The 144,179-nt window shown below is 36.8% G+C and overlaps 1 protein-coding gene and 2 pseudogenes across 4 annotated transcripts; 2 read left to right on the top strand and 1 right to left on the bottom strand.

Annotated features, from left to right (window-relative positions):
• Positions 1-14,576: 14,576 nt before the first annotated feature.
• Positions 14,577-18,920, top strand: LOC112322217 (nascent polypeptide-associated complex subunit alpha pseudogene; annotated as a pseudogene).
• Positions 18,921-29,682: 10,762 nt separating this feature from the next.
• Positions 29,683-115,785, top strand: TANK (TRAF family member associated NFKB activator). Of its 4 annotated transcripts, none has more exons than XM_045187398.3 (8): positions 29,683-29,896; positions 69,376-69,523; positions 83,371-83,482; positions 84,477-84,595; positions 104,552-104,628; positions 105,835-105,950; positions 111,428-112,008; positions 115,434-115,785. In XM_045187398.3, the coding sequence occupies exons 2-8, from the start codon at positions 69,425-69,427 to the stop codon at positions 115,608-115,610; spliced, it is 1,281 nt and encodes a 426-aa protein (XP_045043333.2). In that variant the 5' UTR covers positions 29,683-29,896; positions 69,376-69,424; the 3' UTR covers positions 115,611-115,785. The 4 variants fall into 4 exon arrangements, with proteins under 4 accessions (XP_045043333.2, XP_024435571.2, XP_024435572.2 ...); XM_024579803.4 differs by lacking the exon at positions 29,683-29,896 and adding an exon at positions 48,027-48,176; XM_024579804.4 differs by lacking the exon at positions 29,683-29,896 and adding an exon at positions 48,027-48,176 and having other exon boundaries at positions 83,374-83,482.
• LOC112322218 (thioredoxin domain-containing protein 9 pseudogene) lies at positions 34,359-35,000 on the bottom strand (annotated as a pseudogene).
• Positions 115,786-144,179: the final 28,394 nt, after the last annotated feature.

Consider the following 144,179-nt stretch of genomic DNA (forward strand, 5'->3'; position numbering starts at 1 on the left):
ATTGGTGGAAGCTGGCACCCATATGCATACCCCAGGGAAACCTGATTAACGTTGTTACATATTTATCTCTGACCAGATTTACTGCTGTTTTTGTCTAATTTTATTCTAATAACAGTAGCTCAGATTGGACCAGAATATAAAATTTCCGCACCTAAACACACACACAGAGAGAACTGAACTCAGGCTGTAATAAACATGTATTTCTAATGAAAGAACACATTTGTGCCAGAGAAAGGCCTTTAAGTGTTTTTGCCCAGGCAGAGGACATTTGTGCTATTACAAAAACACATATCACTATGTATGCAACCAGCATTCCCTTAATCAGACGCCCTAACTTTGCCCGCAGTTAGCTTATAGACAGTGCCGTTCAGGTCGTCACGTCACATTCAGGCCTAGGTCTGCATGGATCGGAACAGGGCAGCTGCTGCGAAGGTGCACCATAATTAACGCCCTGGAACAGGCCTGTATCTGCCCCACTGCCCCACTGCCGGGGTGACCTTGCTTAAATCACCAAACCCTGCGTCCTGGTGTTTCTATCTGTAAAATGTACTTAATAATACCTGTCCCAGGGACTCACCCTATACGGATGTTGTAAAGATAGAGGAGATTGATGACGGCGAAGCTCTTTATTTGAAAGGTACTATTTAAATCACACGTACTATTATCAGGGCTCTCTGCAGTTTCTCAGCTAATGGACTATGCAGCAGATGGGACTTAGAAGATGTTTGAGGTTATTGATATTTCCCTTGAAGTATTTTTCGTCTTTCCACTTCTACTTATTATTTATTACAATTCTAGCTCTGATCTACATTACACGAGGGAAAAAAACACAGAAGGCTCTGCATTTGGGCTGAATTTGTGAAGATCTCCTGACCCAGACATTTTAAAATGCATTACTCCCATGTATTTGTAAGTGCAGGGCGGTCTTACCTGCAGGAGCAACTGACACAGTTGGATTAAGCAGTTACAAATGTGCTAGGATTCAATTCAGGTGAGTGGATGGATTGTGAATTCTTTTTCTTTCTTTTAAAACACTCTTTTTTGGTGTTTGACATTTGGGAAATAAAAATTGATGGAAAAAATGTTAAACCCCTACCTATACTAAAAATGCTTGTCTAGGAGATCTAACACCAACACTTTAGAAGAGTAAACTAATAGAGTAGCATTAAATACTGACAAGAGATACACCAGTCATTTACAATTCTACAAAGGAGCGCAATCAGGAAGACTAAATAACAGGGACACTGGCTACCCAGAGACAGCAGAAAAGGGAAGGGTGGAGGGTCAGATCTAGCAGGTGGAGATGTGACAATAGGAATAAAAAAGGTTTCAAAAAACAGCCTGATTCATAGACTTAACATCAGCATTGTCTCATGCCCAGCAGCCTCCACCACCACCTTGCTTTCTATTTAAAATCACCTCTGGCCAAACCAATCTGTTTTTGGTGTTTGTTTTAGTCTTCCCTTAAATACAAGTTATTTCAACAATTAACTCACTGCCATGATGCAACTTGAGACTGAAAAACACATCTAAGATTTGGGGTGGAGATGGCTGGTAAGACACTTTATCTGAGCCTGATACAGTTTAACCCAGTTGCCTAAATGCTGCTGCTGCTGAAGCAACTCTCCAATGAGCAGGCTGCTGCTGGGCAGAATAAGACAAAAAGGAACAGGTTGTGCCTGTTTATTGCTGCTCAGTGTTGTTCCCAAATAAATGGATGCTAATTGAGAAGGAGTGTGGCTTCAGATTTTATGACACCCTGGGTATATGTTAGGAAGTCTCAGGAGGGCTGCTTTAAATTAAAGCTAATGTTAACTCTGCTTAATTAGCATTGCCATAGCGAATTTCACTTTTCCTTATTAGGAGAAGAAGGTGCTACATTACAGTTCTCCTATTGCAAAACACTAAACTCTATGATGGAGGTAAGGAACTGATTTGGGAACTGAATGACTTGCTGGCAAGGGAGAACCAGACAGGATGGCATTTTACTAATTAAGATGAATGTTGTACTATTCAGATGGGAGGAACACAGAGTGGGACAATGGAAAGAGATACTCAGAATGACACCATTATTTTGGAAACTTTTACATATCAGATGGGGTTGGGAACCTATATGCAATTCCTGATAAAAAATGAGTCAGTCCCCCCTGAACAGTCTGTGGCAAAAAGCGTTAAAGATGCTGAGAACTAAAACTCCTGAATTCCATGTAAATCATGCATGCCCGATGAGAGTATATTAGAAACAACAGAGGTGGAAATAGCCTTTACTTTAGCCGAAAATCAGCTTCATCTTTGACTTTTCTTAATCTCATCTCTGACACTTGCTTTTGCTTTATGCCCACTTACACATGAGCTGTGTGGCCTTTATGCATTAGATTCAGCTCCTTCCTTGAGTGCCAAGTAGGAGTGCCACACTGGCCTGCCAATCTGTTAGCGATTCCATCTACAGTAGATGTGGAAGTGTAAGGTTGGTTGTTTCTGGACTGGCCACCAGACACTAAGCCCTGGTCATTGCATCCGGTGCCGGTGCAACCAGGCCAGAGGAGTTTTCACAGATTGACAGAGCAAGAAGTTGCCCAGAAAAAGAAATCCAAGCTTGAAATTATACATAAAAATGGTTTACTAAGTGATACACCCTGCTCACAGCCTCAGGAGGAAATTTCTGAGGATGACCACCACTCAGTCTGCCTAAGAGGACTATTGTCATCCGAGAATAAGGAGATGATTATTCAGTTTTCTGATGCAAGTCAAAACACATCTCCTGCTCACAAGAAGCCAGCATAAAACGGGGGCTGAGCTGGGAAAACAGGTGTGTTTGCACTTGGAGGAAGCAGCAAGGGAGATGAAAATGACTTAGCAGCTGGTGAAAAAGAAGATTGAAGTTGTGCCAGGCAAAGGGTGTTTTTCCCCTAATTATGCAAAAGCCTTAATTTCATTGATCATGTTGTTCTCTTCTTTCTCTGTCTAAATAATATGAAGTCTATGCAACAACTCTTTGGGGAAGTCAAAAACATGGCCAGGGATGCTTATTAAGGGAACGAGGGTCAAGAAACTCTCTTTAGTGGATAACCTTGCTGTTTTCACAGGGTTTATGAACCATCATAAGTTTAATTAGAAAAAAGTAAAAGATGTAATAAAATGAGATGTAGGCATTAGAGCTGACAAAAATGGCGTGGGAAGAGTGACCTCAGGAAACAAAACCCAGAAAACCTCTTTCTTTATTTGCATTGTTATTTAATTGTTGGCATTCATTCATTCCTTCACTCATTTACATACATTTTGTGCCAGGCACTGAGCTACACTTTTAGAATACAAAGATGAAAAATGTGTTTTCTGCTTTCTACAATGGTTCACAATACAGGGCTTGAAAAAGTATTTCACTCTAATTCAGCTGGGAAGGTTGCCAGGGCAGCTACTCTGATAGAACTTTATTCGAATTAAGAATGTTAGTCTGACCTTTCATGTCAGGTGCAAATTCCATTTTTTTTAGCTCTTGAATTCTTCAGATGATTGGTGAAAAACTTAGCAAGTGATCTGAACTGAGCACAAGGACCTCACTCAGCCAGATATGACCATGCGACTCAGAAGGACCGCCTCTCCTCCTAGACTTGCTCTGGGATCCTACAAGCCCATGTAACCTAGATGTGATCATCTTTTCCAAAGCCAAATAAAGTAAAAGACGAAAAACAACAAGATAAACAACGCCCTCATATATCACACAGAAAGGCACTGCTCACAACGTGTTAGCTGCACCACTGCCCTTTGCCTCCGTTCTCCCCGCTCCAGGAAGCAACATGTGCCAAGCGACCAAGGAGTTGAGGCAACCTTCTGACTCTACAGCTTGTGGTTGTGAACCGACATTACACATCTCTCCACACCGTCAGAAACTGTGTCTGCAGTCCTGGTAGCTGGAAACAGCAGTCACAGCATGAGGTTCCATGTCTCTGTTTGACTTGCAAAGTGTCAATCATTGTGTGGTCTCAGATACATTGACTTGCTCACTGTTTGGTAACATTGCAATGACAATGTGTTTTAAATATATGCTGGAAGGACAATTTAAATACTTGACAGAAGTGAGAGTCAAGACAGACCATATTTTCCTTTCTGAATCTAGTATGCAAGAGAATCTGCACATACTGCCAGTGTTTTATTGTCATTTACATAGTCTTCAAATGTAAAAGCGCTGGCTAAGCAGGCGTCTTGCTGGTTGGTTTTACCTTGAGAGCCTGATAGAGGGAGGAAAATTACTAGAGGAAGAGAACAAAGAGGTCGGGAGCCTAAGGCACTAACCTCCAGATTTCTTATTTACTTTGTGGCTCTCTGGATGTGGCGCCTCTTTCTTGTAAACCCACACTTACCCCGAGGCTACTGTCCTGAAACTTACATCCTTAAAATGATTCATGCAACACTCTAAAAATGGCCCTCCACTTTGAATATGGGAAAGAATTTAAAAAGAATACTAGAAAGAAAAGATATAAAACACAGTGTGGCAGGATAATTCATTAAGATACTAAATCACACTTTGTTCTTAAATTACTTTTCCTTCTTCTGCTCTTTCCAGAAAAACAGCCATGCCTTTTGGACTCCTTTGCTCTAGGAGTCCAAATATGTTCTTCCTGACTTTGTCTTCCAAATACTGTGAGCTCCTCCAAGGTGTAATGTTATGAGGATGATGAGAAAGAAGTTGGCCTGACAGAGGGAGATTTCACCTTTCCTGAAAAGAGAGTGAGGAGCATGCGACCTGCACCTTCCTCCCCATGTGGAGCTTCAGCAGAGATGTCCATGGTCAGGTCATCACAGAAGGAGCAGGGCCACCTGCTTCCAGGGGACCGCACTTGCTTGAAGAGCCTATTAGTGGCGACCATCCTGGGTCCTACTGGGCTCGTCCCCATGTTTCGGGCAAAATTTAACTCTCTAGGAGGAAGGAAAGGGAGCAGAATAGTGACAAAGTTTGGATTTCCTACCTTTATTTTGGTAACTTGCACAAAATAAAGTAGTATAACAATTCTTGGTCACACAAATTTATGAATCCAAATTCAACAGTTTCGAATACAACAAAGTAGAACAGCCACATTTGTTAGTCGTTCATGCTGTTAGGTGTCTTCTTCTCCCAAGGAATGTGTGGCTGCTCTTGTTTCTTCTCTGGCTATACTTGGCAGAAGAAATGACTTCCCCCAGAGCCGAACATTAGTCTGTTATTTGGGCCTTGATTTTATCCCACCGTTCTAAATTGAATACCAGTTTGTAGTTGTCAAGAACTTAGTTTTATCTTACTGAGTAGATAAGGTAGCCGGCCAGTTTCGTGGGTGTTGGTTGGTGGCTCTTGGGTTAAAGATGAGGGACTTTGTTATTCATGGCAGAGCAAGCAGCATGTGCGGCACATTTCCGTCTGTTCTTCCTTGTCTTCAAGCCCTACAGCGGCAACACAGATGGGCCCATATGGATGCCTACACATGCAGTGGCTCCAATTTCAGGGAAGGAAACGTGAACTCAGGGAACTCGAATCTCTTATACTGGACAGCAAGCATGCCTACCTTGTGCCCTGAGGGAAACACTATCTCTATTTTCAAAAACTGTTTGCTATACTAATCTCTTTGAAAAGACATTCCAGAGCAAAGGACCGTTTATGTCTCTGCTCCCAGGGCATACAGAAATGTGAGGGACACATGGGAAATTATCTCCCAGCAGTGCTAAGCCTTCTGTAGCACTTACAAAGGCTAAAGAGACATGACCTCATCCCTCAGAGAATCCAGTGAAAGATCAATCAGCAGGTGTGGGGGCTATAAGCAGAGAAATCCACGTTTCAGTGCTTCTCTTGCTGTGATTATAAAACAGGAATGAATCTTCCCACTCACTGCTTATTTTGAGTAATAAAGGAAAAAAGAACAGTCTGACAAATGCTTTGAGTTCCGTGATGGACACTCTAAAATAGAAGACATCGTATAAAAAACATACTGAGTTCTAATCACACCTTTATTCTCTGATATCTTTGGAGGAAGTGTGATAAACATACAGATATTTATTCTGATAAAGCGGAGACACTGATTTTTTTAATTGTAATTATAAGTTTAAGGCATTAGTTCATCAATTTATAAAGCTGACTAGATATGTTTAAATACTCTGTTCTTATTGAAATCACTGTTTAGATTTCTTAAGAAATCAAATAGGTCTGCTGTCTCTGGATCACATCACTTCCCAGCTGGAAAAGAGCACCTATGTGTGATCCCTGAGCCCTCCTTCCAGTGTGTCTTCCCCCCACCCCTCACCATCCCACACACACTCGGCAGAACTGCCTCCCTACCTGTCTCCCAGCTAAGGGGCAGCTGACTCTTCATTCTCCCAGTCTTAACTGCCTCTCTGCTGCCTAGTGGGTTTTGACATAAAGTCAAAAATAGACTTTATACTTACAGATACAAGAATCATTAGACAACGCAGGCTGTATTTAAAAGTTTACCTAAATACAAATATAGAGTCTCCAGCGTTCTATGGTTCATTTACGGCAATTGTGTTAGAAGATGTCCTCAGTTTTCCTGAAGACGGTAGGTACGTATCACATGTGCTCTATAGCCCTTACCAGAGAACGCCTAGGCATTCACACCACATCTGGTTAATCAGACCATGGGGAACACGGTCCAGAAATACACATTTTACCAAGTGCTACAGGTGATTCTCATAGCCACGAAAGGTTGAGAACCACTCCTTTAATATAATCACCAGCAGAACTTCAATAATTATGTTTATCTTCTAAGCTTCAGAATATGAGACAGAAGCAAAGGCCATTCCTTGAAAGGCAGAAAAGACAAGAAGCAAAAAATATTTTTTAATTCACTAGAATGATTTCTATCAACCAATGAAAGTATAAATAAGTGGAACAACAAGCTGGTATTTCTTTCTGTCTAAAAATCAATCACTAAATAGAATGATTTCTAAAGACCAAATGATTTTTAAAGAGCAGACTTAATTATATACATAAATAGCTTGATTTCCTTTATTAAAAGGCAAGGGATCTGAAGGGATTAAATAGCCAACAATAAGAAAATAGTTAACTAAAGTATAGTACACCTACTCAATGGAATATTCTGCAATTGTTATAAATGATCATTATGAAAACTATTAAGCACTGTAAAAATATCTATAAAAATGAACAGTAATACAGAGAAAAGGTCAGATTATGGGTGAGCCCACTCCTTCCATTTTTTTTCAAAAATACATTTCATGTTGTATTTCCATAAAATTTAAAATAAAATTTAGATTGCAATAGAGGTAGGACTCTAACTACAGCCTCTGACAAATCTACCAAGTAGATTCATACTAATTTGGGAAGTATTATGAAACAAGAAACTAGGGGAAATTTTTTCACTCTGACACAAGATCTTTTTATTTCCCATCATCTTCCCTCTAGTATCCAACCACTTATCATTAAGACTTCTTCACTCAGACTAAAATTGCCAATACTCTTCTCCTCCCTCTCAAAAACAGACTCAATCGCCTGCATTTTTCACTGTCTCAAGGGGTAACACAAAGATCCACCCTCCAGAAAGTACCTACATTTCCCCTCTCTAGAAATCTGCGGGTCATCTGGCCTAACTTAGAATTCACAATAAATTTTGCACTGCAGTACAAAAGCCACTGATTGACCTGTCAAAACTAGACATATTCGAGAGGGGGTTTTTCATTGGAGTTGTTTTTTTTAGAAAGAATTCTTTCCCTCTACTTACAAGTTTAAAATGATATTGAGAATCTCAAGAGTAAATACTCTTCTTAAACCATCTCCTTATTTTATAAGCAGTGAAATAATATAAATAAAATCTGTGTCAGGGATGCCTTGCGAGGGCTTTCAGGAGGTGCACTGCACAGGGGTTCAGGCACGCGGCGGAGTGGCAGCCAACATCCAGCCAGAATTCTGCTCACGGGGTCTGTGCTTTGTTGACGTCAGACCTGGAGGGGAGTGTACATTTCTCTGTTGGGAGAAGAAATCTGCTGTATGTGTGTTTATTTTTAAAGCTCCTTGATTCCATGATGTTCACTCCATCAAAAATGCCTGCCCAGGAGAAACTTCAATATAACAGAAAACCTGTGAATACAGAATAGTTCCCTTTGTTAGTGTTCATATTTTTCTTGCTCTTTTAACTATATTGGGACACGGAGCTGAATCAGATGCTGCCAAGACTATTCCCAGAGCTCAGTTTCTTCAGGGCACACGGATCCCTGAACGTAGTCTGACTTGCACATATTTCCCTGACATAAAGGCAAAATCCCCAAATCTAGCATCTGTCCCATCCAAGCACAATTCCAGGGAAGTTCAATAATAATGATGCTGGTGGCCCTGAAAATGGCATAACTTCTTCGTGATGTGGAGCAAACGATGTGAGCTGGCACTATGTCCCTACCATAAATCTTTATTTATGAGCTTTTAACCTCACAGCTAATGTATACAAGTGCCTAACACAATACCTAAAACAGTCGTTTACCTAATGAATCAGCATATTATTATTACTATTATTGTTTCTCATCTAAACTGTGAGGGAAGAGGAAATCAGTCAAACATCAAATTGGAGGTGGGGAGATCCCAAAGTAATACATTGAGTAAGTTTCAGAGTAATTATAAAACTGTATTTTCCACTTAGCTAACTCTTACCCAAATTAATGAAAGTTCGTATCATGTGTAGTTCTGAAACCATAACATGTGACAGTCATGTGCCCGTACACCTGTCCTAAACCAACACAGGACTGTTTCTATCTCCGAACCCATCTTACAACTGTTCCTTATTTTTAGTTACCAGTATTTTTTACAGAATTGCTCATTTTCAGCACTTTCAAATCCAACAATTTTTTCCAGTTTCTTTTTTTTTTGTGGAAATGCTTTTTATTTTTTTTTAATTAAGTGTATTGTATTAATTACACTATTACAGTTGTCCCATTTTATCCCCTTTGGCCCCCTCCACCTGGTAACCCCCTTCCCTCCAGCAATCTCCACCCCTTATTTCATGTCCTTGAATCATACAAGTAAGTTCTTTGGCTTCTCCACTTCCGATTCTGTTATTAACCTCCCCCTGTCTATTTTGTACCTACCAATTATGCTTGTTATTCCCTGTACCTTTTCCCCCGTTCCCCCCTCCCCCTTCCCACTGATAACTCTCCATTTCTGTGATTATGTTCCTGTTCTAGTTGTTTCCTTAGTTTGTTTTTTTTAGGTTCAGTCATTGATAGTTGAGTTTGTTGTCATTTTACTGTTCATAGTTTTGACCTTCTTTTTCTTAGTAAGTCCCTTTAACATTTCATAAAATAAGGGCTTGGTGATGATGAACTCCTTTAGCTTTACCTTCTCTGGGAAACACTTTATCTGCCCTTCCATTCTAGATGATAGTTTTGCTGGATAGAGTAATCTTGGATGTAGGTCCTTGCTTTTCATCACTTTGAATACTTCTTGCCAGTCCCTTCTTGCCTTGCAGGGTTTATATTGAGAAATCAGTTGATAGTCTTATGGCACAGGTGGCAAACACAAGGCCCACAGGCCAAATCCAGCCCTCCACCTTGTTTTATCTGGCCTAGCACCTTGTTTCTACCCAGTGGCAGTGCCAAGCTCCTTGACCCTAGTTAAGGAGTAGTTACATTGATACAGTCCTAAAATTACATTCGGCCCTTTGAAGGCAACATCGAGGCTGATGTGGCCCCCCGTGAAAATGAGTTTGACACCCCTGATTTACGGGAACTCCTTTGTAGATGACTATCTTCTTTTCTCTTGCTACTTTTTAACATTCTCTGTTTATGTTTAACCTTTGGCATTTTAATTATGATGTGTGTTGGTGTGGCCCTCTTTCGGTCCAACTTGTTTGGGACTCTCTGAGCTTCTTGGACTTCCTAGAAGTCTATTTCCTTTGCCAAATTGGGAAAGTTTTCTTTTTTCAAATAAGTTTTCAATTTCTTGCTCTTCCTCTTCTCCTTCTGGCACCCCTATGATTTGGATATTGGTACATTTAATGTTCTCCCAGAGGTTCCTAAGCCTCTCCTCATTTTTTTGAATTCTCGTAATCCAACAGTTTTAGATCCAACAAAATATACAACTTTCATTTATATTATTCAATATTTAGTGTCCATTTGTGAAGTTGTTATCAAAAAAATTTTCCCATGAACTCAGCCTTGGTGATTCAAGCAGTCTTGAATACATGAAATTATAGAGATGAGGCAGCCCGAGGATTAACCTTTGAAAACAGTTTTATTCAATCCCATCAATAATTCAGAAATTCACAGCATCTCAGAAACACTCAGCATCTGAGTGTTAAGCCTGAAGGAAAGTCTGAATTAAAGTTTTTGAGGCTACAAGTCTTTCCCAGTTCTACCTGGCTCTATCTCCAACCAAGGCTCAAACACCTCGCAGCTCAGCTCATGGACTTCTCTTGGGTGTCTCCAGGCTTGGGCCCATCTGACCCTCCACCTAGACTTGTAGACTGCCAGGCCACAATCAGAAGCTACAGAATTTATAGAGATTCTCGGAGTTTGACAAGGAGAGAAGGAGCATATCCTAGAATGGGAATTGTCAAAGATTCACCAGAAATAGAATGAAGGGAAGAGATGAAATAGTAAGGGGAGCCAGATCACAGCCCACTCACAGGATGTAACATGCGGCTGTACATGTGTTCCTAATATGTTTGACTCACAACATAGTTGTTGATTCTTAAAGAAATTACTGTCAGCCATCTACCACGTGTAGAAAATATCTTTATGGATATAAATAAACATGATCTAAAAAGCCCTTCTGCCCTCTGGGCAACACAGCATGTGTGCCGTACAAAGATCCTAGGCCCTGGACACAAAGATATCTGACTTCAAATCCTGATCTGCCATTCACTATCTATGTCCAAATCAGTCTTTCTGAGACTGCTTTGTCCCCCCCAAAATATCTAATGTACAAGGTAGTTGTCAAAATGAAATGAGAAAGCCTAGCTCAGCACAGAATAGTCACCTAATGAAGTTAGCTTCTTGCTCCTTATCTTCATAAGAATTGGCAAACTAGGTGTTAAGGTAATAAAAAGAATCTCCTTGTTTCCAAGATTAGCCTTTTGTGGATCTGCTCCACTTCAAGACAGTCTAATTAACACCCATTCTTCACCTTCACCCACATGTTCATCAGTTTCAAGAACAGTTAATAGGTAGCAGGAGGTCACAGAGCAGATCCAGCCTCCGAATTCTTAATCCCAATTTATGCTTCTGAGTATCTGTCTATGACAAACAATTCAAACAAAATGAAAACGCAATATTTGTAATTTAGACATATACATATACAGACCTTCAAATTCATGTTCCCCATCATCCTTCTAGGTTCCAACACAATAAAAAGATATTTCTAATGAAGTGTTTACTCTTGTTTTCATATCAATTTATATAGCAGATATTATGGTATAGTACAGCTGCTTTTTTATGAAGTGTAAGTAGTTGGGTTTTTTTTTCTGCAGGTCTTTATTTTATAGGTCTTTAAAGAAATAAAATACTACAGACTCTGCAATGCTGTTTGCATGTAACAATAAACTAGGGAAATTTTTTGAATACTGAGTCTTGGGACAAACCTCAGACCAATTAAATCAGAATCTCTGCAGCGATACCAGGCACTGGAGGGTTCTAGGGCTCCCCAGATGATTTTAATGAGCAGCCTGAGGGAAGTGGGGTGGAGGAGACATGACTACTTCTCTCCTCCTTTGTTTATTGCACCTCAGAGCCCTGTTCCCCACTGATTAATCTCTGGGAGCCCACTCTAGCCAAGACACCACTTGGGATTTTAGAAGAGCCACATCATCTCTTGCCAGGAAGGAGCCTTGTGAGTTTGCACTGACTTTCCAGCCCCAGCCTGGAAGCATTTCCTGTGATGCAGCTGTTCGTTTCAACACTCCAGATGACTTGGCCTCGTCCTGTGTCCTACTGCACTAAGCTTCTCTCTTAGTCTTGAGATAAAAATGCCTCATCTCATGATTGTAATAGCCTTTGTTCTGTCTGCTAGTCCTCCAGGCCTGGTTTTCTGGGAAGAGTTAGAATCACCTGGGGATCTTATTAAAATGCAGATTCACCAGATTCAGGTTGGGAAATGCAAAGGCAGGGCCCTGACATTCTGCATTTTTAATAGTCTAGTGGTGCTGATGCTACTGATCTGTCAACCACACTTAGGTAGCAAAGACATAGATGGTCTTTTTCATCTCCAAAGTATAGGGCAGAATTCAATTCTGTTGTTTCAAGTCTTTTTTTCTTCTCTGAAACATTCAGGTTTTGAATACTGATTTTATTTATTTATTTCTAGAGAGAGGGGAAGGAAGGGAGAAAGAGAGGGAGAGAAATATCAATGTGTGGTTGCCTCTCACATGCCCCCACAACTGGGGACCTTGCCCACAACCCAGGCATGTGCCCCAACTGGGAATTGAACCCGCTACCCTTTGGCTCACAGGTTCAATCCACTGAGTCACACCAGCTCGGGCTGTGAGACATTCTTTGTTTCTCATTTCTAGTCTATTGATGTTAAGTCTTTGGGTGGAAATGAATCCCACAGTTAAACCATTACTTCTCTGGAAAAGCACAATCCATTTTATGAAAATCCACTTTTACATTCAACTCACAGGAAGCACCATGGTGAAAAAGGTGAATTTCCTGTATAAATAAACTGATAACTACACCTGAAGCAGCATATGCAGAGATCAAATGAAGGTATTGACCTGAAATGGCAAATACACAACAACCACAAATATGCCCCACTGTCTTCCCTCTGGAGTCTTTGGCAAATATCAATGACCATTCATAACATTCTTTCTCTTTAAGTTCACAGTTAGCCTTAGAATCCGTCCCAACACAGAGACCTACCTGATATCCAACATCGGCATCCATGATATGGACATAATGAGAGCTCAGAGGAGAGAACTATCGACTCTGAGTAGGAGCACTTCCCTAAGGGAATTGATTTTGATTCAGCCTGACCAGAAAATTTAATAGCATCCTTTCTTTGTGACACCAACCTGCCAGTAATAATAAGTGTTTAACTGTTCATGCACTTTAGATAACATTAAATATTCATCTTATCTGTAGCTATATAATATCATGTGTGTTTTATTAATACTTCTCATGAAACCCTTGATTTTCATCTTCCTGGTATACTATTAATAATAACAAAACAACAACAACAATTTCAAATCCATTCATGACATTTATGATGGGCTCAGCTCCTGCTGCCAACTTGGAGAACAGGGTCTGGAATTTGCTGCTACTCTTGCTCCACAATCTGGTTGCCACTATCTAAAGAACATGGTCCCTTCCTGATTGAGTTGTCTGTTTCTTTGTCAATTGACATATCACTCACTGTATAAGGGAGTGGCTTAAATCAGAACTTTGAAAATGTTTGAATTTTATGAACAAGAAATATTTTCAATAAATATTTGGGGGACCAATGTCAGGTTGTTAATCATTAATTTGTTTAGCAAAGATATAAAATCAAATAACTACCATCCACTAACACTGTTGGTTTATTTTTAAAAACCACATATTAAAACAAAAAGAGTAGGAGGAAACTAATCTCTGAATTAAGAAAGCAGTTCTTTAAAGTGAATAAATGTAGCCTTAGAGGATAATATCAGTGCATTAGCCTTCTCATTTCACATGGTCTGATTAAAACTTTATCACAGACAACAGTCCATACACTCTCCTTTGGGTACCGCAGGCTTACATAACTGAAACTTGTGACAGCAAGTTATGTTTTCCTCACCAACAAGGACTAGGGGCTCTGCTCAGGAAATGAATTGGCTTTTTTTTTAATGAGGTTGAAAACCAGTATCTGCTAAATCATTCCCGCACATGGCCTGCTTTTTGCGCTCTGTGCAGCAGACACCCAGCTGTTCCTGGAAGGACAGCTTCTATTTCCACCTCAGCTTCCTTCTCCTACCTGCTGGTCCATATCGACCCATCAAGGCCAACCAGTGTTGATTCTCTCTTTTGTCTACTGAGGAAATGCCAGGCTATGGACAAAAAAAAATTTCTTTTTGCAGTTATTCCAGAAATAACTGGAATGTCTGATTTCCATCAAGTTGCCACATATTGCTTTCCGCTGCATGGGCTGCATTTATGAACCTATTTGTGAGCAGCCCACAGAGTGTAGTTACCTAGAAAAAGAACAAATTTCTGAGTCTTGGTCAGGATCCATTCCTGCCATTTTCAAGAAGTTGTGATAGCTTTGAAAAGATGGCAAAACTTTGCTTCTCCTGTGTTTTAAAGGTGATTTCAATAACAGTAAAGATGAATTCAGAGAAAAGACTTTTGGAGTTAGAGATACATTAACTTTTGAAATCTTTATTAGTTGTCAAGCTGTGGAAGCGATGGCAGAATCCTTCCTCCTGAGTCATGACAATGGATGAATCATAGGGAGGCACATTCAAGACCACAGACACGAGAATTCAGGCAAGAATGAAGTAAATTCAGGTTTGGAAATATGACCATCAAAATCAAGAGTAAAGCTGCCAGGCTTCCCTTTACAACAAGCGCGGGCCACACTCTCACTCACTCTTTTGCTGCCCCCATCTTGGCACAAAGATCCCAGGGAAACCAGATAAATCGTCCCTGCTACAGAGCAGGAGTTGCCAGAGCCCCAGGCTGAGACACTATCTGGAACAGAATCGGACAGTGATGAGTCAGTACCGGAGCTCGAGGAACAAGTCTCCACAGAGGCAACCACACAACAAGCCCGGCTGGCACGAAGCACTAGTCAGTAAAGCAAAACAGAGCCCAAGTGAAAAGAAGGGAGGAGAGGCTATGGCCAAACTAGGTCTTCGACAGGTTGTAGGGGTTACTAGAGTCATTACAGAAATGTAAGAATATCTTCTTTATCATCACAAAACCAGATGTCTATAAGAGCCCAGCTTCAGATGCCTACATAGTTTTGGAGGAAGCCAAGTTGAAGGATTTATCTCAGCAAGCACAGCAAACAACTGCTGAGAAATTCAAAGTTCAAGGTGAAGCTGTTGCAAACATTCAAGAAAACACACAGACTCCAACTATACAAGAGGAGAGTGAAGAGGACAAGGTTGATGAAACAGGTGTGGAAGTTCAAGACATAGAATTGGTCATGTCACAAACGGGTCAAAAGCAAAGGCAGTCCGAGCCCTGAGGAACAACAATAATTGTAAATGTAACCATATAAAAACAAGGACTGTTTTTTTTTTATGTTTCAAAAGAATAACTGCAGCTTGGTCTGAAATTTGTACTTTCTATCGTTAATAAAGTTACAGCTTCCTGTGGGATGAAAAAAAATAAAGTAAATCAAGAGTAGACACAGTGCAAAACAAAGGGGGAGGGTGGAGGCGGAGGAGGGAGGTGGGTTTGACTGGGGTGGGATGGAGGGGTGGGGAGAAAATGCAGACAACTGTAACTGAACAACAATTAAAAAATGTTTAAAAAGAACAGAGAAAAAAATAAAAAATAAATCAAGAGTAAAGCAGAAATAGCACAGAAACACAGGCTCTGTTGGAGTCTGGTGATCACGCCCAAACTAGGAATACAGTGGATCAGATCTAGGTCATTATCTGAGGAGCAGGCGCACAAAAGACCAAAGATAAATAAATGGTTGCTAAATGGTGCCGTGATTCACACTTTCTGGGAAAGAAGATTGAAGAGACCTTAAATCTACCTCTTGGAAATCTTTTGCTCTGTCATCTCCAGCCTACGGAATAACTTCCATTTGCTCTGTCTATCCATTTGCCTGTCTGTAGAACCACCCTAAAAGAATGACGAAAGTTTCTGAGACTAATTCCACACAGCGGACTGGGCCGACCACACTGACTGAAGCAATACCTTGAGAAAACAAGTCCGAAAATTAAGTCATCTAGTTCTGTTTATGGATATACCCTGAATCTAATTGTGCGTAATGTCTCAATAGTGAAATTATTGATGTGTGTAGCACTGTAAGTAGACTTGTTACTATTGCCTCTGACTTTTATCTGAAGCCCCAGAGCAAAGGACAGTGTTAAAAAGCTCCCATTATTCATATGTTTGTTCAAGGATAACCTAAAAAAAGGTGATTCAGAAACTCAAACCAAAAAATAAAAAGGGGCAAGGGGATGAATCTTAAAAAGATTATAGTACTGGAGATGTTCAGAAAGGGTAATCTGAGAGAAGGCATTTTCTCTAGCCATCTCGCTGTAGAATTTGGGAGAATAATCCCAAGTGCATGAGGCATCCAGCCAGGTGAGGGGGAGAGTTAGCCTGGCAGTGTCCACTAAAGTAGGTTGGGTATAGAGACTCTTACCTGGAAGAATTTAAAGTCAAGAGGCTGGCCTGGTTCTGACTTTGGAGACAGAGCCAGAAGAGAGGGTTGTGGCAGAAGTAGCCTACACTTCCACAGTTAAGCAGAGCAGTGTCACAGGTTTTCTGGCGAACACCATGGGAAGGAACCAGGTATAAGTCAAGGTTCCAAAACAAAGACCCTGTGTAGGATATACTGTTGAAGCAGGGTCTCAGGGGCCATAGTAAGAAATCAGAGAGAGCATTCTTCATGCCAGGGACAAATCCAGTGTCTCACGAACAATGGGGCGTGTACCCTACACATAGGCCTTCCAAGTCAGATTAACACTCCAGCCATACATCTTCTGTTCCATACCTCTGCTCATTCTCACAACCCCGTACACATGTCTGAGAGATGCAGAGTTTCTGTCTGCCAGTCCTGAAGGCCCTGGTTTCTTGGACAGAGCAAGATCACCTGGGGGTCTCATTAAAATGCAGATTTATCAAATTCAGGTTGAGAAACGCAGAAGCAAGGCCCTACCATTCTGCATTTCTAATAATCTAATGGTGCTATTGCTGCTGATCTGCCAACCACACTTAGACAGCAAAGACATAGATGGTAACACAGGGAGACGAGGGCTGAGGAGTGGGAGAGTAAGTCAGGAAAGAAGTGAAGAGGACTGGCATGCCCCTGTGTGCCCCTTTCCTCACTGCAGCCTCTGAGCCCAAGCCAGGCCCAAGCTGGGAAAAAAATTAGTACTTCTTCAGATGGAACAAGACTTTTTAAAGTGGTGATGAAATAAATTAAGCTGATTTTTGTTTGTACCATGCCAAGTCACATTCATGTCGTGTTATGGGCTCAGCTGTGTCCCACCAAAATCATATGTTAAAGTTATAACCCTCAGTTCCTAAAAATGTGACTGTATTTGCAGATAGGGCCTTTAAAGAGGTGATTAAGGTAAGATGAGGTTATTAAGGTAAGCCTTAATCCAACATAACTAGTATTCTCATCAAAAGAAAAATGTGGGCATACAAGGAGACACCAGGCAGGGAGGGAGACATATCTGCACAGAGAGACCACCATGTGACGAGGCAGCAAGAGGGCAGCCATCTGCGAGCCAAGGAGAAAGGTCTGGAACAGACTCCTCCCTCGTGGGCCTCAGAGGAAACCATCTCTGCCAGAACTTGATCTTGGTCTTCTAGGTCCTCTGCAGAACTATGAGAAAACAAATGTCTGTTCTTTAAGCCACCTAGCCTGTGGTATTTTGTTATGGCAGCCCTAGCAAACAAATGCATCAGTAAACCAGTTAATGGAGGGAAAATTTTTTCTACTTGTTAACTTAAATACAGTATGTCTTATAGCTGCAGAAAGCTTATGAACCATACGACTATCAAACTTAAAATTAACCTAAAATGTAAAATTAGAAATCAATTCAGTATCTTTGTAGAAATTTTACTATCTTACACAGGAAATGAACTTCTCTATCTTCAAATCTTCTAACACATGTCCAAAATATTATAGCCTCATACTCTATCATCATGTCAGAAAAGTAAACAATTTACCCTACATAAAATAAGTTAATTTTTCTCACTAACATAAACATGTGTTTAAACAGGAGTACTACGTTCAAGGCCTAATCACGTTTCTATAGTTAGAAAAGAAGAGAATATTTTGAGTTCAGTTTGATACCATTTATTTAAAAGTTTCAGAAGGAACTGGTGATTAAGACACAGAGCTTCAGTTAAAGTCTTCTCCTCAGACCCTGGGTCAGATTTACTGTCCTACCACTTTGTGGGTGAGCTGAAAACCTGTTAGACCTCCCCTCCTGTCCAACTACTTGCTAAACATCTCCACATAAATGCTCTACCAGCTCCTGAATGAGTATCAGCTTCAGTAAAACTGAACATCTCCATCAACATGGTCCTGTTCTCTCCACATCCTTTTGTCTAGGTTCTAATGTGGTTGAAAAGGGTCAGTGAAATAGAATCCCTGTGTGCAGCAGCTAGAATGGCACCTGGCACCACCGTTACTCACCGTCACCGTGTGACCAACTTCCCAGTCACACAGTTAGAAACCCCGTCCCAGTAGCATCTTCAACAACTTCCTTTCCTTGGTTCCCCCATTTTATCAGTCCCTATATTCTACCAATTTTATAGTCAAATTATTATTCCTAACCGATCTCCCTGGCTCTAATCTGTCCTCTTCATTAGATTAGTTTATAATATTTTGTTCCTCTCTGTATCCCACATAGTAGTACAAAGTCATTTTTTTCTACTGAATTAGAGCTTTCAGCTATTAAATAACCATTTCCTCTGAAACCTCAGAAAGGTGTGTATATACAAAAGGTGTCTCCTTTAGTGGGCAGAAATCAAAAATAAAAATGTAACAGGAAACCCCAAGTAATAAATATCTAAGGCACTTTTATCTTCAAACATGTACAAGGCTCTAAAGCTCTCCCAGCTACAGTACCTCCTGTTTCCAGAACACGCACCTGCCTTTGGCAAGGAGCACCCAACTGGAGAAAACCTTCACCAGCATACTCCCTCCCTGCTGGGCCACCAATTGGGCTGAAACTGTTTCTTGTCTAGGCAGCTTCTCTAACTAGCCTTGCTCCACTCCAGTTAATTTCATTCAGAGCTACGAACTCAAGCCCTACGAAAATGTTCTCTACATTTAGAGGACACCCAGGTCATAGGCCTAAATGAAGTGAGTTTTTTACTCATTCTCATTATTATAAATTTTCTTCTTAAGAGAGACTGTGTCATGTGGTAGGAAGAGCGTGGGCTCCAGCGTTACGCAGGCCTCAGCTCAAATCCTGGTTCTATGTTACTAGCTATACGACCTTCCTCCTCTGTTCTCTCACCTATAGAATGAGAATTAAAGCTACATCCTAGTATGTTTGAGATGATTCAGTAAGATAACGTATTTGTATATAACAGCTAGTATGATGCCTAGCACAATGAAGTTACTGCACAAATATAGGCCTCTTTATCTTCTTTATAAATATGTATTTTTTGCTCTCTCACCTTATGCCATGAAGTACCTTGAGAATCTTGGAAGAAAGCCTAGAGTCCTGCCAACAATGACTTTAGCTTATATTGAGTATTGTCGTAAAGTTTCTTTGTTTAATACCTTGGACTACAATTAGAGTCAAGGATACAATTGGGTATTTTCCTCAAGTTTCTGGGTGGGCCTCAATTGAAGACAAGTGTAAATGCCCAAATTCTTTAGCCTCCTGTTTCTTTGAATAAGAGTCTTGTTACTATAGGAAGTTTTCTTTACATACAATGCCAAATAATAAATTCTTCTTTCCATAATATAAACTCATCCTGTGTGGCTATCTACTCAGTAGTGGTAGAGAATGTCATGCCTCAAACTCAATGCTATATTTCTTTGGGTTCTAGATACATCATTAACTATTAAGCACCTGGCACAGGCATAGCACTTCTAGGTGCTGTGAAGCTACAAGTTATGTGCCAGTCATGGCTTCTGATCTCCAAATACCAGAGTGATTCTATAACAATTCTATAACAACAGTGTGTGTAAGATATAACTAAATTGCATTTCAGAGCCTCAGTGCCAGAAAAGTTCAAAAGAAATAGGAAAGTCCTTTGACTGATGGTAGGGGAAAGGTTCACCTTGGAACAAAAGAAAGGTATCTAATGCAAAAACACATTGTCAATGAATGTGCCATCAAATGCTAAATGCATTATATTTGTTCCCAGTTGGTTAAATTTATTTTTCTTCTCAAGAAAAACCCACCTCAGCCTTCCACATTGGGCAAGAGCCCACGGCTGTGCAGGCCACCTGCGTGAGCCATCCTTGTACGCAACCTTTCTTCTCCCGCCTTCACCCAACTCCGCTTTCCTTTCCTCTCAGTTTTCTCCTGTGTCCTCTCCCCTCATAATCAAGTTCTGTGTCAGAAATTCAGTCATGCGAAGGAAAAGAATCACAAACTACGGGTAAGTTAGAGCTGAATGGCTTCTTAAACATCCTAGAATTGCCCTTCCCTTCATTCAGTGTTTGCAGTCAAAGACTGCTATCATTCAGTGATTCGTTATTTCGCTTGAAAATATCTAAGCCACCCTATCATATGCAAAGTTTCCAGTAACTGTATTTCTGGTCAGTTTCTCTTCTCCTTAAGAATCTTATCCCCTGCCTTTTCTCCATGTAATCAGTTCAGATAAAATTTGGAAATGGAGGAAACTGACTTTTGTACTCCTAGCCTCTTCATTCTTAGCCCATGTTCCTCTTCAGTGACCTCCCCCATCTTAGTTACTTTACATTTTCCCATTTCCCTTATGATCAGTTATCATTAGAGTCTTCAGTCACCTTAAAGTTGAATGGCCCATACCAATGTGATTGTTCTTCTTCACGAGGTAGTTACATTTTAATTGGGGTTAAAATCTTATATTACAAATAAAGGCCTAACCTATTTCAGACGTCAGTCAAGGAGGATTTGGGGAACCCAAGACTTTGGTGGAGACCATACCTGAAAAGACATTTTATAATTAACAACTCCTTTACATAACTTCAAGTAATATTGATAATATACTTAAAAGCTACTGTTGAATATTGACATAACCAGGTACAATGAAAACTAATCTTTTACATTCAAAAGTTTGCCAGCTAAAAATGTATTGCCTCCCAATTCCAAAGCTCCCCTTGTTTGTCTTTCCAGAAAAAAAATGGAGGTTGAAATTTTCTCCTTTGCTGTGAGCACAATGTCAAGCTTTGTCAGTACAGGAAATTGGAGAGATACTGCAAGAGGAACCAGGTGTCTGGTTTCGGTGTTTTCTATTTGCTTCTTGTTCCTGTCTCATGGCTTCCAGCTTTGTGTGTGGGGGCCCATCCACTGGCACTCACCCCCTCAAGGTTCAGTGGAAATACATAGATGGCTTCTTGTCAGGTTGCAGTGCTGTCCCTATTGACAGCTTTCCAGTAAGTCACACACGTATCCTGGAAGTCAGTTTCCCAGCCTTGGCCCACCTGCATTTTGGAAGGATGTTTCCTGCGTGCCCAGTATCTGTGGTCCAGTTCTGACACAGGTACCCCAGCAAAATTCTCTGCAATCCAGTGGTCTATAGGCACACCTTCTCCACTGTGGCCTGAATCCCAGCCTTGGGGAGGAGGCCTCTTTTCCACATCTGTTCTTTCCTTGGGCACCCTCAACAAGCTCCATTGCATTCTTTTGAGTTATCTTCACCCCTTTAAAGATCATCATCTGTTATAGTCAATAAGTCTTATATTAAATTTTCCCTATTCAAATTATAATACTATATGGTGTCTGTCCTTTGACTGGTCTCTGACTGATATAAGACGGTAAAGAAATGATCTTCATTCCTGAGGAATAAACCTTCAAAGCATTTGTTAAAAAACCCAAAGTATGCAGACAACCAGAGAGATAGTTTGAATTTCTGCCAGAGTAACCCATTGCAAATTAGCCTAATATCTTGATTACAATATATAAATAAGATAGAAAAAAAAGGCAATGAGCCTTTTTTCAAATCCTAGAAAAATAGATTCTCATAATGAACCTGCAACTAAAAATAAAGCAAAATAAACAAACAAACTAAAAAATTCAAAGCTAAGTACACCAGCTCCTTAATCAACTGTCAAGTTTCAATATTGCTGTACCCAAATAAATATTTTCTGTATTTCATTTTAAAAATTACCTGGGGGGTGAGGGATGAGGGAGCCTTACTAATTAGGCTTTTGCATTTGCTTCCTGAAAAAGTATTGGCACAAAATAGGGCACAAACAAGCCAAGCTGGAGAAGTATAAGATGTGCAGTCACGACACTGAGCGTGGTATTCTGAGTCACATGGTCTGAGCAGCGGAGAGTGAGAATTTCAATGCCTGTCCATGGTGCTATTGTAAAGATCGCCATGTAGCAACTTCTCCAAATGGCTGGTTTTTGTGATTATTGCTGTAATTCATGAATCTTAATTTATTATGTTGAGTTTCATATCAAGAAGATTCAGTTGTTAGTAACAGAAAATCCAACTCAAATGAACTTAAACAATAAAAAAGGATTTGGTTGATAACATTCCAAGAAAGTCAGGAGGTAAAGGGAGCTTCTAAGTTGGTTCAGTAATATCACTAGAGACCCATCTCTCTTTTGGGGTATGGCATGGTGGGGGCTTATCCTAAGGTTGAAGCCCTTTGTAGATTTAGGCTGGCTGCCAGCCGTAAAGAGGGCTTCACTGTTCACTCTCAGGGGAAGAGTGAGCTCTGTATTCCAAACCAGAGTCCCAGGGTTCACCCAGATTAGACTGGCTTGTACCACATGCTCACCGCCCCTAAACCAACAGCAAAGTCCAGAGAAATGTACTGTGTTGACTGGTTTAAGCCAATCTCAACTTACCCATGAATTAGGGGTGGAGTTAGCTTTCCACACAGCACATGCTCTAAAAGGGGGGAGACAAAAAGGCAATATGGATGTTGCACAGATGAACAAAAAGATCTCGCTTACATACTTTAATTTTTCTGTCTAGTTTTCCTGTAATACTTGTATTTATTCACACTACGGTTTTACAGAGACGGTGAATAAAAATTTACCAAGGAATAAAGAATAATAATTAAAAACATATAGCTTCACCATGTGCTATACATGTTTTACATATAATAACTCATTCTATCCTCAAACCACCATAAGATTTAGGCACGGAGCTACTAAAGAATGGAGTCAGTATTTGGAACCTAGTCAGTATGGCTCCAGCACCTGTGCGCCTGACCCTCTGCCAGAGTGCCTGTCAACAAAGAGGTAATTTTTAATGCCTCTGATGTGCTACGAAAAGTGCCAGGGAACTTGGTTCTATGTGCCCTCTCCCCAGGGGTGATCAACATAGAGCAATTGATGAATAAATGAATGACATAGGAAAGAGATTCCTAGAAGGGTTTTTTAATTACTCCAACATTATTTTAAAAACTGAAACACAATGAAAAGAGAAGAAATGGACCATTCACCAACAGAGTAATCAGAGGAAGTTCTCCAATCACACTCCACTCATCGTCCAAATTTTAACGGCAACCTCAAATTATACTAAGAGATGATCAAGTATTTTGGAGTCAAGATCTCTAATGCCAGTGGAAATCTGTCAACACTATTATCAGCTATTTGATATCGAGAAAATCTCTCTCTTCGAGTCTCAGTTTCTCCCTCTCTGAAGTGAAAGGATTCAACCAGATTATCTAAAAAGTAGCATGCACACACACACACACACAAGTATTCCTGCACTTCTAGCACTACCTCAATTTTTCTCCCTCAAACAATAGCTTGTTATTGAATCTTTCATCATGGCTCTGGCATCCTTCCAAATATGATCAAATTAAAAGGAAACATAACTAGTAAGCCAAAAGAGAAATAACAGAAAGAATCTTGAAACCTCTCTGCAAGCTTCAGCTGGTCAATCTTCCCAACCTGCCCCTGGAGTCAAGCTAAACAGTTTTCAAAGGTCAGGTCTCTTTGAAAGTCTGATTTATTTTATTAAAGTCACAGAGAAACTCAGTTTACAGACTATCCTTCCTGTCTCCCTCTTTTTCCTTCTCCTCTTCAATTTCTCTCTTGCTGTCACTGCTATTGATGGGCTTGCATGTTTTTTATCTCCTCATTTATAGAGAATTACAGGTATGAACTATTAATCCTATTAATATTAGAAACTACTATACTGTGTGTGCTTGCATAGAAAATTATTATGACCTTAAACATCTCACTGAAATTTCAATTTCATGAATTTATGAATCCAAAAGAAATATGTTTTAGGTAATGCAAATTTGTTTTCTACCATTTATAAATTCTGGGCCTCTGTGACGGAGCCAAGTAATTTCCTTTTTCTTTATTCTAATATCCAAAACACTTTTCTGGGTATCTCAGTTTAGAAAGAAAATGTTGTGAGGCTCATTTTTTTGGTGGATGGTTCTCATTAACCTTAACAGGAGAAATCTCGGTACATAGATCAAAATAAAAAGGCTATTTGGCTAAAGGCTAAATGTATTGTTACCTTGGTCACTAAAAGAGAAAGTAGAATGTGTAATACCTGAAGCAGACCTTTCTATGTTAAGGTGTCTCATTCCCTGATAAAATCCCATCATCTTACAGAAATTTTTTATGGAGCCTTAGATAGTTCACCTTGTACCCTGAAGACAGTATCATGGATTTCCTTATGAGACACTAAGCTATACATAACAGATTGAAAAAGGAAAGAATGGGAGGATAAGTAATCTGCACAAGCAAACGGTGCACTGTCATCATCCTTAACTGACGGCGTTGAGTCTGCTCCAAGGCTGCCTTGTCTTCCTAAATTGGCATTTGAGAAATAGCAGCAAGTCTAGCTCCCTCCTCCACTTCTCAACAAAGGCCCACTTCTGTACCATCCTCCTTTGCTTTCCCATCCTCTTACTGTTCCCAGTTATATCATTCTTACATGCCCACCCCAGAACCAAACTGGTAGTTATTGAAAAGGGATTGGAGATAGCATGCTCTCAGTTCATTAATTGCTTGTCAAGTTGGAAGCTTTCAAAATTGGACATAAAAAGGAATAAAATGTGATAAGGTAAACATCTGAATTTCTTTTTACTTCCTCTAAAATTCCATGCTATCCCCAGCCAGGTCCCAGGTGACTCAGTTGGTTGGAGTTCTGTCCTGTACACCAAAAGGTTTCGGGTTCAATTCCTGGTCAGGGTGTGTGTGGGAGGTAGTTGATCCATGTTTCTCTCTTTCTCTCTCTCTCTCTCTCTCTCTCAAGTCAATACATACGTCCTCAGGTGAGGATTTAAAAAATAATTAAAAAAATAAAATAGCCCCTACCAGTGTGGCTCAGATGGTTGGACATCACCCCGCAAAGCAAAATGCTGCTAGTTTGCCTCCCACTCAGGGCAGATGCCCAGGTTGCAGGTTTGGTCCATGGTCAGGCTGCATAGGGGTGGCAACCAATCGATGTTTCTCTCGCTCTCTTTCTCCCTTCCTTCTCTTCTCTCAAAAAATAAATAAATAAAACCTTAAAAGTAAAATAAAATAATATTCTATGCTGTCAGTAAGGGAATCTGTATTTGATAAAATGGACTCTAATGAACATCCCACCTGCACTATAATAAAGTTGTTAAGAGTACGGACTTTGGAGACAGATGCCTGAGTTCCTACTTACTAACTACATTTATTAGGTTAAGTTATTTAACTTTTTTATGCCTCGGTTTTGTATCAACAAAAGACTACCTTCCTCACTGGGTACTTGCTGGTCTGAGGTCCACCTTGGAGTACTATAGAAGAATTTTACTGATATTTGAATTGATATTTTTTTCATCTCTTAAGTTAAACATCCTTCATTCCCGCAATAATGCACATATAATATAGATGAGTACTTAGTAACTAGCTGGATTAAAGGAAGTACTAAGTACATATGAAGTACTTAGAATTGTTCCAGGACCAGAGTAAATGCTATGTTAGTCATTATTATCTCATGTGAGATCTTAATACCCTTTCAACATTCCCAGGAAGTGACCATTTATCTTATGCTTGATTTTTCCTAGGAACAGAGAAATCGTTCTCTCCTAGGGAGACTTACTATTATTTTTGCTATAGGAATGTTGATCTCTCTATAGTGAAACAAAATTTATTTTCCTTTTAGTTCTTACTTGCTGGTCTGAGGTCCACCTTGGAGTAATATAGAAGAATTTAACTGATATTTGAATTGATATTTTTTTCATCTCTTAAGTTAAACATCCTTCATTCCTGCAATAATGCACATATAATATAGATGAGTACTTAGTAACTAGCTGGTCTGTATTCTTCTTAAAGAGCGGTACCCAGAAAGAGGATCTGAAAGCAGTGTTTCCTTCATTCTGGAGGGACTTCTACGCTCCTATTCATTTTGGAATTTTTTAACATCCCCGTTACCTTACCTCAACTAAAATTAAGCCTTTTTTGTATGATTACTACTGAATTTCATCTCATTATTGCCTCTCTGTATTTATGTCGTTTTTTTCCTGTTTTTTGTTTGTTTATAAGATGGTGGATGGTTGTGGGATACGATGGTGCAGGATATAGGATGAGACCAGTAACTAGATAACTTTATCACTACTCTTCTCAAATTTCATACTAGCATCAATGTATAACTTGAATTTGTCGAGATATTTTGAGATTTTAGTTCTATTAACCATCTTTTCATTATATATCATTAAGTGTCCTTTTTCTTTTGATAGCCAAGATTACGTAGCTTTCATACAATGAGGTTTATATAGTGCTGAGAAAACCAGAGTCCTACTTTTATTCCTAGCCTCAAAAATAATAGGCCTAAGGTACTTCTTAACTGCTCAGGATATCTGCATACCTCACCAAGTTGTTTAAACCTCTACAGTGCTGAAAAGCAAACTAAGAGTTTTAGAAAAATTTTACTCACAGTGTTATAGAAACAAGCAAACCCCCCCAAGTTTAGCCTAAAGGAAATCAAGTGAACACACTGAGAATATGGGAAAGGTATCAAATAAATTTGTAACCCTTGATCCTTTTTGCTTGTTCATCTGGATACCTAGGTTTCTCTTCGTGAGTCACTCCAGCTGAGAACTGCCCCTCTCCCCGCACAGCACCTTACACACATCTCTGCTCTTGTCTCTGGCAATGGGCAGAGGAGGGTATCATCCGCCTGTCTGTTTCTTCCTTAATGTCACGAGATCCTCAATGGTGAGCAAACGCATTTTAATAATCCCTACACCCACACAGAACCTAATACATAATAGGTAATAAATGTTTGTTGAATAAATGAAATAGCAAGCTTGCTAACTACATGTCCATACTGATATAAGACCAGTCATTAACTTAGGTTACACTTTAAGTAGAAGAATTGTAAGAAATAAGGACAGTTCCCTTTCCCTACCTCCTGCCTGTGGCCAGAAGTTCCACTAAATAATTCCACGAGTCTCTAAGACGTAAAATACTTTGGAGAAGTAATACTTTGGCATAAATTTATGTTAGATTGCAAGTTAGTGACACCAGCTACTTCCTCCAGTACAGTTTATAGAGATTGGAATGGCATTAGAAAAATAGTATACATCATCCCCACAGGTCCCAACCCTATTGTGGCCATGGGCCAATAAAATCTTAAAGCATCAGCCCATCAGCAAATACAGGTTAGAAAATCCTATTGCTGCCACAGATACTATGCCTAGAACAGGAATTCATTCTGCAGGTGCCCACATAGTCATCTGAACTGTTTCTCAATCAAACACCTACCCCATACAGCCCAGCTGCCTAATTAGCTTCTTGGCCAGAGTTCTAGGTACCTGGGTTCCCTCCTGAAGGAGGAAGCCCATCCCTGAATCCCAGTCAGCAATTAAGAGTCCTGGCTTTCTTGCCCTCCACTGTCCCCAGGAAAGACTCTGCTTTCCAGGAGTTCTTAGGGAGACCTCTCACCCAGGCCTTCCCTGAAAACTCTGCTGCCCATGGTGGTGGTCTCTTCGTTCTTTGATTGGCAACCCCTCAGCCATTCAGCTTGGCTTGAATGGGAATCCAGCTTTCACTTTCCATTGTCTAATTTTGGCTCATAGCACCCCCAAGGCCTCTCTAACCCTAGTCATTGTGCCCTAGTCCTTGTTAATCCTGGCTCAGTGCCAGTTTGTTCCGTTTTCCTTACAGGAATCTATATGTCTATCTGCCCTGGCTACATGGCTTATGACCTTGAGAGGGAAAAAGGAGGGGGAGGGAATAGGAAAAGGAACCATTAGAAACAACAAAGATAAAAATTTCCATCTGCCTCACATGTTTTACCAAGAGCCAGAACTACTCGGTCTCATAGGTTTTGAATTCCATACACTCAGACAGAATTTCCTCAAAAAGATCTCTAACTATAGCTTCTTTGTCTTGGCCTCTCAGGACCCTCTTGTAAGCATTGCCCCTTCAGGTTGAAACGAAGTACCCAGGACTGGCCATTTCCACTGGGTCTTGGGCATCAGCCAAACTCACGTGCCAAAGCAAATAGAAGAGGAAAGGGGCACAGGTGGAGAGACCAAAGGGGCATTTCCCAGTTAACACATCAGCACTCCTTTTTTATTTTTTAAAATCTTTGTTTTTAAGACCCTGCTCATTCAAAAATGTAAATTCTTGAGAAGCATGTTTTCCTTCCACCCGTGGTTATCTCAAATTTTTTTATATTTACAGAGTTCTTAGGTTTTATTTTTCCATTGCACATGAGAAAGTTTAATGTTTGATATCAGTAAGGTAGTTATAAAACACAAGGTGCTGAAGAAAGTTAATTCTTCATTATATGTCAGATGAGTAAATGGAACGTTTTGAATCATAAATGTATTCATCATCTTAGATACTTTCAAAATTATTTCCTTTGTACAGAATAACTTCATTATGATTAGAAATAGCTCAGGTTATTTAGCATCTAATATAAGAGAGGGCAGTGTTTTAGAATGGAAAGGACACTAGACTGAGAATCAGAAGTTCTCAATTCTAGTCCTTTCACTAATTGTGGAACTTGGGGCGAGGTCTCAGACTCCTCATCTGCACAATGTAGGAATTGAAGCAGGAGCCTTTCCATCTTTTTTGGTTACAATCTTTTTTCCTGTTTAATAACTTGATATGCTGAGAGTATAGTACAGTAAAAATAAAAAAAGAAATACATTCAGATTCAAGAGATTCAGATTTTAATCTGAGTTTTGCCTCTAACTTTCTTTGTGACTTTGAGCATTTGCCCTCTCTCCTCTTTCCTCATCTGAATAAAAAGGAAATAGAACAGATGGTTTCTAAGGACTTTTCCAGCTCTAAAATTTTATAACAAAGAAAAATATCTGTGCTGCATATGCTACCTTCTATTTGCACATAAAACTTGATGTTTTCCTCCAAGCAGCCTGAGAAGAATGCATGCATTTGTAAAGCGTCTCCCCAGTGTACTGGATGGAACACACACTCATCCACCTGAACAATAAACCCTTGTTCCCAAGGAGAAAAGCTGTGTTATGTGCCTCTTTGCTTCACCTCTTTTCTAAGTACCTGAGGTCTGGCTCTGGAATCCAGCACAAACATTATTATTACCAGGCTTCATCCAAGTGACCCCTGTAGACAATGAAGCAAAGACAACTATACCCAAATCTAGTCTTTACTTTCTGTTTATAAATATATTACTTATGGGCAAGGGGGACTTCTTAAATGCTAAAAAAAAAAAAGACTATCAAATACACTTACTTTTACATTTTTTACATGAAAATGTGCTTAATCCAAAAATATTTTTGTGTTTATAATTTCTGGATTTTTGTTAAAATGCTGTAACTACTCAAGTAAAGTGTCTGCTTCAAAAGGAAGTCAGATCTACAGTCACGGTGGTTTACAGAACAATTTCTGGTAGTCTTTGCTTCAGTTCAGTATGTTGCCATGATTGGCTGTCAATAGTTACAAATAAGGAAGTTTTGAAGTCAGGGGATTTCTCAGTGGAAGTTCCCAGTTCAACACAAGGGAGAGCTCAGGGAGGTTTGGGCAGCACTCTAGACTCTGTAACTGCCTACATTTTAAAGAGCAGTGGTCTGTGAAAGAAGACTTGTAACCTGAAGCTGAGGTAACCAAAACTGGAATAGTTCCTACTGATTCGCAGCCTAGAAAGGTGCTTGGATGGCTTAAACTGAAGTGTTGCTGATTTGTTCTTCTCTTGCTTCTGCTAAGTGAGTAATTTATGACATAATTCAGTAATGCGGTTGTATTTGTTATCATAGTTAAGAATTTGACCTTTAAAAAATGGGGTCCCTAGCTAAGAAAAATTTTAATACTGTGATTTTTGTTATATTCTCCTCAACTTTTAAGATAGAATATATGTCTCTATTGGAAATGACTTTTTTTTGGAATATAAGCCTTCTCTAATGAGTGGTTTTTATAACATAAGATGAAATGTATGTATTTGGCATGTTATACATAGCTTACTAGATTGAAAAGTACACTAATACTATACACATTCATACTTCTTTTTGGTTAGAATTTTAAAGATCGGTTCCAGCATGTTCCAGTGTGTTCATTCAAACATTAACTCAAGTTTATATTTTTTCCATTTTCTAAGAGATACATGTTAAAGAATATAGCTTTACTGTAAAGTATCAACCTCATAGAAAATTTTCCATTTCCTATCCTGAAACATTTAAACTTAAATAATTAGAGCAATCTGGTCTTATTCTGGTCTACTCTGGCTTTTATGTTCATAATCAAAAATTAATACAGAAGACTGTATAGTATTTTCTTAAATGTTTTCTTAATAATAATCTTAGGAAATGATTAAACATCAGGAATCATCATCACTATTGTTATATTAATAGCTACCATTTATTGGGTGTCTGCTGGAGAAAAACAATCACAAGCTCTTCCAGTTCACGATGGAGCCTGTGCTTAAACATGAATTCATATCACTTCTTTTTCCGTGGCTCTCTGTTACCACTGCCCTGCCTTCTTACAACATTGAAACAGAATTTTAGGATGTTTTATCCAAACTGCAAAATGATGGGAAGGGGGAAGGAAAATGACTTGGCCAAGGTCACAGAGCAGTCAAGTCATTCATAGAAGCTTAGAAGTCATTTCTAGTTCTCCCTTCTCCTCACTCACCTGCACCATCCCCTCACTATCTCCAGGGCGCACTGGTACCTGTGCAGAGGTGCACACCAAAGCCTGCCTCAGTGCAAAGGGGCTATGCGCTGTATATCAGGTTCCTGCTAGCAACTGACTAGAGCCTGAAAAGAACGTCCAGTTATTTCTTTTAAACACTGTGACAATGAAGAGATGGCCAACTGAAAGATTTAAGACAAATCTATTACATTCCTCCAAAAACGTTCCAGTTGGAATTTCATAAAACTATGCACTAATTTGAGGAAAATGATCACCCTTACAGTAGAGAACCTCCCTGCCTGCAAACATTCTTTCTTTTTATGTACTTAAGGCCTCAGGAAATACATAGGTTTTTGTTTGTTGTAAAATGTATTCCAATAAATTTTGCTTTATTATATTTCTGTGGGGTAGGGATTTAAGAAAGTTCTTGATTCCATAATTTTATCTTGCATCCAACTATGTATCGATATTTTATTTATTCTAAATGATTTTAGGTAGTTTACGTGTGCTGCCTAGATAGGAAAAATATAATTTTGTATCTTTGTTTTTTTCCCTCTCACCACATTGTCCAGAACTTCTAGAACAGAGTTTAATAACAGAGGAGATAGCAGTCAACCTTGTCTTATTCTGATCTCAGTGGGAATTTCCCTAGTGGTTAACATTAAGAATGACGTTGGCTGTTGGTTTGAGGTAAATAAACTTATTATAAAAACCAAATAACTACCAAATATAGTTCTAACTCTAGTTTACTAAAGGTGTACCAAGACTTCATATAAAACTCTATTCAATTTTGTTTGATATCGTTAGAGGTAACTGTGTAGGTTTTTTTTACTTTATACAGCATTTTGCTGTTACACAGCATTGTAATTTCATTTTTAAAAAGTTCCACATTATCAAAGATCATGCCCCAGTAATAATGATAGGTTTGTAGTTATAAAGTATATTTTGTTTTTCCTCCGATTAAAGTAACGAATTGGTTGATCAAAACCAACCAAACCAAACCTACGCATTTCCTCATTTCCTCTTCAATCCACATGCTTGGATGCCTCTCCTCTATTATTTCGTCTTCACAATTCAGTTCACAACTCAAATTAACAGAAAAGAATGAAAATAATATGACATGGCCAAGGAGCTCTTGGCAGAGCATCCAAGGCAGAGCAGCCAGTTCCTCAAACAAAGCAGCTCTTCCTACACTTTCTGCAAAATCTTTCTTCCTATTATGACAGTGCTAGTTGCAGACCATGGTTCAGTTACAACTTACAGTGGTGTGCAAAATGGACGACCCAAGTGAGTAATTTTATACCAGTTTATGTTAGGAAAATGTATGCTGAAAGAAATGTCTGTAATTGATTGACAATTCTAGCATTCATATTCGAAAGTGAAATTAATCTGTATTTTTATCTTCTGATAAAAATACCAAAATTTTCCATGTTCTAAAAACGTTTAATGGGCATTTATTGCTCCTTGAGATGTTTAAAGAGCAAACCTTAAGACTGTTTGTCCTTGGCACCCACTTTTGGTTGTTTTGTTCATAAATGATCCTTTTTATCAAATATTTTAAATGTATAAGCATACATGACATTCTCTTGTACTTTTTAAATCATCTCTATAATTATGTGGATAACTCTTTTTCATTTCTTATTTTATCCATTTATGTTTTCTCTCTCTCTTTTTCCTGATTGGATATGTCAAAGAGTTCATCTCTTGTGTGTATGACTTTAATGGTTAGATGGTTAGCCCTTTTTTAAGTAGTTAGTTTTTGCTTTTAATGAAAATTTTCTTAATGCTTTATTTTAGAATATTTTATTCTTCCCTTTTTGTTTTTGAGTTGGATGATTAGTTCATTTATTTTTATTCTTTCTTGTTTTGTAATGAAAGTATTTAAGGCTAGGAGTGTCTCTGAGCGCCATTTTAACTACACCTCACAACTTTGATATGTCACTTCCACATGGTCAGTATTTTATGTTTTTTAATTACGGTTTTATTTCCTCTTTGATCCAATAGTTATTTAAGAGAGTAACTTTTTTTAGTTAATAACTAAAAAACTACTTTTTTAGAATAGTTTTATATTTAGAGAAATATTGAGCAAACACTGAAGAGTTCCCATACACCCAACCACACACAGTTTCCCCTACTAATAACATCTTATTTTATTAACTCAGTCCATAGTTTATTCAGACCTCCTTATTTTTTCCTTTTATCCTTTTTTAAAAACTCAAGGTAAAATTCACTTAACATAAAATTCTTTTGAATGCTATTGCAAATTGAATTGTTTCCTTAATTTCATTTTTGGAATGTTCATTGATGATGCATAGAAACACAGCTGGCCTTTGAGTGTCAATCCTGTATCCTGCAACTCTGATAAATCCATTTCTTTGCATTTAATAACGCCAGCGCTGGTAGCATTCTCGTGTATTCTTTGGGATTTTCTATATACAGGGTAATATCTGTAAACAGACATGTTTTCACTTCTTCCTTTCTAATTTGGAAGCCTTTTATAACATTTTTTGTTTAATTGCTCTGACTAGAACTTCAAGACAATGTTGAACTGCGGTGCCGAAAGAATTATCCTTGTCTTGTTCTTGGTCTTTGGGCGAACCCTTTCAGTCTTCCACCACTGTGTAAGACATTAGCTGTGGATTTCTCATAAATTCTCTTCATCATATTGAGGCAGTTCCCTTCTGTTCCTAGTTGTCTGTATCTTTTTTTTAATCACTAAAGACTGTTGGATTTTGTCAAATGTCTTTTCTTCATCAATGAATATGATCAGACAGTTTTTTTTCTTTAATCTATTATGTGGTACATTGCATTGAGTTATTTTCTCATGTTTAACCACCCTTGCATTCCAGCAATAAATCATACTTGGTCATGAAATAAAATCCACTTAATATGCAGTTAATTTAGTTTACTAGTATTTTGTGGAGAATTTTTCCTTCTTTATCCATGAGGAATATTGTTTTTAGCCGCTCTTAAATAATTATGTTCCAGAATTGAAGAGTACTTTCCAGAAGTGAAAGTATTCTCTCTTCTGGAATATAGTGAATATTCCAGAAGTGAAGAGTATTTATAATTCACTTACAAGTACAGTCTGTTACTATTATTGTCACCAGTAAATGTGACTTGACCTGTTGTATAAAGTAAATAATGCACGAGAATTAGTCCTGAAATAGTTCGCTGAATTTCTATTTCCAATCTAGTGGATTAAAAATACAACTATGAATGGTATAAAGATGTAAAAATTTTATTATGATAAAATCAGTCACAAAAGCAGGGAATTCAGATCCTACCCAACTAATGTAAGAACTCAGCAGTTTTCCTCAAATTACATGAGTTCCACACAGAAAATATTAAAGATGTCTTTCAATGTGATGCAACTGTATAAAAGTAGAGTATGACTATTAGATGACCAATGTATCAAAATCAACAGAATTTAGAAAACATATCTAATTATAAAGTAAGCAGAAATAAAAAGGCAATTTACAAAGAATTATAAACTGCTCTCTAATCGTCATCAGAGCCCAAATGATACTTCTTTTCCTAGGTAGTTTTCTTTCCCAGCTTTGTGAAGTTTGTTCCAAATTTCTTTTTGGCTCTGACATGGTGGCTCCACTAAATTTCCACTATAATTAAGAATATCCGAAAAACCAAGCCTCCTTTCTAAAGTTTCTGTGGTGCAGTCATCTGTATTTCCGAGGTCAATAAATCCAATGACGTAATCTTTGGTTTTTCCATCTTTTACCAGTGTGAGTACGGGAATGACTTTGATCCTCAATCTCTCAAAAAGAAAAAGTGTTTATTTCACCTTCCAAAATCTGGTCTCCAGATATTTCTTGGACAATATCACCAAATGTCTGCCTAGTATTTTATACCTGAATACGGAGTCTATAGAAAGGGCAGACCACCTTTTTTACTCTCCTTGATGTCTTGAGAAAGGCTCGCTAGAGATTTCTCTGTATTCTCCATGCCCTTTTGAAAGCCATTCTTGTTTCTGCTGTTGAGCTTTCCTTTGTGCCTCAAGTCTCTTTTCTTCCAGGTGTTCCAATTCATCCTCGTCCATGTGATAACAGTTTCTGACTTTCAAAATCCACATGTTCTTCCACTAGTTTAGTCTAAATCAGTCTGAAGCAACGGATTCTCTAGGACTTTTGAAAACATGTCAACAGATGCATTAGCTTCCATTTTTAAAGTTCAGCCTTGGTGAGCTCTCAGTAATACATGAGAGGTGACAGACAAGCAGCTTCAAAAGAACAGTCAACTCTGGCTTCAGCCTCTCAGCAGCAGCAGCTAGGAGCTACCAGCCAGCTGTTGGTCGAGGCCCCTTAAAGCCTTACAGCCACAATGCCCGAGGAAGTGTGGAGGAAGAGGAATACTGGTTTTTAGTTATCTTTACTTGCAGTGTCTTCTCTGGCCTTAGTATCGCAATAATCCTGGATTCACAGAATTAGTTAGGAAGCATTTCAGCCTGCTCTATTTTTTTACAAGTTTGAGAAGGAATGGTATTAATTCTTCCCTAAGCATTTGGTAGAATTCACATAATGAAGCCAAGTGATGTGGGACTTCTCTTTGTTGGGAGGTTTTTGATTACCGATTCAATCTCTTTGTTTGCCATAGGCTTGTTCATATTTTTTATTTCTTCTAGATTCAGTTTGGATAATTTGTGTGTTTCTAGGAATTTGTACATTACCTTTAGGTTATCTAATTTGTTGGCAATCGCTTCTCCACCTTTTGGCTAAAATCAAGTGTAATCTCTAGGCATATAGTTATTCATAGTACACTGTTATAATCCTTGTTATTTCTGTTTGGTTGGTGGTCATGTCCACACTTTCATCACTGATTTTAGTTATTTGTTGTTACCTCACATTTTCTTATAAGTCTAGCTAAAGATTTGTTAGTTTTATCAATCTTTTAAAAAAACTGACTTCTACTTCATTTATTCTATTGTTTTTCCATTCCCTATTTTATTTATCTCTGCTCTAATCTTTATTTTTTCCTTTCTTCTTCTAGATTTGTGTGTTTAGTTTGTTCTTTTTCTAGTTCATTGACATGTCAAGTTAGGTTATTGATTTCAAAGTCTGTTTTTTTTTTAATGTAGATGTTTGCTGCTATTAATTTCCCTGTGAGTGCTGTTTTCGTTGCATCCCATAAGTTCTGATATGGTGTGATTCATCTCTAAGTAAACCTAATTTTCCTTGTGATTTCCTTTTGATCTATTGATTGTTCAAGAATGTGTTGTTTAATTTGCATGTATTTGGGAATTTTCCAGTTTCCTTCTACACTTGATCTTAGCCAAAAGGCCAAGGAGCAATCCAGTTTCCTTCTTTTATTGATTTCTAGCTTCATTTCATTTTGGTTGGAGAAGATGCTTTGTATGATTTCAATATTTTTAAATATTAATATATTGAGACTTTTTGCGACCTAATATTTAATCTATCCTGGAGAAGATTTCATATCCACTAAAGAAGAATGTGTATTCTACTGTTGTTGGGTAAAATGTTCTATAATACAAGGAGGGAACCCCCCCAAACCAGAATTTATTTATAAAAAATTGTGTATTTATTCTTACATGTTTAAATTTCCGTCACTTTCAAAGTACTTTCCATTTGACACAATACACATATCAAAATGTTTTTTCCACTGCTCAGAACAGTTTTTGAACTCATTGGTTTTGATGTCTTTCGGTGCTTCTGCCATTTTTCATTTCACCTCTTCCTTACCAGCAAAATGTTTCCCTTTGAGGACTTTTTTCATCCAGGGAAACAAAAAAAGTTGCTCGGGGCAAGATTGGGAGAGAAGGGAGGATGAGGCACAGGGTTCATGCCTTTTTTGATCAAAAACTGCTGAACACGCAGCATGGTGTGGGCAGGGCACTTGTAAATCACCGGTCATGAAATGAGCAAATGCATTGAAAGAGTCTTCCAAAAGAATTCGCTGAAGCCCAACACAGCCTCTCACAACAATGCCAGCTAGTAAAGTAATACACATGGGATCCTAAAACACTCACCTAGAGGGAGAAGCCTCTACTATAAATGGACTACCCTCCAGAAGATAATTCCAGTTGTTTTGGGCCCTTCCCCTTGTATCTGTGAAATCTATTTGTTTATAGGATTCTTTAAGTCCTCTATTTCCTTTTGATTTTCTATTTTTCTACCTATTATTAAAAGTGGTTTAGTAATGTCTCCAACTGTTATTGTAGCACTGTCTATTTCTCTCTGCCATTCTATCAATATTTGCTTCATGCATTTTGGGGCTTTTTGTTTGATGTGTATATGTGTATTATGGTTATATCTTTGTGATAAATGTCTTTTTTGTCACTATATGAGGTCTGTCCAGAAAAAGTCCAACCATTGTTAATATAACAAGGGTGCTTTGTGTGATAGCGATGTAACCTAGCAGCCAAGGAGAGTGGACTGGAGTGTGCATGCTTGAACAATGAGGACTTCACTGGACAAGTCAGTGGGGGAAGTAGACACCACTGAGTGAGCATGTGTACTGTGTGGCCATCACATTCAAAATGAATAAGCAAGTAGAGCAACGAATCTACTCAAATTTTGCATTAAGTTTGAATGTTCTTCCATGGAAACTATTCAGATGATTCAGAAGGCCACAGGTGTGGGCAACTGGTGATTGGCAGCTTCATCATGACAATGTGCCCACTAATGCATCACATCTCATGCACAGTTTTTGGTGAAAGATCAAATCACCCAGGTGACTCTGCCCCCCTATAGCCCAGATTTGGTGCCCTGCAACTTCTGGCTTTTCCTAAAACTAAAATCACCTTTGAAAGGGAAGAGATTTCAGACTATCAGTGAGATTCAGGAAAATATGATAAGGCAGCTAATGACGATTGGGACAACTGTGTGAGGTACCAAGGTGCCTAATTTGAAGGGGACTGAAGCATCATTGTCCTACATACAATGTTTCTTATATCTTGTATCCTCTTCAATAAATGTCTCTGTTTTTCATAGTACATGGCTGGATACTTTCTGGATAGGCTTTTACAATGCTTTTCTTTGTGTTTATAACAGTTTCAGACTTAAAAGCTATTTTGTCTGCAACAAAGCACTGAAGAAAAAAATTAAGGAAGACACAAACAAATGGAAGCATATACTATGTTCATGGATTAGAAGAATTAACATCATCAAAATGTCCATACTACCCAAAGCAATCTATAGATCCAATGCAATCCCTATTAAAATACCAATGACAAAAACATATTTCACAGATTTAGAACAAACATTTCAAAAATTTATATGGAACCATAAATGACCCCAAATAACTGCAGCAATTTTGAGAAAGAAGAACAAAGCAGGAAGAACCACAATATCTGATATCAAACTGTATTACAAGACCACTATATTCAAAACAGTCTGGTACTGGCATAAGAACAGACACATAGCTGAATGGAACAGAGGAGAGAGCCCAGAAATAAGCCCATGTCTCTATGATCAATTAACATTTGACAAAGGGGGAAGAAGCATAAAATGGAGTAAAAATAGCCTCTTCAACAAATGGTGCTAGGAGATCTCAAATGGAACATGTAAAAAAATGATACTAGGCTACCAACTTATACCATACACCATAATAAATTCAAAATGGATAAAAGACTTAAATATAAGCCATGACACCATAAAAGTCCTAGTGGAAAACAGGCAGTAAAATTTCAAATATCCTATGCAGCAATATTTTCACTGATAAATCCTGTTGGGCCAGGAAATAAAGGTAATAGTAAACAAATGGGAGTACATCAAATTAAAAAGTTTCTGCACAGCTAAAGAAAACATCAGCAAAATGAAAAGGGAACCAACCATATGGGAAAACATATTTGCCAGCAATACCTCGGAGAAGGGTTTGATTTCCAAAAGATATAAGGAACTCATATGACTCAACACCAGGAAGAAAAACAATCCAATTAAAAAATGGGCAAAGGACCCGAAGAGACACTTCTCCAAAGAAGACATACAGAGGGCCCATAGGCATATGAAAAGATGCACAACATCACTAGGCATCAGAGACATGAAAATTAAAACCACCTCACACCAGTCGCAATAGCCATCATTCACAAAACAACAAACAAGTGCTGATGAGGATGTGGAAGAAAGGGAACACGAGTGCACTAGGGAGTGCAGAGTTGTGCAACCACTCTGGAAAACAGTATGGAATTTCCTCAAAAAACCTAAAAGTGGGCCCTGGCTGGTATGGCTCACTGGCTTGAGCACTGGCCTGCAAAGCAAAGGGTCACCAGTTCAATTCCCAGTCAGGGCACATGGCTGGGTTGCAGACCAGGCCCCCAGAGTAGGGGGCACATGAGAAGCAGCCACACACTGATATTTCTCTCCCTCTGTTTCTCCTTCCCTTCCCCTCTGTCTAAAAATAAATAAATAAATAAATAAATCTTTAAAAAAGAAAACTAAAAATGGAAATGCCTTTTGACCCAGCAATTCCACTACTGAGATTATACCCTAAGAATTCTAAAACATCAATTTAAGAGAATCTTAAAATGCACCCCTATGTTCATAGCAGCATTATTTACAATAGCCACATGCTGGAAACAGCCTCTGTGCCCATCAGTAAGTGAGTGGATCAAAAAACCATGATACCTTTGCACAATAGAATACTACTCAGCAGAAAGATACAAGGAGCTCCTACCCTTTGGGACAGCATGGATGGAACTGGAGAGAATTATGCTAAGTGAAATAAGCCAGGCAGCAAAAGACAAATACCACAGGATCTCGCCTCTAACGGGAACCTAATGAACAAAACAAACAAATGAGCAAAGTAGAACCAGAGGCATGGGAACAAGGAACAAACTGACAGTGACCAGAGGGGAGAAGAAAGGGGAATAAGGGAGGAACGAAGGGGAAGTGTCTAGTTGAAGAACAAGTATAAATGACCCATGGACATGGACAACAGGTTGGGGATTGACTATGGGAGCTGAGGGGGGGGCAGTGGGTGGGACAGGGTAGAGCAAGCGGTGGGGGGAAATTGGGACAACTGTAATAGAAAGATAAAAAATTTAAAAATTAAATAAATAACAGTGATCTTGTCTAATATTAGTATAGCTTCCCTTTCTCTTTTTTCATAACTCTTTGCATGGAGAATTTTTCCATCCTTTTACTTTTAAATTACTTGCATTTTTTAAACCTAAAGTAATTCTCTTGTAAAGAGCAAGTAGTTTGATTATGTTGTATTATCCACTCTGCCAAGCACTGCCTTTTGATTGGAGAGGTTAATCCATTTATATTTAAAGTAATTATTGACAAGGAAGACTTAATTTCTGCCATTTTGCTATTTGATTTCTGTATGTCTTACGTCATTTTTCTGTTCTTCACTCACTTCCCCCATTATTGCCTTCATTTGTGTTTAACTACCTCTGTTTTATAGTATCTTATTCCATTCTCATTTGCTTTTATATTTTTTAAAGGTACTGTCTTAGTTGTTACCATGGGGATTAAATTAGCAACTTAAATTTATAACAAAATAATCTGAATTAATACTAATTGAACATCAATAATACACAAACATTCTCTCCTGTATAGCTTGGTTCCCTCCCTTATGTTGTTGTAATTGCAAATTTCATCTTTGTACATTGTGTGCTCATTAACATATGTTTATAATTATTTTAATCATTTGTTCATTAAGTCATGTTGAAAATAAAAATAGGAGTTCAAACCCAAATACAGTCATGCTAGATTTTATATTTACCTACTTAGTTATCTTTACCAGAGTAAATTTTTTGGTACGGCTTTGCATTATTGTCTAGTGGCCTTTTATTTGAGCCTGAAGGACTCCCTTTATCATTTCTCATACGGTGAGTCTACTAACAACAAACTCCTTCACCTTTACTTTCTCTTAGAATATCTCAATTTCTCCTTCATTTTCGAAGAATAGTTTTGCCAGACTTAGAATTCTTGGTTGAGAACTATTTTTTCCCAGCACTTTAAATATATCATCCCATTGCCTTCTTTCTTCTATGATTTTAAAATAAAAGTGGTCATATTCTCACTGAGGATCCCTTGTACATATGAGTCATTTTTCTCTTGCTACTTTCAGGATATTTTCATCTTTGATTCTCAACACTTTGATTATAATGTACCTCAGTATGGATCTCTTTGTGCTTATCCTACTGGAGTTTATTGAACTTCTTGAATGTACAGATTCAGTCTTTCATCAAATTGGGTAATTTGGGGCTTTTATATTTTCAATTTTTTTTTCTGTTCCATTTCTCTCACTTCTCCTTCAGAACTTCCATAATGCATATGTTGGTTCCCTGAATGTTGTCTCACAGGTCTTTTAGGATCTTTTTACTTTTCTTTATTCTTTTTTCTTTATGCTCCTCCCAATGTGTTTTCAGAATATCTTACACTTACCCCTATTGTTATATTATAATACCCTATTGTGAAGTAATTGCCTGCTTCTTCTATGTAGGTCAACCACAAGAGACACCAAGTTACTTAAGATAGGAATGTGTCTTGATCTTCTTTGTATCTATCCCTAACTTCTAGCACATATCAAGTACTCACAAAAAATTGCTGAGTACATGAATAAATTGATAAATCATTAATATCAAATTTTTATCAGTATAGGTTAAAAGTGTTTAGTCTCTTTTCTGTGATATGTTTCAAATATCATTGAATCCTTTTCGTCTCTGCTTTGGATCAAAATATTCCTTCAGATACCTTTTGATGTATCTTTGGTCATTATTTCTGTTCCATTTACTCTGATCTCTCCTGAAAAAGTTGGAGCACTATCTTTTTACTATTTCATGTAATGGTTTTCATCTATTGTTCCTTTCCTTTCACATTGTAAGAGAATTTTTCAAGTTTTTACTCTAATCATTAATTTAATAATCTGCAGTATTGATTCCATCCTTGATAATATCTAAATGATATTTTAATTTTACATTTTGTATTTTATGTCCTTACAGCCTAATTTAATCAACTTTGTTTTTATTTCTCCCTGTCTCTTAACTAGGTCTCTCTTTATCATGGTTTAATATCTTACATTAGTCTAATATATTATATTTCATTTCCTGTTTCATAGAAAATGGAAAGCAGATTCTTTCCATTTACTTATGTTTCTGATACACCATTTTTCCAAAGTGTTCACTTTCTCTCCATTTTAAAGGTTCTGTCATTCTTCATTTATGAGTATAATCTTTAAAAAGGAATATTTCATCTTGAATTTACTCATTCCAAGCCTCAGGTATCCTTTATTAACCCGATGTATGGATTTTCCTTGATTCTTCTCCTGTCCACCTGATTTCCATCAGTTCCTCAGCACAGATCTCGAGCTCAGGCACAAGTATACATGCACAGTTCACAGCTAAATTTGTGGCCTGAAACTGACATTTATCAATTTGTCATCACCTTTATTGCTTTGTTATTTTACTATGAAGAGATAAATTCCTGGTTAATCACAAACAATCATTGGTCTTTTCCTTGGCAGGAACCATAGATGAAAAATTAAACTCCCAGTGGGAGTCTAACACACAGCTCTCTCTGTCCAGCCCCTTTCAATATTGGCTTCACATATTCTTAAAAACAGAGCACCATCTCTCTCCATTGCCTCTGGAATCGTGTTGGCATAATACAAACTACAGCTCCAAAATGGATAATAGAGAGAAGTACTAATGGGGCATATTGGGGCAAGGAGGTACAAAATTCTACTTGTAGGTAACACATAGTAGTGGGGTTACTGTCAATTCATTCACAGGCACCATGAGACAGATAGGCTTCTTACTGTACAGGCCAGCAGATTTGGTCACCTTCAAGCAACAAAGCTCATAAGCATTTCAGCCTCACGGTTCTTGCAAATGGTGAAAAACCCTGTCAAATTTTGTCACTAAGATGCTTGTCAGCAGGGTTACAGCTACTCTTTTGATGCCTATTGTGGCTTAGGAAAAGGCACCCCTCTAGAGATGGTTTAAGTCCAAGGGGCAAGTGAGCACATCTGTCAGCTGGGTACCCTGAACAGGGCACAGACTGCTCAGCCACACACACTGGACCTGGTCATCAATCCTGCCTTTCAATGCTATTGTAAATTCTCACGTTTTTTCTGATTTTTCCTCTAGTTTAGAGAGTCTGAGACACAAATAGCTAGTCCAGATGTCATCTGAATCAGAAATCAACCAGATTCTATTAATAGTGATATTTCACATCAAAGATTTGAGTGAGATCATTGATGCTTACCTGACATTCCAAGTTGTAGTCTTCATACTGGCAGTTTTCCTTGTCCCTAGATTCGTTTTCAGAACTCTCAATAACATATTAGGCAGTTTTGATAATAGCTCCTAAAATATTTTTAATGAACCTGCAATTCTCATTTTCATCCCAGCCTACCCCACAGCACCACCTGAGAACCTAAGGTCTGTGATAATATGAGTAAAGAAAAATTGGAGTAAAATTATGTCATTTGTTCAGAAGACTATTTCTCAAATAAATATCTCAACTCAACTGCTAACCTTCATAGAATATACTTTGTTAATTCTAAACAATTCATCATCATCATAAAAAAAGAAATATTTTACACTGTTTTAGGACAGAACTTATCCATCTACCCCAGCATTCATGTTCCACACATGGGAGAAGTATGCAGTCAGTTTTCTTCATAATTACATCAGAGGGGTGTAAAGAGAAAAAATATGTATTTCAGAAATGTGTATGTTTAACTTTTATTCCTTATTCAAAGTTTTTAGCACTTCCATTATGGATAAATAAACTGTGGTCCATCCATGCAGTAAAATAGTATTTAGTGCTAAAAAAGAAATGAGCTACCTTCCCATGAAAAAAACATAGAATAAACTCAAATGCATATTACTCAATGAAAGAAACCGATCTGAAAGGCTATATATTGTATGATCCAACTATGTGACATTGTGGAAAAAGGAAAACTATGGAAACAGTAAAAAAAAAAAAAAAAAACAGTGATTGCCAAGGACTGAGGGGAGAAGGGACGGATAGGTGGAGCACAGAGGATTTTTAGGGCAGTGAAACTATTCTAGTATAGTATTTTTAATATATTTTATTGATTACGCTATTACAGTTGTCCTGTTTTCCCCCCTTTATTCCCCTCTGCCCTGCACACCCCCTCCCACCCACATTCCCCCCCTTTAGTTCATGTCCATGGGTCGTACATGTAAGTTCTTCGGCTTCTACATTTCCTATACTATTCTTCTCCTCCCCCTGTCTATTTTGTACCTACCATTTATGCTACTTATTCTCTGTGCTTTTCCCCGCCCCTACTCCTCTCACTCCCTCTTAATAACCCTCCAGGTGATCTCCATTTCTGTGATTCTGTTCCTGTTCTAGTTGTTGGCTTAGTTTGTTTTTGTTTTTGTTTTAGGTTTGGTTCTTAATAGCTGTGAGTTTGTTGTCATTTTACTGTTCATAGTTTTTATCTTTTTTTCTTAGATATACCCCTTTAACATTTCATATAATAGGGGTAGGTAATGATGAGCTCCTTTAACTTGACCTTATCTGGAAAGCACTTTATCTGCCCTTCCATTCTAAACAATAGCTTTGCTAGATAGAGTAATCTTGGATGTAGGTCCTTGCCCTTCATGACTTGGAATACTTCTTTCCAGCCGCTTCTTGCCTGTAAGGTTTCTTTTGAGAAATCAGCTGGTAGGCTTATGGGAACTCCTTTGTAGGTGATTGTCACCTTTTCTCTTGCTGCTTGTAAGATTCTCTCCTTTTCTTCAATCTTGGGTAATGCAAGTATGATGTGCCTTGGTGTGTGTCCTTGGGTCCAACTTCTTTGGGACTCTCTGAGCTTCTAGACTTCTTGAAAGTCTGTTTCCTTTGCCAGATTGAGTAAGTTCTCCTTCATTATTTTTTCAAATAAGTTTTCAATTCCTTGCTCTTCCTCATCTCCTTCTGGCACCCCTATGATTCGGATGTTGGAAAGTTAAGTTGTCCTGGAGGTTCCTAAGCCTGTCCTCATTTTTTCGAATTCTTGTTTCTTCATTCTGTTCTGGTTGAATGTTTCTTTCTTCCTTCTGCTCCAAACCATTGATCTGAGTACTGGTTTCCTTCCCTTCACTGTTGGTTCCCTGTTCATTTTCCTTTATTTCACTTTTCATAGCCTTCATTTTTTCCTCTAATGTATGACCATAGTCAACCAATTCTGTGAGCATCCTGATTACCAGTGTTTCGAACTGTGCATCTGGTAGGTTAGCTATCTCTTCATCCCTTAGTTGTATTTTTTCTGGAGCTTTGATCTGTTCTTTCATTTGGGCCATTTTTTTTTTCTTGGCGGTCCCCTAATGTAGTAAGGGGCAGAGGCTTGGGTGTTCACCAGGGCAGGGCAACCCAGGTCACTGCACTGTGACACTGTACATGGGGGAGGGGTCCAAGAGGGAACAATACCACTTGTTCTGCTCTCTGCCAGCTTTTAGTCACTTCCTCTGCTACCCAAAATCAAATTGGGCCCTTCTGGTGCTGATTCCCAGGTGGGTGGGTTTCTGTACGTTCTAGGACCCTGTGGTTCTGTCCAAGAAGATCTCCTGTGAGGCTGGGAGTTTCTCCCACTGCTGCCTCAACCCCCCCCCCCCCCCGCCAGGTGTTTTCAGTCAGAGGTTTGAGGCTTTATTTCCCCACACTGGAACCCTGGGTTGTGTGGTATGTCTCACTCCCCAGTTGATCCTCCCAGTATATCTGCACGCAAATGTGGGATGGTCCAGTCCACCAGCCGCCACCTTGCTATGAGTCCACTCCACCCAGCTGCCCATCTCTGCCCCTCCTACCAGTCTGAATGAATATTTCTTCTTTAACTCCTTGATTATTGTTCTTCCATACATTTCAATTCTCTGGCAGTTCTACCTTTTTTTGTTTTTAAATTTGTTGCTGTCCTTCTTTTGGTTTTGTGAGGAGGCACAGTATGTCTACCTGTGCCTCCATCTTGGCTGGAAGTCCTCTAGTATAGTATTATCTGATACTATGATGAGTATATGTTGCTATACATTTGTCCAAATCCATAGAATGTATGTATGTACAACACTGAGAGTGAACATCAATGTGAACTATGGGCTTTGAATGATAATGATATGTCAAAGTAGGTTCATCAATTGTGACAAATGTACTAGTAGCCCGGTGGGAGACATTGATAATGGAAGAGGTTATATGCTTGTGCACATATAAGTATAAGGAGTATATGGAAAATCTGTGTACCTTCCCCTCAATTTTGCTATAAACCTCAAAGTGCTCTAAAAAAATCTTTTTAAAAAAGTTTTGCATTGTCATGTTTAACTCAATTACTTATTACAAGAAGGCTGTTCAACCGGTCACAATGTTACATACAAGAAGTTTCTGTGTGTTTAAAAAATAAGTTTTTAAAACTATGTTTTGGCTTTGACTTTTAAAAGCAAGCACAACATTTTAAAATGCACTGCAACTGATAAGTTTTTAAGTCCTTGGGCTTACCCGCTTAAGAAAAGAAGTGCAAACATCCATGGTTCAGGAGTGTAGGGAGAAGCTGAGGCAGCTAGCACCTCATCCTCCTGCCCTGACAGAGAAAAGAATCTATCACAGGAAGAACAAGATGCCGGACTCCCTGAGGATAGCAGCTTTCAAGTTATATGGACCATATGACCAGAAAAAAAGGAGTGCTGAAGAACTCCAGAGCTAAGCTTAAAACTTTCAGGATGAAAAAAAAAGCATGGACTTAAGACCTGTTCAAGCAAGCCTTGGCCAAGATCACTAGGACTGGAGGGTCTGCGACTTCGAAAATTTTGTCAAGTCTGTGGCTATAAAGTTATGCTCTGGAGCAGACTCTTTCTGACGAAAATACAGAGCATTCATTGTCATTTTTTCTTGGCTATCAAATTGCTGCTTTTATAGTCCTTAATATGCTTGTATTTGGCAGTGAGGTATTTTTCAAACACCATCAACCCATGTCATATGTGCAAAGGCAGCGAGAGTTTTAAAAAATAATTTTTATTGTTATTTAGTTACACTTGTCCTCATTTTCCCCCCGTTGCTCTCTTCTGCCCCATCCAACCCCTGCTCCCAAAGACATTCCCCACCCCTTGTACTTGTCCATGGATCCTTTGTACATGTTCCTTGACTTGACCCTTCCCTTTCTCTCCCCCATTATTCCAAGAAAACAGCATTAAAATGAAAAGAGAACCATCTATGTGGGAAAGCATATTTGCCAATGATACTTTGGACGAGACTTTGATCTCCAAAATATATAAAAATTATTTTTAATTAAATAAATAGGTCATCACCGTGGCAGCTTTCTGAGAGTGCTACCTGCATTCTGTCAGAAGCAATCATATTCCAGTCAACATGGAGAGCCCCAGCCTGCAGTGCTCTCAGGAAGCTGCCTCACGTGCTGTGGATTTGACTGCTGTCTTTTCCTGAAAGTAATCCTAAGGAAAACTTTGGCAACAGAAAGGAGCCATCATGATGTGACTCCGAGCAACACCTTTCATTTGTAGAGCATTCTAAACTCTGCCCTGAGCTTTTGCTTACATTATTGAATTGATCCTCCCAGCCATCCATCCATTAAAATAGTTTAGTATTGTCTTTATTTGTCAAATTAAAAACAAAAACAAAAACAACAAACCTAAGGTTCATTAGGTTAAACAACTTGCCTTAGCCAGCAGGCATCAGAGCTAAAAATAGAAGTACAAATGCTTTACTTGGGTTATCTGTCTAAAATTTTTATCTTGCAAAATATTCAAGCATAGCTAGGAAATGGCAAAATCAGGAAGTCTGAATTAGTGGGAAATGTTCTAATAAGTCTACTTGCATTTATCAACCACTCAAACGATAGCAAGTACATTTAATGTAAGGTGTTACTCGTTGGGGGAAAACCAAATGTGTGGGCGTGTAGTTTTTCAGAGTGTGGGCATTAATCACATTCACTTGAGGATCTGTCAGAAATACAGGTTCCTGGGCTTCACCAAGTTGCTCTGAATTGTAGGATCTCTATGGGTGAGTTGTTACAATCTAATCCGTTAATAAGCCTCTCAGGTGATTCTGTGTACGGTGACACACGGGGTGATTTTAGACCTGGTTATTGTTCAGCAAAAATTTAGCTAAGACCCTCAGGTGATCTGTAAACTTGACATTAGACTCCTTTCCGCTTGTTATTTACCCTGAAAGGTGGAGCGGGTGCGCTGGGCGGGGCCTCTCCGGGAGGGGGCCGTGTGGGTGGGGCTTGCGTGGGTGGGGCAACCCGGAGGGGCGGGGCTTGGCCAGGCTGGTGGGGAGGAAGGTGATGAGTTGCTGGCTCTGCGCCGAGGCTCTGCCCTCTGAACTGGAACGGAAAACAACTTCCGGTTGCAGTCACTCTGCCGGGCGCCGAGGACCAGAGGCAGAACGTGAGAGACCGGCTGGGAATCCCTGACCTGTGAGTAAGAAACTTTGTGAGCGAGTACACGTATCCGAATCCGTCGAGCACGGCGACGGAGAACTCGGGTGTGTGTGAGAGAGAGAGATACGCTGGCAATAGGTGCACCGCAGGGAGAGAAGCGCAGCAGTTGCGGAGACTACTAGTTCTCAGCACGGGGAGGGACTGTGCGAGAGAAACCACTGGGTCTACGTTGGAGCTGACCGGGAGGGGCTTTCCGGGCCCGTGACGTCAGCGCGGCGACCGCCTCCCCCGCCGCGACGTTGCAGGGGAGGGATTCTGTCGGACTTCGACTTCTTCGCGTGGAAGCTGGGGAGGCCGGCCTTGGGGTGTCAGGGCGAGCAGTGGACTCGTGTAGACTTCCTTTGGCACAGGAGCTGCTTTCCACAAGCTAGTACTATCAGGGTTACGCTTTCGAACACTTCTTAACTTCTTAGATTCTTTTCTGTTGTTTTTCCCAAGGTTGTTGCACAATTCTGCTCTCTGCTTTCCTGTGGGGTGTCATCACAGTCTTGTCCGTGAGAAGTTGGGTAACTTTCCGAGGGTCACGGGGAGAATGGGTGGCAGAGGCGGAAAGAGCAAAAGCAAACCCTGCCGGCGCTGGGAACCCAGGCGTTGGGTAGGGTCCCCACCGCGGTGTAAACTGACTAGCAACGACTGGCAGCTGTAAAAAGCTGTTCTTATGTCAAAAAGTGAAGAAAGAAGGGGGAAGATACTCAAGCCAAAGAGAAGTGTGTCTCTCTTGTTGTTGTGCCGTCACAAACAAAAGCAGAGCAGCCTTGCCTTGTAAAGTGTCATTTATCTCAGATGCTTTTGACAAAGTTATCATAAGGGAGAAATGGTAGTAAAGGAAGTGAAGTGACATGAAAGTGAAAAAAATAAAATGATCTTTCTCCCTACCACGGTTGAAATGTACATCTCAAACAAGAGGTAGCAGACAAGCAAGCACTATATTCTGTTGAAAAATTATTTTGCCCTCATCTTTTGGGACGGGAGGAAACCCTAAAATGATACAAGCTTGTATAAAGCAGAAAATGAAACTCCATCACAGCCCTACTTCCAACAATAGGTACTCCAAAGCCTTTCACATTTCTTTTATAGGTACATAAACATGTTATTTCATCTTCTTATGAGAATGAGATTATATATGCATACCATTCTATTATCTGCTTTCTTAGATAAAAGATACATGGTGGAAGTCATGCCATGTAGCGCCACTTAGTCTTAATGTCAGCATGGAATTCCTTTGTCGGCGTGTACTGTAACCTACTTAACCATCTCTCAAAACGGCCTGTCCATATATTTTGCCCTTTATTCTTCAAAATTATATTTTATTAGAATACAGATATATTAGTCCTTTGTGAAATATATGGCAAATATTTTCAAGAACTATCAGTCTTTTGGCTTAAAATACCCAGGTTTTGTATTTTTTTAGGCGGTCCCTACTTAAAATTATTAAAATATTTTCCTGTATTGTCTGTTAATTCTTTTTATAGTTTCTACACTTTACTCATTAAAACATCTGAAAGTTATTTTTGTACATTGTTTAAGATAGATATTTAACCATTTTTCTTTTTTTGTTATGAATTCAATGTTGACATGTCTAAATGCTATTGTTTAGGAATTTTTATTAAGGTCTCATTAGAGTAGGCATGATTGATTGAAGTACTGTCCACTGGTGACTGAACTCATTTTTCAGCCTCAGAGAAACAGCAATGTGTGTTTGCCACTCACACACCTTCTTCTGGGGCACCTGGCCGGCAACCCAGGCATGGGAATTGAACCCGCAACGCTTTGGTTTGCAGGCTGGCTCTCAATCCACTGAGCCACATGAGCCAGGGCTTAGACATTTTTCTTTAATCCATTTGTTGAAATCAATTTCTTCCCCCAACTGACTAGAAATAATACTACCTTAAAATAGTAAAAATGTGTACATAGGTCTTTTTTTTTTGTTTGTCTCTTCCTATACAAACACTAATCTCTTTGATAATGGCCTTTTTTTTTTTAGTAATTCATAAAGCAAGTCCCTCATCATTTGCCTTTTAAAGTTTTCTAGAATATTATTGCACCCTCTTTCAATAAAATTTAAAATAAACTGTTCATGCTTCACTAAAATAACCCTATTAGAGTTTTAGCTGTTATTTAATTTCCAATAAATACTGTTTATCAAGGAAGTTTCTTTACTGTTTCTAGCTTACTAGGATTTTTGCAGAGAATGGATTTTGGGTTATGTCCAAAGTCTTTTTTGGGGGCAACTGAGGAGGGTATGTTTATATTGGCTCACACTTTGAGAGCAGTTTTAAGTAATGTATGTTGATTGTTCATTTGGTCTACACATTTCTTGTTCTTAAGGTGATGGCTTTTCATTACTACTTAACTAAGCATTTCTGTGAGGACTGGAAGTTAAATTTTATCATATGGCTTTTTGGCACCTGTCAGGATTTTCATGTGTTTTTCTTTCTTTGACTTAGAGGATGGTGAGTTATTTTAGAAGGTTTCCACTTTGTGAACCAAGCTTACACCTGGTCGTGGTGTAATATTTAAGCATATAGATTCCTTTTAGTAACATTTTTATTTGAAATCAATCATTGAGTTTCATCAGTAGTCTCTTTCTGTGTTACCTTTGCCAACCTTTGGTATGAAAGTTATGCGGCTTTCCTAAAAAGAACTGTGAAGACTTCCTTCTTCTCTACTCTGAAATAATGTGATGCAATGAGAGCTCTCTGCCCTTGAAAGGTCTGAAAGAATTCACTCATGAAACTATCTTGGCCTGAAAGTACATTGTTCTTAAAACAGCAACCATATTTCATAAAAAGGTCCAGAACTTTAAAAAGAAAATTAAAACTCCTTAAAATAAATAAAAGGGTCTGAAACACCACTAATGTTGACAACAAATAACTGCTGTACTGATCCCAGTGGTTTTAATTCCTAGCCACTCCCCACCCCCTGCCCCCGCAACTTCCTTTTTTTATGGTCAGTGAAAATGCTATTGGAGACTGAGGCTGATAATAAAATGTATTACGGTACTTCTCTTTCTTTCCACTACTGCAACGAGAGTAAAAAAAAGAAAGAGCGTTGCTTCTACATAGGTAAGTTCTTCTATGCCCCTAAGGAAACCAAGACTGAAACTCAATTGGAAGAGCATCAGTTTCAGTTTTTTCTCATTAGCTTCCCATTTTTGCTGGGAAATTTCTTCCTTTAGAAGTGATAACCAAGCTGACATTCTACTGTAGGCAAATCCCATAGGGTGGTTTCAAAATGAGTGGGTGAGAAAATACACAAGCTCAACATGCTTGTACTTATTTGAATATGAAGTGGAAATCATTCTCACAGTCCAGGGCTGGCTTCTAAGGCATACAAACCATCTAACCAACACCTACCATTTTTACTTGACTAGTAGTTTGCTGTTAATATGTGGATAATAGTGTATTATGTATCTTTAGTAGAGTCATTAATTTTTATAAATGATTATTTTAAAACACTTTTTGATTACTTTCAAGGATATGACTTTAGGCAGGTAATGTAATTTAGCAATTTAGTGAATTATAGAGAATACTTCAAGACATCCATAAGGATATTTACAGAGTGATGTAGGCATTATGTGAACGGTTGATATGTGAGATTTTAAGTGATTATCTGTTAATCTAGAAAAAAATAATTACTGAGATGATTTGAGGGTGTGCTTTATAACAAAGACTGCATATTTTTTTTAAATCATACCCACTATCCAAAAGTAAATGGTAGAAGAAAATAATCATCTATCGACGTAAAATGTCACTGTTCTAACTATTCTGATGTGATGCATTAGCTGATTTGCCATTACTCCCATTTATCCATTTTGTTTCTAACATTTTATAAACATGAATATTACTGTTTTATTTCAACTCCTTTGTGTTGAATTACATCAATCCAAGTTTTAGTTTCTATTTCCTGTAGGATTTACGCTGTGGCTGCCATTTCTCTCCTGCTATCTCCTATGCTTGTATTATGGTTTTCAATTAGGGGGAAAGAGAAGGTAATTACCTAGAACAGGTAACAAAAATCTCTTTGTAATTCAGGACCAAGATTCTGAGTCATCCTCAAAAAAGGGTGACAACCCTGGCCAGGTGGCTCAGTTGTTTAGAACTTTTCCCCCCATGCATTAAAAAAGTTGCTGGTTCGATTCCTGGTCAGGGCACATTGCAAGGTTGTGGCTCTATCCCCAGTCGGGGGTGTACCAGAGGAACCAACCCATCAGTGTTTCTCTCTCATAGCAATGTTTCTCTCTCTCATCCTCTCTCTCTAGAATCAGTAAACACACCCTCAGATGAGGATTAACAACAACAACAAAAAAAGATAACAGAAAATATGAAATAAACTGCATTGTGGGTAGGTGGCTAATTAGTGTACAAAGTCTTTTAAACTAGGTGCAATTTTTGACAACTGTTCAAAAAGTCAAGAGGGTTGTACCAGGCAGTGGTACCAGGTTCTTTGCAAAACTGAAGATAAGCCTTTGGGACCTACGTAATACATGTGTCATAGTTTTTCAATACATAGTTTTTAAAAACATTTTTCATTAATGATGATAAAATACACATAACATGAAATTTGCCATCTTTACCATTTTTAAGTGTACAGCTCATAGTGTTGAATGTATTCCCATTGTTGTGCAACCAAGAAAAACATTTCTTAAAGGCTTATTTTTTTAGAAAAAATTTGGGAACTAAGAAATAATGATAATGTCTCACTGGGGAAATGTCCTATACAGTAACCTGAGTTTTCTTTCTTTTACCATCAGAAATATACTCTCTGTGATGGTAATTATCAGTCCTAAATTGTGAGAGTAAATAGTTTGAGCATCGATGATCTGCAGTACCTTTCACTTACCACCAATACTTTTCCTTTGCAAAAAGGAAGGGTCTATTGAAAATAAGTTGTTGACAGTGAAAATAAAGTCTCTTTCAAGTCATTGCAGTAAGGAAATACTGAAAATTGAATGAACTAAGAAAAAAATATGAATTCCGTTTTGATGGTTACTTAGTAAGTTGAAGTTATAAGAATCCTGGAAATAATTGTGTAGAATGAGATATGGAGAATCGTTCCCTTGGGCAACAGAACAATCAGGTAATTTTGCTATGGAGAGAGACTTGCTAAAAGGACAGAAATCAGGGACTTGAGTCCTTTCACGATAATACATCATTTAAAATCACTTGAAGAAAATCAGCTGTTAAGGGATATTTAAATGGTTTTAGTATTCAGAGTCATTTATTATATGGCATTTCATGACTCATATATTTGCTATCCATAAACTAGAAGTGTTTTTCCTTTGATATTGATGTTTCTCAACCTTTTTGAATCCATGTTTCCTTTTTTGATAAACATTGAAATCTCATAAATTTTAGATTGTAATATGTGCCCCTGCTTCCCACAGTCGTCTCTTACTCATCCTTATACACAGTATAGACTTTCTCTTGTAGTTCCCCTATTCAAATATATTCTACAGAGCCCTACTTTGTATGATTTATGCAAGCAGATTTTTAATATTCAATAGCCATTTTTAAACTGTGTAACCCACACTGTCTCCAGATTCTAACACGGCACCCACTCAGAGAAGAGGATGCTCCTTAAATAGCTGAGCAAGCTAACTGAGCAGTGCCATGTCGGTGTTTACCTCTGAGGAGTTGAACATCCCATGCCCAGTTTCCCCTACGATACATTGTTTAGTTATGTGTGTCAGCCCATGGAATTTGATAAATAGTCTGAAAGTACAACTAGAGAAAAAAAGGAAGTGAGGCAAAGCTGAGACTCATGGGTGTGGTCTCTGACTGTAAAGTCTTCTTTTAATTCTCAGAAGATAGCACAAAAAGTTTCACCAAGTTCTAACATCCAGCAAAATGGGAACCTGGTCTGGGGAGCTTTCAGTTTGATCAATGACGTTATCTTCTTTTGTTAATTCTGATGCATTTAGCCAACCAGCTTATGGAAAATATACAAAATCCCAATTCTGACAATGCTGGATCTGTGATATTTATTTATTATTTCAGCTGTTTGATTGCAACATAGTACCAGTATAGTGCAGTGTGCTTTGGGTATATCCATAACTAAAGCACAAATTTACATAACTGAAGTTTACAACCTGGAAAGTGAGACTAGAAATGCAAGCTGTCATTTTGGGGAATTGGCTGCTCTCTTAAAAGGGGGAAATGATCGTAAGTAACTGTTATTAGTGACAATTTTAATCCATTTCCTTTCTTCAAATAAGGAAAACACACATACTTTCAAGTGTCTTCAAAAGGTTACCTTAACTGTCTGACACAGAAGGTGTCCTTTTATTTATGTGTATGTACTGACTGCATTATTGACTTATTTTCTGCTTTTTGCTTCTGACATTTTTGGTGAGTGAGGAGGCCAACTTTGAATTAAGATACAGAAAAGGTAGAATGTGTCTGTCACTCACTTATTCACCTCTTTGTTTGCTAAGGTGACAACTTTTCTCAAATAGAATGTGAACTCTTTATAATTCACATCCCAAAGGGTTGGGAAAAACAGGTGACTTTCTTTTCTAGGGTAGAGTGGAAGAGGTAGCACTTACTTAAGGTAATTTCTTTCCTCCATCCTGAAACTGCTTTAGATTTAAACTGGCCTCTCAACACAAGTGTGAACACTGGCAAAACACTTAGAAAAGTCCTTGCAGTAGGGGAAACCAGCAGAGGGCCCCTTTCTACCTTTCAAATCACGCACAATTATCCACAACCCCACAAAAATTAGGCCTTCTTAGAATTATAAATCATTCTAGGATACAGGTGGTAAGAATCTACCTTTAAGCCTGTGATTCTTTTCAAACTTGAAGTGTGTGTGTGTCTGTGTAAATAATCAAAGTTGAGCTGCTTTGCTCTGGTTGAACTGCACATTTGGTGGTGAAACACTGTTTGGCTCACACAGTCCCAACCTTAGTGGAGCTCCACAAGCACCACTACTTACCTTGATTATTACTGTCTTTATTCAGGATTGGCTACCTATTATTTGGCAGCGCAATACTGATTGCCAAAGACAACAGGCTTAAGATATTTTATCTATAAAGTAGGGAAAGAAGTTCATTTAAAAAGGAGAAGGAGGCTGGGAGGAATTAGAGTACTGCTTCAGAATATTCAACATCCATATAAGGGGAGTCCCAGAAAGGGACACAGAAGGAATGAAATTGCCCAAAAAATAATTCAAGAAAATTTCCAAGAACTGAAGGACAAACTTCCAGATGAGTCAACTACAAAATCAGGAATCAAAATGTCTTGATTTCAACAAAAACAAATGGAAGCCGGAAGAGAGCATGGCAAAGCTTTCCAAATTCTGAGGAATAGTTACTTCCAACCTAAAACTCTTAACCTGGCAAACTATCAATTAACTCTGAGGGTGGAATAAAGATATTTTCAATTATACAATGTCTCAAAAATTTTACTTCACAAACACTTTCTCAGAAAGCTACTGGAAGGCTAACTCCACCAAATAGACAAGTAAACAAAAAAGACGAAGATTTGGGATACTGAAAATGAGAGATTCATCTAGAGAGAGAGAGATGAACAAAGGGAATCCTCAGATTCAAGGTAAAAGAAGGTTTCAAGATAAAGGCTTTCCTTTAGGCATAGAGATTGAGTCTAGACTGGAGCAAGTCAGAAAGCCCAAGGAGAGATTCTTCCAAGATGAAATTGATAGAATAACTGAAATATCTGAAAGGATTAAGGAGTTGTGTTAGTGGTAATAAAATAAGCAAATGAGAAGTTTTTTCAGGAAAAGTTTTTCAGAAAAGGGAAAAGAGCCATGATATACAGGGTGGGCAAAAGTTTATAGTTGTAATAAAAATAAATAATACAATACTTTTGCCTACCTCTGTATTATAAGGCTCAGCAGTGAATAGCATCACATAGTCATAAAAAAGTAAAAGCTGAACGTTTACTCTAACCAAAAATAAGAGAGCAGGAAGGATATAAAATGGGGAAGGGAGAATTGTTAAAGAGAGCTTAATCCTTATTTTGCATAATGGGAAGGTAACTAAAAGTGAAAATTAATAGTGGCAATATTAACATATTATTTAGAGTACAGAAAGAAATACCAGAAAGAATCAACCAAAAGAACTGAAAATTGTTGCCACAGTGAAGCAGGAAATGGAGAGAGGGGAGCAGGGGACTGTTTTTCTTAAGCCTTGTGAAGCTATATGACTAATTAAACTATATATACACATACATATGTATATATATCTTTGATTAAAAAATAAAAATAAATTAGGATGAAAAGAGTTATGAGATTGGATTTTTTAAATCAGAGAGACCTGAATTTATCTGGATCTTCCATTTTCTAATTCTGTAACCTTAGTCATTGTATTTAAATTTCCGAAGCGCTGTTTCCTTATCTAGAAAGGGTAGATAATGTATACTCCTGCAGAGGGATATTAAAAAGGTAGTGTATGTAAAATATCTGGCAAGCAATGTTACCTCAATTGGTGTCGATCCCTAACCTACCTCTATTCCCTAATGTTTCCCATGAGAAAATAGGGAGCCACCTCCTTCATTATTAGGATGTTTGCCATTTAAACACAAGACTAAGATTGTCCTTCTGTTCCATGGCTGTGTGCCTCTTTGGGATTGAAGGCATGCCATTGGGATTTATGTCTTTTCTCAATTATCTGTAGGTAGTTTGAGAATTTAAATAGAATTGAGAGTATTGGTATGGCGGAGCATCATGTTAAAAGGAGCACTGTGGCCTGGTGGGAGAAGAGCTGTGGTCACACTCAGATTTCTCTCTCAACATGAACCTCAGTGCAAATGACATTAATGGAGTCTTCCATCCATAGATAAAACACTTCTATAGACTGATGAGTTGTGGAATTTTATGGAATGAAGATCATTAAAGTGCTGTTCTCTGGGCCATCTGCCAAAGTATCAAAGTACATTAAAAAAAAAAAAATGAACTGTAAGCAAAAGCAGGTCCGGCTGTCTGCTGCTATGAAAGCCAATACTCAAGAGGCAGTTGCTGATATAAAGAATAGTGGTTTATTTGCAGGTGCTGGCCATCTGGAAGATGGGGAACTCAAGTCTCAAAGCCCATCTCCACCCCTCAGTGGAGGCGGAGGTGTTTATAAAGAGGGAGAGGGGAACAGAACAAGAGATGAGGGGAGGGGGGTGCAAAGTTCTTTACTTGCAGACTAGCTCAGTCTGTTCCGAGAAGGCAAGTGATGGTTTGGTGTTACATCGTCCTGGATTAGTTATCATGGATTCAAGTCATCCCAGCTTCATGTCATCCTGGCTCCATGGTTGAAGGTCAGCAAATCTCCCAGAGCTGGATGCCTGAAGGTCGGGGTCTGTATCTTTTGAAGTTAGTCCCTAGGTTTCTTATACAGACATGTTGTTTAAACTTGTTTAATCAGCGTCATCTCTTACAGAAACAGTGTCAAAAGACTGGTGGGGTGGGTTACAACTTCCCAGGGTTACAGAACATCTCCTACATTAGCAACTTATTTTTGTTTTCAAATTCTATATGCTTCTGGAACAATTCAAAAAGCAGATGATTGTGGAGCAAAAGGATACTATGAAAGCCTGTTTGCCTGCCTTGGTGCGTAGCTGTGTAGTGTTTTACAGAGTACATTGCTTTCCCAGTTATAACTGGACCCCCTATAGCAGTGATTCTAAATCTGGTTTATATCTGCTCCCTCCTCTTCCCCAACACCCCCTCCCCCAAATACACACCAAATACTATATGATTCAGGAAGTCTTGGGCAGGGTTTGCTGATCTATTTTTTAAAACTACCCTTCATGATTCTAATGTACTGACAGACTGGAAACGCATATCCTACAGCATGCTCTACCCCTACGTACTAAACTGGGACAGATGAGGGAACTGAGGTTCAGAGGAAGGTTAAATGACTTGCTCACTCTCATCAACAAGCATGCTGAACTCAATATGCATTCTATACGCTAACTCTGACTTTATCTTTGGTTGACTAGGCTTTTTAATTTGGGTTCTAATATACAAATTGTCTTAATAGAGAAATTAATACATTGCACACATGTGGTCTAGTTTAAAAATTAAGTTTGGAATCTTCATTTTATAGTATCTTTTTTATTTTTTCCAGATATAAAAGGAAGTGATACAACAAATCAAAAATTTTAATAAACTTTTCGTTCTCTACAGCACATGTTAGGATTTACTAGGTCTGAACATGTATATTTAAGAAAAAAATGATGCGGCCCTGAAAAGAGTGGAAATTTGGATAATTTGGGCACAAATACAGGTTTGAAACATTTGTTTGTCAGGCCAACCAGGGATTTTTGGGTCCTGTCTTGGGAGTATTCAACAGTTGGAATGATATAATGTGTTGCATGGTGTAAAAATAGTGTATATGATTTTAAACTTATCATAGTACATTTACAGTCACACCCTAAACATCTTGGGAATGACTGGAAATGGAGATCTGGAAATCTCTGAAACCTTATTTATTTTCTTACGGAGTTCTCACAATTACTTCTGATAAAGCAAGTTGTGACTTGCAGTCATTTGCCTAACAGTCTGTAAGTGTCCTCAGGGAAATTAAAAGCTGGGGTATGAAGAACTGTAGAGTCCTGTGCCGTTGGTTAAGAGCACCGAGTACATACAGCTTTGTAATTATGTAGGCTCTTGCCTGTTCCCATTTATCATTGGTAATATTCTCAAGGCTAAATGACTGCTCAGCAATTTAAACTGTGATTTAAGAGAAAAGAGGCCTTTTTGTAAAAAGGTCCGTTATATGTATCCCAAAGTTTAACTCTCTTTATAAAAGAGTTCTCTCTTTTTTTTTTTTAAATCCTCACCCGAGGGTATGTTTATTGCTTTTTAGAGAGGAAGGGAGGGAGGAGAGAGAGAAACATCCACAGGAGAGAAACATTGATCGATTGCCTCCCACACATACCCCACCTGGGGATTGATCCTGCAACCTAGGTATGTGCTACGACCAGGGATTGAACCCACAACCTTTTGGTGTACAGGATGATGCTCCAACCAACTGAGCTACCTGGCCAGGGCAAGTTCTCTCCTTTTATAATGTGTTTTTTTTTTTTCCTTGTACAGTAAATGACTTGAGATTTTGGAGAGCCCCTTAATCTGTTAACTCACAAAATTTTAACTACTTTTTCAAGAACAACTTTTTCCTTTATGAATCTGGTACAGCCTGTGACATTTCTTACATTATTGTCTTCTATTTGGGGGACTTTTTCCAGATTACTTGAAGGTTTTTTCCCCCCTAACTTTCCTGGTTAAGTCCAGAAGATAAATATAGTATCCTATTCTTGTGAGAGATCATTAGTGACACTATTTTATTTTTATAAATTTGGTAGAGTGGAAAATAAAGACTTAAAAATCACATATTCAAACACACTGTGAGAGTTTTTTCCTGTTGTTTAATAGTATGTAAGGGTCAACAGAACAGAGCATTGGATAACATTCCTACAATATCCGTTTGGCTAATAGTCCCTTTGCATAAGACAACAGACATCTACTAAAATGCCTTTCTGCTTTTATGCATTACCTAGTTTTCCTTCTGACATCATACAGATAACAAGTGGTCCTATTCTCTTTTTTGGTTTATATTTATTTGGGAGGAAGAAGGTGTACATTTTGGGACATAAAATGGTATGATAATGAGTATTGTTTCTTTCTCTCTTAGCTATTTGCTTTTTAGAAATGTAGTTTTTTCTTGCAATGAAAAAAAAGATTTGGGTCTGATTGACTGTCCAAGGATTTATCAGCATCAAAGGACACTGGACATTCAAAACAGGACTTCAGGAATATAATCAGGAGGGAAGGCATCCTTGGTCTTCATTTCTTCCTCCAGATTTTATTATCACTTTTAGCTACATTTTTCCTGCCTATTGTTGGTATGTCTCTTCAAGTACTTTTTTCCAAAATTGAATACCTTTCCCTTAAAAATTTTCTTCCTCTTCTGCCTATCATCACTGTCTGCCTAGTATTTTGAAAATTATGGCTGGTAAACCATCTTCAACAGAATTGCCTGGGTTACTTTGCTTATCAAAATGCAGATTCCAGGGGCCCATCCCAGGCCAACTTTTTCGGAATTGCAGGGACCTGAATGCTGCCTTCTTGTCTATTGTGCAGATCCAGCTGGTCAACTAACCCTGTTGATTTTGCCTTGGAAATCTCTCTTGAATCCTTCCATCTCTCATTTTCCCTGCTCTAGTTCAAGCCCTCATCTTTCACCCAGAATAGAGCAGCAATTTCCTATGGATATCCCCGTTTCGTCTCCCTCAGTTTCTATTCCATGCTGGTGTCCAGTTTACCTTTCTAAAACATGTCTATCTCCTGCTCGAAAATTCTTCGTTACTCCGTAATGTCATCAGGTTAAAGCCTAAATTTCAAGGTCTGCTATCAATGCAGTCTGGTCATAACTGAGTCTGCTGCGTGTAGTTTATACAGTTAGTGCCCTCTGTATCTCTAGGGGATACGATTCTGCTTATAGTCTATGTGAATGGTGCTCCTAGGGTTTTTGCAGTGCGGCACAGTTATACCTAGATGGTGGCTCTGATGATCCTGTCTGAGCATATTCTCATCCTGCACGTACACTAGACTTTAATAAATAGAATGCCTCCTGTCCCTAAATGCACTGTAGTAGTGATTACTGAGTACTTCAGCTCTTTCAGGGTGAATGTTCCTTCCTCTTTCATTCTCTGCTTGTTGAAACCCTCATACTTTAGGGCCCAGGTTAATTGTTGGATCCTCTGTGAAGCCCAACAGTTCTCTCTCTCTCTCTCTCTTTTTCTCTTCTGTGGTAAAACTTACATACAATTAAATGCAGAAATCTTGAGTGAACTATCAAGTGAGTTCCTACAAATATTTCTGCCTGTGCTTCCCAGACCCTGCCTATATATGCTCATACCTTTTTACACATTTATAAATGACTTGCTATTATGGTTAATCATTTTCATGTGTGTCTGCCTTATGACATTATAAGCTCTAATTAGAAAAAGAAAAGGCAAGGATTATCTACTATGTGTTCAGCACTGAACTAGTCCTGAATATTGTACCAGTTAGGATTCAGCTCAACGCCCCTCTTAAGAGACCTCCAAAGACAGTGGCTTACAACAGAAATTTTATTTCATTCACGTATTACAATTCAAAGTATAAGATATCCAGAGCTGATCTGGCAGCTCCACGATGTCAAAAACATAAGCGTGTTCATTTTTGTTGTTCTACTATTCCTTTTGTTCAACCATCCCTGAAGTGTTGCCTTCACCATAGGTGACTATACCACAACATTTTATCCAGCAGGAGAAGCAAAAAATTGGAAATACTAGAAGAGCAGATATGAGGAACAAATAACATATATTCTTCATATATATGGTTTCATATAATCTTCTTCATAACCCTATGAGCTATGCATGGTAAGAAAACTAATAATCAGAGAAGTTAAGTAAACAGCTATGTTAGTACATGCAAACTAGGGGAAAACCTGGAGACTGAAAATCTACCTCCATAAGTGGAGAGCAAGGAAAGACCAAAGAAAGGCTGGGGACTCCCGTCTGGTAATGAATAGAGTTTATTAAGGGAAATTTACGTATGAGGCTTATTTTGGGAGGTTGCGAGATGAAATGGATCCCCATGCCACATGGTAGGCACCAAAGAATTATACAGTAGGGCACAGGGGTGGGGGAGACGATGGAGGAGAAATAATCAGGAGTATGGTACCTGAATGCTACCAGGTCAGAGTAACAATCTGTCACAGGAACCGGCACATAGCAGGAGGCAAGGGAAGGTGCTAATTTATTATGTCAGATAAACATCACTTAGGTTTAGACAGTCTTTAAGGGTTTTTTTCCCCAAAAGCAACCTCCGTTCTGACACAAGTCCAGCCTATGACACAAGTCCAGTCACATTATGGAACACTCTCCTTTACAGGGTAGACAATTGCAGATCTGGGATATGAATCCAAAGCCTATACTTTTTATTATTCTACCTAGTAAAATGTTAAAGAGGAAATATATAAATGTTATTAAATAAATAAGGTCATTAATTTTCACAGTGTTATATCACATATTGTCAAAGTATCATACGATCTCCTTACTTCCAGGACACCCTATATAACTTTATTTCATGCTTCTCACCATCTTGAAATGAAAGTCATATCAATTGGTTTGTAACCCAGGCCTAGTTTATAATACAATTTGAAACAAAATGGCTACTCCTTTTAAATCTATGGTAGCATTTACGAGGAAAAATAAATCACCATATTTGCCAAGCAAAAGCTTCTATTCTGTACTTCTTTGGAAATGCTATATAATAATAAAGTTGAAAGAGATTATATCATTTAACCCCATATTTTTAAAAGCAAGGAAAATTGAGGTCCAAAAAAATAGGACTTGCTCTTTATTTTATTTCCATTCCTACTTGTTTTCTAGGATCATTGGAAAAGCACTAACTTAATCATTTCTGTGAGTAACCATTGTTATAATTAAGAATTGCCTAAGGGTTCTCACTGCATCAGTGGTGCCCAGCACAGGCTTTGCTGTAGTTGGCACTCAGTAAATATAGTAATGAATGAACATGCTCACCATGGCACCCTGGGAGAACAATCTTTAAGAATTTGTAGCTGCTAGGCAAGTCTTTTAATTCTTCTGAGCATTGTCTGTCAAATGGGAATGTGAATAATAGGAAATGATGACTTGGCGAAAAAACTTTGTGAAAGAAACACAACTCTAAGGTAGTACCATCTCTAAAGCCCTTGCTGCACCAAACACAGTGTTTTACATGTAGAAAACAATCACATACTTTAGTTTTTTGTAGTGGAATTCAATAGTAATGAGATTATTGATTAAAATTAAAAAATGGCCCTAGCAGTTGATAGACTTTTGTTGGAGTTGAGAAACTTTACCAAGGGAAGACAAAATTATCTCCCTTGTGCAGGCTGCCTCTCCTATCCTATGGCAGTTTCATTATTGAACCAAGGGATCAGTGGAGGAAGCAACCTTCCGCCCAGGGAATTTCTTGGTGCTTCCTCCTGGGTGGCACATGCTGGACCTGGGAGCAGAACAAGAACGTACTGCCCTCCATTTCCCTTCTATCAGGAACCACCAGGGACAAAATGAAACTGCTTGTGGAGGTGAGTGGGTGGGAACTACCCTGGCTTCTGGAGGATTGGGGTTGGGGGGCCACTTTGCATTCTCTCCACCCAGCTACCTTCTGTGGCATCAGCGACTTAATCTTTTCTTCGAATGTGATAGAAGGAAACTGGGAAACCAGACCCAGAAACAGAGAAATTACTGTGGAAGGCTTTCCTTAAAATATATTTAAAAGAGTGAAACCATAACTGGAAGAGTGTTTCTAAGACAGAGGTTGCTCTAGCTTGGACTTTCTGGGCTTGGGGAGTGACAATGGCCATAAGATTTGGGTTTGAGCGTATTTACTATAAATAAAGTGAATTCCCTGGAGCTTGGCGAATTTTGCAGAAGACATGCCAAAATGTAATTGAAATGTGACTGCCTCTTAAATTGTGAAATTAATCTTACACTTAACAAATGCTTTAAAAAACAGAGGAATGAGTGGCTTTAAAGTTCAGGGTGTTAATATTTGAAATCTGTTCAATTTAATTAGCTGGGTCCAGAGAGTGTTTTCCTTTTTCTCTGGTCAGTGTCACTGATTAACACCCAATTCTCTTCTTGGCTGTGAGATAAGAATTAAATGTATCATTTATTTAGTTGTATTGACCTGAATCATATCTCCCCAGCGTGCATTCTTATTTCAGGAAACAGGATGCATTCCTGTGGAATTTACTCAGTAATTCAGTGACATTTGTATGATCTAATTCAAGGACCTGAAGTGAAGATTCCACATAATTTACTTACATATGATACAGCTATTTTTAATTCTGCATTTATATTTTTAAAAACAAGAATGTACCTTCTTGATGGAACAAACATGCATTTTAGACTCATAGACTCAAGAACTGTAGAACAAAGAAGTTTCTTAGAAATCTATTCTAAATATAATTTGAATATTGTAGAGAAAAAAAACTTGGGTCCAAAAAGATTTAGTGGCCCAGATTGAAAAATATGGGAGAGATTTACATTGACAATTTGTAATGACATGTGTAGCTTTTTAAGACAGTGATAGATAACTTAGCCATTTAGCTACTTAAAACCTTTAACTTCTACATTAGCATATTACAGTATATTATAGTCCCTGTTGTTGTCTACCCTTATTTTTATTTCCCTGTTTGTATACTTATTTTTAATCTCCTGTGTAAGCTGCCTTAAATTCTTCTTTGGTTGATTTAGTGTATAAATAAATAAAAATACTCAAAGTGATATTCTGTATTAATGCTAATATGTTTCCATAGTGTCTATGGCATGTCAGAAATCCTGGCAATGGCCCTGACTGGTGTAGCTCGGTGGGTTGGGCATCATCCTGCACACCAAAATGTCACTGTTTCAGTTCCCGGTCAGGGCACATGTCCGGATTGCTGGCCAGGTCCCTGGCTGTGGGGTGTGCAAGAGGCAGCCAATTGATGTTTCTCTCTCACATCAATGTTTCTCTCCCTCTCTTTCTCCCTCCCTTCCTCTCTCTATATATAAGGAAGAAAGAAAGAAGGAAAGAAGGAAACAAGGGAGGATGGAAGAAATCCAGGCAATGTTGATTTTCCTAACAATATTTCATCTTTTCCATCTGTCAGATGTTGCAGTAGAAACAATCTTCCTGAGTAGACTATTTAAAAAATTACCATTCTTTTATTTCTTCAGATAATGACATTATGATCCCCATAATAAAATCCTTGAAATTGTTTTTATTAAGCCTGAAAATTGACTTAGGAGTGTGTTTATTATCTTAAAATGAAAGATTGGCTGATGTGATTGAAATGTTACGTAGGTATTTAAAAGAACATTGTGATTTATACTCACCTGTTTTTGACATGGGTGACAAGACCATTGAGTGGAAAATAATAGCTTTTTAACAAATGGTACCAGAACATCTGAATAGCCACATGTGAAAGAAGGAATATCCACCCCTACCTCACACCATTTATAGACCAACTCAATATGGATCAAAGATCTAAATATAAAAGCTAAAATAATAAAATTCTTAAAAGGAGACATAGGTGATAATCTGTGTGACCTTGGATTAGGCAATATTTTCTTTTTTTAATATATTTTATTGATTATGCTATTACAGTTGTCCCATTTCCCCCCCTTTATTCCCTCCCCCTGCATCCTCCCCACCAGTATCCTCATCCCCACCCCCTTAGTTCATGTCCATGGGTCATACATATAAGTGCCTTGGCTTCTACATTTCCTATGCTATTATTAACCCCCTCCCCCTGCTGTCTATTTTGTACCTACCATTTATGCTTCTTATTCCCTGTACTTTTCCCCCATTCTCCCTCTTCCCCTCCCCACTGATAACCCTCCAGGTGATCTCCATTTTTGTGATTTTGTTCCTGTTGTAGTTGTTTGCTTAGTTTTTTGTTTTTTTTAGGTTACATTGTTGATAGTTGTGAGTTTGTTGTCATTTTACTGTTCATAGTTTTTATCTTTTTCTTACATAAACCTCTTTAACATTTCATATAATAGGGGTGGGTAATGATGAGCTCCTTTAACTTGACCTTATCTGGAAAGCACTTTATCTGCCCTTCCATTCTAAACAATAGCTTTGCTAGATAGAGTAATCTTGGGTGTAGGTCCTTGCCCTTCATGACTTGGAATACTTCTTTCCAGCCGCTTCTTGCCTGTAAGGTTTCTTTTGAGAAATCAGCTGGTAGGCTTATGGGAACTCCTTTGTAGGTGATTGTCACCTTTTCTCTTGCTGCTTGTAAGATTCTCTCCTTCTCTTTAATCTTGGGTAATGCAATTATGATGTGCCTTGGTGTGTGTTTCCTTGGGTCCCACTTGTTTGGGACTCTGACTTCCTGGACATCTGGGAAGTCTATTTCCTTTACCAGATTAGGGAAGTTCTCCTTCATTATTTTTTCAAATAAGTTTTTAATTCCTTGCTCTTCCTCATCTTCTTCTGGCACCCCTATGATTCGGGTGTTGGACTGTTTAAAGTTGTCCCAGAGGTTTCTAAGCCTGTCCTCATTTTTTTGAATTGTTTCTTCATTCTGTTCTGGTTGAATGTTTCTTTCTTCCTTCTACTCCAAACTGTTGATTTGAGTCCTCATTTGCTTTCCTTCACTGTTGATTCCCTGTACATTTTCCTTTATTTCACTTTTCATAGCCTTTGCTTTTTCCTCTAATTTGCGACCATAGTCAACCAGTTCTGTGAGCATCCTGATTACCAGTGTTCTGAACTCTGCATCTGATAGGTTGGCTGTCTCTTCATCCCTTAGCTGTATTTTTTCTGGAGCTTTGATCTGTTCTTTCCTTTGGGCTATTTTTTTTTTTTTTTTTTTTGTCTTAGCACGCCTGTTTCGTAGTGAGGGGTGTAGCCTTAGGTATTCACCAGGGCGGGGCTACTCACATTCCTGTGTTGTGGCTCTATATGTGGGGCAGGGGTCCAAGAAGGAACAATGCTGCTTGCACAGTTCTGCACAGGCTTTCAGTCACCTCCCCCGCTACCCACAAGCAATTTGGGCTCTTCTGGTGCTAATACCTTGGTAGGTCTTTTTGTGTACATTCTAGGACCCTGTGGGCCCCTCCAGTGAGCTCTCCTGTTAGTCTGGGAGTTTCACCCACTACCTCAACTCCCACAGGTTTTTTCAGTCAGAGGTTTTGAGGCTTTATTTCCCAGGCTGGAACCCTGGGTTGTGCGGTCTGTCTCGCTCCCCAGTTGTTCCTCCTGGTTTATCCACACACAAATATGGGACTGCCTGGTCTGCCAGCTACTGCTCCTGCTCCTGCCCTGGTCCTCCAGCCGCTGCCTTGCTTTGAGTCCTGTCCACCCCCAGCTACCCATCTCCACCCCTCCAGTCGGTCTGGATGAATGTTTCTTCTTTAAGAAGTCCTTGGTTATTAGACTTCCACACAGTTGGATTATCTGGCAGTTCTTCCTGTTTTTTGTTTTTAAATTTGTTGTTGTGCTTCCTTTGGTTGTGCAAGGAGGCACAGTATATCTACCTATACCTCCATCTTGGCCAGAAGTCAGGCAATATTTTCTTAGATATGACATGAAAAGCATAAGCAACAAAAGAAAAAATATAAAACTTTGTGGGTTCAATCCATGGTCAGAGCGCATACAAGAATGCATAAATGGGTGAACAACAAATCAATGTTTCTCTCTTTCAAATCAATAAACAAAAATTTTAAAAAATTAAAACACTAGTTTACTTGAGCAAAATTTTTCTAAAAATTTAAGACTTTGTGTGTCAAAGGACACCATCAGAAAATGAAAACACAATCTAAAGAATGGGAGAAAATGTTTCCCAATTATATATATATATATATATATATCTGCTAAGTCTCTATTAAACAATCCAATTAAAAAGTGGGCAAAGGACTTCACTAGATACTTCTCCAAAGAAGATATTACAAATAAACAATAAACAATGGAAAGATGGTTAACATATTTAGGGAAATGCAAATCAAAACTATGTTGAGTTACTACTTCATAACGACTAGGATGCATATAATTTTAAAATAGACAATTAATGTTGGTGAAGATGTGAAGAAATTGGAACACTTATATAATTGCTAGTAGAAATGTAAAATGATACAGCCTCTTTGGAAACAGTTTTAGCAGTTCCTTTAAGAAGTTAAAGAGAATTACAATCTGACCCAGCAGTTCTGCACCTGGGTATATACTCAAGAGAATCGAAAACAGGTTCCCACAAATGTGTGTTACACAAATAGTGGCTTTATTTAAAATAACCAAAAAGTAGAAACAATCCAAATCTCCATTATTTGATGAATGGATAAATAAAGTGTATATCTGCAGTGGAATATTATTCAGGCATAAAAAGCAATGAAGAATTATTACATGCTACAACATGGATAAACCTTGGAAATTTTATGCTATGAGAAAAAAAGCTAGACACAAAGACCATAAAGTGTATGATTCTATTTATATGAAATGTTCAAAATAATCTAGTCCATAGCATTAAAAATCCAATTAGTGGTTACCAGGGGATGAGAAGAAAAGGAAATTGGGCCTAACTGCTAACAGGTACAGGGTTTCTTTATGTGCTGATAAAAAATATTCTGGAGTTATATAATGGCAGTGGTTGCACAACACAGTGAATGTACTAAAAAAAAAACAAACCAAAAATGTACACTTTGAAACGGTAAATTATGTTATACGAGCTATATCTTTATGTAAAATACTAAAAAAAAATTTAAAGCATTATGTACCCAAAGATAAAATGAAAGATATTATGAAAGATTGGAAACTGAGCTTAGGAAGGGTTTCCAATTATAAAGAAGCTAAATAATTTGGTGCTCCAAAAATCTCCTGTAACTTAGAGGGAACTCTGTCTCTTCTGTGGCTTTCAGAGGGTTAAGAGAAAGGTCCTGTGGTGTGGTGTTTACAGCTGGACAGGAGGATCAGTCATGATTGTGCTCTGCTCCGGTCCAAGGAATGCAGTTAGACATGTTATGCAAATTGAGGTGATAAAACCAAATTATCTCCACTGAGTAAATCACCTGTACTTCAGAAACAGCAGGGAGGTTAGAAAACTAATAGGGAGTGGGGGATGTGGTTTTTCTTTTTAAATATATAGTCCAACAGCAGCTCTCCCTAGATTTTGTGCTAAAATAAGAGCATTTTCACACATCTTAATTGCTCTGCGATAACAGCAGTGCGAACTCCATCCACAAACATTTATTATGTATTTAATTTTGCTCTAATTTCAGTGTAGTGAGAATTCACCTTGTAAGAGGGAGTAACTGTTCGTTTAGTAAAAAGAAATATCTTCCCACATTGCTAATCCTGTTGTGCATTTCTGTAATTTATTAACAATACTTCTATATTTCTCCATTTTTAGGTTGCACTTACAGATTACTATTTTCAAAGTAGCCTCTTCATGAACTGGATTCCCATTGCTCCTTAAGCACTAGTATAGAATATTTAAAAGTTAAAGAAGTTACAGTTTCACGGTATTTATTATTAGGATTTCAGATGAGACTTTTATGCCTTTATAAACCTTTATAGTACTTGGTTCTATAATGTTCATGGCAAACCATTTAGAACTGTATTTCAGATGCATTTTAAAAATGAGATTTATATAACTTAATGGCTATAAATTGTTCTGATTATTTTCCAGACGTGTTATTTACTCCATCCTTGATAGTGATGCTACAGGACAGAGAGAAATGGATAAAAACATTGGTGAGCAACTCAATAAAGCTTACGAAGCTTTCCGACAGGCATGCATGGATAGAGATTCTGCAGTAAAAGAACTACAGCAAAAGGTATGTGGTTTTGGTTTTGAAAGTTATTTATCCTGGTAAATGGAATTTGAGAGTCTTGTTACTGAAAAATATTATATTGTTAGTCACTGCTTTGAAGAACCAGGATTACTGAAACATGGGGATATATTAGTGGATAAAATCTGAGAATTTTATATGTTTTCTAAAAACATTGTGACTTGTGGAAAGAGTTCATTTTTAAGGCATTATGTACAACATGACAAATGTTCTTTCATAAATTATTTTTTAATTACAGTTGACTTTCAGTATTTTATATTAGTTTCAGGTGTAAATAATTCTTACATAAAACTACAAACTGAAAGAAGTATCATTATCTTAGCTAATTTTTTGTTTTTACATGGTTATTTGGCTAGCAGGAAGACAGTATATCCTATTTAGACAGTATTTAAAATATCCTAAAACTAAATTTGTTACTAATTTATAGTAGTCTTTCATCTTTAACTATAATATTGACTATTTCAATGAAATCTTTAGTGACTTACCAGAAGTTTCAGCTTTGTCAAATTACCCCTGTACACAGTGTACTATGAGATGATGCTGTGGTTCCAGAAGGACAACAGTCAGAACAGTCCAGGAGAAGCAGCTATGAAGGGATATTAGGGACCTGTCATGATGAATGTGACTAAGTAGTTTGTACTGTATTTTTTCTTCAGTCAACGTTTACTGAAGGAGCCCTGGCTAGTGTGGCTCAGTGGATTGAGTGCCAGCCTGGGAACCAGGAGCTCACCGGTTCAATTCCCAGTCGGGGCACAAGCCTGGGTTGAGGGCCAGTTCCCCAGTAGGGGGCATGAGAGAGGCAACCACACATTGGTGTTTCTCTCCCTCTCCCTCCTTTCCCCTCTCTCTAAAAATGAATAAATAAAATCTTTTAAAAAATTTACTGAAGGATGAATACATATATGCTTTAGAAAAGTCTTAACATATAATTATACAAAAGACTGTGGGATAGAAGATAGATAGGATAGAGAATAATGTGGAAGGAATTCAGCTCAACAAACATATCAATGCTAACCAATGTTCTAAGAGCCAGGAATTTAAAAGTACGTGGCAACCATCAAGGTGAGCTTTATGTACTTTATTTATTTGTGTTTTATCCTCACCTGAGGACATTTTTTCATTGCTTTGAGAGAAAGAGAGAAACATTGATGTAAGAGAAGCATCGATTGATTGCCTTCTCATATGCATCCCAACCAGGGATCGAACCTGCAACCTGGGTATGTGCCCTGACCAAGAATCAAACCTATGCCCCTTCAATCTGTGGGAAAGGGACAACACTCCAACCAATTGAGCCACATCGGCCAGGGCTGTACTTTAATATAGACTTATATGTAAATATCTATTAATATGCATATTTTATTATATGTGAATATATGTTATACTTCCATTTTTAAAAGAAAAAGTAAGTGGCCTTCATTTCAAGCAGCCAAAATAAGGAGTTAAATTAGTGTTAAGAATGAATTGGGACAGAGATCTAAGATTTATTTAGGAGACAGAATAGAAAGCAGGTGACAGCTGCATGCAGACCATTTCTGAAGGTGATAGCATGGATTCTAGAATGAAACCCAAGTATCTGGAATAGAAGACTGGATCAATTGGTATGCTGACAACTGAAACCAAGAATGGGGAAGGAGGTGAAAATTTGGGGATAGAGAAATAAGATGTGTAATTTTCAGTTATTAGATTTAGTTACCTATGGGGCAAGAAGATCAAAACGTCCAGTGGATGGTTGCAAATATGGATCTCACAACCTCTGTGGGGTTCTGAATTAGAGATTATAGATATACGTTCTAGAGCAATGGGTTTTATTTTAGTCTCGAATGTGGATAACACTTCTGAGTTAGAGTGTATAGGATGAAGAAATAGTTAAAGGACAAAAGGTTAAGAGGAAAATTAGGCCAAACCATTGGTCAGGAGTAGGTTGAAAAATTTACTATGAATAAGAAAAGAAATATTTATTCCTCTTAGAACTGGAGGGAATGAAAGGAAAAAAAATAGCCACAAATGATAAGTTTGCAGAAGGAGGTGATGGTGGTCAGAAGTTAGAAGGGTTTATCATGTATCACTTATACATAAAATGTAAAGAAGTCAAATATATAAAAAACAGTTAAATGACGCTAACCAGGAGATACCACGGGGGTGGGAGTGGTGGATAAGATTGATGGTGTTTAAGGTTATAGATGTGTAGTAAATAATGGTACAAACAAGTAGTAAATAAGACAGAATATAGACAATAATAATTGTACTATAATTATGTAATGTGATAACACTATAATGTTAATAATATTATGATATATAAATGTATCAAAATAACATGCTGTACACCTTAAACATAATGTTACACATCAGATAGATTTACTCAGTAAATTCATCTGAGCCTTCAGTGAGTTGTAACCTTTTTATTGGTAGAGGGTCTTGGCTCAATGTTGATGAAAAGGCAATATCGATGAGGTACAATAAAACAAAGTGCAATAAAACATGGTATGCCTGTAATATAATGACATAAAAGTTCTGACACTGGGTTTTATATTTTATTCTCATTTATTTTTTAACTTTTTAAAAAACATGTTTATACTTTTTACTTCTTGGGATTTTATTTTATGAAACATTTATTGTTTTTGAACTTACAGAATCAAAAGTACTAAATGCAAATCACTAATTTCTCCTCATGTATCTACTCCCAGAACTGACATTGAACTTTGAAGTAAAGCAAGCTAGTTATTACTCACTTATAATCTTTAGTAATAAGATGATATATACAGGTTCTCAAACTTCTACTATGAAGATAAAAGTAAATGTTCTTAAGTCAGGCCTAAGTTTTTAAATACCATATATAGCACTTGGAAGATTTTCAGCCTGGATAACTGGAAGATTGATGATGCAGCCACAGAAATAGAGAATGCTGATTTTGGTAAAGGAAATTATTATTTTATTTGATTTGGATATTTTGAGTTCAAGTGTTAGAAGATTAGCTAGGGGAAGATGACCAGCAAGCAATTGAAGTGTTCATCTTTGGAATAAGGTACCAGATGGAAATGTAGATTTGGAAGTTGTCTTTGTAGAGATGATATTTGAAGTGTTAGGAGAAGAAGGTACCAAGGAGAAATAGAATAGAGCAAGAGAAGAAGAGAAGCAACAGGACAACCTTAGAAAAGTTGCATACCAGCAAATTGAATAACCTAGATAAAATGGACAAATTCCTAGAAACACTCAACCTACCAAGACTAAATGATGCAAAATAGGAAATCTAATAGATCTATACCTGGTAAAGAGATTGAGACAGACAGCAGTCAAAAATATTCGCAACAGTGATAGTCCAGGACCCAGAGGCTTCACTGATGAATTCCACCAAACATTCAAATAAGAAGTAACACCAATCCTTTTAACATTCTTCCCCCAAAATTGATTAGGATAGAACACTTCCTAACTCATTCTAGGAGGCCAGTGTTACTTACCTTAATCCCAAAGACAGAAATATCAGAAAAAAGAAAGGAAATTATAGACCAGTATCCCATACAGGTATTGATATAAAAATCCTCACCAAAATACTAGCAAACTTAATTCAGCAGCATATCACAAGCATTACACATCTTAACCAAATCAGATTTATTCCTGCAATGCAAGAATGGTTAACATACAAAATCAGTCCATATAAAACCACTTTAACAAAATGTTTGGGTAAACAAGATGCTATATATGCATACGGTGAGATATTATTCAGCCTTTAAAAGGAAGGAAATCTGACACATGGTTCAACATACATGACCCTTGAGGATAGTATGTTAAGTGAAATAAGACTGTCACAAAAGATGATTCTACTTTCATGAGATACTTAGAGTAGTCAGATTCATGGAGACAGAAAGCAGGATGGTTTCTAGACTAGGCTGAGGGAGAGGAATGGAGAGTTAGTGTTTTACAGATCCAGAGTTTCATTTCAGGAAGATGAGAAAGTTCTAGAGTTGGATGATGGTGACAGTTTCACCACAGTGTAAGTATACTTAATGCCACAGAATTAAAAGTGGTTAAAAGGGCAAATTTTATGTTATATATATTTTACTACAACTTAAAAAAATCTATTACAAAAAAAATAGAATTGATGTAGCTAGATTTTCTTACAAGCTCTGTTTTATTGCTGTCATCAGATTGAACAAATTCACTAGTCTTTTACTGCTTAGTTGTTCAAACTCCAAGCCAGTTCTTGTCACAGTGTTTCTTCTAGTTCACTGCAATTTAAGACTCCGAAATTCCTGTTTGAGAAGTCAGTATGCTACATCCATTTAAGAACATTCTGTCAAGCAGATTGCATTGAAGTAATTCAAATTAATAAGGGAGGCAAAGACCAATAAGGCAGCTAAGTGATTTAAAAAATATCATTGGGCAAAATTACAAAAGCAGCACATGCTTATTGAAAAAAATGTAAATTATTCAAGGTGTGCAGAATACAAAGTGATGATTCTCTTCCTCACTCCCCAGGGGTAACCACTGTTAGTAATTTGATATATGTCCTTCCAGAATATATGAATTAGATTTTATCAAAAATGGAATCATGCTAATCTGAAAAAGGTTTTAAATTATTTTTATCTGCATTATCATCATCTCTTAAGATTTATTGAGGCCTCTGTTGGTCAAAGTGCTTTATAGTCATCTAATTTAATCATTATACAAATCCTATAAGGAAGTATTTTTTCAGATGAGGAAAATGAAGTACAGAGAGGTAAAATAACTTGCCTACAACCACATAACAAATATATATTATAGTAAAGCTAGTTAGAGCTGGGATTTGGAGAAATCTGCTTGACCACAGATTTCGTGTGTATAAAATAACTTCTTTGCCTAAAATCAGTAGTCTTTCAAGTTCATACATACCGATCTACCTCTTTCCATTTCTTACCTGACCATATCTCTTGTACTACCTCTTCCTTTAAATACTGTTTTCTTTAACATTACAGACACCATGTTTGATTTTTCTTATACTCTTTTGGGCCCTACTTCCTCCTTCTCTTTTGTAGGTTCTCTACTACCAGGCCTTAAATGTTAGAGTTTTTCAAGGCCTTCTTTGCTTCTTACTTTATATTCTTGCATTAGCCATCTCACCTTTTCCTGTGGCTTCGGGTACCTATGAGAGAGACTCCTAAATTTATGTCCTTACTCCAGACCTGCCCCTGAGCTCTAGACCCATATATGCCATTTCCACTTGGGAGGCACATTAAATTGCATGTCAGACTTGAACTTATATAGTCATTGTTTTTTCACCTGTACCATTTCAAAGGAGTGCTAAGTTTTATAAGCTGCCTTTTATTTATCCTAAATTGCCTCACTTAAGTTTCAAAGGGCGATCCACATACTGTTGAATACTACTGGTGTCACACTATTGATCATCAAGTATATTTACATTCCCTGGCCCCTATGTAGTGTATTTCTCTTTTTTACACCAAATTTTTCATCGTTAGGCTTAGGCAGCCCTGCTAGCATGGCTTTGAATTGTTTTAGAACCTCCTACCTGAGTGTCTAGTGAAGTGTTACATGTTTCCTCTTAGCCCTATAAAGTCAAAATTGTTAGCCCCCGTTTTCAGATGAAGAAACCAAGACTTAGTAAAGTTAGTTTTCAACCCAAGTGGCAGAATCTGTGCTGAAACTAGGTTCATCTGACTCTAAACTGAACATATTCATTATAATAACCTAGCTAAATCGTACCCCATTTCAGGTTTTCAAACTGTTTTATTCCCATTTCTATGAATCTAATATAGTCTCCTCTTAGATGAATTCTTACTTTGTGAGCTATACATCTCTTACCAAAAAAGGGTAGAATATAAAGCTTGCTATTAATATTTTTTTATTCATCCTACAAACAATTTAGGATATGCTAGACACGTAATAAATGCCTGGTATTCAAAGAAAATAAAACATAAAGCATGCACTTAAAGGATTCATAGTCTAACATTGCTTATTCTGCTTCTTGCTTTGTGTGAGCATTCATATGTATCCACACTAAGAGATTTTCTGACTTACTGTTTAAATCACAATAGCCCTTATAGAGTTGGCTTGGCCTCTGAATTAGTTGTTATATAGGATAAACTGTTGTTACAGAGACCAAGAAATATTGTGGCTAAATAAGAGAGTTGTTTACTTCTCACTCATATAATAGTTCAGAGGTGAGTAGCCAGGTGGTAAGGCAGCTTGAGAATCCTTAAAATATGGTTTCTGTCTCTGGAATCATAGTGGCCACTCTACTTCTTACTATTTCCCTGCCAGTGGGAAGAGAGGAAGGGAAAGGGGAGAAGAGAGAGAAATAAAGAAAAATAGCAGGGAAGAGCAGACAGCTTCCTTTTAATTATGTGGTCCAAAATTTGTACAGGTCACTTCTGTTCACATCCTGTTAGCCAGAACTTAGTTGCATGCTCACACCTACAAGTGAGGAAGACTAATAAATATATTCCCTAATTGGATGTCCATATGCCCAGCTAATAGTTTATATTACTTAGAAAAATGAGAATGTATATAGGGGAATAATCAGCAGTCTTTGCCACATCTTATGGCTAAGCTAAAGTTGCCCAGAGATCTTCATAAATTGAAGTTAAATATGTAATCAATTTTATTACATTACCAACCTGCTTGTTATCCATTCCTTCCACTGTTCTTTGGGAGAAAACAAGTATTTTTAATAAAGAGTTAAGTACCTTCTACTGCTTCTTTAACCATCTTTGTAAGAGAAGAATCAATAATAAAATAATAAAAACATCTAAAAATTTTAAAACTGATTGCCATTTAAACGTCAGATTACCATATTCATATATGATCAAGTTACCGAAAACTTCCCATAACTGATCTACTTGTTCCAGGATCCTTTGTATTTTGTAATCAGAAATATAAATCTCTGTCTTGAAGAGAAATACAGAGTAAAGGGAATTTGTCTCTTCCGATTAAGAGAGAAAAATCAACAATGAATTATACAAAGAAAGAAATCTTAATTCTAAGATAGTTCAGGTGCTGTGGTATAAATTGCTTTTTCTTTGTGCTAATAAAAAAGGTAAAGAATATTAACCAGTGAATCTAAGGTAAAGACCTCAAATAAGACTAATTGACTGTGCTCTGTCTTTTTATCATAAATTATAGATTCAACATTTTTCTGACAGGAAATGTAAAGCTGTAAGGACTGTTTTGTCAGATTACTTCTTTCTAGATCTGGTCTTGACCCATCTGAAATGTTAACTCTCAGCCCGGAGGCTCACGTTACCTCTAAAAGCTTGTAAAAAACATGGTTTAAAGAATTGTGTGAAGGCATAACATGCCTTTATTATAGGTACTATTTTATTTTTTAAAACACCTTTGCTTTCACTTAAAATGTAAATGACTCATCGTTTACCACTTTTTTGTTCCTTTCTTTGTTTCCCAAAATCATGTTTGTCTGTGTAAAGTATTGATGAGAATAGAGCAGTTCACTCTGGATTTTTTCCTACTGAAGCTACTGGCATTAAAATAAAGATGCTTCTGTCTGTTTCTAATCAAAGCCTTATTTCTTCTATTGTACTTGTTAGTACTTTGCCATTGACTTATTTTCAGAATTTAAAATGTATGTATCCTTTGTTCTAGGTTTTTATTTGTAGAAATATGTCCTGTCAAAATTTTCAGACAGGTAAGCTAGGTTCAAGAAAATCCATTAATAATTAGGGAAATTTAAATTCTGATATTTATTTAGAACTGTTTTGAGCACCTTAATATATTATAACAGGAACTGTTCTAAGTACTGGGTCTTCAATGATAAGCAGGCATACTCCCTGTTTTGTGGAACAGTGGCACGGTCTAGAAAAGCAGAGATTAGTCAAACAATCTCATAAATGTAAAATTTCAAAGTCTGGTAAGTATCAGGAAGAGAGGTCATCTGCCATTAGAATTATTAGGGACTTGACCTAATCTAGGAGGTCAGAGAAGACAATCTTTATGAAGTAGTTTTTGAAAGGGCTGGCGGGGAGGGGGGTATACTTTCCAGGTATAAGGACCTCTGTTATAAAGACCCATTGGCCTAAAACAACTGAAAGTATATGGGAAATACTACAGTGTGAGAAGGGTCAGGGGCAAGACTGTAGAGTTTTAGAGGCCATATTGAGAATTTTTCTTTCTTCAATCTAAGAGCAACAGGGAGCCATTTAAGATTTGGGGGGTGGGGGAAGAATGAGAGTTATGGTTAGATTTGCATTTTGAAAGGAACACAATAGCTAGTGTGTAGACAATGAATTAGCTGATAGATTTAAGAACAGTTAGGTAGTTGGAGGGAGGAGAATCATTAGTTTTGAATAAGTAAAATTTGAAGTAATTTTCCAGTAGCACTTGGCCACATAGATCTAGAGCTCAGAGTAAAGGTCTGGACTAGAAGGAGAAATTTGAGAGTCCTGCTTATAACAAGCCACTGCGGATGAGACTGCCTAAGGGGAAACTATATAGCAAACAGAGGACCTTCGTGGAGCTAGGTATACTCACATAATATGCCATAGTGGTTATTTAGGGCTTGGACATTGAGGTCAGGCAAACCTGGATTCAAGTCCCAGCTCCACTACCTACTTAGAAACTTTGGGCATGTTATTTTGTACCTCTTTGTGCCTCAGTTTTTCTCATCTTTAACCTCCTGAGAAGGTTAGTGTAAGGAATAGATGAGATAAAGAATATAGAGCTTGCTGATTTGGGTGCATAGTAGTTATCAGAAATGATCATATGATGATAATGCATTATTGAAAAATTTGGTTATAGAACAATTCATATTTTTTTAAAAAGAAAGATACATATACATGTACACAGGAGTTCTGAAAGGGCACATACCAAAGTGTCAGTAGTAGTTACCTCTGAGGAGGAATGGAAGACAAAGTAAAGGAAGACACTGTCACTTTTACTTTGTACCTATCTGGGTTTTTGTTGTGATAGTGATGGTGGACATTTTGCTGTTTGCATTTTTTTCAGCAAACATGCTACTTTTATAATTTTTAACAGCCATTAATTATTCCTTAATCATATTTTAGCCAGTTTTTTATAGGTTTTATAAACTTTCTTTGTAAACTTGGAACAATCAGAGTTTCTTGTTTTTGCTTGACAGAATGTTTTTGATTCAGTGGAGATACCACAAACTTCTGAGTCCTAGGTTACAGTCAGCTAGAAGAAAGACTGAGAAAACTGGCTTAGAGCATGGGGTGGTTGTGTGGTAAGTCTGGTACAAACTGCCTATATTTGGTGGTAATCAGAGCTTTAGTTAATGGATGTATGCACTACATGCTATGGTAATAGATGTTATGTAGATACCTTGCACATTATTAAAAGAAAGGAATTAATGTTTGCAAGGAGCTTATTATGTGCCAGCTATTTTATACATGCAATCTCCTTCAATCCTTCAGGTAAATATCTTCATTTCAAAGAGAAAGATATCAAATCTCAAAGAGACTTAAGTAAATTAATCAGGGCAAAACACAAGATTGTAAAATAAAAAGAGTTTGTCTTAGTGTACCATTTGACATGCTGTGAAATTGCTGGCAGCACTGTCACCTAATAGGAGACAATTAGATTGATAATCTGATCTGTCAAACTGTAGCTCTAGCCCAGATAAATCTTGGTATTGGGAGGGAAAGAGAGGGCAGGACTTCTACCGCGTTATAAGAGAATATAGCAGAGAATGGATGAAGAAACCAGGGTCTCTGAGTTGCTAATCCTATACAATCTCATTTTTTTTTTTAACTTAAAATTGCTGATTAGTTTACCAAAGTGTCAGGACTATTAGTTTGTGTCTAAAGTGCTATGTATTGGGATAATTAATATCTAATTACCTTACTTTATGAACTGTGGAGCCTCCCTATTGAGAGCATTTGTGGTAGCCAAGCAAGTCCTTCAACAAAGCTTTTTTTCTCTTTGTTAATTTTGGAAGTTTGAAAGGTTTTTAAATTGAGACTGTTTTTTATTTTAATTCATTAAACATTTATTCCAATTTTTATACTTGCAGGAAAGCAATGGTATTTTTCAGAATATTGAGATTAGTTCTTTGGGATGAGAAGACATAATGTTCAAAAAGAAATAACATTTGATCTATTTAGGTGATTTGTAGATGGCTTAAGAGCACTAGACATTTTTTTCTTCTTATCTAGGAAATAAGTGCTTTGGAAAATATGAAAAATTAGAATTTCCAGTGTCAGCAATTGGAAAATAATTCCATTTTTAGAACTCTATTTTATATTAATGAAACTCATGAAACTTGAGCAGCTGTATGTCCAAAATTACAGAGAATGTGCTGCCAGTTTTGAAGATAGATTCAGATTTTGCCTGGATAAAGGGACATTTCTTAAGATAAGGTTTTGATTAAAATACATGTGGACAGCCATTTTTAATAAATTTAAGATGTGTTCTATATTTGATCACTGTTGTTTTAAGTTTTGCTTTTGTACACTAAGAAAGATACAAAGCACATTATAACACAAGTACCTAAGTACCTGTTTTTCCTCTTTAGATGCTGGGTAGACCACTTGTTTTGCTAGTCTTTAGAATTGGAAGGAGTGTCAAATACACAGAAGCCAGAGTCATCTTGGCCAGATGGTGTTTGATACAGATGGATGGTTAGTTGTCATGCAGATCTCTTAGTTGGTAACTTGTTGCTGCCATCTGACTCAAAGAATCATTCACACACACTGGCTGTCAAAAGCATCTTCTCTTCTGTCTGTTTTAGCTGTCATGTCTGTGCTCTGTACAGAAGTGTTGACAAGACATTGCTGTTGTACATTTTCAATGTGGTTGTTAATTTTTTCTGTTTTATGGGGTCTTTGATAGTGCCGGGATGTACTTGGCTTTGTAAAATTTTTTTTAATACTGTGACAGTGCAATAATTATCTGACCTTTTAAAAGGACTTTTCAGGCTGTAAGTTTATTCAGATCTGCTCAGTGAACATAAGTATTTAATTTTTTTTTAAAAAAAAACCTTTTTGTTTCTTTTAGTTTCCAAACATAGCAAATAAACTGAATTCTACTGTTTAATTTCCAATTTGATATAATATTCTCTGGACTTCCCTAATGGTCTTGTGGCCAAATTTTATTTTTTACTATTTTATGAATATGTATTTTTCTCCTCTTAAATTATTACCTTTTTTTTCCTGATGGTGTAAGCATCCCTTTCCCCCCCCCAAAAAAAAAATAATTGTCAGACATTGCCTATCATTTGCATCCATATTCTTAAACTTAACTTCCTTTTGTCTTATTCACCTACGGACCTCGTCTCCATTTTTCCTATTTTCCTTTCTCTATTCTTTTCAGATCACTTGTGAAGGCATATCTATTGCTCTGATACTTTTTAAACTAAGTAGTGTATTTGTTCAAGTAATATTTACTGAGCATCTCAATATGTGCTCGACACTCTGCTGTACTCTGGAGATAACAGAACTAAATAATCTTTACCCTTGATGAGGCCATAGTTTAAAGGGAAATTTAGTTTCTATAATATAATATAAGTATGTAGAAAGAGCAGTGAGACAACATGAACCACTGCTTTTCTGTTTCCCTCGGTATACTTCCAAGGTGTTAGTTTTTAAACTATTACAAAATTTGCTTGAGTTTAGAAAGTATTTTATTAAGTGGTTTAAGAAATAATTCAGAACTTCAGTTTGATATAATTGTTGATCTATTGATTTTTCCAAGGTAAAATGAATACATTTTCAACATTATTCATTTATTATTATATGTGTAGATGTGCTAAAGTATGTTTTTAAGCCAGATACTAGATGATGAAAATTACATGCCAGAGCCCTGGCTGCTGTGGCTCAGTGGGTAGAGTACCTGTGAACCGAAAAGTCTCTGGTTTGATACCCAGAAAGGGCACATGCCTGGGTTGCAGTCCAGGTCCCCAGCTGGGGGCTTAGAGAGGCAACCAATTGATACTTCTCTCCCTCTCTCTCCCTCCCTTCCCCTCTCTCTAAAAAATAAATAAAATCTGAAAGGAAGGAAGGGAGGGAGGAAGAGAAAGAGGGAGGGAAGGAAAATTACCTGGCAGAGGCTTTCTGAGTTGGTTCCAAAGGAAAATACAGGTCAATTCGTTTTTCATTAGGATAAGGAAAATATATATAGTGGATGGAGAATGGGCTGAGGCTTAAGTAACCTACACATTTATTCTGGGCCTATCTCTAACTTGCTAATTTTTTTGTACTGGTTACTTAATCTCTGGGTAAGTCGAATGTACATACCTATCAAAATACAGTGAAAGAATGGGTAATTATTGGTCATTGTTTGTGATGAGGTTTGAGTTCTTTGGAGAAAGTTCTAAGTACACAGAAATAGATAGAGAAGACTTACATCAGTTTGCTGATACCTCAGCTCTGAAGGCTGTGTGTAGTCCAGGTAAATTTGAGGTGTTACAGAATTTCCTGTAGACATTTGAATCCTTCTTTCAGTCAACCTACCCACTGTTTCTAGGTCCTTGAACGTAAATTTATATAGGAACAAGATGTCATGTTATGTCCTAGGGAGCCTGGCCCTAGACAGGATTTTGATATCTAAGGTTCAGTTGTACACATAGTCACAGGACATACGGTATGCATGGACTTGCAGGATTTATTCTTCTATTCATAATAAAATGTACTTGGATTTTTTTAACTTGGATTCTTTATTTCCTTTTTTTTTTTTTCAACAAGCATATACTGAATACTTTCTATGTATAAGTTACCTTGCAGAGCTCTATGGGGATATCAAATTATATTTTATAAGACTACATTCAGGTGACATGTACATCACTTGGGTTACTTATCAGTTCTGTCAGTTATCATGTTAGAAATATATTATAAAATTTCACCTTTTATTTGGGAAAATGTGGGGGTTTGCTTTAGTTTCTTAAGTTAATTTATTTTGGAAATGTAGGAACATCTGTATAATTTACAAAGAACTTTAGTCTTACTGTTCTCTGAAACTTTGAACTTTGATCAAGAGTTGATTCAAATCAAATATTTAGTATCTACTGAAGGATTTTATGAGATTATTAGGACACCCCATCTCACATTCAAGGAATTTATAATTTAGTCATTTATTTATTTGTCACCTGATGATAGAAATTGGTAAAGAATTCTCTAATTTTGGTAATAAATTTTTAAGACTTTGTACAGTAGACTTGGTGATGGTAATGCAACATTTTCAAATTTGTGGAGATTTATAGTATTTGTATTATCTAATGCAAATTTGTGTCTTATTTCATTGCTTAATTCTCATAGCTATTGCAATAAAATAGCAAAATAAATGGATTTAAAATATAAGAGAAATTGTGGTATTTAAGATATCCACTAAAAATTAGGCATTTTTTGGAAGTCTTAAAACTTTTAGAAATGAAGTTTATGATCAATAGAATTTTATAATCTATACATGTCCCTTTGGTTACACCCATTTCCTTTTTTATTTTGTCCTCTAAAAATAAATTCAAAACTGTGATTATTTAAAAGAAATGAAATCTTAGCTTTTTTAAGTTAGTGGTATTTTTATAGAATACTTTAATATAACATTATTTTATTATTTATGCCTTTTTTGTTATCATTAAGGATTAAATTCTCAGTTATAACTTTTATCCTAACTGAAGGACCAAGAAACCATATGTTGAACTCTTAAGTGAAATTTTCTTTAAGATGATTTTTAAAATTTTACAGTGTTTCAAGTGTTTTAAATCCCAGATGTTTGTAATGATTATAAATACATTGCTGGAGCCAGTGTTCAGCTCATAAATAAATGCTCAATATCTGGGAAATAGCAATATGAGCAATTCATATCTATGTAATTATTAATAGAAATATATGTATATATCTGTCAGTAAATATCAGGCTAACTGGTTTTTATGTCAGCAGACTGAAAACTATGAGCAGAGAATACGTGAGCAACAGGAACAGCTGTCACTTCAACAAACTATTATTGACAAGCTAAAATCACAGTTACTTCTTGTGAATTCCAGTCGAGGTATGTTCATGCTAATTTTTTACATACTTCTTGAACTACTTCTAGAAAAAGGTGGAAGTCAGATTTTTCTAATTTATTTCTCCATTGTTTCTCTGATGCACATATTCAGGAAATAGAAAAATCACATATTCTGTATGGTAGAACTCTAAGTTGATAAAACTTTCTAGGAGACAATTTGCCAATAAATAGCAAAAGCTTATTAAAATGTGCCTTTTAAAACACAAATTTAAATTCTAAGAATATATTTGTTCAAGTACTCAATGATACGTATTCTGGGATGCTCACCATGGCATAATTTATAATAATAAATTATTATAGCCAAGAAAAGTGATGATAATAGATTAACTTATTAACAACATATATTCATGCACAATATATAACAAAATGAGCAAAGCAGGATACAAAAATAAATTTTATTTATGCAAAAAAAGATTCTTCTGTGTTACCTATTTATATATATGTATATATATGAAAAACTGGTAATATAAACTGAAATATTAACAAAAACAACAGATAATGAAATTATAGCTTATAGCTAGCTTTTATTTTTTTTATTCCTTTTAGCATGTCTACATTTTCTAATTTTCCTATAATAAGCATGGAGTAGTTATGCGAATGAGTATGTTAAACTAGAAATACATACCTGAAAATATGACTTATGTAAAACTTTAATTCCAGTTGTTTATGATTAAGCTGCAAAGAGCATAATTCTAGTATTCTAAATTCTACATATTTTGTACACCACTAATTTTGATAGAGTAAGAGTTTTGTGTGTTTAGTAGGAATGAAAACAAATATGAAGCAAATATGCTAAAATCTAAATGAGCAAATCTAAATTGTCAAAGGAACTATTTTTTACAGAAATTTTAAAACTCATAGTTTAAAATCTCTACTCTTTAAAATTAGGGATTTGGCTTTGTATTCTATTTACATTTCCAGGTAGTACCAAAAACAAGGGTTCCCTACTTAAGTCCAAGAGGGTTTTGTTTTACAGATAACAGTTATGGCTGTGTTCCCCTGCTTGAAGACAGTGAAGCAAGGAAGAATAATTTGACTCTTGATCAGCCACATGATAAAGTAAAATCAGGAATACCAAGAGAAAAAGAATCAAAGGTAGATTGTGCTGCCGGCTTATTCTCTAAAGGAAATGAGAAATGAGAAATGAGATTCCACAGCCCGAATTATTTAGTCAGTATTGTATCATAACTTGGGTGGGCAGGAATGGGAGAGAAAGTGGACAAGATTCTTTTCAACCCTAACATTGCTTCTGCAAAAAGGAACATTCAAATGCTGATTCATGTCTTCCTCATTTTATTTTCCTGAGTTAGATTCACCACTAGAATTCTAAATAGAAGTTCTGTATATACAAATAAATGAATTAAATGGTCTTAATTAGAAGTACTATTTCCAAGTAAAATAAAGGCTTAGGTTTCATATTTTCTAGTGTTCTCTTTAGGCATTTAACAAAAAACTAATTTTAGAGAAATAAGAAATTAATCTAAGGTGGGTAGTAAGACAGAGATGATTCTTGATTAGAAAATAGCATTCTAGTTTCTTCGTCAATTGCCTGTGCTTAAATTTAAAAAGAAAATCCACCTAACCAGCAAAAGTCTTCATTGAAGCAATATAGAAAGAAATATTTCACATCTGCAAGGAGATAGGTACATGTATGTTCATGCTATGTTGATTGGAAACAACCTAAACATCCATCAATAGAAGAATGGTATGTCTTTACAATAAAACACTTTAGAAAAATTAAACTAATTCATACATTAATATGCCTAGAATACAAAAGAAATGTTGAGTAAAATTGAAAATGATCAAATAACACCTGGCCAGTGTGGCTCAGTGGATTGAGCGCTGGCCTGCGAACCAAAGGGTCACTGGTTCGATTCCCAGTCAGGGCACATGCCTTGGTTGCAGGCCAGGTCAGGACACCAGTTGGGGGCATGAGGGAAGCAACCATACATTGATGTTTCTCTTCTTCCCTTCCCCCCTGTCTAAAAATAAATAAATAAATAAAATCTTGATAAATAGTCTATTTTTTAAAAAAAAGAAATGACCAAATGACAAAAAGGGAATAGTTTTATAAATTTCTAAACATATAAAATGTAATGACATTGTTTATAAAAACACAGATATAGTAAAAATTTAAAAACATGGACAGCAAGTATACACATCTTCTTTAGAAAAATGATTACCTCTACAGTTGGTAAAAGAAGAAAGTGTGACTCTCAGAAGTCAACCCCCAAAAAGGGGGTTTCAATTGTATCTATAACTTTCTTTTATTAAAGAAAATATCTGAAGCAAATATGGCAAAATGTTAACATTTGTTAAATCAGGGCAGTGGATATATAGATGTATATTCTCCATGTTTTTCTGAATCATTGAAACTTTATGTTTAAAAAGGAATTCTTTAAATGAGATGAGTTGGGTTTTACTGGGATGAAACAGCTTTTTAATAAAGTAAGATCTGGTAACAAATAATGACTCTTAATATTCACAGTATCAATTACGTCAAGAGCGCTGTAGTTATTTCTTTCCTTCTAAAGACTGTAGGAGGTTTTAGCATTGTGTGTCAGGGTTATTCTGTTACTGATCAGATATCTAAGACTGTCTTAACCTGTTTTTATTTAATATCAAATCTGAGAAATCTAATTTTAACAAATTTCTAGAAATAAAAATTTGGGGATGGGTTCTCCCAGCGCATATTTTTTAATTCAAAATCATTGTTTATTTATTTGAACCATTCAGCTCTCTTCACCTCCACTTCAATTTCCATTTATCTAAAAATGAGGACACATGCAAGAAACCATTGCACTGGTATGTGTTTAGGTTTATTTCTCAAGAGGAGGATTCAGAAACACTGAATCTGATATTGAGAATACAATTTTATGATTGGGTTTACTGTAGCACATTATAAATCACTGACTATAAATGCTGACATAAATTTAGTGCTTAAGTAAATTATTTATAAACCCTTTTCCTGTTTCTAAGACTTCTTTTTTTTGTAAGATTTTATTTTCAGAGAGAGGGGAAAGGAGGAGAGGGACAGAAACATTGATCCATTGCCTCTTTTTCTTTTTCTTTTTCTTTTTTTTTTTTATTTTTATTGTTATTCATTTACAGTTGTATGCCTTTTCTCCCCATCCCTCCACCCCACCCCAGCCGAACCCCCCTCCCTCCCCCAACTCCACCCTCCCCCTTGATTTTGTCCATGTGTCCTTGTAGAGTAGTTCCTGTAATCCCCTTTCCCCACTGTCCCCTCCCCACTCCCCCCTGGCTATTGTTAGATTGTTCTTAACTTCAATGTCTCTGGTTATATTTTGTTTGCTTTTTTCTTCTGTTGATTATGTTCTCTTGCAGGCCCCCAGCTGGGGACCTAGCCCACAACACAGGTGCTTGCTCTCACCAGGAATCGAACCGACCTTTTGGTTTGCAGGCTGGTACTCAATCCTCTGAGCCACACTAGCCAGGGCTGTTTCAAAGACTTTCAAATGAGATTATTTACCATTAATATTTAATTAAAATTCTTATATTCATTCCAGTTATAACATTTCTATGAAGATAAAGTGTCTCCAGTTCAAATATATAGAAGGTATTTTTTGAAAATAGCAGTCTTTGTTAGAACAAAAGGGATGATATGAAAGACTCTTAAGAAATGTCAATAATTTAATTTATTTTAAATTTGGATAATTTGTCATTTGTGAGAGTTTTCACTTTAGTTTTCAGTCTGTAAATATTCAAAGGGAACATTCTTCAGAATTTTTAAAATTATATTTGTTTTAACTTTGTAAGATTTCTTTATAAAATACATATTTGGATACCTATGCTGCAATTAAGTGTAACAGAAATCATGTCAGAGATGGCTTATTTCCAAAGAATTACTGATGTTGCATCAATTGTAACTTTATTTGTGGGCAGAAAATAAGAGGAAAAAATATAAAGCTCCAAGTAAGAAATAAATCTAAATTTAGTGAGTTCTCTTAATTATCTTTACTAATAGAGGATTTACGTGACAGCCACATATTTAATACTTTGAATAGCTTATCAACTCTATATTGTTCTGTAACCATTTAGTAAATTAAAAATCAACTTTCTTGTATCTTATCTTTCTCATCTTTATATATGTAGAGCCAAAGTGCTAATGAACACTAGATATATAAGGGATTAAAAGAGAAGAGGAAATATATTCTAAAAGAATGGTTAGGTTGGATTTATTGAACATTTGAGAGCTAACTGTATATTCATTGTAAAAATTGGGTCTAATTTAGAAAAATACAGGCCAAATCAAGCAAATGAAATTAAAATCTTTTCCATTGGCTTATGTATATCTATACTTACTGAATCATAATTAAAATCACTTTTAGTTAATAAAAATGAAATCCTTTTCTAAAGACCTTTGATTGATTTGAATATATTAGGGTTTTTCCAAAATGAAAAAAAATTCCATATTGTTTGGCTTCAATTTTGTAAAATTATGGATCTTTATACAAGACAAGAACTAGAAAGCAGTATGCAGAAATGGCTAAGATAATGGTAAGATTTATTTTTTCTATTTTTAGTATACTTTTATATTTTAGTCTTCTCAAAACTGAATTGATTTCTAGAAATCACATTCCCAGTCAGTTGGCCTAACCTCTGTAATGAATTAATTAATAGAAATGCTTTGAAACAGTAACAGAAGGAAGCTACTACTAACCACCCACAGTCCTTTCCTCCTCTTGTTTGGTTTTGGTGGGTGGATTGAGAATTTCTTTTCTTTAGAATATTTCGCTTAGGATTTGGTTAGAATATCTGAGAGGAGCTAAGACCCGTGGACATTATGACAAATGGCAACTATTGCCACCTTGGAAAATGAGACAGAGAAGAGGAATGAGGGATATGTTGAAGGAAAAGAGACCCTTATAGAAAATTTTATTTGAAAACACAAAATTTATAGTTCACTTTCTAATGCTAATCCTATACAAACAGAATGCAAGAATCTTTTGGCTCCTGAAAGGGTATAAAGTCAGGACAACAGAGCCTGTATCATTGGATGACTCTTAGTACTTTGCTTGTAGTTTAGAGACATTAGAGAAGTACTCAGTTCAACGGAAAACCTTTCACCTCTTGCACACCATGTAGTTTGCAGTCTTTCTTGATGAGATACGACTTTGGCAAAGAGGACGTTTTATTAGATATCATGTCACATGTTGTAATCTCACAAATATAGAAAGTATCCCAAACTTACCCCAAAATTTAACAAGTTAAAACAACAAATGTTTTTTAAAGATTTTATTTAGAACGAGGGCAAGGGAGGGAGAAAGAGAGGTAGAGAAACATTGATGTGCAAGAGATACATCGATTAGTTGCCTCCTGCTTGTCCCCAGCTGGGGACGTGGCTTGCAACTCAGGCATGTGCCCTGACCAGAATTGCACCAGCAACCTTTTGGTGTGCAGGAAGATCCTCAACCTGCTGAGTCACACCACTCAAGGAAAAACAACAAATATTTATTATCTGTTTCTGTGGGTCAGAAATTCGGGAGTGACTTACCTGAGTGGTTCTGATTCAAGATCTCATGTGGTTGAAGTCAGGAGGTAGGCAAAGGGGTTTAGTTCTGAAGGCTTTACTACAGTTGGAGGATCTCCTTCCAGGAGGGCTCACTTATAAGATTGTTGGCAGGAGACTTCACCATGTGGATCTCTCTTCACAACCTGGCAACCAACTTCCTCAAAGTAAAAAAGGAAAAGATCTGAGAGAGAGAACAAGGAATAAGCCACAGTGTTTTCTGTTATCTAATATCTAAAAATCACATATGTTCCCTTCCACTTTATTCTGTTCATTAGAAGTAAGTCACTAAGTGCTCCAGACGCAAAGAAATAAGTTTCTCCTTTTAAAAGGAAGAGTAGACATTTTAAAAGCATCACAGGGATTGTAGATTGTGGTACAGAAGAAGGTACCAAATATCAAGGGTGTGTTGGGGGTATCTAGTATTTAATTCACCATATGATAAATATTAATGAAAGGTAAAGGAAGTTAGCAGAATTTAATAATGAGTTAACTTCCTAATCCTATCATTATTAATCTCAGGAAAGAAATACCATAATTTATCATCTTAACAAGTTCAAAAATTCTAATATGAATATAAACTTTCCAGAGGATAATAGCTGAGCGGTGCTTTACCGCTGCATGTTATTACTAATTCTTTCTTATAACCAATTTTAAAAACTAAAAATTAGGACAACTGTAATAGCATAATCAATACAGTATGATTTAACAAATATAAAAAAGTTACATGTAAAGTGAAAAAAAATTTAAATTAAATAAAAATATTTGTATATAGGAAATCAAATAACACTAAAATGCACACACTTAATTCTTGACAAAGGCTATTATCTCTTGTTTATAGGATACCGTTGTCAGAGTTAGTAACATGTCATGAAAGCAGTTATTATCAAAATAATACATTTTGTATTTTAATGTAAATATAAATTTATTTTTTAAACTAGAATTATAACATACTGAGTCAATTGTATGGTGTTAGAAGTAAGATATTTTTATAATACTGCTTCTGGGAATCACTTCATTGATCTTTTGAATTATTTTTTTAGTCTCTATGTCATTTAATTCTGCTCTGATCTTGATTTTTTTCCTTCCTTCTACTCGCTCCGGGCGTTGTTGTTGTTCCTCAGGTTCTTGTAGATGCAGGATTAGGTTGTTTATTTGAGATTTTTCTATCTTCTTTAGGTGGGTCTGCAAAGCTATGAACTTCCCTCTCAGGACTGACTTCGTATGCTGTGTCCCATAGGTTTTGGGTTGTTGTGTGATCATTTTCATTTGTTTCCAGATACTTTTTGATTTCTTCCTTGATCTCATTGTTAACCCATTATTTAATAGCCTGTAATTCAGTCTCCATGTATTTGAATGTGTTTGAGTTTTTTCCTTGAGATTGGTTTCCAGTTTCAAGCCATTGTGATCTGAGAAGTTGCTTGATATGATTTCAGTTTTCTTGAATTATTGAGGTTTGTTTTGTGTCCTGTCATGTGGTCTGTCTTTGAAAATATTCCATGTGTATTTAAAAAGAATGTATATTTTGCTTTTTTGAGGTGAAAGGTTCTGTATATATCAATTAAGTCCATTTGATCTAGAGTATCGGTCAGTGTCTCAATTTCCTTGGTGGTTCTTTGTTTGAAAGATCTATCCATTGTTGACAGTGGTGTTAAAATCCCCTACTAAGAGTGTGTTGCTGTTGATATCTTTCTATACAACCTCCAAGATTACCCTTATATACTTGGGTGCTCCTATGTTGGGTGCCTCTATGTTTACAAGGGTTATATCTTCTTGATGGATTATTCCCTTAAGAGAATTTACCTCTTTTTATTGACATTATTTTGAAATTCATTTTGTCTGATATAAGTATTGCTACCCCAGCTTTTTTTTCATGTCCTTGGAATATTTTTTTCCATACCTTCACTTTCATTCTGTGTAGGTATTTGTTCTGAGGTGGGTCTCTTGTAGACAGTATATATGTGGGTCCTGTTATCTTTTCCATTCAGCTATACTATGTAGTTTCATTGGAACACTCAATCCATTTATATTTATGGTTATTATCGATAGGTTCTTACTCATTGCCATTTTACCCCCTTTGTTCTTATGTTCCTCTCTCTCTCTCTCTCTCTCTCTCTCTTTTTCTTCATCTTCTTAAAGCAGTCCCCGTAGCATCTCTTGCTATCCTGGTTTGGTGGAAGTATATTCTTTTAGCCTTCTTTTGTCTGGGAAACTCTGTATTTCGCCTTCCATTTTAATTGAGAGCCTTGCTGGGTAGATAGTCTTGGTTGCAGGCCTTTGCTTTTTAGATTTTATTTATTTATTTTTTAGAAAGAGGGGAAGGGAAGGAGAAAGAAAGGGAGAGAAACATAATGGGTGGTTGCCTCTCACCCGCCCCCCCACTGGGGACCTGGCCTGCAACCCAGGCATGTGCCCTGACTGGGAATCGAACCAGTGACCCTTTGGTTTGCAGGCCAGCACTCAATCCACTGAGCCACACCAGCCAGGGCGGGACTTTGCTTTTTATTACTAGTTCCTTAGTATGTTACTAGGTGTTTCTCCCTAGTTGCCTATATCTTAGTAATTTGTGCATAAGTATGTAAACTTAAATTGTCTCCAAGATTTAAATGAAAAAATAATTCTAGCCCTGGCTGGTGTGGCTCAGTGGATTGAGCATCTGCCTGTGAACCAAGGGTTGCTGGTTCAAGTCCTGGTCAGGGCACATGCCTGGGTTGCGGGCTGGATCCCTGGTTGGGTGTGTGTGAGAGGCAACCGGTCGATGCATCTCTCACACATTGATTTTCTCACCCTCTCTTTCTTCCTGTCTCTCTGAAAATAAATAAATGAAAGTCTTTAAAAAAATAAAAAATAATTCTAGACAAGACCAAAATTATTCCAGGCCACTTTGGAGAACATAATATAAACTGAAAGCTAAAACAGAGTGTTTTGAGAGAACAATTTCATCTACTATAACCTTTTTAAAAAATTGACTTTTAGAGAAATAAGGAGAAGAAAGAAACATTGATTTGTTGTTCCATTTATTTATGCATTCTTAAGTGACATAATCATGGCTCAGGGGAGAGTGCTCCCTACCTTTTCATTATAGACAGCTCTTCAGTGAGAGGCTTTTACCTGTGCTGTGTTACTCCAGCTGTTATGTATGACAGTTTCAGTAGGCAGTATAGGAAACTGTTCTGCTTTCTGGCCTCTGTAGCTTATAAAATACTGGCCTCACAAGTCTAGGTCTTGGATGGTATCCCCATCCTTGAACTCTTCATATCTTATAGACAGTGGATTTCAGGTGCAGCTCCCATTTAGTGAGTTCCATCTGAACTTTAGGCCCCCATGACTTTTCTCAACGCTCTAGATACTTTCTCTATTGCACATCTCTTAGATTGTGTTTATTAGTTTGTTAAGTTGCTGTATATTATCCAGGTACCTGGTTTTATATATATTGTAAAAGTTTAAAAATAGAATGCCATATACAGGTATATGATAAATAATGTTTTTTGTCATTTGAACAAAAGTTAGAAATTAGACCATTAGTCAAATATGTAATTACCAAGTGATTTCTGTGGAAAAGGCAAATCTAGTTATGTCATCTGAACCCGTGGTACATTTCCTAAGAGAGGAACTTGAAATAAATTTGACTACTTACATTTATTACACAACTTTGTAAAACAAAATGCCCTTATAGTCCTTTAACATCTGATTCTTTCTTCTCATCATCTTTTGTTCAGTAGAAATGGTGATTGTGCCCACTGTACAGTGGTGCATGTTAACCTAGGGTAGGACTTACAGAAAGTTGGAGAAAACGTGCGCACGCATGTGCAGTACTTTGCCTTTTCCGTCAGAGCAGATGTCCCATTGTCCCTGTTTTGTTTCTAGAGACTGGGACAAATATACCTTCTTTTTTATATACATACAACACTTCTATATTACTCCTCTTTGGAGACCTGTCTTTGTTTATTGACTCTCTGGTAGAATAATAATTAGAAGGAAAAATAATTATCTTTAATCAGTTCATTCATTAAAGTTCAAAGTTTTGTTCCAATTTGTCATAATAAATATATCACAATAAGAAAAAATACCAAGGTGTTTTAATATTTACATTGAAGTTTCTTTTGCAGAAATTGTTTCCAGAGATTGATTATTAATTCATCCTAACCCTTTCCTGTTTTTCAATTCAATACATCATTTTAGGGTTTTTGAGGGGATAAGAAAATGAGAAGTGGTATATCCCTTTTTAAAATCTGTTCCCTGGTTTCTAAGCAAATTTGACTGTCTCTAGTGTGTCTTTTCTCTTATTTCCCCCCAATTATCCCCTTTCTCACATTTCCCATTTTATTTTTTCTCTGTGTTCCAGAGCCCACAAAACAGAGCTTGTATACTTTATTCAGCCCTGATTTCTCTTGACAAAGGCATGAAAGGCTGTTCTCTCAACCTTAGTAGGTTAGGAACAGCCCCTCAAAACAATCTAGTTTCTCTTATTAATATGTAATAATTTGTCATCCTAAAAGTCAAAATTTGTTTTGAAGATGTTTTTCATTGTTATAAAATGTTTTTGCATTAATCTGTTGTAATATCTGGATATTTTGGTTTTGTTTCATTTTTGTTGGTTGGATTACAGGAAGAAAATCTAGCCTCACACAGATATGTAGTTGGGAAAGGAAAGAGTATTTTAATAACTTTTTTAGAAATTATGGATATTCTTTGGTACTATTCCAAAACTTGATAAATAGTAGTTTCTTAAGTGTTAGCTGCAGTATAAAAGCCGAAACTAATGAACTTTTTTGCTACTTAAAAGCCATTGGCCTGTCTTGTATTTTGAGTGTATCTCCTCCCCACACATTATTGCGTAGCATCATGAATTTAGTCATTGGTTCACTAAACTATGCAGATCTTCCAATTCTGACTTATTTTATGATATATTTAAAAATCACATGTAATATCATCACTGATCTTATCAGAAAAGTTTTTTCAGTATTAGACAGCTGTCAAGCTTACTATAATGGATACAAGTTTTCCAAAATTTTAATTTTCATGTGAAAACTTAAATTTTTTTCATGGACAAGAAACCTTGTCAGTTGGGTTTTTTTTTTTTTTTTTTTTTTTAAGTCAGAAGTTAACTTCATTTGCTTTTGAGAAAATGCCTGCCCATCAGTCATTCTTTCAAGTAAAAATGGCATTCCATTTTTAAAAAGTGATTAGTTCATCTTGTATCTCAAAATGTTACACTAGGGTGCTTTTCCCCAGGACAACCCTTATACTTCAGTATGAAACAGAGACCCCTTATATATATTTCCCATTTTATCACACAGAATAGTAGAAAGATCTTAACTTGGGAATAAAATTCAATAAATCTTTACAGCCTCGTCAAGGACTTTCTTCGGTGAAACTGGCTTTTTTCTTTTTAAACTGGCAATGTGGCATTGAAGAATAGAGTGACTACAGTTTGGTGCCATGGTCTTAGTCATACTCAGGCACCAGCAGTTTTACTCGCCCGTCACTTTTGCATCATCAGTGTAAATGCCAACACAGTTAAAAAAGAAAGGCAAATAACATCTAATAGTATTGTGACAGTAATTGACCTCCCGATATCAGAATCTGGATTAGATTTTACCCTACTTATAAGCTAATAAGGTAGCCAGTTATTGCTTCATAGATGATGGAATAAGACACAAGACTCCTTGATCAGAGGAAAACATCTTTATTATTCATAGCACAGCAACCTGCAAGAGCATTATATCTGCATTGGTACCACCTGAGGGTTATATGGTTGACTCAGATGGATGCTGGGACATTAAAGGAGAGGGACATTGACTTTGGCAATCACACTATTTTATAGCAAGCAGTAAAGCAAGTTTTCCCTCTACGAATGCAACTCTGAGAAATGCCCCAGGCTTCGTATTCTTGTCATGCAAGCAAAAATAGTCAGGGACACTCAGGGCCCATGCAGATTCTTTCTTCCCAACAGTGGATCTCTTGAAAGGACTTTAGGGCCCCCCAGGATCCTCCCCAGGGATCCTGGACCATATTTTGAGAGCCACTATTCTTAAAATGTGGTATAATTTTACCAGATTATAATTTCCTGTTATAAAAATCATGTTGTCATTTTCTCACAAGTTGTTTGCTTTTCACCCTACAGAAAAAAATGCCATGCTCCAAGAATACTGTAGCATCTCTTCAGGAACTCTTAATGCATGGAGGTCATATTGCTTGCTTGTCCGTTCTTTTCACAGTCATTGGATAAATAAGTACTTTATGTCTCTATACTTTAAATCATGATACCTGTAATTAATCCTGTTTACTTAGCTATACCTACTACATTAAATCTAGAACAAACTCTGAATTTTGACTCTATTTTGTTAAAAGATATTGTAGTACCCTGATGCATTTCCAGAGGTGTCCCACAAAACCTTAGACTTGTGAAATACTGCATACTATGTACTTTGTGGTCATTTTAATGGCGCAAGAATGTGTTATAGGATCTAAAATCAACAGTAAGAAAACCACTTAGCTTCCTTTAACCAAGGAATCTCTAACTAGCACTTTTCCCACTATTATATTAACAATTCATATTAGATTTGTAGTCCCCTCTAAGATATTGCTAGAATTTGGCAGGGGAGTGAAAGGGAAGTCTCACCTAAATTTTCATTTGCACCTGATATTAATGCTTTCTGTTGCTTGCTTAAGTAGTCTTGCTATGTTATGAAAGCTGACTTTTTCCCTGAAAGGTTTTTTTTGTTGTTGTCAATATACATCTTTCCATATACTTGATATTTTGCTCTAAGGTGTAAATATAAATATATCCTACAATTCTAATAAAATGAACTATTGTAAAGTATATCCCAGGCATTCTGTGTGTCAGTAACCTGTGATTTTTTTTTCTTCCCTGGCAAGTCCCTTTTGGAAAGCCAAATAATTTCAAGATGGATATCCTTTGTTTTCTTTCTCCCATTGTGTTTATCAATAGTGGCATGATTTTTGTATTTCAGCTCAGTTTTCATCTAAGTAATTCCATATTGAATGGGTTTACACACTCTTATTTTTACTCCCAATTGCTCTCCACTATTAACATTCAGGACAGCATGTTTCCCTGTACTAATGGTACAAGGGGTCACTGACTTGTTCATATTCCCTTAAAGTATCATCTGGAACGTATTCCTGCTGGATGGCCAAGTAGCCACAGTAAATCTTCCTTTCCTTCATGCCACTGCCAATGGAAATTGTCTCCTCCTCTTTCCCATGCTGTAGCCTCAGGATCCCCATTCCTGTCCCTAGCTCTTGCCTCTCATCCTCTGATTAGAATTTTTATAAAGCTGAATCTAAAACTTCCTCCTATCTATCTAATAAATGTCTATTTCTTTTTGACAAGAAGGAGAGAGATCTTGGTGGTTTGTTGTCTTTACTAACTTCTTTCTTGTCAAAATTAAAAGTTGGTAGCCCTTTGTCATACCCGTAGCCTTGTTTTGGATTTTACCATTCTAGAAGAGCCTAATCTCAGTTTCTTTAAAGTTTTATCTTGTCTTAAGATTTTTTGATGCTAAAAAAGGGAAATGAAGGTTTGAAGTGTGAACCGGATTTGAGGAAAAGGTGATTACAAGTATATCATGATTTAAAGCATGGTGGTCTACAGTAGACAACAAAACAAGTGAGAATGTATTGGATCAAAAGGGAATTGAGAATGGCTGTCAAGAGAGAGGGTGAGCCTGAACACACAAACTTTAGGATTAATACTCAATAGCCTTGACGTGAGAATGAATGATAAGAAGAGTGTATAATGAGGGGAGAACAGTGTACTCATGTCTGAACCTTAGAGAATACCCACATTTATGTTCTAGAAAGAAGGACCAATGAAAATACTAAAACCTTAGAAGAAAACCTAAATAGTACACTGGTAACCAAAAAAAACAAAACAAGTTTCGAGGAGGAGCTGCTTAGTAGTGTGAACTACTATCGAATGAGCATTAAACAAAGTAAGAGCTTTTGGAAAAGCTATTGGATTGCTGGTTAAATCATCTCTGGAAAATTATGGCGAAATTTCAGAAGAATGGAGGGATTTAAATAAACAAAAACTAAGTTTAGGAGTTCAACTTCCGTTAAGAAGAAGTGAGTACCAAACAAACCAATCCTCTACAAATTAAGAGTAATAACTCTGGACAACATACAAAAAATCAACTACCTGAAGACTTCAGAGACGGAACTCTGCACATTTTGATAGGGAGTCAAAATGTGGAGCAATTAATGGCTCAGCGTCAATTCCCAGTTTTCTGTGGTTTTATCCTAAGGGTAGCCAAAGTTTCAGTGGCTGAAATTCCAATAAAAAGCCCACCATTATTCTGGCTAGCAGAACCAGGAGGCAGAATGAGCCCAGAAAAACCATGGTCACCATAGAGTGAGGGAAGGACCCCCAGAGAGGAGGGAGCCAGCAGAGAACTCTTAAGTTCTGTGTTTAAATTTGGCCCAAGTCTCTGGCTATTCCTTGAACCCACGGATTTGTGGGACAACATGAAACCAGTCCGCACCTGTGACTTAAAGTACTGAACTGAGATAGGAGCTGCTGCTCTTCAAAGGAGTGGCAGTTTGGAGTCTGAGCCTAACCAGCTTAATTGGCTGGAGAAATAAAAACATCAGCACCCTCTGGTATGGTAACACAATGTCTCCACAACATAATACTCACAATGTTCAGGGTACAATCCAAAATTTTTTAACATATGGAGAGTAAAGATAATGTGACTCATTTTCAAGGAAACAGATACTAACTATGAAATGATCCAGATACTGAAGTTATCAGACAAGGATTTTAAATCAGCTACTACAAATAAGCATACTCTTCTATTAGGAGACAGGAAGGCAAGGAAGGTAGTTAAGGGTTTGAGAGGATGGATTTAACAATAAGATACTCCATTGTCATGTTGTCAAACAGTTACAATAATAAGTTTGAGAAATACTTAGACAATGAAATTTTGGTTAAGAAATTACTGCCAAATTATCCCTGTCAACAAATGAACTGGTTTGGCAAAACCTGAGATATTTTTCTAGGTTATTTTGGGAAGTAAATTTCGACTTGGACATTCTTGAGTGCATGCACCCTCACAGAGACACACAAAGGTCATACCAAAGCCACCCCACCCCACAGACAATATTTAAACAGCAATCTTGGCTTAGAACCACTCTTGAGTGAGAAATATATTTGTTGCATGGCAGACAGGTTTTAGAATCTTAAAATTATTTTGCATCAGTGCAACATGTAAATGTTCCCATTCTATATCTACCTCCCCATGCTAGATAACTGTACCACTTCACTTCTCTAGCAGCCAAGCCCTGTGCCAGAAGTTAAGAGCCTGGGTTCCAATTGCAGCTACTTCACCTACTAGAATTATAGACAAATTATTTGAACTCTCCAAAGCCTTATTTACTACATTAAACTTTAAAATCAAAATAAAGTGCTTAATTCACAAGATTATGTGCATTAAGTTAAATAATACATGCAAATTGCTTAAATATCCATTTTCATAAACATTTTCTGTTCATCATGATAATAGTATATCATAAAATTTGTGGTTAATGGAAAGGATTTTCCTAAATCAGGTCATTTTAAAATCTAGTGTTTGAAAAAGGGGTTAGGTGATCGTGGAAAACCTTACTTTTTTAAATTGGTCATTTAAGTTATTTACTTCCTATTTTGCATTAAAAGGCACTCCTACAATTAGATATTTCTTCCCATTGAGAAAATAAGATATGCAAATGGAGAGCCTAATACAAAGTGAAAGATTGAAAAGACAGTGGAAAAGTATTAGTCTCACTCTGCTTCAGATTAACTTCATAGGATTGAAATTATACTAATTGTGGCAATACTGGTAAAGGATTTTAACTTTTTTTATAAAAAAGGATGTTTTATTATAGCATTGAATTGGTAGAGCTTTTTTGGGATGTATACTAAAACAGAACCTTGTAAAGAACTTGGAAGTAATTGGGGTATTTAATTTTATTTTTTATATTGTTTATTTTCTTGCCACTTCTTCAGAACTCTGGGACGGATCCCATTTTGCCCTGGAATTGTTCCCAAACTGGCAGTGGGTTTGCTTAGCACACTGCATCATGCAGAACAGGCAAGGCTCCTAGGATTTGTGTCTTGCTAGATTTTCAGTAATGTTAACGAGGCTAAGAGAAATGAAGATTTTTACATAGCCATAAAATCTTATAAATATAGTTTCCTTGAATTTTTTTAATTTGCCTTTTGTCCTCAAACTTTCCTTTTATTATACTTCTATATTTATTCTTATCAAATCTTTTTTTTGTATTTTTTTCTGTTCCTATTTTCTACTTTAATCCTTTCACTGTCTCATCCCTTTTCTCACTAATTCAACAATAATCAGTGCTTGACTTTAACCACCACATCCTTGCCTCAGTGTATCTAAAACTGGTAAGTAGCTACTGGGTGTAAAAGTAGGTTTACAGTTGTTAGTGCACCAGAGTTTATTCTGGTATTATTATTTATTAATTATTGTATTATTTTCCATATGAACATCTGAAAACCTACTTTTGCCCCACAATGTATTCTACCTCCATTTCTTTATCATTTCACTCTTAGTTTCAAAAATCTGAGTGATAAGTGAATTCTTATTTCCATTTCTTTTTCCACTGTTCATTTTTCCTTCTCTGTAGAAAATTTTATCAAGCTCCTATTTATAACTATTCCAGTTTATATTCCCTTTGCTATCCATCCCATCTCACCTCAGCTTATTTCTTAGTTTACATTGTTCCAAATAAGAGCATAGTTTTAAAAACATAATTTTATTTTTTTAAAGCATAATTCTATTAAGCCTCGTCCAGAAAAAAAATTAAATACTGACTACACTCAGTGCCTGACCATGTAAAAATGAATATTCCTTTTGCACGCAAAAATGTCAACTAAAGTTTAGAGGCAATCTTTGATATGAACACTGCAATAAAAAAAAGTGATAATCATCACTATAGTCCAAATATGTATCATTGAAAACTTAACCACCTATATTCAATATTAACTTTTAAAGTTTTGATTCCTTCCATATGAAAGAATAGACATTATATTATGAGTTTATGATTATCCTCAGAAGTTTCAGAATTCAATTTAATTTTGCTAACTTTAGTTGCATAGAAAAAACATGATTCTGAATTTAAATTTTTCTTTGCACTTTTTTCCTCCACCTTTATGGAGATATAATTAACAAATAAAAATTGTATACCTTTACATTGTAGATGATGGTTTGATTTATATGTATATACGCACATTATGAAGTATCACAATCTAATATATTTATCACTTCACATAATTATCTTTCTTTTTTATTGTAGTGAAAACATTTAAGATTTACTCTCAGTAAATTCAAGTATGCAGTATAGTAGTATTGATGAACTATAGTCACCATGTTATACTTAGATCTTCAGATTTTTTTATTCCATATAACTGCAACTTTGTCCGCTTTGACTAACACTCCGCATTTCCCCAGTCCACAAACCCTGGCAACCACCTTTCTATTACAGTCTTCTTCTATGAATGGGAGTTTTTTAAATTCCACATATAAGTGAGATCATGCAGTATTTGTCTTTCTGTTCCAGGCTTATTTCTCATAGCATAATATCCTCTAGGCTCATCCATGTTGTCTCAAATGACAGGATTTTTTCTTTTTTAAAGTTGATATATTCAGCCTTAAAATATTCTTTATATATGTGTATAATATCCTACTATATATGTATATATATCAGATTTTCTTTATCCACTCATCCACCGATAGACACTTAGGTTGAATTCATATCTTGCCTTTTGTGAATCATTTCTGTGTTTTTAAAATTGGTTTATAAAAGGAATAAAATACTTTCACTTTTGCTACCAAATATTTTAAAAGACAGGCATTAGGAAAAATACATATTTCTTTCTTTGAGATGTTGATATCTAACAAAACCTGGACTCCCAACAAAAATATTTTTCATTACCTTTGAATAAACAATAAACCTAGCTTTGTCCTAATGAAATATTGGCCATTTGGGGTTTTTTTTTACCTTCTTAAATATTACTGCTTATTCAAATAGCCCTTAAACATATATTTTTTCATATAATATCCATCTCTGAGATGGGTAAATTGATTTACATATACTAAGAAATTGATTTATATATACTAAAACAAAATTCTCCCAATTCACATAACAAGGAATTCAAGGAATCATTTCACGGTATCTTCCAACTGTTTCAAATGGGTTTGTCTTAATGATTTAGTTGAATGATTATCCAATGCCATACTGGAAGTGTAAGTGAAAAGTACGACGTGTAAAACTCGCATTTCAGTATTCATTCCACAAGTTCAGCATTTCCAAACTAGTACTTGGAACAGTTTATAATGTTAAGTATTTTAAGTTTTAGTACCTCAAGATAAATTCATTTGTTGAGTGATTTAATGTTTAAAATCTCCTAAAACATAATGTTCAAAGTTTCCTTGCTTTCTTATTTAAAGTTGCAATAACTTAACTTCCTGCAGTGTAGGGTCCATCTGGATAATATTTGAGAGTAGAAAGAAAAATACAAAATATCTCTTCTAATGTCTTTGTATGCTGTGGGATACTCAACAAACTGAGAAATCTTATTAAGATAAATTAGCATTGAAAAGAAAGTCTGAGTTTCTGGAAGTGTCGGAGTTGCCATTGACTATACTAATCCCAAATTCTTTGAAAAAAATGAGCATTTTCAGACAGTTGTTACATTGCTGCAGTGGAAAATAATGTGCCCTGGCTAGTGTGGTTCAGCGGATTGAGCACCAGCCTGCAAACCAAAGGGTCACAGGTTCGATTCCCAGTCAGGGCATATACCTATGTTGCGGCATGAGAGGCCACCGCACATTAATGTTTGTCTCCCTCTTTTTCTCCCTCCCTTCCCCTCTCTCTAAAACTAAATAAGTAAAATTTTAAGAAAAAGAAAATAACATTAACATGCTATGTCCATTCTAGATAAATCCTACCTGTTTTTGTTTGTTTGTTTTTTTTTTAACTAACATGTTAAAAAGGTTCCTTTGTGAAATCTTTTCTTGGGATGCTGAGGATTTAAGAGTTTTATTTGAAATATACCAACAATCAGTAATACTTTTCTTTAATAATAATAATAAAAATAGTAAGCAGAGCTGTATTTCTAACCCCAAAGGTGAAGACCTTAAATACTTCATAGAAATTCCTTAGAGTGAGTCTTACCTTTATGTCCTGCCAGTAAACCCAAAGAATCTTCCAGTAAACCCAGATAAATTTACCCACACCAGTAATCAAATCTAAACATCACAGAAGTTGATAGTTATTTGCAAAACCAAAGGTATATCGTTCTTTTCCTATCTTTTCCTTCGTCTCCTCCCCAACCTTTACCACCTTAGCTTTTAAAGGTTCTTCAACACTAGAAGCAGTCATTCCTAGTATATGGCAAAATCATCAGTACTTTGACAACTGGGATAGTCTTTATCCCTTTCTGTAACTGTCTTCATTTTCAGGCTAAAATTACAGAGTACCTCTTTTTGGTTCTTTCTAGTTCCTAGTAAAGTCTTTTTTTTTTTTTTTTTTAAGATTTTGTTTATATTTAGAAAGAGGGGAAGGGAGAGAGAAAGAGAGGGAGAGAAACATCAATGTGTGGTTGCCTCTTGAACGCCCCTAACTGGGGATCTGGCCTGCAACCCAGGCATGTGCCCTGACTGGGAATCGAACCAGTGACCCTTTGGTTCACAGGCCAGCACTCAATCCATTGAGCCACACCAGCCAGGGCATAAAATCTTTTTTATATTGAGAATTTCTAGTAGCAAATTTTAAAAAGAGATTAATCGATTCCATTTAATTTATTTATTTAGAATTGTTTAACATAATGTCAAGTGTTTCTGTTCTCAAATATCACTTCTGATTTTGTTGATAAAGATTTAATATAATCTTTTAGAAGTTTATTTTCATAAATGTGGCATCCTGAATGGTTGGCTAGTTTCAAATGTCACCATTCTTCCTAGTTCACACTAAAATCCATTGTGTGTTCTAATTGCACATAACACTAAAGAAAAACTTTGTCTACCACTTTTAAAAACAAACTGTGACTGTGAAAATGCCTGCTGATGTGACCGCTTTGTAAGCTCAGTAAAGCAGTTTTAATCCAGAGGAAAACATGGCCTAATTGTTGGTCAGACAAAAAATATGCAGCAGTAAATAATCTTTATTTTACCTCAATTTGATTACATAATTACTAACGTAAAGTAGTACTCTATTTTAGAAATGTTAAGCAAACACTGGTATTTAGGAAATACCATATTGGAATATATATTAGAAAAGCTGGAAGAGGTATATTATAAAAAGCTAGAACGGTAGAGCAATAAACTGAAATAAATTGGAGAAGATGTTAAGGAAACCAAAGAAGAATGAAGTCTTTTTCTTAAAGAACAAATAAGACTCCTAAGAAATTGAAAGGAACTCCTAAGAAATTTTCAAAAAACAAGATTAAAGGGAGATGTACTCAGATGATAAGAAACAATGAGGTTTAATCACTCATTTTAGTAAAAGATACTATGACCTTAATTGAATAAAATCTTAAAAGTCACTAAATATAAATGTCCACTGGTTTGAATTTGAACTTGTAAGACCAAAATTATTTTGGCTGAAGTATAATTTATGATTGTATAATATTAGGACTTCAGATCTTTGAATTTTGCAATTTATAGCTTTATAAGGTACACAAAGTTTTCTAGCTGTGATTAGAAATTTTTTTTTTAAATCTAAACCATACTGTAGATGATACCATGTTTTTCAATGTTGACTTTTTAGATGTCAGAGTAAATGTAATACCAGTGTAAGCCACAGGGTGGGAGTGAAAGGCAAGAACTTGTGTTAAAGTAGCTGAAATACATAATTGTACTATCGTTAAAATGTTTGTTAAATGCTAAGGAGCTGTTGCTTGGTTTTCTTCCTCCAGTACAGCTGCATTCCTCAGCAAAGAATCTCTAACAAAATACAAAGACATTGATTTAAATGTATAGGCCAATACTGGAAAAGAAGTGCACAAACACACACATTTTTTTCCCTAGGTTTTTTGGTCATTTCAGGTGCTACTGGTGATCAGAGTAGCAATTTTGATCAATAGGTGGATCTGAGGAAATTCCTTGAATTACCAGTATTGGAAATAGTACCAGACATAAATACTTTATATCTTCATCCTATTTTTCTACCTTCATTTTCCTTTTTCCCTTATTTTCATTTAAAGGAAAAAAATCTATCATGTGTCTATATATATACATATATGTGTATGTGTATATACATATACTATATACAGATATATGTATATCTGTATGCTATAAGTAGCATATCTGTATGTTAAGTAGCATACAGATATACATATATCTGTATACTATATACAGATATATGTATATCTGTATGCTACTTAAACTTATTTTTCAATGAAGAATATAAATTTTTCATTGTGTTTTCTTTTAACCTATTCTCATTTGAGTTTAGAAGCAATTTAAAGTGGTAATCATTTTGTATCTTTTAAGGAAAGAAGACAAGAAGTTTCTTCTTCTAGAAAAGAAACTTCACCAAGGAGTCTTGGTATTCCTTTATTCCATGACAGGTAGCTCTATATCCTTTTTCTGCCAACTCTAAAAATGATAAATATTGAAATATATTCTTATTTACATATTTTAAATTTTAGCAATTGAAGAAAATAGCAGCTTCTTAGAACGAGACAAGACCAACCCAAGGCTCCTCCATGTGAAAATGACCTAAATGAGTTATACAGTTAATACCAGAGGTTAATCTAAAAACTGAATTCTCTAAAGCACTAGGATTTCAACAGACCAAGTATTGGGTTGGCCGAAAAGTTCATTTGGTTTTTATCCATAAGATGACTCTGGTAGTGCTCAGTTGTCTTTAACTTTATTTGAAACAATTTTGTTATGTTGTATTATGACAGCTGTCATATCAGCAGGCATTTTTTTTTAAATAACATCAAAATTGGTGCATTTTTGTGTAGGCATTTTAATATTGAAGATGGAAGAACATACACGTTTTTGGCATGTTATGCTTTATTATTGCAAGAATGGGAAAAACGCAACTGAAACACAAAAAAAGATTTGTGCCGTGTATGGAGAAGGTGCTGTGACTGATTGAACATGTCAAAAGTGGTTTGCAAAGTTTTATGCTGGAGATTTCACACTGGACAATGCTCCATGGTTGGGTAGACAGACAACTGGGTAGACAGTTGAAGTTGATAGCAATCAAATCAAGACATTGAGAACAATCAACATTAAACCACGTGTGAGGTAGCCACATACTCAAAATATCCAAGTCAATAAAGTTATTGGTAAAAATTAAAAATGTGTCTTTTATTTTATGGGTAAAACCAAATGGACTTTTTGTCCAACCCAGTATTATGGCCACATTGTTTTATACAGATGACTCTTAATATGAACCTTATCAAAGTGAGGAATATTTAATTTTCCTTTGCTTAACAGGCTTACAGAGAACAAAAGTCAATGCACTGAAATTTCTAGTGTGAGAATGTGACAGCCAGCATAAGTGTGATATATGAATAAGCAGATATGTTAGTCTGCCCTGTGTTTATGTATTAGAAGTCTCAATTTTCTGTTACTTTGTACCTGGCTCTCCAAACATTAGAATTGTTTTAGGGGACATTTTCTAGGAGTTTAAAACATTTTTTTAACTTTAACCTTTCAATAATTTTGTGGTTCATAAAAACATGCTATATAAATTTAATTATGATTAAAGAATATTTGAAGAAAGAACCTTACATTTTTAAATATTGATTTATTTTTAGGAGTTATATAGAGAAGACTTTCTGGGATCTGAAAGAAGAATTTCATAGAATATGCATGCTAGCAAAAGCTCAAAAAGACCACTTAAGCAAACTTAATGTCCCAGCCACTGCAACTGGTACGGTTCGATTTAATGTAATATTAGTAGTGATAATATTCATTTTATTGGTTGAAATTTCTTGTTGATTATAGACATAGTTCTAAATGTTTAAGTGCCAAATATCTTCAACTTAGGCCTCACACCACTTATAATGGGTAAGTGCTGTTAAAGTTTTACAATATATTTCATTATATAATTTATTGGTTTTTTCCCTCTTTATTGTGTGTGGTAAATACAGATTAAATGGAATGACACTATTACTAATCATCATAATGAAAAGTTTCACTGTGGAAAAAATATAAAGTAAATATAAAGTATATCTCTCAAAGTTTTCAGTTGTTCTTTGAGGGGTCTTATAAAACGTTAATTCATATGTTACTAGGCAACCTTGAAACTGCATTATGATATATGAGCTGAGTTAAATTAAAACATCAGGCTTGTTTTTAACTACTGTCTGAAAGTTAATTAACACTATAGATACATTCTTATAATTTGGTTGAGAAATAAACATTGTACATTTTGTGAGGCCAGTTCTTTCGGAGGCACAAAGTACAAATTTAGTATTAAAAATAACTTAAAAGGAGCATCTGTCTTACACATATATTTCAGTGTGTTTTTAAAAGCTCCACCCTTTCTTAAAACCTCAGATTGGCTCCCTGGTATTTGCATCAGTAGTTCATATGAATAGCAGAATACTGGGATTGAACCTGGCTACCAAGTACTTCTGTAAACAAAAGGAAAGTAAGAAAGTAAAATGATCACTTATGATAAATTCTCCTTTACCCTTGTGATTTGAAATGTTCATCAATTCCCAAGAGATGTGATTTAGAGTTTTCACTCTGAAAGATGTTGCACCAGTGCTAACACCCCTTTAATTAAAGATCACTTTCCATGTTTTATAGCTTTTATATCTGGGCTATTTAAAAGTCATTCAATAGTGTAAATTAACTTTTTGCTTTTACTGCCATTTTATTTTCAGAAAAGGTACACCATGTTATATTGGAAAAACAAAACAGTCTTCATAGATAAAGATAATTTATTGCTTCCCCTCCCTTCTTCCTACCTCATCAAAAAGAACTTTAATTTTTCCATCTTAATTTTTGTCATTTTCATTAGAGATTGATAATCTGTGCCAACTAAAAACTAAGTACTTCTGAAGTGATAGAATTATTTTACTTAAAAGATACAAACTATAGAGATGTAGTACCTAGAATTCATAAACATGCTTTTTTGAACATCAACATCTTATCAAAACATTGCAATGATGATATATTCATTGGCTTTACCCCATTATCAATGGCTTAGTACCTTGACCATTTTTAAATTGCACAGATCTAAATCTAGTATGTATCTGTCAACTAGAACACTGTTTAACTTCAATTTCTTCCCCACTAAACCTGCTTCCTAACATTATTCTTATACTTTATATTAACTGTCACAAATAATAAATATAACATTATTCTTGAAATGTTTTAGAACTGCTGTGCTACAGATTCCAGTGAGGTTCTGCTGGGTCCAAACAGAAACCAAAATATCAAATACTATGCTGCTGGCAGCGGTAAAGGGGATAGAAAAAAAAGATACTTTGGAAAAAGATACCTTTTTAGGTTTTTTTATGGATAAAACACCACATTGAGAAAAATATAAAGGAGCCCTGGCGGGGTAGCCCAGCTGGTAGAGCGTTGTCCCCAGGCCAAGACTGCAGGTGTCTTCCCCAGGCAGGGCACATGCAAGAAACAACCAATGAATGCATTAATAAGTGGAGCAACAGATCTATGTTTCTCTCCCTCTCTTCCTTGTTCCCTCCCTCCCTCACTCCCTCCCTCTGCTTCTCCCTCTCTCTCTCTCTCCCTCTCTCTCTCTCTCTCTCTCTCTCTCTCTCTCTCTCTCATAAATAAATAAGATATAAAGAAAAAAATATAAAGGAACTACTTCAAATGTGATTTTCATAATACATCTGGAAAAAGTATATTTAATATTGTCCCTATGTTTCTTTTGTTAAAAATTTTATTTTTACTTTTAAATAAACAGATATAATTTGTGGAAATTGCTGTTAGTAGAATTGTATATTTCTGTATTACTTTCTTTTTCTTTTCATTGACATATGGCAATAGCCTTGAGAAGGGATCAAGATAAAATGTATGTTTAAGCAAATACAGCCTCAGAAAAAAGCAGGATTTGGTATAAAGAAGGTTCTGTTTCATTGGAGATCGGGAGAAAAGAATAAAGGATTAGAGATCACGAACAACCCTCAGACCTTTTTTTTTTTTTGTCAATACACAAGGTAATTAAACTGTAAAGTAGGCTAAATGGACAGCCTGTACTTAAAATTTAGAAGTCTAAAAATGTTTCTTGTTTTACTTCTTTCCTTTGCAAATAAAGAAGTTTTCTCAAAATAAACAAAATAGAAAAGCAATTTGCTCACCTGATCATGTTTCTCAGTGTGGTGTTAGGGTAACAAGTGCTTTTCTGCACCTCATTTGAGTTTTAAGTTTTCTAAGCTTGGATTTCTAGTAGTCTAAAAAAATCTTACGTTTAAATTTTGTTTTTTCGGTAGAATATAGCTTTCATTGCTTGAGCACGTTAAGCCAGAAGGCTCCTTAATATGGCTGAGGTAAGCCAACTAGCTATACTGAAAGAATACAGCTGTAATGGGTCACCTGCTTTAATACAGCTGTTTGGGTTTCCCAGGTTTTGTTAACAGAGAGTTAACTACTAGAAAAGAAATGCAAAGCACATTTCTATCATTTTGTGGACTCCTCTATGTATAGAAATTGGCATGTTCAACTTCGCATAATGGTTCAGAGCACAGGCTCTAGAGTTAGGCTGCCTGGATTCCACTACCAGGTCTACCATTCATTCATTAGCTAAGCAGCCTTGGAATTACCTCTGCATGTCTCAGTTCCTTATACAGTAAAGTGGGGAAAATATAGTGCCTACCACATGATTATCTTGAGTATTAAATGAATTCATGTGCATGCAATAGTTATAACAGTGCATGACACACAGGAGTGCTATTAATGCTGTCAGCAGCAGCAGCAGATTCTTCTCCTTGTGACAGCCATTTTGATGTATTTTGATGTGTTTCTTCCTTCTCAGGTGTTACAGAATTTGTGTATCTTAAGAGTTGGTTTTCCTGATTTGTTACTTGCAATCAGCAAGTGTTATACAAGGAAAGTACTATTTCCTAGAATTTTCTGCCACTTTTAAATCTATTACTAGGAAAATGACTACTTGAGAGTTAATTCACTTTAAGAACCCAGAGACAAAGAAATCTTGCTGAACAGTTTAACTTGGTCGCAATTACTATACCACTCCTAGTCCCAGATTATCTAGTAAATGTAGATTATATACTAAATTCTGTGGGGAAGAGAATACAGACTCATTCAGAATGCAATTTATTAAAGGCATACTATGTGCCAGGCATAAGTTGAAAACAAAACATAGTTTAGAATCTCTAGAAATCTACTTTAATGGGAGAAAGAGGAGTATGCTTGCAAATACAATGCAGTGGTTAGTCCACAGAGCACCCAAGAGACATGCCTAAACCAGTTTTGGGAAGCCAGAAGAACCATCCAGATATATCAATGTTTAAGTCAAGGAATGACGAACAAATAAGAGTTAGGCCAACAGTAGTGGGAGGGGACACTAGGCAGTCTGCATGGCATATGCAAAGACCCCAAAACAAGAGATCATGTCTATTTTGAAGAACTCTCCCTAAGTCTGTTATAGCTGGTGTAAGGAATGAGGCAGGTAATGTTGAAATAGGAGAAAATGGAGAGGTGACTGGTGGCTGAGGGTCTTGGAGAGCCATGAAAAAGTTTTATCAGGAAGATAACAAGACCAAATTTGTACTTTACAAAAAAACTAGGGGGTGATGCAATGTAGAAAATGAAGAATATGAGATAAACTATGAGGCAGGAAGCAGTTCAACGTCTATTGTAATAATCCAGTAGAGAAGATGTATGTACTAAAGAAAGGGAGAAGGTGTGGAACAGAGTGAACCAAAGAAGTTGGTTGCAGTGTTCTACAGTCATGTCCAAACAGAAAACACGGTTTTGGAATGTGGTGTGGCATGAAACTGCCAAGACCCTTGAGGAAGGGAAAGGAACTGACATTTGTTAAGTGGCGACTGAGCTGGACAGACACTGTGCAAAGTTCTTAGACTGGCATCATTGATCAGTTTTCAATTTGTAACTATACAACTTCATTGATGATTACCTCGTTAAAGTGATAATTGTTAATTTTTACCATTTGCCCACTTAATGAAAATACACACATTGCCAACTTCCAACCTCACAGCCTTCACAAAGTAACACGTAGAGCATAATTGAGCTTTTCCTAATGTCTCAGGATCATCAACCTAGAAAGTGCTTTGATCATTGTTTATCGTTTTTTGTTTTTTGATTTGGGTTGTTTTTTTTTTTCATTGAGAAATGCATCCTTTGTTGGCTGTAAACAAGACTGTAGTGTTTTCTGAATTATTCTATCAGCTTTTTCTGTTTTTCTTGTCTCTACTCCTGCCTTGAGCTCTTGTTGATATGTATATCTGCATTCAACAACTCATATCCATACCTTTTAATTTGCTTCTTCTAAACATCATCAAGCTTGTTAGAATAAATCTAAAATGAGAATAAGAGCAAAATTCATATATCTGTGGAGCATGTGGCTCTCATTCTGACTCTGGAGAAGCTCAATTCACTTATTTGTTAGCTTTGTCTATGCCCTAGGGAGCTGAATTTGTTAGGTAAGTGACATCTAGATAAGTGAGCTACACAGTCCCTGGTATCTTCCTGATATTTACCTATTACCTAGAAGGCCCTTTTTTTAATCTATGAGAAAATTATATATTCACATGTAATCTGCTGAACATCTGTTCCAAAATTGTATTCTTCTTTTGCCTCCACTATCTTCTTTCCCCCCATCCCCACCACTACCACCATATCACTCCCTTACATGGATTACTGAGAGTAGATGGTGGCTAAATTGATTGGTGATACACTTTGTCACACAGTGATATTAGGGGGAGTAAATGACCTAATTCATATTGATTCTTAACTTGTAAAAATGTATATGTATGTATGTATTGTAAGGATTTTCCTTTTTAGCAATTTATTTTTCTAATAAGCAAGCTCACAGTTGCAGCTTCTCTTCCTGACAAAATGTTTAAATGTATATACTATAACAAGGTTTTTTTTTTTTTTTAACTGTAAAGCAGTAGAACTGTGAACAAGATGCAAAGCTTATAGCAAAAGACCTGGGAAAAGACAAAGCAGTTAAACCGTGGCTAATAAGCTACGTTCCAGTTCACCCACTGGAGAATGCTAATATTTTCGTGTAAGATAGTAGCAAATGTAAAAAATCGCAGTTGTTTTCTGTTGCTATAAATACCAATAGAAAAAAAATAATACTCATCTGTGCAAAGCTAATTGTACATTCAGTTTGTTAAGAATGATTGAAATATGACTTTTCCTTTCGTGTTCTTTTCCCTACAGAGACACAGTGCTCGGTGCCTGTACAGTGTACCGATAAAACAGATAAACAAGAAGCGCTGTTTAAGCATCAGACTAAAGAGGATATAAATAGAGGTGCACCCTGCATCACATCTGTCACACCAAGAGGACTGGGCCGAGATGAGGAAGACACCTCTTTTGAATCACTTTCTAAGTTCAATGTCAAGTTTCCACCTAAGGACAGTGACTCTACCTTCTTACACAGTACTCCAGAAAGACCCAATGTCCTTGGTCCTGCCACATCTGAGGCTGTGTGTGAGGATAAATTCAATATGGACATCATAGACAACCCAGGAAACTTTGTTAAAACAGAAGAAACTTTGTTTGAAATTCGGGGGATTGACTCCATAGCCTCAGCTATACAAAACCTTAAAACAACTGACAATACAAAACCCTCAAATCTTGTAAACACTTGTATCAGGACAACTCTGGATAGAGCTCCGTGTTTACCACCTGGAGACCATAATGCATTATATGTAAAAACGTTCCCTCTTCAGGACCTGTCTGATGCTCCTTTTCCTTCACTGGATTCGCCGGGAAAACCTATCCGAGGACCACAGCAGGTAACAGTTTTGCATTAGCAAATGTATTACGCATGAACACACACTTTGCCATACAGGCACAGATATGCATCTCTTTCAGGTTATCAGACATCCTTTTAAACTAATGACTAGCCAAATGTAAGCTCTCAATAAAAGATCCAATCTCTATAATAAATTACATGAAATTATATGGTAAAGCTCTATTATAAAGCACCTTAAAATTTATGGCACATTTTAAAATATGTGTAAGCCTTATCCATATCTAGTGTTGTCATTTTCTTAGTCCTTTCTTCAAACCCCTTTTACTCAGCATCATTGTTATAACAGGGTTCTTTGTTAAATTTCATACTGTGAAACAAATGGTATTTTTCCATTAAAAAGTTTGTGTAGATGTACTCATAAGGATTCATGATTTTTCATAATAGTTGTATTGCATATTCCTATTCATGAAAATAAGTAATCTGTCTTTCAACTAATATCAGTTATATAGTACGTACATCTATAGGGTTTAGTTTTGGTTTCTAATCTGCCACTGAACATGCTTAATATATTTTTTAATAGTGTCTTCATTTGTACGATTTTAATCAAATACTTTAATGTTCCTAAAGCTCACAGACTACTTTTAAAGCCCCACAATGCACTCCTACCGTCTTTTTCATGTGGGTACTCATGGGATGATTCTTCTAGTTTAGTTTTTTTGGTTTTGTTTTGTTTTTTTATTTAATGCATGAAGGCAAATGAAAATATATAATTGTGAAAATAAACAGAAACTCCTGAAAATACAGATTGGTGTAAATGTCTATATAACTTGCAAACATTTGTTTGATTTCTCCTTGTCTGAAACAACTTGATGAATACCCCTTGGCTTTATAAGTACTCTAATAGGCTACAGACTTTTAAATTAGGATGCAAAGGACGCAATAGCCAAGCTGTGGTATATTTTAGCAGTGAGGAAAATGAGGCATCTCTGACAATGAACTTTAATTATAAACTCACTTATGTTCTACACTTTACCTTATTTCTCATCATAGTCTTATAGTTACTACTAAATGAAACAAATTAAACAATTTCATTTATTGCAAGTAGAATGCCTGTGGAGCTGTGAAGCGTATCAGTTCTAATGCCTGTTACTTTTTTCTCCATTATATATCTCTTGCTTGTTCTTTTACTAGTTAGTCTGTGCATTCATGTTTCAGTAGATGGCACCCTGCATTGTGCATTTGCTTTCTATGCTAGAGCTAGGGAAACAGCTGGTATGTGATTACAACTTGATGGAAAAGTATTCAGCTTAAAAAATGCAGGAGAATTGGTGTTGAGCTGTCACAAGACATGGGGCATAAGGTTAGATAATTGATATTTTGGCAGAAAAGGCAAAATTAGTTTGTTTTGAAGGTCGTATTACAGTTTAAGATTGAATGAATATTTCTTAAAATGGGTTTTTAAAAATATTTTGCTATTTTATTTGTATCAATGAAGCTAGTATGATAAATGTAAAATTCTTGAGTTGAAATAACAGAGGAGTGAATTTATGGTTAAATATTTCATTTTTTACTTTTTATCAATCATCATTACTGAACACTGTTTTAATACGTTCAGCTATCATAAAATCTAAAGTATGTCTGTTTATTTTTGCTCTATGTGACTTTCTTTTTTTCCTGCTTTTGCTGAGTCAGTCATAGGGGCCCCAACTGAAGTATATGAAGAGATCAAACCTGAAATTAATAGCTTCTAACAGAAGGATAAATATGGACTTTGATGTTAAGTTGGCAGTGGAAAATTGACTCACAAAATTTAAAAGCTAAATTCCATCTAAGTCTGCTTCTCTTTCTTTTATAGAACTTAATAAGAATTGCTTCAACACAACTTTTTATTTATGTCCATATCAATTTCCCATTAGAGTGGTACATATTAATCAGTTGTACCTTTTGTTTAAACAGCAAACAGTAAAATTTGAATCTAGTTAACTAGATATTTGCTTACTCAAAATTATTACTGCTTTTATCATGGAAGAAAGATTTTCCCAAAAATTATTTTATCCCAAATTTCAAAGTGTATATTTTAAGTGTTACTATTTTATGTAATAAAATTACCACTTCTCACAAAAGGAATTGTGTCAGTGTTACCATAAGCCCTCTGTACTGGTATTTGAATGTATCTCAGTGCTTAGACAGACTCTGTGTATTTACACCAACTGTACGCAGCTGTCCAGTTACACGTGTGTACGAAGACAATGATGTCATGAAATCCAGATACTTCAGTTAGTAACACGTGTGCGGTTTTTTAAATCATTGGTTAACTAGAATGAAAGAGACTGGTTTAGGAAATGAAAACTAACACTGTATTAGGTGTTCGACTAAGGTTTGTTAGTTTAAAAACATTTTGGGAATAGGAGCAAACAGGGCTCTCCTTAAATTGACTTTTTGAGGTGATTTTCCTCAAACTATCAGAATTTAGCTCTGTCAAGGCAATTTATCTATGCAAGGTAAAAAGCAAATTTTAAAAATAATTTGGCTTACAACACTTTCGGAAAATAAGATACTCCAGTCAGCAAGCATTTATTGAGCACCTACTGTGGAACTAAATGCTTTTCCTTGCCCTTCTAGTTTTTTGAAGAATAAATTCAGTTACTTAAGGATATTTATGTGCTGCTTACAAATGGAGATAGTTTTATTGAATTATGATGTTCTGTAATTCTTTAATTAAGTAACTATTAATAGGTTTCACTTTATTCAGCCACAAAAAGGAATAAAGAAAGCCAATCTATACATTGTGTAACAGGAGCAAAAAAATGAAATCAAAGAATGAATCCAGTGTTAGATTTTGTTGTATGATTAATATATATTAATTAATATTAATAATAATGTTGAAATATTTGAGATTTCAAAAAACTGGTCAATAGAATGAAAAAAACTTATTTTCAAAAATCAAAATATTTGTTTATTTGCTTCTAGTGAAATTTGAATTGCTCTCCATCATAATATATGTGCATCCATAACCAGTCTAGTGTACTGTGTAGTAATAAAGGCCCTATAACTTAAGGTTTCTACTGCAAAATAGAAAAGATAGAATTTAATTTTTAAAGTCTCAATTATTGATTGTTGTTCCAAAACCACTGCCTTTGTGATAAGGGTATTAAAATATGCTGGTGTTAAAAGTTGGAAGATTTTTTAAATATGTGAAGATAAACTGCATGGATGTGTGTTTTAAGGGATTCTAAAGTTTTGTTGTAATACCCCTTAGGAAAAAGAGAATAAAGTCATGTCTCATACTAACTCTTTGGAAAGGTTACTTTCCATATTCCCTAATATGAAAGGGATACTTTCATATTAGGGAATTTCATATATATATGCACAAAACCCATTCAAAAAATTTGAATTTGAAATTCAGTGCAAGTTGATTTTAAACATAAATAACAAGATATGTTTTTGTGTGTTTGTTCCCTGCAGCCGGTTTGGAAGCCCTTTCCTAGTCAAGACGGTGAATTATCGGTACAAAGTGGCACAGGCTCAGAGCTGCATATACCTCGAGTATGTGAATTCTGTCAAGCAGTTTTCCCACCCTCCATTACATCCAGGGGGGATTTCCTCCGGCATCTTAATTCACACTTTAATGGGGAGACTTAAGACACATTTGAAAACAGACACATCAAGTTCTATGTGATGATTTTGAGTTTGTAATACTATAAATACTTTGATTGCAAACTTACTTCGAGATCATTTGTTAAAAAATCACAGCTATTTGAATTTTTTCTAAACTTATAACTTTCTTTTATTAAAGATCAAACTGTAATTCACTGTATTCATGTTTACAGTGTTTATTACCATAATTCAAAATTATGTATGTGACTTATGGAATCGTGTGACCATAATTTAAGTTTGCTTCAACTATCTAAGCTTATTGCTTGGATTTCTAGTTAGATCTATTGAATTTTGTGATGTCAAATGTTTATAGGGTCTTTTTCATTGTTTTCATTAAAACATTTAAATTAAGCTCTAAGTGATTTTTTTAATAAGCCTATAGTAAAAAATAGCAGACAACATAAACATCTAAGTAAATATAAAGCCTAAGACATTTGTTGCTCAGTGATAAAATCACTGGGAGAACTATTTAAACACTTTATATTTTTAAAAAATAATACATGGTTTTAATTTTTACTGTGTAGGTACAGGATGAAATGAACTATTAAAAGAGTTACTTATATTGTAGTCATCAATGTGTGCTTTGTTCCTGAGTAAAAAAAATATAAAGGAAATAAATCACATTTTGGGGACACTTACAAAATGCATGTTTTCTTTCCAGTAATTGATAGAAGGGTGACACCAGGTCTGGTGATATTTCATTACAACTAGTAGATCACTTTGAATTTTTAAATTATTTTTCAAACTAAACTTACTAAAGAAACATTTGTCTTTAATGGGAGCAAATCTAAAACCTGTAAGGACTATGTCCATATGTATTAATTTATATTAGTAATATTCACATTCTTGTTGAGAAATTTGTTATTCATTGTTAGCATTCTGTTTGATGGCCACTGGAAGACGTTTAAGAGAGAGAATACCAAATTCAGAAGGCTGCACAATTTTGTTTAGAATGACACTTCCCTTTTACTTTCTTCCCTGTGATTCTTGTCTTTTAGGTTCTCTTCCCTCCTACCCCTCCCCCAATTTTTTAAAATGTTTGAGGCATGACTTCTGTTTCATGAAGTAAACATTGATTTACAACTCTCACAACAAATTTAAGCCTTCTTTGGAGCGTGTGTGTTGAAAAGCTGGAGGGTTTCCGATGAGGGAATTGAAGCAGGCCCCTGTGCCACAGCGAAGAGCCTTAACTTGAGGAAGAATGAGAGTGGTGCCTCAACTTCTCAGGGTGCCAAGCACATCACATTGACATCTTCCTCACCGAGGTGACATGGTGATTATTAGGTATTCACTGTGAAGGGTTCCAAAGCATGTACATCTTTCTTTCATTGCCACTGGGACAGGCGAATGGAAATGCCTAGACAATTATCCAAGCCTCTTCCCTTCCCCCACTACCTTCCACCCCCCAGCCTCCCTTGTCACTCCCTGCCACCACCACCACACACAGGAACAAAATTAAAAATAAAAACTTCCCTGCGTGTACCAGCCAGAATACACCACTGTACCTGTCGTGCAAGGGGATTCTTTTTCTGGAAAAGTCCCTCTCACATACTTGACGTCTACTAGACTGACAACCAAAAGAAATCACAGCCCAGAAAGTGACTCCAACTGTATCACTGACCCCTCTTCTCCAGCCAACTGTTTTCCCACCTCCAACACTGTATAGTAAGAGGGGGGACTCTTGTTTTCTTTTGGGTTCTAGTGCTACCAACATCCGAGGGACAAAGGCCCTCTTGGGCCGCAGGGGAGGCAGCCGGAGAACTGGCTCCTGTCCCGCACTGCAGAGGTGGCACCGGCTGCAGCTTCAAAGGTGGAGTGGGCACCCGTCAGGTCTCTCCCTCTGTCTCTTATTACTGAGTCGTGCAGAGGCTGCATCTTGGCATCTGCTAAGCGTGGCCGGGTAAGAACAGCTCCCAGGTAAAAAAGCTGCACACGCGAAACGCTGAGTCTGAAAAACCACCCCCGCCGAGGCGAGGCAGTTGTGAGCGGGATGCCTGAGAAGTGGGAGGTGAATGTCCTCGGGAGGGCCCCCCGGTGCAGCTTTCCCCGGAGGCTGAGGCTGCTGCCAGCGGGGACATCTGCTTTCTTACACTCCCGCCTGGCTCACCCCGCCCCCTCAGCCCGGGTTGCGTGGTTATTTTACCAACACGGGGGTAGGGAGAACTCGAGGAGGTAGAAAGGGGGTGGGTGGAAGCTCAGGAGATGTTCTTCCCACCCCTCCACGTCCCCTCCTTTTCCTTTCACATCTTTTAACCTTCAAGGTAAAGACTTTATAAATATGAACGATGAGCGTGTCCGTCGGCTCCTAGGCCCGCCTTCTGCTCTCGGGGCTCTCGGGTGCGGGGCCTTGCCTTTCTCTCCATCCTCCCCCGAGTAGGGCCGGGTTCCGGCGGGGCCGCGGGGCCGGCCGGTTGCGCCCGGCCTGTGGCGCCTTCTCTCCCGGGCTGCTGCCTCGACAGCTGCTCGTAGCTACAGTAATTAGACTGTCAGTGCTTGTTAGAAGAGAACGGGGAAAACACGCTTCTGACAGCAGATTCCGAGACTCCCCAGTTTGTTAATTTCTGAGATCTTTAAAGCATTAATTGAGGTCTCCCCAACTCTCCCCACCCGTCCCTCTCCCCAACTCCTCCTTTCCCAAAAATATCTTCAGGAGAAAATTCTCTCCGCGTGGAAGCAGTGTTTCCCGCAAAACTGCAAGCCCCCCTCCCAGGATTCACGCACGTACACCCTATTTTATTTCTACATATAGACGCATACATGTATACGCGTAAGGTTAACTCCGCGGAGGCCTCGTCCAAAGAGGAACCAGGATTGCATTTTAAAATAATAATAATAATAATTAATAAATAAATACACTAAGAAGGAATGGGGGGAGGGAAACAGAGTCGGGAAGAAAAGAGAAAAGCAGCAGGCTGATTACGAGGTGTCAAAACTGCCAGGAGCAAGAAGGTGATAGCAATCAGGGGTGAGAAGAGTGCGGCATTCGTGCGGGGCAACTAATTATCCGTCTCATTTGAGAAGAGCAGCATTTGAGGCAGCAGCGTTCGCCTGCTGAACGGTGACAGATTGGCGCGGAGGAGAGGGGAGGTGTTAAAACAATGGAGCCGGGCGCGCGAGCGCTGCTGCATGCTAATCAGCCCTCCCTCCGCCTGCCTACCGCGCTCCCTCCTTCCTCCCGGCCTCCCTCCTCCGCGCTCCCTCCTCCCGCCTGCGGCGCTCGCTCCTTTTCGGCGCGCCCGCCGCCGCCGCCGCCGCCACCCGCGTCCTGCTCCCCCGCTTTCCCGCGCGTCCTTCCCGCCGCTGGCAAGCGGAACCCAGCCGCTGACACCGCGTCCCTCGCGGGCCGGGCCCCCCTTGCCCCCCCCGCCGCCCCCCGCGGGCACCGTTCGCGGACCCCGGCCGCACGCGCGCCGCTGCGGGGCGCTACCCGTGCTGGTGCGCCTGGAGCCCGGCCTGACCGAGCACTCGCGCTCTCGGTTCCAAGTCTCGGAGTAGAGGCCGGGGAACCTGTATTCTCGCGCTTTCTGCGGGTGGATTGCACGCGTTGAGCTGGCAGCGGGAACCTCAGCGAACTCAGGAAGGGCGACGGGGAGCCAGGGGAAGAGCGTCAGGGCCAGAACGGCAAAGAGGGCCCCTGCGCGGACGGCGGATCCCCGGATCTGGCCCTAGCGCGGTTGGCGCTCCACAGGCCCCCCGCCACCTCCAGCGCGCCCGGGAGCTCCCGCCTGCACCGTCTCCATCGCGCTTTGATCCAGGAAGACCCCACACCTTCCCCCACCCCCACCCCCACCCCCCAGGACAGAACTACACTACTACACGCTATAGTAAGCGCAAGAGGAAGACAAATAAAGGGCCTTAGCATTAGCTGTGTTTCCAAGGCTTAGCTTCCTGGCCCAAGACTAGACTAAGGGGCTTCTGGACCCCTCAGAGAAACACCACTGAACTGTCCCGGGTCAGCTAAATAAAGACTTGAAGAAACCGGCCACCCACTCTCCACTTCGGAGACTTGGAGGCCTGAGAGGGTCAGGGTTGCTGGCTCAGAGCTCTGACGTGAGAGACGTTGGTCAAAACTTCAGGTCCGTGGCTGCCTCTGGACAGAGTCCACGAGAACCTGAGTCTCTGCTGAAAAAGATCTATACCTGTTGAGGCTGGCCCAGGACCTGAGGTTTTGAATACAATTTCCTCCTACTTTTTGAGTTTAAAAGCTGATTGTTGAGCTTGAAGCTTTTGCTTTTATTCCTACATTTTTACTATTATAGATTTACATAAACTACCCTTAGAGATTAAAAAACATTGACACATTAACGTTCTTGTGGTTTAAGTTGGTTAAAGGGAACAGTTACAAGAAATGGTAGGATATAGACTGAATGAGAAGGCAATTCCTTCTAATGGGTTCCCTGCTATTTAGCTAGCCAGGTGTCAAAATTAACATAAAACTTCCTTCCCCCAAGCCATAGATGGAAAAGGAAAGCAGCTGAAAATTAATCCCTGCTGTGTAATTTTTTTCCTGTTGACCTTTACCATTGCATAACTTTACACACACAATTGTTCTTCCAAATCAATTTAAAATGTGAAGACCTGATAAAGCTGTCATACATACATGGGGGTGTCATTGATATTATTCTCTCTCCCCTTCAATTTGTAATGTTGCACAATAAAAGTATGACAAAAATAAAATAAAAGTCACTTGAGTACATTTGGGTATTTTACATCATTATTGATCTAGCCATATGAAAAAAACATACAAGCTCACAACAATCATTTTTCTTTTAGAACATTCCCCAGCACACCAATACAATAGCTGAGTGGAAAATTATTAGGATCAACTGAAATAGTATAGAATTCTTAACAGTTTTTAAATTGAGAATTCTTATAAGACTGAAACAAAGAATTGTGTGTTAGTAGATGCTAATTCCTTTTTGTTTCCACTCTTTGGAAAACCACTAAGCAGGCCTCTCTGCCCTTAGTGTATCACAGGCTTTTCAGGGCTGAAGTATTATCTGACATTTGGAAAACTCCCTGGCATCTGAATCTGTTAAAATAGCAACCTATCTAACAAGAAAGAAATTAATTTTACATATTTATTAATGTAAACTTGGAGGCTCAGATGCTTCATCAGCATCAAAATTAAGCAGTTTATTAACTATTCTAGTCAGCCTTTTCTTCATTAACCAATTCTAGGAAGCAAAGTATCTCTCTGAAGCAATGAACCTATAGAGTTCAAATAAATTTAGTTCAATTCCATGTTATGTATTTCTAATAGCTAATCAAATTTGTTACCTTCCAACCATTTGATTATTATGGATTTAGTGTAATTTCTTCTCAGTCTTTAGACTTCACAAATTTGCAAGTGTTTTAATGGTGTATTTACAGATAAGTTTTTATTTGCACATAAGGACAAAAAGGTGAAGTGAAATTTGGTCCCAGTGGAAACCTGTTAGGTTCCCTGAACATATGGCTCATTGGGCTGTTACTTCCTTTTTGAGATCATTTTCCAAGATTTTTTTAATATATACATCAATTTGACATCAGTTATAAAGAAAAGATATTGGCTTTGAAGATGCCTCCACCTGGGGCATATCCCTCAATAACAAGCCATCCAGTCAGGTGTACCTCTGAATGTTTCCAATCTCCAGGAACAGGGCATAATTTCAAACCAATCAGAACTGACAGTTGATTTACACTGTCTTTGAAATTAGGTGATTCTGTGGATTCTTAGACTGCCACAATGATTTGATTAATACAGTTTAGGGGGGATTGCTTAAATCTCTTTTCAGAAAGCTATGCATTTGGAATCCACAGTATTACAATGATTTTTCTCGGTAATACAAGTGATGTAAGTCTCATTTATTGAAAGTATGTGGTGCCAGCTTAAGACTTAAGGGGAAAATCACAGCACATTCAAAAAGATGTAAATGTTCAATTGGTAAAAAAAAAAAGGGGGGGGGGACCGTGATAAAACATGTGCCTATTTCCGTTAAGCTTAATTTACTATTCAAAACAAGTTTTTCCTAATAAGCTCTATTGTTTCTTTCTGTTTTGTAAAATTTAATATGTGTGAGACAAAAACCAGATTCAGAATGTGAATGAAGTCTGTTTAGTGAAAGCTTGTTGGAGCTTACAGTTCAAGGAGGGCCTCAAATTAAAAGACACATCGCCTTACAACACTGATAGGCTACCAGGAAGCAATTTTCTTAGGTCAGTTCTAGAACCATTTTCAACTAGATTGCTAACTTTCTCCAGCCTCAGAGCTCTTCATGGATGAATTCAAACACTTAATGTGCAAACACTAGACTATTCAGAATGATGATGCACGCATATTTACTACATAACCCTAGCTTTCGTTTTATCGCAGTCCTCTTCTTTCTGAGGTCCCAATCCCCAAATAGGATGGAAGTGTAAGTTCTCAAACATGTCATTCCCTTGTCCTGTCTGCACAGGGTTGTTTGCCTTTAGGCCACTCACACTTTTCCAGACTATTCACACCTGATTGTTGGACCCCTTGATAGTGAACTGGTCTCCCTCGTTTAAATATCCCCTTGGAATCTGGAATGCCTGGAGAACTGGAGTGAGCCTGTGCTTCCTTTGTTGTCTAGGGCTATGTCATGAATACATTTTAAAATATCATGCGTATATCCTTTGGAAGCAGTGTAAAAAATGAGTTATTGCTTATTAATAATTCAAGGAATAATTGCTCTAGAAATAACAAAATCTTAAAGACTGCATAATGCAACTTTTTGTGAATGTGGACAAAACAAAACTGTCTACAGAGAAGGAATGAGTCCTTAAATCCCATTCAAATAGCTAGAACCTGACTCATGCTCTCCAGCCTTTCAGTCCACTATTTTGGTCATAATAATCTCAAAAAAAAATGTACCTCAAAAAAGATACACTTTTTCACTGGCTTTGTACTTGCCTTCACAGGAAGCTTAAATCCCTGTGTCAGAAGTCTTTTGTACACACACAAAGAGACTAACCATTAACCATTTTTCTTAACCACAGAGACATTAGGAAGCCTGACACTACCTGACCAGTGGGTGGGGTGTATTTTTAGGGATTATCAATTTATCACCACCCTTCCACAGGCCCAGAATATTTCTGCTGGGAGTAAGAAGCACACTGAGTGTAGACCATTTCTCATGCCTGCCCCACGGAGGGAACAGCAAGTGTTGGAATGTATTTTTCAAGCTTGAGGCACAGACAAAGGTAGGAGAGAAGGTAACGATTTGTACATCTAAAGCATGGAGTTAAGCCTCACCATAACGCCCAAACCACAATGTTAACTTCTTAATAGTCCAAATTCTAAACCAAAGGTTATATGGGAAAGAAAAAAGTAAACCAGTATAAACTGGGAGTGAGCCTATGTATTTTCCAAACTATTATAGTGGAACTAAAAGAATTTCTAAACCAAACAAATATTTCATTTGGGTCAAGAGTTGGTCTAGAGATAGTCCTGAGGCCCATGAGGAGGTCTCAGCACTATATTATCTTTTCAACAGTTGGTGAATCAACTCTGAAAACAGCTCTCGTTAGATTGTTTCTCCTTTTTAAAGTTGTTAAATAGCACTAATCGCCAGCGAGAAAGGGGCATTATGCAACTACAAGCAATTGGCTTAAAAGGAAGGCAAGCTCACTGGGAATCCAAAGGATTAGTAAGGGTGATAAAACTTCCTTGAAAAACCTTCTCTAACCCAGACTGAGGAAGAAATGCAAGCAGCAGGCTTCCTCTCTTAAACAGCTTTCCCTTTCTCTCCCTCTCCCTCTCCCTCTCTCTCTCTCTCTCTCTTTCACACACACACACACACACACACACACGCACACAAATGTGGCGCTCCAATATGCCAAAGCACATTGTTTTGTTTGACCTTTCCAGAGGTTTTACCATTGGCATCGCGAAAGTCTTCTCTTTCAGCATCTACAAGGCCTGGGTGAGATTTGTAGGTTAAAGCGCTTGATAAATTTCAAAGCGTATTTTGCTCTACCTTTCTGCCTTTGAAGTTTTCAAGTCCCACTTTTGTTTTTTTCAAAATAAATAACAATAAGTAATGTGGCTCTGTAGTAGAAGTTTAGAAAAAATGTGTAATCCTGGCATGGGAGTATGGTAGTAACTGCCACTCTACTTCCAGACGCTGTGGTACCCTCTACTGGCCTGGAAAGGGGCCAACCTCAAGGAAGGAACTGGTCCATTTTCCAGCCCACAGTGACACTGCCACTTCCTCCAAAAAATAAGGACATTTCCAAGCATTTCAGTCGTTTCTCCCTCCTCCACCCTACAACATACTTGGAAAAGCATGCTCCCAGGGTGACTCATTTCCTTTCCAAGGCCAAGTCCCAATAAAAATGTCCTCAGTATCCTGATTGACACACAACAAGAGAATGAGCCTGTCTTCTTGTACGGTTTCTTCAATAAAGTATTTTTTTAAGTTATGATAGCCAAATTTAGCAAATACAAATACAGGATGCCCAGATAAATCTGAATTTCAAGTAAACAACAAATAACTTTTTACTATAAGTAAAAAGGACTCCCTGCCCTATGCAATATTTGACGAGCTTTTTTTTTTTTTCCCCCTTTTTGTGGGTTTGAGGAGGGGCAGGGAGTGTGATTAAATGTGGAGTAAATGTCCTTTTTTGTGCCTGGAATCTTCTTTCTTCCTTTCTCATTCCGCAGGGAGTCTCAGCTCCTCTTAAATATCTCTCAGCATTTGCTGTACAAACTACCCTCCTCGCTTTTGATTATACATTGTTTTGTGTTGTGTTTAAATGTGTGTTTATATAGTCTCCAAGATAACGTGAGCTTTGCAAAGCGAGAATGCTTATCACATCTCTTTCTCCCTTCCACAGGGGTCCCTGCGCCTGCCTTGCTGTCTTTCCAGGCTGCCTCAGGAAGGTCAGGAGGTACACTGGGAATTCTTCACTGCACCTGTGTCCTGGATGTAAAGGGAAACTGAGACTCAGGGACTGGGCCCTTGGATCTGCACGGAAGGGGAAAGAAGAAAGCAAGGGGGCCTTTCAGGCCCTTTCCAGTCCTGCCCTGCGGAGAGATGAGGGCTTGAGGCCTGGACGGGAGGCCTCTTCCCGGCGCCGGCGCCTTCCTGTCCGGCCTGAGGTCCTGCTCTCCTGCTGGGGCCCCCGAAGGCGGGAGAGCCGGGGCCCCTCTGCCCAGTGAGCGGCGCGGGGCACCGCTTGCTTCTGGCGCCGGGGGTCGTGAGGCCGAGAAACCTCCGCTCCGGGGCGACGGGCGCCCAGGCCCTTCCCGACCCCGGCCCCGGCCGCGCCGCGCCTCGCATCACCTCGCTTCAGCCGGGCGATTTCCCCCTCATTTGTCGCATTGTTTGCATTAATATGAATATCTTGTTCTGTTTGTTTTGTCTCCTGGGAGCCAATAAAGCTGTGAGTTTTTTTCTTTACACCAAATGCAGCTCTTCGGGCGATCAGTCAATGGGTAGTCTTCGGATAATCTGTGAGAGTGAGAAATCTAATAAAGCTAGCGACTAAAAAAGGAAAACAAAATCTATTTTTCCTCTTAGGTTAACTACGGCAGGATGAATGTGTTCCACTTCTGCTTGAGGTGGGTTTAACTCTTGTTTTTTATTTTCCTTTTTTAACAAATGAATTTAAATGTCAAGAAGGGAGGGAAGAGTGAGAAGAAGGAAGAGGGCTGTTTAGGGGCCTCTTACATTTTCTGGTGGCTGGTGAGTTCTTGCAAGGAGAGGAAAGAAGGTACTTTCTAACGTCCCAGAAAATGGGAGAGTGAGGGAAGATTCTAATAAAATGCACTTTGGCAAAGAGGTCCTTAGTTTTCCAAGCAGGCAGAAAATGTACAATACATTAATAAGAAAGTTAACTAAGTAATGATAACAAATCAAGTTTTTATTATTGTCCCCTGCCCCCAATCACTTCTCTGCTCCTGTTAGATGCTAAACTCCCAAAATGCATTTTTGGAAGTCCTCTAAGTTCTCCTGAGCAATGCAAGAAAGATGAGAAACATCTTCTGCCTCCGTGGCTGCAGTTCTCACAGCACAATGCAACCCAAATTATTTTATAAACACATCAAAATAACAATCTGAATTATCTAACGTTCACAGCTGAACTGAAGAGCCCAAGATTATGTGATGAATTGTTAAATTGTGGTAGCATTGTTTTGGATTGCTAATTAAAAAAAAATAAGCAAACCCCATGACTCTAGATATGACAACTGAAAATACCCACAAATTATTTAATAAATGAAGTGTCTAACAACTTTAACACTTCCTGGTCGCCTTGTAAATAAATGTAATTTGAGGTAGATTTTTAAAATCTTCAACCTAAACAGTGAATTCATTACCCGCCATTCAGATCTCTGGATGCCTATGGACTTCTTGGAATTAGGTGTTAAATAGACAAAAGTGAACCAAACCGCCTTTAAAAGCACAGCATGACCATGTAATTCTTTTTCCAGTTTGTGGTAAAAAATGATGAAACTTCTTTCCAAGTAGCTATCACCCAGATTTAGTGTGAAAAGTAGTGTAATTGTAATTCACGCCATCAGGGTCTATCGCTGATAGACGATCAGCTGTTCGGTGGTGGGGAGAGGCTTTCTTTTCAAATAGGAAAGCTGCCAAGTGCTCTGCGGTACCTCCAGCAAGCTTATCGGATGGGGTTCAGAGCCAAAACAGCAGCTGCACACATATGCAAATTGGCAATTAATAGTATAACATTCTGGAAAAAAAATGTTTAAAAAATTTTTTAAAGAAAATAGAAAGAAGCTACCTGAACATTAACCATAACTGTAACTGGGACTTCTAGGATGGATGACTAAGGATTAATTACCCTCTGGAGAGGACTTGCTCTTTATTACCTTCTCCCCTGCAGATCAAGCCTTTGTTGTCTTGCTGAGTTTTGCTTCATGGAACACAACAATGGACACTACAGGAAGAAGTTTTGAAATAACTAAAAGCCTCTATGTTTTGACTCCAAAAAACAGGGGAATTCAGTTCTTTCCATTGATCATCCTTTCCATACACAGAAATCACAAAGCAAGAGCTTTAAGCATCCTCATGAAAAAGACATTTTGTCTGGACGTCATCATCTCCTTCCACTACAGCTTGCAGCAGGACGCAGCTTCACGTCCTGGGGGTGCTGCCTGTCTCTGTCTTGATGTGTCTGTCTCTTCCTCCCATTGACAGGAATGCTGCTGGTGGCTTCACGCAGTAGTTTGCAGAAATCCAGCAAGATCTATGGTTTCTGTTGCCCAGCATGGATAAACACAACACTTCCAAGTCTTTAAAGATAAAAATCATATGAATTTGTTAAATTTCTTAACATTTTAGTCCCCCCACCCCATCCCAATCTTGCACACAAGTACACTGTTTCCCTGATACAGTCATACAACGGTTGTGGCTGGGGTTAGGTTGACAACCTAAACCCCCACAAGGGCCTGGCATTTTCACAGCAGGCTTTCCCTAATGCTCTGAGTCTTCCTCTCCCTCTAGCACAGGGGTGGGGTGGTTAACAAATGTTTCAGAGAATCTGTAAATTCTTTCTAGTCATAGCTGCTGCGTGGTGGAAGATCTGCCTCTCTCTGGAATGGGGCAGGTTTCAGAAATGTTGGTGTTGGGGTTTTACAGAGTTTGAGATTTGGGTCAGGGTTCTAATTCTCCTCAAAATGTAAGGGTGAAGGAGGTTTACTTTGCTTTCTTTTTTGATGTTTTGGGGTGAAATTGTGTCAATTCTAGCTGTCATGTACCATAAATGCTGAGTTGCAACCATTTTTTGCCTTTTATTCTTTTCATCATGTATACTTCTGGTGTTATTACTTTCAGGTTTGTTGCAGTTCAAATGTGCCTCTCGTTTAAAAACATTCTTTTCTTATACCCTAGGGACACTTATAGTCCCAGACAAGTTTTGGGTTATTAACACTCTAGTTGAAAGGATACCATATACTTTCATTGCCAGTATAGGTTTTGAAGCTTGGATACCAAATCTTCAATAGGAATTTCACCCATGTGGAATTTAAATACATTTGTTTATATTTCTTGGGGAAAAAAGATTTTAAATAACTGTCAATTAAGCATTCAATCTTATTTGTAGTACAGAAAAATTTGAGTCCCTGCATGGGAGGGCAAAAATCCCTTTCTCTAAATAACCAATTCTGGGCCAGTAGATTGTACTTTTCTAAATATTCATTATTAACAGAACGTTTTTCTGTCTGATTAAATAGTAGTATCCTATGTTCTGAAGATGATAAGGTATGGGAGAGAAATTGTCAAGCCTAAATTTTATTCATAAGTAAAGTACTATTTTTCTTGACTTGTGAGTGAATTTGAATACATTGTTAGATTTTTCTTTTTTTCTTGTGACTAAATAAAGAGTAGTTTAAAATGATGTAGCAAGTCAATTGAAAAGTTGCTTTTGAATAAAACAGAACAATGGGAATGCCAACTTTCTCTCCTTCTCCATGACTTCATTAACATGGTTTATAGACATTTGCATGTAAAATGTAGTTAACGAAGATTACAGAAAAGTATATTTAGTCCTTTAGTGCCTACCTCTATGGTAAAATCATGCCATTTGGCAGAGTTTGAAGTCTTCCAAGAAGCCTGGTTTCCACCTGGAAAACAAATAACTAAATCTGAATGTGTTACTTATACTATGGTGAGTTTCTATCTGTTACATTTTATTTTAGTGCATATACTAGAAATTGTATTTAAAGTTTTCTAAAATTGTCATCTGTCAAGGTAGAGAATTATAGTAATATAATTATACCCAGAAAAAGTGTTCTGACTTTACATTATTTTGGTAGTTACAAATATGCATTTTAAAAATTTCAGAATGTTTGTCACAAGCTCATGTTTCATTGTCCAATTCTGAGATTAATTTAGATTAGCTATAATTGTTATAGCCAAAGTTTATTTCCTTTGCATTTATTGATGCAGAGATAATGTTATGCACAAACTTAAGTGCAACACAGAGACACCATTGCGATCTCTAGCTGGACCTAATTTTGCTCCATCTTCAGTTGAAACTTCATCTCAAAATTTTCTAGGAGTGTGATAAGTGTAGGATATTTATCAAATCATTGTTGTAGTCTCAGTTCAATGTATCCTACTGTTTTGAATCACAAAGAGTTGGCTTTACAAGAACTATTTTTGATTAATCAAAGATCCTATGTGCTATGACACGAAGTAGCATAATGTGATGATTGCTGAGATGTCGTAGATAGTGAAGACAACACTAAATTAACTTCTCCGGATACACACCCTGTTTTATAATGCTGCGGGTGTGCACAGTGGGAAGAGATGAAGATGTGGGGCCATCGTGGCCCCGGAAAAATTTACTGCCACAGCTAGTGAAAAGGAGAAACTCTATGTCTCATTAAAATGTATTTGCAGCTTTTTCTTCATCGAAAAGGAGAGTGCATAATCTCCTAAAGGAAGCGATGTGACATTTCTTGCTGAAGTTACATTTTCTAAGAACAGGTGTGGTTGTGGGCCTCTGTACCCTCAAGCCCAGAAGCTTTAAAATTCACTACAATATATGAAAATATGTCTAATACCTCTACCACTTTCATATTATAATTTTTATATTTGTCATTTTTTAATTCTAAAGTGCTTTGTGAATCCAGATGAATATATAATAGATACCACATTCTGCAAGAGTAAAAAGAAGAAACAATTGATTCACATTTTAAGGTGCTATATTTGAGCAATATAATGTTAAAATATTTTATCTTAGCATAGGGCATTTGTTTTGAAGAATTTATCTGGAGAACTCAGGACCTTTTCTACATAGTAAACTGAATGGGGAGCCTTTATTTAAGACGACAAAGGGTAATATTTTTAGAAAATCATGCTTCTAGGAAATTCATTTGGCCATTAGATTAGTGTTCTAAGAAGTGATGGTAATAGAATAATAATAATTTCTTGGTTAAGTTCTTTCTCTGTGCTAGACACTTCACACATATTCCCTCATTCAGTCATAATAACCACCTTAATGAAGCCAGCATTATTATCTTTATTTTACTGAAGAGGCAAATGAGGTTAAGTTTGAGTCGCATAGCCAGTAATGGATGAGCCCCTATGGCTGTGGACGCCTAACATCCGCGCTCTTACCATGTGAGGCATTTCCGTTCTGGTGTTTGAAGGACGGAGGCATGAGGAGTTTAGGAAACCGTCCCTCCCCTCCTAGAGCTCCATTTTTCCTTTGCTAAGTCAAAAGGAGTCGATAAAGTAGCCCAAGACTTGAGCAGTGCAATTGAGGTCCCTTTGATGAGGACGTCTTTATATGACTCGAACCAGGATTGTTTTGGCACATGTATAAAGACTCAGGCGATCTCCACATCCATCCTCAATTTTAGCAATTCGAAGCAGTTAGCTTACCCGGACAGTTTTGTATGCATTGCTAAATGAAGACACAAAAACTGCATTTGCAAAGAGAGGAAACCCAGTTAAACTAGGTTGCAAATTTGGCCCTAATTTAGCGTAGCATTTGTGATACATATAGGTTAGAGTGACATTTATATAATGGTGTGAAATATGAGAAAGTTCCAATGCTAGACACAAAGACTTTTTAAAATTGCTTTTGCCTACTTTGGTTAGTTTAAGAAACAGGAGGAAGAATTTGGTTTTTCAAGTGATGGGAAGCCTTTAAGGATGTTGGAACACAGTTTGGTCCCCTGGGGTTCTGCCTGCTGTACAATTTTAAATGTCTTTTAGCTAAAAAATTGGCCAACAAGGGAAACATAGAGATGAAATCTCTTCTTCCTTATCTGGGAAGTGAGAAGCTATAGGTAGCTAGCATAATCCAATTATGATAGTCAAATAAATGATCGGCTTTTGGGCTCAGAAAGCCGTGAGCATTCCTCTTAGCTAATACTTCTATTGAACTGGGGTAATAATCTATACATGAGAACGTACTTTGGAGGTTTTGTCCTTATGCTCGGCTGTAGACGTGGGTTTCGGTTTAAGAAATACAGCCAGAAATGAGACTAGACAGACACATGATGTTTAGATGCTGAAATCATGGTACCTGAAACTGTTTCCATTTCTCCAAAGAAGACCACTGGAGGGCAGTGTTTTCTCCTTTGGGAACAGCACCTGGCTTTAGATGGAGAATGCGTGGATGTGTTACGACAGCCGTCTACCGGTTACTGAAAATTAGTCGCACGTCTCATTCAGGCTGTGCTTGGAGCTTACCCCCTCCTGTTTACAGCCATGCAGCTTGTTGCTGCCAGTCAAATTAGTTACATACCTAAAATCAATAGGAGATCTTCTCAAAGAAGATCATGTACAATATTTGTTACTTGGGAGTCTTTTAAAGTTTTATATTAATTAAGCATTTGAGGATTGTGCAAAGTCTGTTTTACTAATATAAATAACAAATGAAAGAAAGGTGCACAAAAAGGGTAGTTTTCACCAGCTTCTTTGCCCTTCAAAATTTCATGAAGTTTTCGTTAACTTTATTTTCTTTCTTTTTTTTTTAAGATTTTATTTACTTTATTTTTTAGAGAGGGGAAAGGAGAGGGAAAGAAAGGGAGAGAAACATCACTGTGTGGTTGCCTCTCACGTGCCCCTCACTGGGGACCCAGGCAACCCAGGCATGTGACCTAGACTGGGAATCCAACAAGCGACCCTTTGGTTGGCAGGCAGGCACTCAACCATTGAGCCACACCAGCCAGGGCTAACTTTATTTTCAATAAAATATGTGTACTTAGGTTTGCCACCAAATCAACAAGTTAATATTTTCTAGAAAGAACGAATCAAGATTATTTTTCTAGACATTATTTGCTATATTTTATGGTATGTCTTGTTCCCTAGGGAGAGTTTATGGAAAAATAGAAAGTTTTTATTAAAAATAATCTATTGCTGAGTATTAAATTATAAAATTATACTTTTTGGCTCTGACTGATGTAGCTCAGTTGGTTGTCAATCTGCAATCCTAAAGGTTGCCGGTTCGATTCCCGGTAAGTGCGTGTGTGAGGGGCAACTGATCAATGTTTCTCTCACACATCGATGTTTCTCCCCCTCTTCCTTCTCCTCTCTCTAAAAAATAAATAAATAAAATCTTTTTAAAAATTATACTTTTTGGTGTTCGCATTAATTAAAAAGTGAAGCTGTATTACACAATACAATTTGTGGGGAAGGGATTTTTTCTACTTAAATGTATATAACACTAATTGAATTCTTAAATTATAGTAGTCATTTGTTTCATTTTAAAAAACAAAAGTACATTTTAGCTCCGTAATTTTTTCTAGCAAAAGATTGCTATTTATAACAAAATGAATTTTGTTCTAATGATTTATTTGATTTTTAAAAATGAAACGACTAGAAGCTGACCTGGAATTACACCTAAACAACACAAAGGAGCCCAGAGCAACCAGACAAAGAAAAACATAAAAATCAATGTCTGCATATAAACATTTGTCTAAAATATCTTTCTAGGATTATTTCTGATTATAAAACTAACATGTTTGTTGTGGAAATTGTGGAAATAATATAATAAAAATCACCCATAGCCACTATTAATACAGATGTCCCCCATTCCCCCCACTTTTGCCCCCCTCCACCCAGCCCCCACCCACCAGCCCCCTGGCCTTCACCACATTGCTGTCTGTGTACTGGGGCTGTGCCTGTATATCCTCGGCTAATCTCCCCCAGTGCCTCCCCAAGACCCCACCCCTCTGAGTCCTGTCAGTGTGTTCCATGTATCCATGCCTCTGGTTTTCTTTTGTTCATCAGTTTATTTTGTTCATTAGATTTCACACGAGTGAGGTCCTATGGTATTTGTGTTTCTCTGACTGGCCTATGTCACTTAGCATAATGTTCTCCAGGTCCATCCATGCTGTTGCAAAGGGAAGTTTGCCTTCCTTTTTGCCGTCCAGTAGTATTTGGTTGTGTAAATGCACCACATCTTTTTAATTTACTCATCTGCTGATGGGCACTTGGGTTGTTTCTGGGTCTTGGCTATTGTAAATAATGCTGCTATGAACATAGTGGTGCATAAATTCTTTCTAAGTGATGTTTTGTGATTTTTAGGGTATATTCCCAGACTAAATGTTTTTAATCTTCTCTAATTTAATGTCTGAAAAAAATTGTTCTTCTAGTTTTTGTTACATTTGTTACTTGAAAAATTTAATGTGTTTCATATGTTTATTTGCTATTTATATGTTTTCATTATGGCTTGCTTTTTTCTCTACATTATTCATTTTTTCTCTTGAGATATTGGGTTTCTAATATTAATTTATGAGAATTCTTCATATAGTAAGAATGGTAACACTGTACCATACATTCTATAAGTACTTTTCCAGGTTAATATCATATTTTGTTATTGACTTTTTCACTTTTAAATTATCACTTTCTGAAATATTTTTATTAAAATGTCTACCCTTGTATATTTAGAAAATATTTCTCATAAAGATTAAATATTCACTTACATTTTCTCTGACATATTTGATGAACTTGTTTTTGTTTTTATTTAATGCATTTAATACTTTAGTTAATCTGCAATTTATTTTGATTTATCATGTCAGGTGAAGATTAGATCATTTTTTCCATTGTTAATCAATTGTCTCTGAATATTTATTGAATAACATACCTTTTCCTGTGAATTTAAAAAGACTTCGAATCAAGCTGAAAGCTTTTACATTCCAGGGCCCACTCCTGAGATTAATTTCTGCTCCATTTTTTTCTCTCTTCTTCAACCTCTTTATCATAGTGTCTTAATTATACATTGTGACATCTGGTATTGGAAATCTCTCTTCAGTTCTTCAGTAGTTGTTTTTGTCCCCAAAGTTTTCTTTGTGATTTTTTTCTATTTTTTATATACTTCAGAATTACTTTACTAAGTTAAAAATTCACTTGACCCTGGCTGATGTGGCTCAGTGGATTCAGTGCCAGCCTGGGAACCGAAGGGTCATTGGTTCGAGCCCCAGTCAGGGCACATGCCTGAGTTGCAGGCCAGGTCCACAGTGGGGGGCACATAAGAGGCAACCACACATTGATGTTTCTCTCCCTTTCTTTCTCCTTCCCTTCCCCTCTGTCTAAAAATAAATAAATAAAATCTTTTTTTAAAATGCACTTGAGAGCATATGTTTTGTTATGGCAAAAGGCCAAAGATATATTAAGTGAAGAAAGCCAGTTGTAGAACAGTATATATGACATTATGCCTTCTATAATTAGAAAACGTCAGAAAAAGCATGGCAGTGCATGTGCATGCCCGTGTGTCTGTGACTACAGGCCCTAGAGATACGTACCACTTTCTGGAAGAATAGACAAAAAAGTTGTTAACCATGGTTACCTTTGAGGAGTGGGAATGGACATCATGGGGAAGAGAAAATTTCCCTTTTTACTATTAGGTAGATTTTATAAATAGTTTGGACTTTAAAATTCACCTGAAACTAAAAACAGAATTACATTAAATTTATAAATGAATTGGGACATTCTTCTAACATTGTCATTTTCCCATATAGGAACGTTTTTCAAAAATGTTTATGCTTCTCAGTAAAATTTTATAATTTTCTTCAGATGGGCCCGATACAAGCTCTGTAGTGTATTAGCATATCCCTGGATTTATATGGCTATAAATACAGGTAAATTATATACCGTATTTTTTGGACCATAAGATGCACCTAGGTTTTAGAGGAGGAAAATAGGGAAAAAAATTTTGAGGCAAAAAATGTGGTAAAATATTTAATAACATAAATAACATTATATTTCACCAATGTAAATGTAAGTTACATTCAGACTATAAGACCCACCCCCATTTTCCACCCAAATTTGGGGGGAAATGTGCATTTTATAATCCAAAAAATATGGTACCTATACCAATAGACTTATGTACAGATGTACATACATAATGTTGTAAGTATATATATTATAATTGCTATTGTTTGTAAAGTTAATTTGTCTTATTTAAGACTATTTTCTGATTGTCCTTTTTTTAAATAATTGAAGGTAACTTGATTTTTTAATTTTCTGGACTTTAAAAATAATCTTGAAGTAATTGGTCAGTTCAAGTTTAGGCTAAAATTATTGTTTTATGTAAAAGTCCTCTAATTTTACTCAGTAGAATTGTTTTCATTTAAATGATTTTTTTTGAATCAGGTAAACATGGCTTAAGAAAATAATAATTATGAGGAATATTTTAAAATATGTATGTCACTTTCTGAAGAAATGCAAAGGAATAATAAACAAAAATAATTATTAGGATAACTAGGATTCCCATTAATAATTTATGAAAACCTAGAGAAGGAAGAAGAAATAGATATGACCTATTTTGAGTCCTATAGACTTTTTTCCATATTTGTAGAAGATAATTTTATTTTTCATATTTTTTCTTTTCAAAAAGAAAGTATTTTATTGCTATCATTCTTGACTACAAATATGTAATATTCTCTTTATAAAACACATTCAAATATTAAAGGAAAAAATACTGTCTTATATGGTCAACCATAACCCTATCATCTAGAAAAATTTAGTTAATAGTATTTTGCATATTCTTCAAGAATTAATTTTATATATGTATAAAATGAGACCACACTATACACACTGGTTTTCAACTTCCGTTTTTCTTCTAAAGTATAATCACTGCTGTCTCTTAATGTCTGTAAATGCAGATCTTTGTAATTCCTAATAGCTACCATTAAAATGTATATTTTATTCTATGACATTCCATAATTTATTTGATTAATTTTCCATAGATTAACACTCTTGTAGTTTTCAATATTTTACAATTAATATGCTAAAACATCTTTTTGCATTTGACACATTATTTTTTAAGAAATAAAATGATAGATTGAGTCTTCATAATTTTAAGACTTTGGATAATACTGCAAATTGTCCCCCCCAACCCCCAAAAGCCATACTGATTTTGTTTTCAAGCCTTTCTAATATTTAGTGTTGCTATTATTTTTATTTATTTTTTAAATGTTTTTTAAAGATTTTATTTATTTACTTTTAGAGGCAGGGAAACAGAGGGAGAAAAAGGGAGCAAAATGTCAACTTTCAAGAGAAACATCCATTAGCTGTCTCTCACATGCCCCCAGCTAGGAACCAGGCAAGTGCCCTGACCTGGGATCAAACAAGCAACCCTTTGGTTCGCAGGCCAGCACTCAATCCACTGAGCCACACCAGGCAGGGTGTTGCTATTATTTTTAAATCTTTATAATCTGATAGGTGGGAAATAGTATTTTATTGTTCTTTTAATTTCAAAAATATGATTACTAATGAGGTTTAGTGAGTTTTCTTATGTTTAAAATCTATTGCTGTTCCTATATTTGTGAATTATTTTCTTTCAGTCCTGCTTTTCTTCTGGAGTACCATATATATCTTATTGTTCTTAACTCTTAAATGGCTCCTTAAAGATAAAAAATACTAACCTTTCGTTGTGATATGTATTTCTTTCAGTATGTCTTTAATTTTGTTACCTTGTTCATGTCACTTTTGCCATACAAAGTTTTTATGTAACCAAATTTACAGTTATCACTGAAATTCAATGCCTTTGGTGTCATCCTTGGAAAAACACTATGATAAGATAATAAAAAAATATCTTATGGTTCATTATAACTATATTTATGTTTTAATATTTAACACATATCTTTAACCAATATAGACTTTCTTTTTTAAGACATAAGTAGAAATATAACCATATTTTTTCCAAATGATTACTTAATGTTCCCACACCATTTTTGAACAATCCATATTTTCCTCACTAATTTTTCAGATATACTATAATCTGGGTGTAGATTTTATCTGGATGAACTACATTAATGTGATTTGTATTAGTGCGATTCTGAGAACATTATTCCTGTTTTGTTGCAGTAGTGCTGTGTAACAAATATCCCCCAAATTTCAATAGCTTACAACAAACATTTAGTTCTCTGTCACGGTTACCTGAGTCACCTGTAACATTGCAGTGTTCTGCTGGACACAGTGGACTTTGCTCCTGGCTCCAGGTCATGTTTATGGCTGTTCTACCCAGCTCTTTTATCAGGCTGAAGTAGCAACACCCTAGAACATCTTCTTCCCATGATGAATGGGAGGAGTTCAACAGGGGTGATGAAAATTTGGCCACACTTCTAAAATCTCAACTTAGCACATTCTCTTTTCCATCCATACTCCCACTGGTTTGAGAAAAATCTCATGGCCTAAATGAATGAGAAAGGGAAGTACAGTGCCCTCACAGGCTGTGGAGAAAATGAAGGCTTGTAAACAAATAATACTTCTACCACACTGAGCTAGTTATATTTTTAAGTCTCAGTTTCCTCACTGTTAAAATATGATTATTGTTAAGATTCAATGACATAGATAATAAATATCAAATACATTGGCACCCGGCGTCTAGTAATTCAGTAAATGTGTATGTGTTTTCTCACAGTATACTATATCTTTGCAACAGACTTTACTACGTGGAAAAGCAGATTAGCTCTTCACCATCACTCTTTCTGCTTTTGTTCTTTTTTTCCCCAACACTCTTTCACAGGATTTTTTCTGACTATTCTCTACCAATTTCTTCAGGGTGAATAAGCAGACTTTTGATTCCATCACACAGGTTTATCTCATCCTAACTGAGGAAACCTTCTTCTCAATCACACTACTTTTAGATGATGAGCAAGTCATTTCAAGGTCTTACCAAGAGGAAGTTAGGGGATTACTCTTGGGACCCATAATAATCAACATATTTTCTGTTTATTAAAAAAAGTCAAAACTATACTGCATAAATTTGCAAATGATGTTAAATTAATTGAGGTGGTTAGTATCCAGAAAAAATAAATGAAAATTCAATTTAGGATAACGATCATACAAAAATAATGTTCAAAACAGCAAATGCAAGGTATGCTCATAAACATTCAGTGCAATATAGGATTGCACAAGAATGTCTGGGCAAAAGGACCAAAGAAAAAGACTTTGAGATTTACTGCAATGTAGTGTCAACAATGTGAAAGAAAAGCATACAACTGGGGACCCAAAACCCAGAATTTATTTATAAGAAATTGTGTATTTATTCTTACATATTTGAATTCCAGTGACCTTCAAAGTGCTCTCTATTTGATGCAATACACCTATGGAGACATTTTTTCTACTGCTCAGAACAGCTTTGGAATTCGTCAATTTTGGTGCCTTTAGGGCTTCTGCTGTTTTTTGTTTCACCTTTTTTGCATCAGCAAAATGTTTCCCTCTGAGGACTTCTTTCATCCAGGGAAACAAACAAACAAAAAAGTTGCTGGTGACCAGATTGGGTGAATACGGCGGGTGGAGCACGGGGGTCATGCCATTTTTGGTCAAAAACTGCTGAACACTCAGCACAGTGTGGGCAGGTGTGCTTGTAAATCACCCATCATGAAATGGCCAGACGTTGAAAGGGTCTTAAAAAAAATTCACTGAAGCTAAATGCAGCCTCTCACAACAATGCCAGCTGGTATACTGATACAGGTGGATTCCTAGAACACTCACCTAGTGGGGGAAGCCTGTTTACATGGTGTCTGCCTTCCAGAAGATAATTCAGGGGTTTTGGGGCCCCCCTCATAATTACTCTGATTTCCTTAAATGACCTTAAGTATGCAAGGAACAGTTTCTCCTCTGTATCATGTATTAATTATAGTTTTGTTTGAAAAGTACTTTCTGTTGGATCACACTTTTAAAAGATTTGGAGACATTGACGATAGTGCAATGAACAGAAAAATAACCAGATACCTAATTTAGGTCCTTGAGGAAAGCTAAAGGAATTGGCATTATTTAATCTTAAAGTCTAAAGTGTAACTTTATTCCTATTTAATTGTAAGGTTTATTTTAAGAGAAAAGATGCTGAGCCAGGGTTTCCTATGTCTCAATACAAAGAGAAAATTTATTAAAATAGATAGTTTTATGTGATTTTATAACCATGCATTGATTGTTAGGTCATGGAAACATTAGAATTAAATATCAAGATTTTAAATGTTCTATTTCTGAAAAGAGAAATATTGTATTTTATAAGTTAGAGAATAGATAATTATCATCTGGTTAAAACTGCCATTCGAGGGTCACTGATGAACAAGATTAACCCTTCTGAAACTATGAGCCATGAATTCATATCAACGTAAGTTGTGCAACGCTTTAATCTGTATTATTCATTAATAAATTGATTCAAATATTTATGATGTAGTTTCATCATAAAATCATACTGACATATTTACATAAATTTTGAACATGAAACAAAATAGTTATAGTGTTCTAACTACAATTAGTTCTTCTTCTTAATAATAATAGACATATGAGAAATACATTTGGTCATTTATGCTCTATGGGTCATTTTGGATTATTTTTCACAGGCTTCTAATAAAATGTTGCCAAAACTATATTCATTCACTCTTGATTGTAACATAGAAATTCTGGGTTTAAATGTAGTTTTAAACAATACTTTGAGCATAGTTTTAGGTCCGTGTAATTTAAGTTGTTCTCCAAAGACGCAAGTTTGGGAACTAAAACGCCCTTTTAAATGTTACTTGTTAGTTCTGAAAACCTGATTTTTAAAAGGTAGCATCTTCAATTCATTTAAAAAGGGGTCTTTAACAGGAAAACACCCAAGGAATTCTCAGTAAAAGGGCTACTGGGAGGAGCTGAGACATCCTTTGCTTTGTGTTATGAGGCACTGGCTGTTCCTTGTGTGTATGTATACATACGTGTATGTGAGATAAGTTTTAAGAGAGAATAAATGTCAGTTTTCAAAAACATAACACAAACTTTTCCATTAATTTAGATCCAATTGTAAGAAATATGTTTCTGTAGAAAGCAAGAATGAAATAACATGGTTTGTTTTTATTTCATCATGTGCCAATGGTTCTGAGAAATGTGTGTATGTATGTAGAAAGCACATTAGTTTATTCCCAATTCTTGGCTCAGTGGTGTAACCTTTGTACAAGAAAGCAGCGCATTTACATAATATAAATGGGCCAATTAATCCTGCTTTATTTTTTAGAAATTTTCCAAAAACTACTGATATTACCAATACTGATTTCATTGTGGCCCAACTCAAAGCCTGTTCTCACTTTTCTTCACTTTACCTATCTTTACCTGATTAAATGGACTTCACTGCTTGAAAGCCTTCCAATGGGTTCCATATTTCTGGTTTTATAATTGGATTATTGAAACTATCGATAACTTCATATTTGTATGACTAATAGGCTATCAAAGTGTGCTGATGTCTGTGTTATTTTTGAATTAGTCAATTTGAATATCCCTTAAAGTTTTCCTTCCATTGGAGCTAAAGAGATTAATCTATTTTAGAAGAGAGTGTGAACAAAAGTTATAGCCTTGATTTTTTGGTCATAGAATCGCCAATGCATGCAGGTGTACAAGTTGAAAATAATGTAAGCTGTCTACTTTAATTTCAAAACTCAATTTAGTTTTATATTATTTTGTATTTTATTCAAACATTCATTCCATTTTTTTGTAAAACAAAGGAGAAATTGCACCCTGAGATTCTGCTGTCGGAACTATGATCTTAAGAGTAAAAAATCGTTTGTTCTGCCTCGTAACTTCCTGTTGCACCACTAAACAGCACGTGAGGCTTGGAAGCACTCAATACGTACTTGTTGGTTGGATGAACTGACAAAGTAATATAATGGTATTAAAACTGGCCCTTTGGTTCTTCAAACTTTTATGTAGTTTTGCTGTTTTTTAAGCTGCAGTTTAAAAGTCCTTAGCAGATGTTTCCTTCATTGTAGTTGGCAATTTGGCAGTGTTCATCAAAATTTAATACACCTGTTTGACCCAGCAATTCCAGTTCTTTGAACCTACCCTATAAAATACTCGAACACCCACAAAGATAGGTAGACAAGGCTACTGATTGCCTCATTGTTTTTAACAGAAAATATTTGAAAGAAACTAAATGTTCATCATTGGCAGATAGTTAAATAAAAACAAGGTATATCTGTATTTGGACCACTATACAGAAATCTTAAAAAAAGGAAGTAGATGTATATATATGTACATAGAAAGATTTCCAAGGTATTGTTGAGAGTTAAAAGAGCAAACAAAACTCTCCAAATAATCTGTGTGATATTAACACACAAGAATATGTTCTGAAATGATAGCACACTTTCAATTGTGTTTACCTCTGGGATAGAAAGATATGTTGGTGATAAAATTAAGTGTTTTAAAATGCTGACAAAGGCTTTCACTTTCTACCCTATTGTACTGGTGTACTATTTTAATTTTGAACAACGAGTATGCATTTATATATTAAAAAATTAAGTAAGCCTGCGATTTAACAAATAACAAAAAGCAATACTTCTTTACACAGAGAAAAATTTATCTTGTAAACAATTATTAAAATATAACGTGAAATAGTTACAATTATTCTCTACATCTCTTTCTGCCATTCCTCTTATACATCCCACCAATTACAAGGCTAAAAAGAGCAAACCAAGAAAGTCTCTTTAAAAGACAGAAAAAGGGGAATAAAGATATGCCTAGAAAAATACCTTGTTCAGATTATGTTCCTCTCATGACAAATAATAAATTTATTTAACCCAGAGGACACCATTCATACACACGGAACTGAGACCACTGGAAAAGGTGGAATGTTGATCCCTCTCAGTAAATTTCTAGGGAGATGCCGCTGATCATTTCTACCAAAGGTTAAAGGTGGAAGAGTTCTTAAATGCTTTTGAAGGAGTAGATGCATTCCATTTTAGCATTTTATCTGATTGTGTTGAATTAAATAATATCTGATTGGGTTAATATTTCTCTTTAAGTAGATCTTACATTGTTTTAATTCCACTAGGTATTAATATTTATTAGTGTATGTTCTGTTATATTATTTTCAATTTTTTTGCCTAGCTCCCATGTGACACTATTGCTGAGACTAAGTCTTGTCCATGCCTTAGTATTTCAAATGTAAGAACTAGGAAATCATTAGTTATCTCTTGTCACTTCTTACTCTCGACTTTTATATATACTTGTATACAGTCTAATACTTAATTATAAAATTATTTTCTGTTTCTATGTTTTCATATGGGAGCTATTTTAAATAATAAATAAGAAAGAGAAATACTGATATATAATGAGAAATTGCCACCCAAAGAAGGTGAATTTTTTAAATCTTACAAATGCTTAAACTTACCTGCTCTATGGCAACTTCCCTTAGATTTCAGCTACAGGGTTTGATCTCTACTTTTCAAAACTCTGCATATGTAAGCCAAGCCTTTTATTATTTTCTCTGAAGTCTAATTTAATCTGAGCAGATTTCTTTCATGAAAAGAGAAAAATTATTGAGGCCAAAGGCTGTCTCATTCAATGCCATTTTGAACTGACTTTTAACATAAGGCTAAGAAGAAAATTTAGGTATCACCTGTCACATTAGCCTCTACAGAATCTGATCTGGTCAGTAGAATTAGTTAGAAACCAAATAACCATTTCATAAAACTTACCACTATTCTCAGTGAAAAAGCATTATGCTAATAAGATGAAGCAAAAATGTAAGATAGTTAACCGTTTCTGCTCCATTCAAATTCAGAAATAGTCTTCCACTTTTCCCAAGGGAAATTTTTTACTAAATAAGTAGAAAATAAAATTTCTTCCGTATGTTTTTCTATCAAAGCATTCCAAGAAGAAAGAGGCAGTTAAAAACCTTAAAGCAGGAAAATACAGCAAAGAAAGAAAAGCGTGAGTTGTTGTTTGTTTTTAATCATTCATATTATTTTCTCTATTCTTTAAATCTACTCCCCAGTTTCTTTCTAAAAGAGTAGTAAAGTCAGTGGAAAAATGAAGGCATTGTTGTAGATTAAGTAATATGAGATATGTTATCAATGTATAACAATGTGGAAAATCCCACTGAGGTCTTAACTGTTACTCAGGACATTGCCTCTCCTCACATCCTGTATTTCTCCTCCCACCACCTCCTTTTGAATCAGTACTGCCATTGCTACTGAACATGGGCAGACTAAGTGATGCTGAGAGAGCTGCAACTTTTATCTAAATACAGTTCAAAATTTGAAGTTGTTGATGGTCTAATGCAGAGAAAAAATAAGCCTAAAATGACTTCACTTAAAATAAGGTAATAGGGATTATTTAATTATAGTTATTTATTTGTAGGTTTGCTTTCATACAGATAGTTGTATATATACCTATTATTTATGATTACATATGAACATACTACATGAAAGGGAGGAAGTGGTCAGTTGCTCTGTATTAATCAGAGATGGCTTCTAAGAGTAGATTCCAAATATCTCAACATACAGATGGCTGGTAATTCCATGCTTGTAGAAAGCTTTAAGGTTATAGTACACCAAAAGACCACCTAAATTTTTTACTTCTAGAAATTGCAAGTCACAGGAATGATGGTTCTCTATGGGACAAATGTATATACACACACACAATTACTATTGACCTATTTGCTTACGATGCATAACTTTGCTTCTTTGAACTTTGTTTCAAATTAAGTTCTGATGAGTGGGAAATAACTTCATATATAAAGAAGAAAATTTTCTTTTTATTTTCCATTTCTGTACACAGAACAAACAACAAAAATAGTTTAATAACTGATTTCTACTTTAAGACTATTTGTCAGATAAATCTACAGAACACACATGGGAAGAAAGGTCTGTGTTGTCAGCAGGAATGAAAATTTTAAATTACTTTACTAGAATTAAAACCAGTCCTCAGGTAACCTTCACTCAAAAGAGCCAAGAGCAAGGTAAAAGTATCCCGTTTACTGAAATGACCATTTATCTTTCTAAAGTTGATGATTTTAGCAAGGTTATACTTCTTTAAAGTTAACAGACTAGAAGGATTACACTTACCTGTATCTGTATGAAGGAATAAATGAGACTATTACTAGAATAATTTTATCTATTTGTTAGCTAGCCTATGTTTCTAAGGAATCAAGCTCCAGCAAATCTGCTTCTAATGATCTTTGTCTTGTCCTTGTTCGGTGAGTCGGGATACCATTTTCGATGTTTTTGTGCTGAGGATACTTCCGTAGCACTTTAAAATCAAAATAATCTTGAAGATCCCATCTAGCACAACTCTGGTTAAAGATACGTTACTTACCTGTAATAAACCAGCAAAAATACACTCTGCTCAGCACAAAGTGGGAAAAGGATCCTGAGTTAATGTCTCAAACTTGGTGCACTTCTCTTTTTCTTTCTTGATTTTTTTGGTTAAGTGGACTTTCAATAGTAGAGCAAGCCACCTAAATGGTTTTCCTTTGAGAAGAGAAGTCCTATGGAGACCTTGGGTTGTTTTACGCAACAGGTTCGCGCTGACCACCACGCAGCTGTGCTGTGAGCTGCACTGCTACCGTGCGTCCCGGTCTGACTCTACGGGGTCTGGGGAACCAGGCTCCAGTACCTCGCAGGGAAGCCAACTCTCCATTGCCGTATGTCAAGGTAGGCCTTCATTTCTTTAACACAGCAGGGTTTTTCAACTTTGAAAAGCAGCTACTGCCTAAGCAGCCTGACTTAGACTGACAAAAGCAAGGAAATCCTGGATCCATAAATCACCTTCCACCCCTTGACCTCGCCACCCGCCATGTTCGCGTGATCACACCCAAATACCAGCTTGTGTTTACACTTTCAGTCCCGACGGCGGACGGCCGCGT

This window comes from Desmodus rotundus, chromosome 2 (assembly GCF_022682495.2).
Source record: "Desmodus rotundus isolate HL8 chromosome 2, HLdesRot8A.1, whole genome shotgun sequence".
NCBI classification, from domain to species: domain Eukaryota; kingdom Metazoa; phylum Chordata; class Mammalia; order Chiroptera; family Phyllostomidae; genus Desmodus; species Desmodus rotundus.

Bases quoted from the DNA above. Each gene is read 5' to 3' on its own strand.
- TANK (XM_045187398.3), top strand. From the start codon at position 69,425: ATGGATAAAAACATTGGTGAGCAACTCAATAAAGCTTACGAAGCTTTC. The intron at 69,524-83,370 runs GTATGTGGTTTT...TTTTTATGTCAG, and splicing joins TAAAAGAACTACAGCAAAAG to CAGACTGAAAACTATGAGCA. The intron at 83,483-84,476 runs GTATGTTCATGC...TTTGTTTTACAG, and splicing joins TCTTGTGAATTCCAGTCGAG to ATAACAGTTATGGCTGTGTT.